This window comes from Rhipicephalus sanguineus, chromosome 11 (genome assembly GCF_013339695.2).
Source record: "Rhipicephalus sanguineus isolate Rsan-2018 chromosome 11, BIME_Rsan_1.4, whole genome shotgun sequence".
Taxonomy (NCBI): Eukaryota; Metazoa; Arthropoda; class Arachnida; order Ixodida; family Ixodidae; genus Rhipicephalus; species Rhipicephalus sanguineus.
Window position 1 is genome coordinate 103,046,749 of NC_051186.1, and position 126,163 is coordinate 103,172,911.

At 47.2% G+C, this 126,163-nt stretch overlaps 1 protein-coding gene across 1 annotated transcript; it reads right to left on the reverse strand.

Annotated features, from left to right (window-relative positions):
* Positions 1–34,448: 34,448 nt before the first annotated feature.
* LOC125756349 (U-actitoxin-Avd3g-like) lies at positions 34,449–121,504 on the reverse strand. Its single transcript, XM_049410972.1, has 3 exons — positions 121,414–121,504; positions 77,211–77,417; positions 34,449–34,553 (listed from the first exon to the last, which is right to left on the reverse strand). The coding sequence occupies exons 1-3, from the start codon at positions 121,475–121,477 to the stop codon at positions 34,492–34,494; spliced, it is 333 nt and encodes a 110-aa protein (XP_049266929.1). The 5' UTR covers positions 121,478–121,504; the 3' UTR covers positions 34,449–34,491.
* Positions 121,505–126,163: the final 4,659 nt, after the last annotated feature.

Sequence of the window (126,163 nt, forward strand, 5' to 3'; positions counted from 1 at the left end):
ACCGTTGCAATTAATTTATTTTGGAATATCGTTGTAATGAAAACTCGCGATTTTAAGCCAGTGGTCAAACCTAGGAGTGAACATGACGTACCTTGGCATTTGATATGTGTGCAGACAAGCAAACACCGCAAAAAACACTAAAATTTCAGTCACTTCGAAAATTCTTGACTAGAAGAAATCTGTGATTTTCTTCTGACGTGCGCAGCACAAACGACCGATTTAGTATGCCTCGACACACACAGCAACTTTACACAGCACTTCATCAGGCACATCATGGCACCGTACAATAAAAGTGCAGACTTTGTAAACATCTAAGTGGGATACGAGCTCATTCTCTTCAGTGTTCTGTGACAGTCCTCTTCCTTTGGGTCTTCGTCCCTGGAGACGTCACGAACGTGAAAGCGCTGCCCTCTCGTAGTTGTCGAAGTAAAAGACGGCAGGTAGCAGTTCCTCAACCTCAGTCCACAGGTCTCATGGGTTGCTCTCGTTGACTTCTAAGTTGTCTTCAAGTTGCACAGGCGTTTTGATTATGCCTGCTTTTCCCCAACAGTTGATTGTGGAAGTCTTCAAGTTTCACCAAGATCCTGTAAGCATTTCCACTGCTTGACGAACGTTGATTGCTGTTGGCTGCTTTAAGCGGCGGTTCATAATCATCCGCTGCGCAAGGCGCTTGCGAAATTCAGCCTTAGCACTGTTTATGATTCCTTAGTCTAGTGGTTGCAGCAAAGATTCGGCGGCAGAAATTTCAGGTGAACGTGCGCCAAGCGAACATTCACGATGTGGGCTGAGCACTTCTCAACGACCAAAAGAATTTTTCTGTTTTCTCTCCTCATTTGGTCGTCAAGTTTGATAAACCACCATGAAAACAATTCCCTTGTCATCCAGGCGCGCTTATTCGCACGGTAGTTTTATGGTAGGAATACGATGTTCAAGCAGCGAGGCTTTGCGTACTTTCCAGTGACAAGCGGCTTTATTTTCTTTGTGCGTGATGCATTGCAGCAGAGCAAGACTGTCACGCGGAGATGCGACTTCTTGCCTCATTTACATTGCTGCCCTTTGAAGTGTATCGTCCGGTCTGGCCGAAGCTGGTAAAAACATGCAGTCCCATCCGCGTTGAAAATGTCGTCTTCAGAGTACGACTCTGCGACCTCTCGGAAACCATCATTCCAGCACGATTCTGCGCCCTCTTTGTCCACAGCCGTTTCCCCACCTGAGACTACCTGCCAGGTTATGCCGTTACACTGGCGAAAACAAAAAGCCGACTCGCACTAGCTTCGAAGCGAGTTACTTCTAGTGCTTTGGCGAACTCGCAGACTTTTTCTTGAAGCATTAGGCCACATACCGGGACGTTTTGCAGCCTCACATCTTGAAAGCAGGTCAGCACAGCTTGGTCGACATTTTGAAAATTGGCCAGGCGCAGCCATTTCCTAGTAGGTGCAAGTTTTGACTGTTCAGCTTCACAATCTTTTCTCTGTCTTTCAATATCATCGCTGTCGATGGGGCAATGCCACGCCCTTTGCAGAGGTCAATTTGCTTTTTGCCTGAATCAATTTCTCTCAACTAATCCACCTTTACCTGCAGGAAAAGCTGCCTTCACTTCTTAGCGCCATGACCTACCGTGTCTATCGTTGAGTCTTAAATACTTTGCAGAGACCTTACAAGTACACCGACAATGAACACACCAACCTTCACAAGTATGTGGCATGAACGACACACGACGAAGGCTGAGGCAACAATGCTAGGCCTGCTAAGCTGCCGCACATTAAACCATATCTGTGTGGTGGCGCTAGCAGTCGGCTCTGAACACGGTGATGATGATAGCTACCGTCTTTGAGGCAGGCATGCAAGAAGAGCTGTTACTGTGCCACGCGAGAGTTATGGCGCTGTTACTTTTTAACTGAATTCGTAATATACTCATGTTCCTTGAGTATACCGTAAAATGCCAAACAAGCGCCCCCCTCCCATTTTCCGGACATCTGAAATAAGCGCCAGTGACCGAGCAAGCGTCCCCCCCCCTACTCCCTGCGACCACTCTTTTTTTTTCAAGACGAGCATCGCTTGTGTTAAAAAGAACCACAAGGACGAGTACAAGGACGAGTACTTTTGCTGATGTCACATGCGGAGTACCACAGGGATCGGTTTTGGGTCCCATTTTCTTCTCTTTATACGTCAATGATCTACCGCTGGCTCTTAAGTTCACAAAAGTCCTAATGTATGCTGATGATACAGCATTACTTTACTCAGGTAACTCACTTCCTTCACTGCAAGACGTTATATCGAAAGAAATGACAATAATAAATAAGTGGTTTACAGAAAACAGGCTAGCCATAAATACTGAGAAAACTCAATACGTCGTATTTCACTCAAGCAGAAAAATAGTGAACTACAGCAGCCTTAATATTTCTCTGGCCAACCAAACTCTGAATAGGGTCGACTCATTCAAATACTTGGGAATTCTTTTTGACCATCACTTGCACTGGAGAGACCAGATCAATGCTGTGTGTAGAAAACTAGCTTTCAGCTGTTATGCACTGGTCCGTTCCCGCCAATATTTTCCTCGTTCTCTACTTCGTTGCATATATTTTTCTCTGTTTCATTCACACCTCGGCTACTGCTGTGAGGCCTGGGGCCTAACATACAAAACTTATTTAAGACCTATACTCCAGTTACAAAAACGTGCTTTAAGAATAATAACACTCTCCCCCGTTCATTACCCCAGTGGCACCCTATTCAATGATCTTCATATTCTCTCATTTACGGCGCTAAGAAATTATAAGGTAGCTTGCCTAGTTCACAAAATACTGTACACAAACTTTCCACTACCCAACACCATATTCAACTTCCCGCGTGCAAACACCAGACAAACAAGTCAGTTAAATTTAAATCTTCCTCCCTGTAACAACGTTTATGGCGAACGATTGCTAGAATTCTTCGGAGCTGTAACCTGGAACACTGTGCCTCTGGAAATAAAAACTACGCGTAACTTCAACCTTTCTTGCAAACGCTTTTTCTTGTCTAATGAATTGTAATCACCTTCCGTACGTAGATTGTACATCACTGAAACTTCCATATGTATAAAACCAATCATTTTTCATGACCAATCATGTGCGTTGCTAACTTTTATGTATTTTCTCTATTGGACCAGCTACTAGCCACGTAGGCTATTGGTCCAAATATTATGTACGCATTTTTTGTATACATGTCTTAATAAACTCATTTTGATTTGATTTGATTTGATACACTGGATGCGTGTCTAATGTTTATGAAATTCTGTTGTTATGTGGCCGATCGTATATTGGTCAAACCTATCGCTGCTTCAATGGTTTGACAGTGACGAGGGAGAATAAAAACAGTAAATATGCAAAGCATTTCATTAGAAACGTGGATGGGCATCCTTTATTTTTAGCGGCTCTCCCACCGCAATCTCGAAATTCGCTCCGGGACCGAGCAAGCGCCCCCCTCCAAATCTGGTCGGATTATCCTTCACCGTAGGGTGGGGGGGCGCTTGCCCGGCATTTTACGGTAGGCGAGCAAATAAATTTTGCACATTTTTCTGAATTGTGAATTATATTAGAATTCGTTCTGAAATATTGTTAAATAAAATATAGGCAGTTTCACTGCCATTTTAAAAATATTCGTAAATTTGGAACATTCGTTAATGTGGTGTTCGTAGTAACGAAATTTGACTATTATGTACTGTGAGCAACCAGTGCGATTCCTTGATAGGTCCTGAAAAATGTTCGCTTTGAACATTATGATCAGCAAGAACAGGCAGCATTAAAAAAGAAAATGAGCTGCCCTCTAATATTATTAAATGTTCTTTAGTGGTACTTTTGAAAACATCTTACTTTTGATCAGTGGAGTAGTGGTACTTTTGATCAGTGGAGTAAAAAATTTCAACAATGACAGTATTAAGCTAATTTTTTTGTGGTTATAATCCAGAATATTTGAGAGGTAAATAGATTATCTATTTTATTTATTAGCAGTTTTGTTCAGTTGACTGCTAAAATTTGTTTTCTATGCTCTGTCTTACATTTACAGCCTCCTTCCTCCACTTTCTAAAAGTGAAAGGTTGCCCCACGGAGGACCTACAGAAAAGACACAAGTGCCTCCAGAAGTATCTGGCTCAAAAGTGTGCCGATTTCCGGTGATAAGATCTGGTGGGACCCCAAGTCTCATGCTTTTTTCTTTTTTCCTTCAAGAATTTCAGTAAAGGGCATTTTTGTTAAAAATGACTACTCTTCACCTTCACTTTTCTCGTTTTGTAGAGACGTATGGATAATATGGTGGTTTTGGGACGTTAAACCCCAGATATTATTAGAGACGTATGGATAAGTGTACAGATGGTGCATTTTTATAAAACCCTGGCACAACCCTTGCGACACAATGCAGGACAGACTACAGCGCGAAAGACAATAGGACAGACAATAGACGACAGTGCGAAAGACAACAGACAACAGCGCGAAAGGCAATAGGACAGAAAACAGACAACAGCGCGAAAGACAATAGGACAGGCAACAGACAACAGCGCGAAAGACAATAGGACAGAAAGCAGACAACAACGCGAAAGACAATAGGACAGACAACAGACAACAGCGCGGAAGACAATAGGACAGACAACAGAATATAGCGCAAAAGACAAGACAGACAACAGCGTCCCAAAATACGAAAGGACAACAGAATTTCTGTCGCAGTATCCTGTTGTGATTTTCGACTGGGAACGCTATCAATAGAATTGCTCTTGTGCTCAACGTTACTTCTTGCACAGCTGCTTAGAAAACGTACAAAGGAGGTTGTTATGTTTGTCGCGGGCATTGCTCCTATGCACGCACGTCTGTGATTGCTGATGACGTAAGAGTCTGCTTCACTCGAGCATAATAATAATAATAATAATAATATCTGGGGTGTAACGTCCCAAAACCTGACATGATTATGATAGACGCCGTAGTGGAGGTCCCCTGAAGTTTCGACCACCTGGGGTTCTTTAACGTGCAGCTGAATGTAAGTACACGGGCCTCAAACATTTCCGCCTTCATCGAAAATGTAGCCGCCGCGGCCAGGATTCGAACCCACGTCATTCGGGTCAGTAGTCGAGCGCCATAACCACTAGACCACCGTGGCTGGGCCGCTCGAGTACACAAGGGTGCTCATCAAGCAATTGGAATTGCAGCTAAACAATTCTTTTGGGAGTCCCTCGGAGGCACGCTGCCAAGTTACGCACATGAAACGCTGACTCACAGCCCAAACAAGCTAAAGTTGAAAACAATTCTCATCGTAATTTCTGCTTCACGATGTCTAATGCCCTCATAGTAATGAGTTATTTGAGGCTATGTGTGTGTGGTCGTGTGAGAGAGAGATAAGAAACGTTTATTTGAAAAAAACAGTATTCCGAGCGATGCTCAATATCACCCTAAGGTGGGAGGGCTGTCTAGTCCAGGAACCTTCTGGTTTCAACTGCACTCTTGGCCCTGATGACAAAATGCCAATATGAGCAGATGAATTAGGACAGTTTTTAAATATGACATTTTGGTAGAATCCTTTCCCGGCTTTTTGAGTGCCAAATGAAATATCACCAGACAGCAATAGAACGATTGCTTTAAGGCGCAGTAAAAATAAACGTATTGTGCTCTAGACACTGAAATAGAAAATTAAAAAAAAAGAACCTGGCGAGATTTTACCTGTTTTAGCACTTGAATTCGCCTCAACGACGTAAAATGCATCTTCCTAACATCTGCAGTTTTTAAGAGGCTCATTACTTGAAAGGTGATCCGGCACACAATATATATGATTCCGCCGGAGGATTTCCTACATTTACCTTGTAAGAATTTTTTCCAACATAGAAGACTACTTAGAAGAACCGCGCTCTCGTAAACACAAATAATGGCAGTGATGCACCTATGGATGGCAAATACCTTAGAAATACTTCTCGTACACTGATCGTTGATAGAATAATAACGTATCGAACGCAGCCGAATTGCCTATGTGATTTATCATACTGTGATGATCTGTGCTGTCAGCGCTTATTTTATCGAGTGTAAAGTTAATGTTATATTATTTTCTGATCGGTTTAACTTTACACTTCGTAGTATCAACCAAGATGATCTTGATTATGACGGCCCATTCATGATACGCAGAAATCACGCATAGTCCACAAGCTTTGGTAATGCGAAAACCGAAAGTGATCACTAAAGTAGCATTTATGGGCAACCTTCATGTCATGAACCGGGAGCTATTGAAGGGTCGGCTTTGCGGCTGTATCGCCGCCTCTTATTTAGATTTTGAATCAAGACAACAATTATCATGGATATTTATTAACCAACTTCGTGCTAGTCAATGTAAACTCTTGTATAACCACCATGAGCAGTGAACATCACCTGTCGCGTTTTCGCACGTGGTGAAGCTGGTCAAACGGTTAATGAATCAAAATAAATTCCTATAGTAAGCTATTATGACGGCTGTGAATTTGCACACTTGATATTACTCATATTGGGGTGGCTATATTAAATTTCTCAATAAAAGCCGGCTCAGTGCTGCATGACTTTTCTAGATCCCTGCTGTCGCTGTATGCTGTACGGTTTACATAATTGTATGCAAGCGGCACTTAGGTTTCATGAACGAGTCAGTTTTATAGCTGCTATCGCGCGAGCCCACGAGAGTAGATGAACCCGATCGCGGATTATGAGAAATTTAAATGGTCATACATGCGCATAAAGCATATATATTGTTTCTCAAATTTTTATAGACGCTCGAAGGTGAATGGGAAGTAAACACTGTCACATTATATAAATTCACAATGTGAAAAAACAGCGCGCAGACAGATGGGACGAAGAAAAAGATACACAGACCAAGCGCTCACTCTCAACTGTGATTTATTGGCATATGCAGACTGTTTATACACAAATGATAAGCATAAAGAACTTGCGCAGAGGAGCCGGTAAGGGACCACAACTAGGCAAAATAGAAAACGCTTTTATACCGTGAAGAGACTGCGCAGGAGCGACAAAATATCAAACAAACGTACAACACCTTAAGTTTACTTCTTTTTCGTGTGAAGGAAGCGATGTTTGGCTGAAGCAGAACTCTCCTTCTTTTTTAATGTAGAAAGCTCCCACAGGTTCCCGTGTCGTTTGATCAGCGCCTGTTCTGTGTAGTCTTTTCTTCGCCCCGTCCGTCTGCGCGCTGTTTTTGCCCATATCTATCACCAACTAGCCCAACTTTCAGTCATGCTGCATAAATTCACACTCTTCACACGGCTTCACTCAGTCAGAGGCCTGTGTGCGTAAATATAACCGTAGGTGTGAGAAAATCCCACGTCTAAGAAATGAATAGCTTTCTTTTTAATTTCGCAGTTGTTTTTTAAGAAGTGACAACGAAAAGGTAAGTCTTCGAGACATCCCGACAGAAAATAGTCGTCATGGTTGCTTTTGTACACTTAAATGACAGGTTTCTTAAAAGTATGATTTCATAGCTACGACCAGACGACTGTCATGTACACGGTGCTTAGCTCCAATATGAATCATGTCAGACGTAAATGTCGCAATTTATGCTTGAAATAGTTGACTACCCTTCGGTCATTTACGCGGACCTCAAGGTGTTTGAAATTTCACTAATACCAGTATATTTCTGTAGAACATCTAAAAAATATATGTATATCTTTTGTAAGAGTACCAGCTTCCGTTTCAATAAACTTCATGTCCATATTCCTCATGCCTGCTCGTGACTACTACAAGGTTTTCGCCTAATACAGCAGAAGGATGTTGCGAATGCTTAATCAGCCGTAACAGTAATAGAGAGAACATTTCGCGCGACATCCATGTGTCGTTCCTGTTTTCAGTCTTGTCGTTTCGCATATGCACGTTGTTACATGCTTTCACTAATTATTCACTGCCATTTGCCTAAACATAGTCTGAACAAGTCAGCGCTTATACAAAGAGCCGTCTTGCGAATGATTTGAGTTACTTGCGCAACCTAAAGTTCAAAGTAAGTAGGGCCAGATTAATATTTGTTGAACAAAAATATTGGCACGTTGGTTGGAACGATTTAATTCACAACGCAATTTATTCCAGCAGTTATAAATTGTCCATTCTCAAAATGTCGCGTGGCTACAATATTCGTTGCAGTGATATTTTTAACCGATGATAATCAGTTTTAACGTATTGGACATAGGTTTTCTAGGATAATAATTCAATGCATGTGTACTATAATAAAGGCTGAGCCATGTGCGTCTGTGTTCTTTTCAAAGAAAATGGTAGCCTAAGCATCCTACGGTCACTAACGTGTTCTTTTCTCTGCTTCGTTTGTTCACTATCAATCGGGTACCAAATAATGAGAGAGAGAGAAGGGCAATTTCCCTTATGTTTTCGGCACTGAGGGTGTACTGTAACCTTCTGCAGTAGTTCACAAAAATGATTCCCAGGCAAACTGTGTGTAATTTTGCTAACATGAACTGTGTTTTTGTGTTTCTATCCTATTCGCACCTTTTCTTTCTGTGAATTTAGGGCAAAAACATAATATATTTGTTTGGCCTTCTGGACAATCTAAGTGCAAAAGAAACTGATTTATGATAATTACCGAAATAAAAGAGAGAAGGTTGGGCAAGTTGGCACGTACTTATGGCAAAACGAACCGCATAAACAATATGTTTTTGACGAGGCGCTGTTCGCTATGTATTTATCCCTTTACTGCCGGTTGTCGCGAATTCGCGACATACCGAAAAACGCCGATTAATTAACAGACGAAACGCGTTGATGCCTTCACCGGCGGCCGTCACGTATTTGCGGCGAACGTAGCTTTCAGCACGAGACATCTAGCGCCATTGCATGTAAGGTATTGCAAGCTGGAACCCAGTGTTGTGTATCATGTCCGGAGAGCGTGAAGCACGTGCAACAGCTCTCACTTCTTCGTTGTTTTCTGCGCGAGAACGTAAGTTCCATCTCCTATAAAATTTTTGCGATGTGCACGACAAGATATTGCACACGACATGTTACGTTGTTTTGAAGTACGTTATTTCCTGCGCAATCCTCGCTTCTGCGGTATGTCGCGAATTCGCGACATCCGGCATTTGAGTCAGTCAGTGATGACTGCTGGTATGACAAGTTCATGATGGACTTCCGCTCATTTTATGGCGAAAAAAGGCTTCGCAGGCGCTTGCCACCTGAAGATAAAAGTGACGACATTTGTCTCAATGACAGCGAAGACGACGATGTCGATCCTCATGCACAAGCACGAGTGTCTTCATCGAGCAGTGAGGATGAAGACGAAGATGTGGTAGACCAGCCAAGCTAGTGCCTCTTCAAAACATGCAGTGCGGTTGAAAAAAAAGACTGTCAAGAACAGCGGGAAGTGCTACACTAGAAAACAACTCATCCTCAATGTGACACTGTCCGAGCTCCTATATTGAACATTTCAAGGAATTTTTATGACACCTTCACACCACACATCGTTCAGCAGAGCAATCTGTTTGCGACGCAGAAAAATCCGAACAAAGGACTGGCTCTGTCTCGTGGTGAGCTAGATCTATTTCTCGGTGCCGTCACACTCATGTCATTCTGTCGGCTCCCAAGAAGTCGGCTATACCGGGCGGCGGAGTCTAGGGCACACAGGGTGGCCGACACGATGTCACGTGATTGGTAGGAGGAAATAATGTCAAACTTGCATTTACCAAAAATGACGACGCCAAGTTACGTCGCCCTGAAGAGATCCGCTTCATTGATGCGGCGATGCCGTACTTGCGTTGCATTGAACATATTGAGCTACTATTGGCTTAAGTGCCGGTTGTCGCGAATTCGCGACATACCTAAAAGTATGCATTAACGTTGCATTTTGGATAATACAACTGCTGATTTAAGTTAAGGGTGCTATTTAAAGCTGAAAAATGAAAAACAAATTTTTTTCTTCGGCGCTTTCATAATTCAGGCATTAAAGGGTTATAGACGTCTTTTATTACAATAACTTCTGTTGATAGAGAGCACTACGTGTGGTATGTTGTTCGTGCCTCTGCGATGTCTTAGTCGTTCTGCGCTATACCTCGGAACAAAAGGAATGAGGTACTCGCCGGCACGTGGTCCAAACGGATCTCTGGTGGCCGACACGGAGCCCGGCTGAGCGCATGTAAAGGGGCACTTACACTTCACGTGTTTGCTAGCTTCTTGCCCAGGGGAGCTTTTCAGGAAGGGTCCAGTTAGTGGACTGTCCATTTCGGCCACCGATGGATAGCCGGCGCTGAACGAGCAGCGAGCCCCCTGTTTTCGTTTTCTCTTCCGCAACAATATTTTGACGTGATGGAGTTTCCAAACACTCGACATAAAAGAGAGGAACGGAATGGTCACCAACGCGGTGAACGCGGCTTCCTGAGGTACGCTATTGGCCGCGCGAATATCTCAGGCCGCGCATTAACAATGATTCTGCGATGGTGTTAGCCCATCAATTAGGTTTTAGGCGGCCTGTCATTTAACGCTTATGCACGATTACGTCATGGATTACCGATTTTTGCAGCAAGTGAATGCACACTGACGACATGAGACCGAAGAGGATATGCCTATTGGACAGTTCTCGAATTGCTCCCCTCGAAAGACAAGCCTTCCTCGCGCAACTTACGCACCTCAGGATCTCTTTAGAGGGTGACGGCTAGACATTGAAAATCGAAAGGACCTACAGGCACAGCGCCGATACACGACAGTGCGCCAGCTGCCAGATTTTTCGTGCCACAGTTGTGGCATCGCATCTTCTATGGACACCCAAAGAAAATATGGAAACATAGGAAAGTTGTCGAAGGTCGTGTTCTGAGTGCGAGGTACTGTTCTTCTTGACAAGGAAGGTTAACAGCTTGTGGTCAGTGAAAGTATAAAAGAAAGCAGAAAGAAAACACAACTGCTTTACAGCGCAATAAATGGCCTTAATCTCTCTACCGAAGATACTCTACTGAGACTCCGTAGGTTTCAGGCACACTGAGAATAAGCCGAGTGGTCTCTAGGGTGTGCCATCATACTGCTGTGCTAGTGCGCTCCTGCAGTACTGCACCCGCTGCCACAGTTGACGCGTCTGCCAAAAATCGACGTGGTGCGACGGGAAGCGGCAGAATCAGTAACATTGCAGTCGCCAACAGCGTTTTCATTTCCTGGAAGGCGTGTTCGTGCTCCGAGAAGCAAATGAACGTAGCCGGTTTCTTTGAGTTGGGACGCGAGAGGCTGGTATGCGGCGGAAGAGCTTGCGCACCGGATGATGTGAAACTCCTGTAAAATTTTATGAGCCCAGGAAACTTACGCAACTTTCGGAACGAGGTTGGAGAGCTGATGTCATTGATTGCTCGGACGCGTTATACCAGTGGCTTGGCGCCTTGGTGTGAAATGCGATGGCTTTCAAATCCAGTACTTTGAAATTGCATTTCTGGGGATTTCGGATAAGCTTTGTTTATCCAGTCACTGAAATAGAAGGCTAGTGGGGTCAGGCGGTCCTTCTACTCTTCGTCTGTTCGGTTCGCAATATAAATGATCGAGAGTACGCGTGTAACCTGATTCATAAACATTTGAAGGGAACGCGCTGCATTCTCAGTCAGAAGAATAGGCAAAACTCTAATGGGCCAAATGACTAGTGATTTCTGTGTTCCAAATGTCACAAAGTTTGACAGGAATTTGATGGTACGCGGTCATCAAATCAATATTGCGGCATATTTGGTTCCTGCAAGACGAGCGCCTGAGTCACCTACATGGGGAAGAGGATATTGGGCAGGAGTACTGACGGCATTGAAAACTCGGTAATTATCACAAGGTGCCCCGTCGCCATTGTCGTGCTTTGGTACCGGATTGAGAGGCGCAAAACCGATCGCTGGAAGAAGCACGAATAACTCCGAGATGAAGCATGTTCGAACTCACGGCGGGCGACTTGAAAACAGCGAGCCTCCGTGAACTGGCGGCGACGGGTGGACCTATGGTGGTGACAAAATTCAACAGGTTGTGTTTCACGGACTGTTCATGACTTCGGGGCTTCGTCAGTGTAGCGTACTCCCAAGTATCTTGTATGCGTTGAGGCCGATAGATATGTACAGATGCCAGAAGACGTGAGGTTGGATTGTGGGCCAAGTACAGCGAGGGATGTGACGTCAGCCCTCAGCCGCCGATCGCGAGCGCTCACATACGGGTTGCAATAGCTGAGAAAGCCCGCCCACAGTATGGCTAATATTATGGCCGTGATCACGAGTACATATGTCTGCCTGAGCCGGGCTCTGAAGAATGGCCTCATTGGTCGGAGGCCAAACGACGCGATGGCAGTGTTATTTATTGAATTGAGAGGGGAGGGGGTGGCTGCAGGGTTGAGAATATTCTGCCTTGGCGGAAACGCTAGGCAGTTCGGCTCCAGTGACGACGAGGAGCGCAGTGTGCTTCTCGTCGGTGCTCCTCGTCGGATGCGGTAGACAAGGACGAATAGGCGGCTTGAACGTGGGTCGATGTGGCATGCAACAGATAGCGACTGGGCATGGTGTTTACTATGCACTAGTAGAACGCGTTGTTGGGCTAGTTGGTGCATTGCATCAAGGAAAAACAGACGAACACAGGAAACGGTGTTCGTCTTTCCTATCTCCTTCACCGTTTCCTGTGTCCGTCTGTTTTCGGCTGGGTGTAATTCCTTGTTACTATGCACAAATCGGCCTGAGTGCAGTGACTGGCTTGTGCGTTAAAATGACGGTGCTGCCAGCACCATTGACACAGCGGGTGCTAGGTCCACTGAGAGGCTACGAAGCCGAACTGTCGCGCCGATGTTGGTCGTTAGCGTTTACGCGAGTCGCAGTATTCTAATATGCACTCGGAAGATAGTCGCCTGTTTTACAGCGAAAGCTGTTATGAGATCACCACAAGGGCCGTTTTTTGCGCCGTAGTTGTCCACCGCCGCCGCCGCCGCCGGTTTTCGTAACCACTATCGCTCGAAACAAGAAAAAAATGAAATGAGAAAAAATTTCCCAGATGGAACAAGGTGCGAACCTGGGCCCTCTGTGTGGGAGCTCAGTATTCTGCCTATGGGCCATGCCGGTGCTTGAAACTGCTTTGCAAAAAGACCCTATGCAGGCTTCATGTCGGCAAATAACCACTTTAAGATATGTAATGTAGCGTGGTAGAAGATTAAAGCAACAACCTAGCGTCACAGAACGCAAATTCTGCAACCAGGCGTCACACAATGCGAATTGCGCAACGAGTGGGTTGTTGAATGCTTCCAACCCATTACAAAAGGCTCTGCGATAATTCTTCATCGTCATCAGCCACAACATCAAAAAAGTGCACATAATGCCTTACAGTTTAGCGGGTACCAGGGTTCTCCGTAGAATGGCGAAAAATTGCATAGTGGCTGCTTCCCTAATTCACAAAAATTATGATGATTTTTAGCGTGGTGGGTTCCTCGCGAGTGCACTTGCATTGGTTGCCAAGAAGCCCATAACGCCCCCATGATTCATTTTCTAAGGGTCTCAATAAATTTTTCCCCCTCTCTTTCCCTTCGTCATGTTAACGTATGTTATAAAGCGTGGTGGGAGAGCTAAATAACGACCGGGTGTCACGCAATGCGAATAACGTAACTAGTGGGTCCTTTAAAGCTTCCAACCCATTACGAAAGGCTCAGCCATAATTCTTCATCGTCATCAGCCGTCGCATCACCAAAGTGCACAAATGCTTTACAGTTGGTACATCGCTTCTCCACAGAATGACGAATAATGTCGCGGTGGGTGCTTCCCAGCTTCAGAAAACTTGATTTGTGGCGTAGTGGGTACGTTGCTAATGTACTTGTATTAGTATGGATGGATGAACTTTATTGTTTGTCCGGCAGATTAACGGCCCGGGCTCAGGTCTCCCATGTCGGGACGTCAAGGCCTTGCCTCTCCGCCGCTTCACGGGCCTGCTGGACTGCCCAGAGTTGGTCGGCGAACTTGGAGCTGCGCAGAGCAGGATTGTATTAGTAGCCACAAGATAGTTTATAACAGACTCTAGAAATGCCGCTCTTCCAGCTTTCGCTGTGACTGTGCTGCGCTTTCTGCGCAGGCCTGGCGTTTCTTTTTTTTTTCTAATTGCGGGAGTTCGTCACCTTTTATTGCAACTCTCGCAGTGGCGATAGGATGCTGTGTCGAAAACGTAAAGTCGCAGATGTAGTCAGCGTGTGCATCTAGCCCCGATGGGGAGGGATATAGTAGAAGCTCTCAGACACCACGTGTGCGGATGTGGGACACGTTGCAAAAGCGGTAGTTGTATGGTGTGCAAGTCGGGTACGGCACGATGTCAGATAGCAGCGCGGCGACAACGTTCAGGTACCTTGCTTTTTGTGAAGTGGTCTGTAGGTGTAGTTGCAGGGCAGGAAAATACGGACAGAGCTATGTCAGTGGCGCCCTCTCATAGGTCCGCGTATTCCTATGCTGTAACATTTTCGACATCAACAATCAACTCGCCCGGGCGTCTACTTGCGTCTACTTGCAGGCGTCTACTTGCGTAACGAAAATAGTGCTTGCGTAACGTAAAAAGGCGTCTACTTGCGTAAACGAAAATAGTGCTAGCGTTCACATAAATGAAAATATCCTCGGTCCCCACTTGCAGGGAAATCGGAATAGCGGGGAAAGAAGTGCTGGTGTTGACGGCTTGAGAGCATAGAATAGACTGTCGTTTATTCACAAGCGAGAACAGGCCTGTCTTGTGCCCGTGGGCACGTCTGGTTGTCGGAACCGTTGTCTCGTTGCAAAATGATTGGGATAGATGTTGACATAACAGGACCCCGACAGCCGGATAATCGGTTTGCTGAAGAGCAGGAGGATAATTCCACTAACAATCTAAATAACGTCTGTACGTCAAGGTGATGCCTCTGGGCACTTGATTCATGAAAAGAAAGCGAAAAAAGCAATGGACAGTGGAGACATGCTATCTCTGCATAACAAATGCATATTTGCATTTATTATTCCACAATATATTTCTAAACAAACACTAGCTCACTTACCCGCACGCTACTTCAACCGCACTGGGGAATGCAGATGAATGTGTGTCGGAATGTTAGAACACAAATAAACACAAAATGTAACCACCTACGCTGCCACCACCTTTTTCCGTTCACCCAGGAAGTGCGGTGGCTTATTGAAGATGTCTTACAGGCCGGCGCCCAGAGACACGGCGAACTCGCAGCATCATTTCTTTTTTTTCCGTTGAACACTACGCATAAAGAAAGCAGCACAACCCCCACCACACTCATAATTAAATAAACAGTAGGCGACAGCATGTCGCCTAATACAAACAAACACGTTCCTAGACCCATTCGCTCATAGTCATTGTTACCTAGGCCACTACTGTTGTGCCTGGGCATCTGCTTTCGGGCAACCAGGAGAGGAATCAGCACCTGTGTGCTGTGTGCCAGAGCATTGCTATCCAGCAACCAGGAGAGGAATCAGCACCTGTGTGCTGTATGCCAGAGCATTGCTATCCGGCAACCAGGAGAGGAATCAGCACCTGTGTGCTGTGTGCCAGAGCATTGCTATCCGGCAACCAGGAGAGGAATCAGCACCTGTGTGCTGTGTGCCAGAGCACTGCTATCCGGCAACCAGGAGAGGAATCAGCACCTGTGTGCTGTGTGCCAGAGCATTGCTGTCAGGCCACCAGGAGAGGAGTCAACACCTGGACTTCGGTCAACACCTGCGTGTTGCTCATACCGGCGCATCCCAGTTCGGAGAAAGGTCGACACCTACGTGCCGGCGGATGTTCAACAGGACAATGGACGGCTAGAGGATTTAACGCCGTGCCGGTCCGTAGATCGGAGGAGGAGAACGACTCGAACGGAGTCGAACTAGCCGACGTGGTCGGGCTGGCAGTCATGTTGCCTGAGAGCTAAAATATGTACATAGTCTGTATATAAAATCTTTTCCTTCTTCACCTTGCCCTTACTGACTACTCCGAGCACGATACACACCCGTGTTCGCACCGGCCACGCAACCCGAGTCCCAACAGCGGTTCCAGAGGAGGGATGCAACGACGCGTATTCCCAGCAGCGAGCCTGAGGGACGACATCGGAACCTAAAGGTGGCGGTAGCGATGGGCCACGCTACCTCAATCCTAACAGTGGTGGCAGCGGTGGGATGCCACGACCTCGTATCCTACGCTGTGCACCAGAGGGGCCCTACTCCAGACGTAACAGTGGATGGCAGCTCGGTGGGATCGGCCAGCGTCAGCTACCCTGGTGTGGTGAGTGCCTGAAGTTTACCTCTCTTATTGCCAGACCTAGCTAGCCTAAGTCATTGTTAGCAGGTTTTGTTGCAGACTTGTAACTTTGTTTGGTCAGCCAAGAATTGGGTGGTCTGACCGCTTAGTTTAAGTAGAGGGTAAACGAGGCGGAGTGCAGTGTCAGTATGGACAAGTTCAGTGTGCAGGACCTCCTTGAAATTTGCCAGGAGTTGGGCACTTCGGTTGGCTCGGCCAAGCGGAAACGACAGATCCTCCCGATTATGGAGGCAGAGAAGGTGACTGTCGAGGAGGCCCAGGAAGCTCATGAGGAGATTCGAGCTAGAAAGGAGGAAAGGGATAAAGAGAAAGCTGCCGAGCAGGAACATGAGTTGAACCTAAGAGAGCTGGAACTTCGTATATCCGCCGCAAGACAGGTTCCCATAGTGAGGGAGGCAGTAAAGATGGAAGACCTTTTGCAGCCGTTCGAAATTGGCCAGGACATCGCGCTCTTTCTTGTTAATTTTGAGCGAACGTGCGAGAAGGCAGGATTCTCCCTCGAAAGTTGGCCGCAAGAGTTGCTAACCCTTCTTCCGTGCGAGGCCGCCGATGTTATTGCTAGACTCAGTAGGAAGGACGCGGAAACGTATGACAAGGTCAAAGAGGCGCTGTTGCGCAAATGTCGCTTGTCAGCAAAAGGATTCCGACAGCGTTTGAGTCATGCGCGCAAAGCTAGGACATCGGACGAGGGCACGCATGAGGGAAGAGGAAAAATGGCCAACAGGCACGCAGAGTGCCTCGGACGTGGGAAAGACTCAGTGTTGGTCTTAGTGTCAGATGGCGTGCAGGAACTAACTGAGGTTAAGGATACGTTGTTCAGCCAGTGTGGTAATGTAGGTTCGGCCGAATGCAAAGGCCAAAGGGAGGGGTCTCTGCAGGGCAGGGATAAAACCCCAGTAATAGAAGAGACTCCTCAGAGCAAGCTGACTAGCTTAGAGAGCGTCGCGGCTGTCGTTCAGTCACAGGACATAACTGACGAAGACCGCGAGGGTAGCTCAGTTCAGCCGTTTGGAGCTTTGACTCCACAGAGTTCCGTACATGCGAGTACGAGGGACGAGGCGTCTAGTATTGTGAGCCGCTCCGAGGCGCAAAAGGATGAGGCGCACCACAGAGACCAAGAGGTCGGAAAGCGTCGCGAGGCACAGGAGGCTGAGGCCCGTCGCGAGGCGCTTCAGGACGCAGAGGCGCGTCACAGGGCCCTAGAGGAGGAGGCGCGTGAGAGAGAACGAGAGGCTGAGGCGCTTCGATGGGCGAGAGCGGACGAGGCGCTTCGAAAAGCGAAAGAGGCGCGAGAACAAGAGCCACTTCACATAGCGCGAGAAGCTGAGGCGCGTGAGGACGAAACGCGTCGAAAAGTGCAAGACGAGGCGCGCCGCGGAGACCAAGAGGTCGAGATAAGTCGCGAAGCGCAGGACTCAGAGGACGCCTTCGGAGGCCTGAAAAAAGGGGCTACCCAGGATAGTGATAGATCACCCGAAACTAAAGAGACATCTCAGGGCGAGCTAACTGAGTTTGAGAGTGTCGAGGCTGTCGCTATGTCAGAAGTACAGACACCTAGCGACGACACCGAGGATAGGCTAGTTGAGCCGCCTGAGATTTTCGCGGTGAATATCGAGGGCAGCCTACTTGCGCGCGCGTGCGTCGAAGCTGCCAGCATTCCGAGCCGTTCAGTGAGGAAAAGACGCCGGCGAAAGAAAAAGGGGAACGCAAAAGAGACTAGTAGCGGTAAGCGTGCTAAAGCGCTAGCAGAACGCGACGACCGGATCTCTCGAGACGCCAAGTTGAAGGCTTGGGCAGAATTCCCAAAAAGGCGTGCTAGGAAACGTCCCAAGCTGAGAGTCCCGCGGGGATCTAGATTGTGCGCTAAGCGCATCGCGAGGAAGCGAATGTCGATGAGATTCAGGCGCCGAGGTTTCCGTCTGTTCTCATCTTTTTCACTGCCGTGTAGAGGCAGGAGCGCAACGAGGTGTCGCGCACATAGGTATCGTGACAAAGGCCCCAAAGTATGCACAAAGAGTCGTGCAAAAAGAAAGCGTCCGCAAGACAGAAATGCGGCAAAGGTCGCGACGCGTTTGAGGAAGAAGTTCGGACGTCGGCGCGAAATTGCGAGAGGGGCGCGATTGTCATTGTTGACCGGTTTCTACAGCATGCGTCTGAACCACCAAGAGAACAGGAGGAGAGTAGCGCATGGTTCGCGGAATCGGTCAGAGGATGAATTGATGCGCAATCATCAAGACAGTAAGCGCGAGACAGCTGAAGAGCATGTTGATGCTGATGAGCATCGGAGGCGGACGGAATGCTCCAAAGTCTGCACCAAGAAGCGTGCGAAAGGGAGAAAGCGTCAGAAAGATAGAAATGCGACAGAGGTCGTGACGCGGTTGAGAAAGAAGTTCAAAAGTCGGCGCGAAATTGCAAGACAAGTGCGATTGCCGTCAGGGACAGGTTTCTACCGCATGTGCCCGAACCGCCGAAAGAAAAAGAAAAGAGAAGCGCATGATTCGCGGAAAGGGTCAGTGGGTAAAAGAACTCCCCGTTGTTCCTTTCGCGGAACGTTGAAACAGGTGCGACAACGCGAGGTTGGTGACCTTCGCGAGGTGGCAGGAGGCGACAAAGAAAAGTCTGCTACAGGGAAAGTAGTGAGGCTCGACGAGGGGGTGATTAACTTTCATGCGTATCGTACACCCCGCTTGACGAGAAAAGCCTTCTGGGCGCGACCACCGCGAGTGCGCCTGAAAAGTTGTTGAAGACAGCTGTTGCTTGTTACGGAATATCGATTCAGGATTTGTTGAAAGGAATTTTGACGGTTAATTTTAGTTAGTATTTGGTATTCCTTGTTATTTGCGCGAATGTTGATAGCTGAGTTAGCTGTTATTGAACCTTGTTTTCTTTGCCGCTCTTTGGTTTTGTTTGTTAGCCGATATGCGTTGTGTAGTTAGCTGTCGGAAGGTTAAGTGACACGCATCAGAGCGAGTCGAGCGCTTTAAGAGATGAGTGCCTTGAATAGTGTTACGACAGCTGACTACGAAAAGAGTTTGTGGCGTTTCCGTTGCGTGTCATGCGTGGACGCAAGGAAACATTGGGCAGTTTTCGGGTGGCGTGCGCTGAGTTAGCGTTGGCGTTTGAGGCCTGCTGTTTCCGTCACTTAGCGGGAGCCCGCAAGCGGTTGGTGTATGACACGTGCGCAGTTGCACGAAAGGCCGGCGCAGGGCTTTGCGTGTGCCGTTCGGGAGCTCCCTAATAAGTCAAGGTGTCCCACGAGTTGTATAGCGGAACCTTAGGCGTTAAGCTGAGAGCTTGAGAGAAGGATAGGCAAGGCTAGGCTTTGTGCGAGTTTTAGTAGAGCCACGCGAAAATTGGTTTTGTTTGTTGTTTTTTTTTCGCGTGCGTTCTATGTAGGAGGGAAAGGTGATCGCGAGAGTCACTCGGTTGGTTGTAAAAATTGTGACCGCAAGAGTAGAGCTAGGTTAGTGGTACATCCGCGGAGTAGAAGCTCGCAGTGGCACTAGTACGTGCAATTACGGATGTCGTTTGCGAATTCAGTTCCTGATGTGCGTGCAGCGTGACAGAGTGCTCACGGGAACATGTCTAGCTTTAGTGGCACAATATTAAGAATAACATGCGGAAGCAGTGACCCGCATGGGAGTGAGCTGACGGCGTAAAATGAGGCACGTTAGCCGTGAGTAAAGATTTATGTGACCGCTAATTGTGAAAGAGTGGTAGCGTTGGTCGAGCGTAACCGAATTTTACTTGTTTGTGTTTACTGTAGAGGCAGTAATTTTGACCTATGTAGTGTCTATATTTTGGAGGGTAATAGCGTTGTAGTTGAAAATTGTTTCAACAGAGATAGCTGTAGGTTGAGGTTTAGTTTTGTTTTTGTACTAGTTAGCATGAGCATTTGGGGCGAAAGGTAGTTCAACATTGTTTTATGTGAAGCGTGCAAGCTTTATTTTCAATTTCAGTTCATAGTTAGTAGAACCATGTTGTGTTCTTATTGTGTTACGCTTACGCCGAGAGCGTTTAGTGTGGATTTAGCGAAGCCTTTGAGCTTCCGTTGGCTTCCTTGGTTGTTTACTTTCCATGCCTAAGCAGCTTTAGTACAATTACAATTCTTGTATTACCTCGGAGTTGTTTCTTTAACAACACCTGAAATTGAGGCCTGTTGTTGAACTCGTCGCCATGAGATACGCACTTCTCCTCGTTTGATTTAAAGCGGGAACGTTAGTTGTCAGTAGGATTTGTTTCATTCATGTCTGGCAATTGGAGGGAGTGCGGAGGGCACTTGCAGCGTTGGGTGTAGTTTGACAATGGTTGCCCTGTCGAGTTCGTCTTACCCTCAGGAACCTCGAGTTCGTGCGAGCTGCGTGTTCGTGTGGAATGCCACGAGAGCGGTGATCCTGGGAGCTTCGCCTAGAGCCGTGGATGAGCCGGGTGTCCGGCCGCATCAATTCAGCCGAGCTACGTGGAGCAGCTCGTCCTCCTGATGCATTGTTTGGCGGCGGGGGTGCTGTTGTGCCTGGGCATCTGCTTTCGGGCAACCAGGAGAGGAATCAGCACCTGTGTGCTGTGTGCCAGAGCATTGCTATCCGGCAACCAGGAGAGGAATCAGCACCTGTGTGCTGTGTGCCAGAGCATTGCTACCAGGCCACCAGGAGAGGAGTCAACACCTGGACTTCGGTCAACACCTGCCTGTTGCTCATACCGGCGCATCCCAGTTCGGAGAAAGGTCGACACCTACGTGCCGGCGGATGTTCAACAGGACAATGGACGGCTAGAGGATTTAAGGCCGTGCCGGTCCGTAGATCGGAGGAGGAGAACGACTCGAACGGAGTCGAACCAGCCGACGTGGTCGGGCTGGCAGTCATGTTGCCTGAGAGCTAAAATATGTACATAGTCTGTATATAAAATCTTTTCCTTCTTCACCTTGCCCTTACTGACTACTCCGAGCACGATACACACCCGTGTTCGCACCGGCCACGCAACCCGAGTCCCAACAGCGGTTCCAGAGGAGGGATGCAACGACGCGTATTCCCAGCAGCGAGCCTGAGGGACGACATCGGAACCTAAAGGTGGCGGTAGCGATGGGCCTCGCTACCTCAATCCTAACAGTGGTGGCAGCGGTGGGATGCCACGACCTCGTATCCTACGCTGTGAACCCGAGGGGCCCTACTCCAGACGTAACACTACTCAGGCAGATGTAAACACTGCAATCAGCGGGTGGACCTAAACCACAGTATCTGGGCTTTGCACAACATCGTGAAGGGACCAAAAACACATATATGAACGCGAAGGAGTGGTAGACCATGGTGCTTTGCTCGAACATCGACGACCAACTGCAAGTCATCAGGCAAGCCGAAGATGCCGCTAGGTCCCAAGGACTCCTACCTGACATCTAAGGAGGGAAGATAAATTCCTCTAACATTTGCCGTTTCAGTAAAAGCTGTTTCTCTCTCTCTCTCTCTCTCGCTGAATACAAAAGTCACACCGATGAAACTTCTACAACTACATCCATCTTGTATGCGCTACAATGTGAGCACAAACATACATTTGTAGATGAAACAGATCACCTATCTGCGTATGCCTGAACATTTGGCATTTTACAAATCTTTCAATGTTTCAGCTTATCCCTTTCGAAAGTGCTCGGTGGTCGGCTTCAACGCTTTTTAACACGCTTCAACTTCAACTTTATTCTTCTAGTTAAAGACTTATCGCTAACTATCCAACCTTGTGTCGTAGTTGTAATGTCTTCGCAAAGGTTGTTTTATTAAACGAATTCGGCAGATCCAACGCCCTCTGGGAATCGGTTTCATGCGAATCAGTCAGCGAGTAGTTGTCTATACCGCATTTTTTGGTTTTGAGCCAAGCGTTACGAGGCGGATTGACGTGTTTTTGTAACTGTACTAGTGTGTGCACATCGCGGCTTTACAACACACGTCGACTACAGTGGCGTTTAAATGGTAACTTAAGGTCTGACGTAACGTCAGCACTCACAATATAGCACATACGTCAGTATTATCCAAGCGAAGTGCACTTAATTTTAGTGTGCGATGATGGGAATATCATACGTAATTTTCCTTAGCGTATGCTTCTGGGGTCAAGCAATGCTTGAATCTAGCTTATAGGAATACCAATGTACTGTTAGATTGCTATAAAAGCGTAGCCACCTGTGGAAGCACAATTGACGTTAACTCGACATGACGCCCGTATCTTATATGTACACATGTAATAATTATTTCTTTATTATAAGGTTAGATAGCCAGAACAGCAACCGTAATTGACGTTGCACCGACATTACGCCTGCATAGGGTCTTTACCCAAATCAGTTTCAACACCTGGTATGGTTCTGTGGTAGAATATCTGACTGCCACGCAGAATGCTTGGCTTTGATTCCTGCTGGGATCCTGTTTTTTGTTCGTTGCATTAGTCGACTCAACGCTGCCCATATTGGTTTTTCTTAACGCTGTTGCATTTAAATTACCAATGGCTGTTCTCGCCGTTCCATGGTACATATGCACTGTCAATAACCTGTGGCGCAAACCCGCATACCGCGGCCCCTGGTATGCGGGTATGTTCCACACGTGTATTGAGGAGTGGGTTTGACGACGTGCACGGCAGGATTTTTACGTTATTCATGTGTTGACCAGACAGTCATATTCGTCAACCCTTTTTTCCCCCATGCCTGTTTTGGTCTACAGTATGTTAAGGAGGCGATCACGAGAGCACCCAGACGTAAGCGGCTAGATAGATACGGAGATAGAAACGCTCAAAATGCCTAGGGTTCCCTGAGAAATGCTTCGCATTTAAAAAGTCACAGCCTCGCCGTAACGGCAACGCATGAATGCGATGGCAAGAAATTGAAATGTCACACGAAGAATGACAAGCAGCTCGATAGTTGCAGCGCGCCGCTGAAGCACAAAGAAGGACGCCCGAAAAGAACGCACAGGTATACACAAGACAAGCATCAACCAACAACTCTCATAGTTGTTACGTCTTTGGGCTTGAGCAACGCGCTGCAAGTGTCTAAAATGGGCAATAAGACGCTCTTAGATATTTCGTTTTCTGTCAAGCTGCGGCCCGTGTGCCTCTGCTTCTCCTGCCACACGGGGGTGTCTGACACAAGGTGTGCCCGGTGTTCCTTATTTTCGTTCGCCATCACGTGTGGAACAGAAAGGGGCCACTTTACTATGCGCGTCTCAAGGGTAGTTTTTTAATTGGAAGAAAATGTAAGAGCCTTGCGCGATAGAAAACACGCTCAAACTCTTCTGAGATCTGCGTACCAATGAGCGGTGAATGGTGTATGTAAATAGCTCGCCGTTATTTCGCCGGCGTTGCATCGCGCGTGTTTGTGCTGTGTCCCGCAATCCGCTAGAATGGAAGAAGATGTTTCAGGATAGCACACACTCTCGCTTGGGTTGTTTTTGTTGATGTGGTTGTTTGGGCAGCCATCTTGCCAGCTTTGTGTGCGTCTCTCCGCCGGTGCGGTATTTTTCTAGAGTAAAGCCTTCTCGTAGCACGCGACGATATCAGGGACATGACGGCGGCGGCAAAAATCCGGCGAGAGTGTCGATGTAATTGACAAAAATAAATTTGGGTGCATAATTGCAGCATTGATTCCCATGAAGCACACCGTGAGGCGTAGTAGTGGCCGCTAATATGAGCGAATACAAAATCGCCATTCGTTTTATAGGAAACAAGGATATTTAAGGCTGTAGGTGACCTAATGTATCTTTAAGAGTGTCTAGAAGACTAAGTTTCGCCTATTACGGCGACATTATTATTACTGTGAGCGAAAGAGAACTATTCTTCTCATAAAATATTTCATAGGGTCAATACTGTACAAGAACGATTGTACGCATTTCTTAGAATAGAGCCGGGCAGCCTCCAGAGCAATGTCTGAGACGTCTGGCCTGAAGTGGCCTGGCTGATAAACACACATGTTGCGGCAGTTTCCTGTCCAATAAAAGTAGTCGGCAGTTTCACCGCAAGGGTGATGCAATTTATGTGGTAGCGACAAATGCGAATGTTATACGGAGTAAGGCTTGTAGCTAACTCACCTAACATCCGATCTTGTGCACGTCAAGAAGACACTTGAGTATGGAAACGCAGCCGCATCAGCGAGCGAAGCTGCCTTCGTGCTCTCTACGACTTTAACGCAACTGTTGTGACGAGAACACATAGCGTACAATGCATGTGCCCTGCCAAGATAAGCGCCCGTGACCGCGGACAGCTGCGCTCGGCCAGTTATAACAGTTTATGCCAGAGCCACGCATTTGATGTCACTATTACGTGTTAGTAAAGGACATCAATAAGAATTCTTGAAAGCCGTCGCTACACCTGTATAAGGCAATATATGCTCTTCTTGTTGATGTGGCAGATGACGATGAAATGTAATAGCTGAGCATTTTGTAGCGTGCAGTAAGATTTGAGCGACACACTCGTTACGCAATTCACATTGTGTGACGCTTGCGGTGCTATACAGGACGGCGCGAACTTCTCAGGAACGCGAGTTTGCTCCGAGCTCCCACTACGGTGGTCATGATTGGAGGACAGTGCGGAGCGCGCGACAGCAGCATTTCTAAAAGCGGCTACAAGAACGAGCATGGCGTCACAAACGCATGTGCGGCATTTGCGACGGTTTTCAAAGGAACACCGCGTGCGAACGCCTCCGCGCCGCCAGTCAGTCAAGATTCCAACAATGCAGCGACGTTAGCATGATTCCCTCGCTATCTTTTTTTTGGCAACTGAAATTCGCGCCTCCCACAAGTGTGTTCGTCGGCATTTGTCGCCTGTCGGGCAAGTTCTTTCGTTCCACCTGCAGCATGGAAATTGCCACTACGAAGGCAACAAGGGCGCACACGCAGCACTCTCGCGCAGCTCTTTTGGATTTTCTCGAATATCACAGATAAATAAATGGACAGGTTACTGCTTTACCTACATTACACGTATGAAGATTTCTCTGCAGTAATAAATGGGTAGAAACAATGTCTACACAAAGATGTAAATAGTAACATTTCTTGCCGGAAATGCCACCAGGGGCGCTTGATTCATGGCTGTGAGTGGTACGCCGTGAGCGCGGTGAAACTGAATGCGAGAAATCGTAGCCACGCGATGATATAACCTTTAGTTCGTCGCACGTGTGTGCATAGCCCGTGTGATTAAGCTCATAGATGAATTGTGCCGCGCGCTGGTGCTGCTGCGTGTGTATTGCTACTCAGGAAGAGCAAACGCCGTGGGCGGACCTGTTCTTCGCCGCGGGTGTCTGTCAATCAAAGTGATGGACGCACGAACTTGGCTATAAGCTCGTTGATTTTGAAAAGACACTAGTTTAACTCATGCCTGTCAAAGTGGCGGTGTGCCTGTGAAGCGTTTAATGCAGTGGACGCTAAGCCGCAGCTTCTTTGCATGAAAAATGATTTGGTCAGCTTGCACTACTTGTACAAGGCTGGAGCCATCGAAGGAGCTTGTGATCACCTAGCTTCTTTCAGCTTTTTACGTGGCTCGTCTGCTGAGTCTGCTCGGTCTCCTCCGGATTGAAGACCACGTCAGATCAGTCTCAATGTTGATGGTATTAATTAGCTAGGTCTTGATTAACATGATATGAATAGTTCTGTAATAATTGTTAATATTCGAATTTACACGACAATAATAACTAATGTTTAACTAGCAGGGTCTTAATTAGTACGGACCTTATTAGGGTATTCCAAATTGGCGCGACCCTAATTAACATTCATGTAAGAAGGTTCTAATTAGCTTGGTTTTAATTAGAGTGTCCTAATTCATGCCGCGCGCTGAGGGATGCATTTTACCGTTTCGCACTGTTAGATCGTTCAAAAGCGGGTGTTGCCAGAGTTCGTAAAGATTCGGAGTTTCGCGAAACGCGGGCCATCCTGCATAGCACCCTTGGTTGTTATCTTACTCCTCTAATATGTTATATAACATCTGTTAACGGGATTGCTTGGCTCAGATTATGCTTGTATAGGGTCTTTTTACGAATGAGTATCAAGCACCACCGTAAACATTGGGTAGACTTATTGTAGCTTATGCCAAAGTGACAGACCCAGGCCAGTAACCAACGCAGAATGCTTTATTTAGCAGACAATGAAGTATATATCACAGGGGAGTTATCAGAGGGGAGTATCAGAGGGGCGAAATGCCAGAGGGGAGTTACTAGTAGAGTTCGCAGAACGCAATAATTTACTGATCTTGAATACCTTCTACAGAAAACGGTCTACTCGTAAGTGGACGTGCAGGAGTCCTAATTGCGAAACTAAAAATGAAAAGACTTCATAATGTGCGACCACTCGGGCATTGTACAGGATGTGGAAGTAGTTAACAAGATCCGATGCAGTGACCATAGAATGGTAAGATGTAGATTTCAACTAGACGTGAGGAAGGAACGGCAGAAACTGATACGCAAGGAGCCGATTGATGAACTAGCTCTGCGAGGGAAAGTACAGGAATTCAGAGTTGCACTTCAGAATAGGTACGCGGCTTTAACCGAGGAAACCTACCTTAGCGTTGACGCAATGAATGATAATCTGACTAGTATCATTAAGGTGTGTGCAGTGGAAGACGGGGGTACAGTCGTTAGGCAGGATACTGACAAGCTATCCCAAGAGACGAAAAACCTCATTAAGAAACGTCAAGCAATGAAAGCCTCAAATGCAACAGACAAAATAGAGCTGGCGGAGCTTTCAATGTTAATCAATAGGCGTAAAGTAGCCGACATAAGAACGTATAATATGGAGAGAATTGAGCATGCTCTAAAGAACGGAAGAAGCCTCAAAGCTACGAAGACAAAACTGTGCATAGGAAAAAAATCAGATGTATGCATTAAGGGACAAGGAAGTCAAGGTCACAACCAATACGGATAGAATAGTTGAGGTAGCGGAAGAGTTCTACAGAGGTCTGTACAGCAGCCAAAACAGTCAGGATGAGAACGTAAGAAGCAATAATATCGCAGATGAATCTGACACCCCACCAGTATTGACAGAAGTAAATAAAGCCCTAAAGGGAATGCAAACAGGCAAAGCCGCTGGTGAGGATCAGGTAACATCAGACCTGTTGAAAGACGGTGGGGAGATTATGTTAGAAAAACTGGCCACCCTGTATACGAAGTGTCTCTCGACGGGGAGGATACTTTAATCTTGGAAGAATGCCAACATCATCTTGATCCATAAGAAAGGGGACGTCAAGAACCTGAAAAATTACAGGCCCATCAGCTTACTGTCCGTTGTCTACAAGCTATTTACAAAAGTAATTGCTAACAGAAATAACACGACATTAGAGTTCAATCAACCAAGGGACCAGGCAGGATTTCGTACAGGCTTCTCAACAATAGACCATATTCATACTAGCAATCATGTGATAGAGAAATGCGCGGAATACAACCAACCCCTATACATAGCCTTCATAGATTACGAGAAGGCATTTGATTCGGTAGAGACATCAGTAGTCATGCAGGCACTGCGGAATCAGGGCATCGACGAAGCCTATAAAAACATAATGGAAGAAATCTACAGCGCATCCACAACCACTATAGTCCTTCATGAAGAAAGTGACAGATTCCCAATAAAGAAGGGCGTACGGCAGGGAGACACGATCTCTCCAATGCTATTCACCGCGTGTTTACAGGATGTTTTCAGGGCCCTAGATTGGGAAGAATTAGGGGTAAGAGTTAGTGGAGAGTATCTCAGTAACCTGCGATTCGCTGATGACATTGCATTGATGAGTAACGCGGGAGACGAATTACAGCTCATGATTACTGAACTGGATACCGAAAGTAGAAGAGTAGGTCTGAAAATTAATATGCATAAAACTAAAGTAATGCGGAACAATCTTGGCAGAGAACAGCGCTTTGCGATAGGTGGCGAGACACTGGAAGTTGTAAAGGAGTACGTCTACTTAGGACAGGTAGTAACCGCAGAGCCGAACCATAGGCCTGACTGGCTGCCCAGGCGGCGCTGCGAAAACGGTGCTAAAAAGCACCCCCTACGACAAGTTCTTTGGTTTCGAGTAGTCAGACAGGCGGCCGCATGCAGCACTAAGCTCAGATGCGTAATGGAGCCGCCGCTGTCGGTTGTGCTGCGCTTTGGATCTCGGCCAGTTTCTGGCGTGGCTGAGTTCTTCAGGCCAAGCAATCTGCGTAAACGCAAGAAGCTCGTCAACGTCAAGTATGTTTACGACGTGCAGGAGACTGAAGGAACCATTTCGGCGCGCTGCAACTCGCAAGTGCAGCGAATCTCATACGACGTTGAACTCGAGTTAAGTTTTACGAGGCATGCTCGCGCGATTAACGACAGTGCATAAACGAAAAGATTGCTGTTAAGAAAGCCGACATGATTTGCATTACGCGACGAAACGGAATCACGAAAGGACCAGTGACGCAGCCTAGCCGTCGGCGGCCCGAACGAGCGCATTCGCGTCGTGTGCCGTTTTCTGCCGCATTCAGTCGCAAACACACTTTTTCCCCATGCACGGTCGTAATTTTCAACATTTGCTGCTAGGGAATTCGTCAAATTCTGTCTGCGTGCGGTGGCGGTCGAGAAGCGACGGCGCGCAATGTTTACAGCCGGCCGCTGGAAGCAGCCGGCTGTAAGCTGCCGGAAAAATCGTAGGCACATACGCAGGGTGACTCATGGCATCGTTTTTCTCGTTTCGCACGAAATGCCGGCTGCATATCCTCGTGATCGCCGTCGGCAGCCACGGCATGCCGTCTGGACTGCACACAGGGAATATATACATATATAAACGCGTGCACGCGCGTACGAAAAGTAATCAGCACGTTACGTTGCAAACCACGTTTTGCTCGCGTACTCACTTCACGCGTCGGACGGCACGTATCCAGCGGTTCCGTCGCTCCACTTCGTACGGCTTTCAGGGGAACCAGTAAAACTGCACATTAGGATCCTTACCCCCATGTTCGAGGCAATTAACCACGCAACAATAACGGCGGCGACCGCGCTTCGGGACCGCGCGCTGCTCAGAGCCGTCGCCCAGACCACCTGCTTTCGGCACGGTTTGTTGAAGCAGGGATCGCTCGTCAAACATGTCAGACTGCAGGCATAGCGGACAAGTTCCTGCGTACGTTTTAAGCACTTTTTGAGCCTGAAAACTAGGCGCAAAATTAAGCAAAACGCTTAAAGCAACTGAGAACTGCGTAACTCGCCGGTCGGCGTCCATTTTTGACTACCCAAGCAACTTCGGCGCACGCCACCAGGCTCCGCCACAGTACTCAAAACTCCAGCGCGTCAGCCCTATGAGAGTGAAATAACTAGAATAAAGATGGGATGGGGCTCATTCGGCAAGCATTTTCAAATCATGAATGGTAGTCTATCACTATCCCTCAAGAGGAAGGTATATAACAGCTGCACCATACCGGTACTTACCTACGGAGCACAAACATGGAGGCTTACAAAGAGGGTTCAACTTAAATTGAGGACGACGCAGCGAGCGACGGAAAAGATGATAGGTGTAACCTTAAGAGAAAGGAAGGGAGCATAGTGGGTCAGGGAACAAACGGGGGTTAAGGATATCATAGTTCAAGAAGAAGAAATGGATATGGACCGGGCACGTAGCACGTCGGCAGGATAACCGGTGGTCATTAAGGGTAACTGACTGGATTCCAAGAGATGGCAAACGCGTGAGGGGGAGACAGAAAATTAGGTGGGTAGATGAGATTAAGAAGTTTGTAGTTATAACGTGGCATCAGAAAGCACAGGTTCGGGTTGATTGGCGGAACATGGGAGAGGCCTTTGCCCTGCAGTGGGTGTAGACAGGCTGATGATAATGATGATGATGATGATGATGAAGTATATAGGCGGCTGGCCTATGACGTAACACAAGACGGTGGATGACGCCCAGGCAGCACGCCGCCATTGGACCGATCTCGGCCCAACGTCGGCAAATGACGGCAGCAATATTGGCCCCTCGTCGGCAAATCACGCTCGCGCTACTTTCACCCGCATCGGCCCGACGTCGGCTAGCCGACGTCGGGCCGATGCGGGCTTGCCGGCTTCGGGCCGACGTGGGCTAGCCAGCGTCGGTCCGAGACGGGCCTGCCGTTATTCAGCCGATGATGGCAAGCCGTCATTGGGCCTATGTATGCTAGCCGATGCTGGCGCGGTGTCGGCCCCGTCGACGTGCCATATTTGAAAAATGCTTCCTAATTAGAACGACTGCTCCACTGATGTCTTAGTGTGCGATTAAGACCCACAATTCTGTCGAACCGTGCAAGGCCGAGAACGAAAGTCAATATTGTCTCTAACACAACTAAAGTGATGAAAGGCCTGCTGCACCAACTACGCATGCGTCTGAGAAATTAAGGAGCAACACATTTGCAAGGTGATAAACACAAATTTATTCACAGATATCAACACAGGCCAGCAGTTCCGGAATAAATATGCCATAAAGGAATATCTAAACATCTATAGATACCGTAGCCAACATCTAAAACAACCCCACAGCCACCGTATTCCTCAAAAAAAGCAGGACAATCCTAATCGAGAATGGGATCAGGCGCAAAATCATAGGCGAGAGCAGAGTTCCCTTTCAGAGGGGGTGGGGGGCGAAAGTTCATCGCCCCCCCCCTCCCTAATAAGTCAATGTGTTTGGCAGACCTTGCGCCCACCTCTTCTTAGGTGACTACGGGGGCCGGCCGCCCCCCTTACCCACTGTGCGCACGCCTATGCGAAGAGTTACAGTCTCTTCAACGTTATGCGCGGCACATTCACTATAAATATTGAAAGAACTAGAACGGGCTAAAATAGGAATAAGGTTTAACGAAGAATATCTTAGCTACTTGCGTTTTGTGGACGATATCGTGCTTTTCAGTAACGACGGTGCCGAATCACGAAAAAAATTCTGGAGATGTAAACGAAGGCAGCATTAAAGTAGGATTAAAGACGAACCCGAAGAAAAAGATAATGCTAGGCGGCTTGCCGAAAAAGCGAGATTAAGAGTGGCAACTAGACTAGAAGATTGTGTATACGCGTGTGCTAATTACGAGCAGAAGAGCCCCCCCCCCCACGTTTATTAAGTTCACCAAGGAACGGTAGGCATTCGCAACACATGACTGGCAATTAAATTAGCGTTATCCTTTAAGCGGGAATTGCAATTTTTCAGTGATATCTTAAGGGCCAAAAAGATGGATAAACTGCTGCACGCGACGCGAGAATCATTGCGAGCGGTACCACAAGATCCCATGAACTCTACATCTAAACAAGGTAGACACGCACGCATTCCCAATCTAAAGGTAAGATTGTAACAGAAAGGAATCGTGCATAAAAACCACTCACGTGTGCCCGTTGGATCGCTAAAAACACGAGCGAATAAAAAATGCAAGCGCACCATATCAGAATACACAAAACACGATGGTCAATAGAGAATACGCGATAAGAAGAGAACAAAAATCTGATGACACGTAACAGTATAGTGAACACGCGGCCTTATATGAGGTGAGCGAGTTCAACATGGAAGCAGGGGGCCACTGGTTTCTCGCTGCCGAAAACAATGCCGGAATGCTGCCGCGTATCTGTCTCGTTCACGATTTTGACTTTCCACCACACATGTCCACACACCGCACTTCTTGAAGAATTCTGCTGGCCGGAGTGAAAAAAACCTGCTCCCGCAGCTACGATTGTCCCTCCGTCTGGACGGCTACCCTACCCTGCCTGGTCAAGCGAGTTTCGCGACAATGACGCTGAACGAGGCAAGGGAGGGGGGGGGGGTGTAGAGGTTGAAGAAGACGAAAAAAAATGCGAATTCTCGCTTCTTGAAAGCACGGCTCAGACTACCACAATGGTGTGCGATCCCCCCAGCATGTCTATGGGCACGCCGTTTGAGAAAGGCGTTCGTCGAATTTTCAATGCATCACTTGTTGCCACATGTCGCTACATGAAAACTTTGCGTACACCACGTTGTAGCCGCATTTTTCATCGTATTTCACGTGCCATAATAATAATTTTATGCGACTGTTTCTGAAACCACGTGGGAAGCAATCGTTGAGCGAGATTTTTACTTGAAAAAGATATGTATGTCACAAAATGGACGGCAACGAAGTGCAAATACGAACTGACAAACACGTGGCAAACACGTGTTTGTCAGTTCGTTAAAGATGGTCAGCGGGCTAGTTGATTTGTAAACATTCAAACGACAAAACGTGTCTTCACTTCGCCCGGTCTTTTTTGCACCATACCTATTTTTCTCAAGTAATGAACCAACTAGCTCAGCAACACGCCTTGCTGAGCTTTTTACTATTTTCATAAAGTAAAATTATGTGACGTCACTGAAGCAAATGCGCTTGTTACGCTTCACCCAAAGACGCGCGTGAGTAAATATGTGTAAACACAGAGATCGGAAACTGTCCGTGTAGTGTATGAGCGCTGGCGCCACACATTCAGCGGCTGAAAGGATATAGCGCTATAAATATGATGACAGGCTTGATTTATGCACAGAATTAGCATTCACATAAAACTTCTTCCACTAAAAGCATTCGTGCGGGAATGTTTGGGTGAATTTTGATGCTGGATACATTAGTGAAGTCGGCCGACCAGTGGCAAAAACATTTACGACACAGAAGTACTTCGAATTTGGCGCATGAAGTTAATGGTATGTGTTATAACGTTTCAACATTTTTGATAGCGTTGAACAACTGGTCAACGAAGGGGCCATCTAATTTCAGTCAGTTATTCTTCTAAAGACCACCTTTTTTTTGGTAGAAAAGTGACTAGGCTAATGATAGTTGTTAGTCATTGTCATGGCAGAAACTAATAAGAGAATGCAAGCTATTCAGTCGGCGATACTTCGCGCACCGAGTCGTACGTGCGGCATTAGCACGGTACAATATTTGAACTTTGTTATTTGTGCTAGTACAGCAATCCATGTAGCGGTATTCTACAGCTTAAGCTACAAATATTCAAGCGCCTAATGTTCTATTGCATTACGATTGTATCCTAGGCGGGCGAGCTGCCGGGCTTCTTCGGCGGGCTAAAGGTAGAGCGGAACGTCGAGGTTATTCTCGTCACTGACGGCCGGCAACACGGCGTCCAGCGTCGTTGGGGGGCTTCCGTGAACTAGTTTTAACGGCGTCATATGTGCGCCGTTTCTTACACTGCCGTGTTAACTTCAGGTCATGTGCGGAAGATATTATGGCGTCCCATGTCATGTGTTCGACGTACAGTACATTGGGAGCATGTCGGCGAGGGTTTCATTTAGCCGCTCGGTGAGGCCATTCGCCTGCGGGTGATGTCCGTCGGTGACTTGTGTGGCTATATTTCAAGATAGTTTGCGTTAGCTCTGCCGTAAAAGCCGTACCTCTGTCGGTGACGAGGACTTTTGGAGCGCCGCGACGCAGGAGGACGTTCTCAACAGGGCATGTATAACTGTCTGAAGGGAGACAAGAAAGTTCTAACATCGTCGATAAGCCATCGGCTCCGCCGATGTCAGCTGAAGCACGGCAGAATGACGGCATGCTCGGCCCTATGTTGCCGGTGAAAACCATCGGCTCGGCCGATGTCGGCGAAAGTACGGCAAAACGGCGGCTAACTCGGCCCAATGTTGCCGGTGGAAGCCATCGGCTAAGCCAATATCGGCGGAAGAACAGCAAAACGCCGGCGAACTCGGCCCAGTGTTGCCGGTGAAAGAAATTTGCTAAGCCGATATCGGCGGGAAGACGGCAGAAGGCCGGATAACGCGGCCCAATGTTGCCGGTGAAAGACCGACATCGGCTGAAAGGCGGCAAAATCGGCCCAATGTTGCCGGCAAAAGGCAACGGCTCCGCCGATATCGGCGCCAGGCTGGCAATGCTGGCCCTAGGTGGGGCCGCGCACAGCCGCCGTAAAACCAATATCGGCCCGACGTCGTGTGCTGCCTGGGCGTTTGACACGTGTTGGCACTGCACTTCTTATCACTTCCCCCTTTATTTTAAAGATTGAGTCTTTGCACCGGTCTTCGTAGTCGGGTAGACCTTTGTAAGACCGGAGGAGTTGGGAAGCCCCCACAGCTGGAAGAGATGTTGGTGGCGTTGTAGAAGGAACGGGAACAGCGTCCTTGCGTGCTGGAGTTGACGGGCTTAACCGCTCCTCTCGTGGTGACTCCTGCTGCTCCCCGTTGTCAGGGCTAGGCGGTACTGATTCAAAAGTCTCCGCCCTTGGAGTCCCGGGTGACCTAGACACCCGCGGGCGAATCTGGTCCGAGTGAAGCCGGGTTAGTGCACCTGGTGTGCCGACTGTTACGAGGCGCGACCCTTCGGTGCCTTTGTTGACGCCTAAGCACCGCCGCCTCCCGTGTCCAAGGCTGCGCACCCACACCGGGTCCCCGGGCTGGAATCTGGAAGGATGGAAACGACTCCGAAAAAAGATGGCACACATGTATCCAAGCGTGAACAAACTTGATAATTAAGCAGCAGTTCCGAAGGTGACTTTCCGCAGGGTAGGGGCATGCGTCGGTAGCCTAGTAATACTCGCGCTAATTTGGCGTCGAGGTCGTTCACCATCGAATGTTTGACAAGGCCGTCCTTGATAGTGCGAACTGCGCGTTCCGCAAGGCCGTTAGACTGTGGGTGGTGCGGGGCACTGCGCAGATGCGTTATGTTCAGATTCATATTCTTTATTTTTCTTGAATTGCACCAAGAAAGGCACAGAAGCTAAAGGTATAGCAATACCTGACAAAAGGCATCTGTACCCGTTTTACAAAAATATTAAACAACAAATACATAGCAAACTTTTCGCAACACACGAAAACATTGTTTAAATCTAGCATGTAAAGATATACAAAAAGCTCGATAAGTTCACAGCTCGCTGAGAATTTGGAAGAATACCGAAGGATAGCACTAGAAAAGGTTCCCTTGCACTGAAGTAACAAACAATATGTGAAAAGAGTAAATACATGCTAAGTATACTTTGTTTAACACAGCATTTCTGTCAAAATAGAAATAAATAAAATAATTAACTAACAAATAAAGAAAAAACGTAAAAGCACAAGTGCTTCTAAAGAAATGCATGGTGGGTCATTATCCACAAGGAAAAATGCATATATATACACAATAAAGGAAGTGATATGTATTTTAATGCGATAACCTGAAAGTGAATGCTTTATTGATCAACACCCTCTTTAGTTGTTTCTTAAAAAGGTTTGGACTAACATTGAAGTCCAAATCTCGTTCTAATTTATTAAGAAGCGACATGGTTTGATATTTAAGAGATTGCTTTCCATAGTTAGTCCGCGTTATTGGCATGTGGCGCTTTTGATCTCTAAAGTAGTACGTTGATTTATCATTGCTGTTATTAACGTATGACTTTTCACGATGTAGTGATTGAAGTAATTTAAAATAAAATATTTGGTCGGCCCTTAATATATTATACTTTATAAATAATGGTGGTGTTCTAAGGTCCCGTGGGTTGCCCCTATAGTGTTCAAAGCAGCGTAGTACCCGTTTTTGTGGAGTTACTAGTTTATTGCAATTGCCTTGCGATGTCGTTCCCCATACTAAATTTCCATAGCATGCTTTTGAATAAAACAGCGCATAATACATAGTTATCATTAGGCGCACAGGGATGAAAGGGGCCGCTCTGTATAAACATCCCACACATTTCGCCAGTTCGACTGCTAGGCTACTGATATGTGCATTCCACGATAGGTGTTCTTCATATATTATACCGAGAAATTTTTGCGTGGCGACTCTACTAATAGACTCCCCTTCAAAAGTAATTTTCAACTCGCTATTTATCATTTTATGCACTGCATGGAAAATGATGTATGTTGTCTTTTGCGTTTAACTGCATCCGATTTTCCTTTACCAGCATGAAAGAGATGATAAGTAATAATTTACATTTGATTCGAGCGTTGTTAGGTCTTTAGACTCGAAGAATATGTTTGTGTCGTCCGCAAGCATAATAATTTCAGGAGAATCACGGATATTTACCAAATCGTTCACATAAAGCAAGAATAAAAGGGGCCCTAGAATTGATCCTTGCGGAACACCTTGTGTTAACATTAGTTGGGAAGAAGTGGTGTTATTTACCTTGACTACTTGAAAACGATTTTTTAAGTAATTTTCAACTAGGCTTAATGGCGTCCCCCGTATGCCATACCTTGAAAGTTTGTTAAGCAATGTATCATGATTAATGCAGTCAAACGCCTTTTCGAAGTCTAAAAATAAACCGAGCATATATTTCCTGCTTTCAATAGTCGTTAATATTTTATCTTCAATAAAAGTCAGTTCCTGCTCTGTTGATTTTGTTCTTCTGAAAGCCATACTGATTTTTGGTAAGTATGTGGTGCTTATTTACGAAAGATATTAGTCTACTATGTATGATACTTTCAAAGACCTTTGATATGGTGGGTAGGACTGACACAGGGCGATAATTTGTGAGCATATCCCTTCTACCGCTTTTATATAAGGGTGTTACTGTTGCTATCTTTAAAGCTTGCGAAAAGATGCCTGTACTAAGAGTAAGATTTAAAATGTGGACAAGAGCATCACATATTAATGGCGATATGTGTTTAATTTCTATAGGACCTATATCATCGACACCAGCTGCCACATTGTTTTTCAACTTATTTAGAATCCGTGTAACTTCTGCGGAGTCGGTTGCAAAAACACAGATGATTTCGTCCTAACAATATGCACTGCAGAATCTGCACGCATGTCTTCATTAACAACTCCATAGGCACCAGAGTTAACAAAGAAGTCATTCATACAATCTGCCAAAGCCTTTCCGGATAGAACTGAACCATCTGGAGCAGCTATGTTGAACTCACTACTTGTTTGTTTGCTTCTGCCAGCAAGGGTGTTCACTACCTCCCAGACCTTTTTATGGTTGTCAAGTATTTTCTCAAAAATGTTTTGGTAATTTCTCTTTTCGCTTTCTTTAGGTCCGAGTTTAGATTGTTTCTGTAGTTTTTATATTTCACAAATAGTTCTGGTTTTCGTGATTGAACAAACGCATGATACAACGAGTTTTTGTCCTTGATTCGTTTTCGAAGCGCTGCATTCATCCAGGGCTTTCGGTACTTTTTACTCTTACGGTTCTGTATCTGCTGTAATGGGAATGCCACATCATACTTTTCTTTCAATATACGAAAAAATAAGTCATAAGCTGTATCGGAGTTTTTTTCTTTGTACACGTTTTTCCAATCAATGTCTTTTACAATGTCGTAGAAAGTATTCTTTGCAGCATCATCCATACGCCTTTTAAAACGTATAGGCTTGTTGAGCGAAACGCTTTCCGAACAGGTAATGCAAAATATAGGTAAATGATCGCTTAAATCATGTGAGAAAATTCCACTCTTCCAACCATTTTCATTTTCATTTGAGGCGCAGATGTCGAGCAAACTAGCAGTTGTTGTAGTTATTCTAGTGGGTGAGTTGATGCGGTTTGTGCATCCGTAGGCAGACAATAACATCATCATTTCTCTGGCATATGTATAATCGGACATCATATCTATGTTGATATCACCCATAATTAAAAGCTTATAGCTAGGAGAAAACTTGAAAAGTAAAGTATATAGAAAACTTGAAACGAAGGACATAAAATGACTTTTTCTTCCCATGGGTGGTCTATATATGACCACAGTAGTTTTTTTTTCAATTAACATTACTAGGCATTCAATATCGTCGTTAATAACAGAATACTCTTCTAGTACCTCGTGAGAGTATGTTGCCTTAAAATAAATAGCAACTCCGTCCCCTTCCTTATTAACCCGATATAGATATTTTGAATTATATCCTGGTAGGTGAGGCAATTTATAATTTTTAGTGATCCATGTCTCAGAGAATAACAATAAATCAAAATTAACAGATAACGACTCTAGAAACACATTAATGTCATCTACCTTCCTTCTAATACTTCTTGCATTCATGGGCAACGCGGCAAATGATTTATCAGAACATGGAAATCTCAAGTTGAAGTCAGTGGTGGTAAAGTAATCGGGATTGTTATTTGAAGCGTGATCCATGACTAAATTGAGTCACTCATGATTCTGCTCTGATATGATCAAGATCTTTCTCATCTGAAATGCGGACTACAGGCGAGTCCTCATTTCTGCGTGCCAACACCCGTCCACTGGAAGTCCAAACATATTTCCACCTAGCGTCCTTCTTTCTTTTCACAGTAGCTGAGAGCAATGCTTTATTGCGCTGGGTAAGGTGCTCGTTTACGTAGATTGGCCTTCCTTCCCGGTGGCCCAGCGCAGTGGTGTCTAGCCTTTTCTTTCTGCATTTTTCGAACAAACCGTTGCGCATGTCTTTTCTTACAAAACGAACAATAATGTTCTGAATTCCAGGCTTCAGGGTGCGGACCCAATGACACGTGTCAATATCAGTTACATATATCTTTTCGCCAACACTTTCTCCTATCTTCTGTATTACTGTCACCGGATCAGCACCGGCCGGTACTCCTTTAACCTCCAAGTTGTTAAGGCGCATGTACTGCTCCATATCTTCGCACCTTTGCGACAGCAGCCTACTTTCTTCCTTTAGTTCAGTGTTTTTTTTTGCGTTAGATCATTCACGTCTACTCTCAGTTGCATGATTTCATCTGCTAATTCTTTCACATCTTTACAGACATCAGTGCAGAAGGACACGCTGTCTTTCAGCTCGCGAATTTCAGCCCGAAAGTCATGTTTAAAGTTTTCAAATGCCCTTATCAACTCGCGCATGTCTTTTGCGTCGGTCGATTCTTTTTCGTGACTCTTACTGCCATCTTTCATGTCTTTAGTTGCAGCATCCTTCCCCATTTTCAAAAAGAAAGCAATAAAATCAACACTTTGCTGTGTTCGGCAGACGTGCACCACAAATACGCACCGTTGAAAATTTAACGGTTTACATATAATCTCTTACCTGCAAAATGCAGTACGTTATATGCTTGCGAATAGTGCACAGCTGCCGAACTGAGCCGGGGTCCGATTGTGGTAGGCTTTTATATCCCGCCGCAGGCCGTCTTCATTCCGTTGCGCAGCCGCACCAGTGGTCCCACGTGGTCAGCGACGCGCTGGAGAAGTACGGTTGCAGATTTCGATCTTGCTTGTCGTCGGACTGCTGCGAGGCTGTGCGACGAGCAATATTGTTGTCTGTCATGAACTGGGCAAACTGCTGACTTGCAAACTGGGGCCCGTTATCTGACCCTACACATTGCGGCAAGCCAAACCCCCCATAATTCGCGAAGACGTGTTATTGTGACTTCGGTGGTTGCCGACCTGACCGGGAGTGCCTCAATCCACTTCGTGTGAGAGTCGACGACTATCAGCAGCATACGCCCGTCTATTGGCCCGGCGTAATCAATGTGAAGCCGTGACCACTTCATCCCGGTTTCTGGCCAACTGATAGGCTCCTGCTGATGTGGCATTGTTTGAGCTTGTACACATGGCATGCATGAACGAGCGAGATTTTCGATCTCACATCCCAACCCTGGCCACCAGAACAGCGTCCGATCCAGTCTTTTCATCGCAGATGCTCCCTGGTGTGACCGGTGTAGCTCGGAGAGTACGGGCCCCCGCGCCTTGCATGGTATGATAACTCGATGACCCCAGTAGAGCAGACCTTCTGCTCTCGACAGTTTCAGTCTTCAGCGAAAGTAAGGTTGAAGATGACTGTGACATGATGAGAGGTGTTTAGGCCATCCATTAAGCATGAAGTTCTGGACAACACAAAGATCTTTGTCTGCACTCGTCAGTGCCCTCAAAGCACCCACTGGCACGAACGAACCGTCAAGATTCTCTGTGGACAGCACGTATTCTGGCAAGGTTCCCGAGGGAACAGCCTCTGGTGTCGGCACTGGCAAACGGCTAAGTGCGAATGCATTGGCATTTTGCTTCCTGGCCCTGTACTCGATGTGGTACCGGTATTTACTTAGGAACAGAGCCCACCTCTGGATACGCGCCGACGACATTGGAGGCACCGGTCGATCTTCTCGTAGACGACCCACAAGTGATTGGTGGTCCGTCACCAGCACAAACTCGTGGCCCAACAGGCAGTCTCGAAACTTTGAGACTCCGAACACCAGCGCCAGAGCTTCAAAACTTCTTTGCAGACTGGTTGGTTCATACTTGTAAACTCGACTTGCTGCGCAACCAGCAGGAATGAAGCAGGGAGACAGGAGAGAGCGCAGACTACCAACTGTTTATTCTCAGTTCACGAAGCCATATATAGGCATGCCACGCTGCGCTATCACGATGCGCACAACACCAAGATTCATTTACAACACTGCACCGTGGACAGAGCTGTGAAAAACCACCATTTTTTACCGAGCGCCACGTTTTTTGTTGTCACATAATCACAGGGTGTGCACCTCTACTTTTACCTCTTTATTATTTTATCTTTCGACAACTCTATGATGGCGCGGAAAACATATGAAAAGCCACAGTGAAAATTGAAAAGGCCATGGAAAATGACAAACTATAAAACAACACTGCTCATATGATTCAAAGCCATCTACAAAAGAGCACCAATGATGAAGCACACCAATGAGGCAAAACACCAAGATTCGCAACTTAAAACCGTCTAAAAACTTCCGGAGGTGGTTTGATAATGGCGCGATTTTCCAGCTAAACTGCACACCACTGCCGTATCAGGTTTGGTCATGGCGCTAACCTCCTGCGCAGCGGCTTCGGCAGCCATAGCAATGTTTACCGCTTCGGCCAGTGTGAGCTCACTTCTTTCGAGCAGCGTCTGCAGCACAGCGCGTTTTCGGATGCCACAAACGATGCGGCCACGTAACATACGGTCAAAGCCGGTGCCATAGTTACACTTATCTGCCAGTTTGCGGAGCTCAGTGACATAGTCTCGGACAGAGTCAGTGGCCGTTTGGTCCCTAGTGAAGAACTTATAACTTGCGGCAACTTCGTTACTCTTCGGCGCATAGTGGGCATTTAGGAGCGCGAGTGCTTCTTGGTCACTCAGCTCATTTACTTTACTGGGAGCGCAGTGTGCCGCAAGAACGCCTAAGACCTTCGCTGATAGTGTGGCTATGGCCATGGCCGCCGACGTTCCGTGGTGGTAGGCGAAGGTGGTGGTTACATTCAGCGCCCACAAATTGTGAGTCCCACCCTCGTAGCCATTGTTGTAGCTTACGCCGAAGTGACACAGCCAGGCCAGTAGCCAACGCAGAATGCTTTATTTAGCAGACAATGAAGTATATATAGGCGGCTTGCCTATGACGTAACACAAGACGGTGGATGACGTTTGACACATGTTGGCACTGCACTTCTTATCAAGAATACTCGACTGCCACACAGGAGGCCTGGGCCCCTATCCCGCTCTATATTAGATGTTATTTTAACAAGAAAGTGTTTATGCCGGGGTCTACCGAGACTTCAATGACGTATTTCCGTCAGGATATGACGATAATAAAATGGACGCGAGCGGATCACAAAGAAAACGTTCCACCACCAGGAATCAAGCCTATGACCTCTCGGTCCGCGACGATAAGCTCCCGGTGCTCTCCCGACTTAGCTACCGAGGCAGATGCATGACCCTCCACAAGCGCGCGCTATATCTTTCACACATCCTCTCTCGCACGGTGTTCTTTGTTGGCGGGGCTGGCCGTGGCGGGGCGGTGCCGCCTTCTGTGAGCAGCGAAGTGAAATAGTGCGTCATGACACTTACTAGCGCCGTTATAGAACGATTTGGCGACGACACAGTTAAAGCATGGCCTCCGAGATTGCGCCGGTGAGCAATCTCGGAAGCTATGGTTAAAGCTGCTCCATGCAAGTGAAAAACACTGGCAGCGCTAGCATCGGGGAGTCGCCCTAGACGCAGTTACGTTCTTTGCCTTTCGCTTCGTGTTAGCGTGTGACTGCTCATTGCCGGAGTAGTGCAGCTTCCACATGCACCAGCGGTGTTTCTTCGCCGCACGCTGCTTCTATTGTGGTAAGACGGACTAATAAATCTTCTGCAATAAGCGTGACACAAAGGCAACAATGTCGACTGGCAAATGTCGTGCCATGGTGGAGCGACGCAGAGGCCAGTGAGACGTGGAACGCCTGCCCGTGTTCGCGGCCGCCCTGCCTATTCACCACAGAGCGGGGGGGCAAAGTCTGTCCCATACGATGACTCAATAACGGGGGCGGTGCTGCGATAAACTTTCACCCCCCCCCTCTGATGCAGAACCCTGACCACGCCTATGCGGTTGCCGACATTGGCGTCGGCGGGGGACAGCTGCATCATCAATAGCGCCTGTTGCTGTCATCTCAAAATGCTTTTCGCTGTCAAAATTTTTACACTGAAATTACATCGAAAGGTGATGACAATGACTGCCGATTTTCGTGAAGCATTTGTAAACCACTGCCGCCGGTGTCCGTTACCGCTATCGCACGAAATGAGAAAAAATCTGGAGGATCGAGCGGGAATTGAACGTAGACATTGTGTGGGGCAGGCGAGTATTCTACCACAGAGCCACGCCGGTGCTTGAAATTCCTTCGCAAAAAGACCCTACGGAGGTGTCATGCCGGGCAAGATATCACGGTCGCACGTGTGATATTGCGTGGCAGAAGAGTAAAATAACGAAAAGGCATCACACCATGCGAAGTGCGTAACAAGTGTATGATTTAACGATTCCCACCCATTATAAAGGGCTCACCCATAATTCGTCATCGTCATCGGCCACAGCGTCACCAAAGCGCACGTAATACTGTACACATGTGTAGCAGGTACTTCGCTTTTCCGCAGAATGAAGAATAATTGCATAGTCGGTGCTTCCCTGCTTCGCATAGATTATGACAATTTATGACGTAGTGGTTACCTCGGAAGTGTACTTGTAGTTGCCCAAGATAGTTTACATCGTGCGCTAGAAAGGCCGCTCTTCCAGCTTTAGCTGTAACTGTAGCGGTAGTTCGCGCATTCCTGGTGTTTCTTTTTTAAGCTGCACCATTTTCATCTTATCGGGAGCATTTCCGCTGGGTAATATGTGTATTATCACCAATACGAATTTCAGGCTCGATGACATAGTCAGCTACGTTAGAGAATTCTGCTTTTTGGATTTTGGATTTGAGCGGTACGTATATATGCTGGACAGTGTCCAACTCCCGAAGCATGATTTCTAATGTGGACCCTGCCGCTAGGTAATATGAGGCCTTATTCTGAAAGCGACAAACCTGTGGATCGTTACTGCTTCTCCAACGTTTGATGCACCAACGCCGTTGCGGTCTCATTGAATAATTACAAATTCTCTATGAAATTTACCTAAGCGGCATTCCGATGGAACTGCTGATTATGACTGGATATGATGGTTAATGGCGGGACGACCAGCGCTGATAAAACATTCTCAAGACGTGACCTAATGCGTCATGAATGCTAGTGTAAGGTTGCTGCAGAGGAGCCTAACATCTTGCGCGCTAAATGTTCGTAAAATCAATCATCATCATCATCAGTAGCAGCAGAAACCAGGCAACGGAGACTGCAGGGCGAGGTGCTTTCCCATATTTCGCCAACTACCTCGGTCCTGTGCTTGCTGCCTCTACGTTATTGCCACAGTCTGCCCGCCTAACTGCCCGCCTAACTTGCTGCCTTCCTGTGGAATCTAGCGTGTTACTCTTAATGATCAGCGGTTGCCTCGCCTTCGCGTTGATATCCTCCCCAAGTACATTCCTTCTTCTTGACTTCGACCAAAATAGCCTCAACACCCGTTTTTGTTTCCTGACCCACTCTGCAGCTTCTTGTCCCGTCAGGTCATGTTTAAAACTTATCTTTCTATGGCTCGCAGCGTCATCTTCAATTGGATTTGAGCCCTTTTCGTAAGGTTCCAGATTTCTGCCCCGCAAGTAAGTAGTGGTGACATGCAGCTGTCACATATATTGCTCTTCAGGGATAGTGGTAAACTACCATTCACGATCTGAGAATGCTTGCCAAATGCGCTCCATCCCATTCTTCTAGTTACTTCAGCCTCATAGGTAATAATTGAGGCTGCTATCTCTGCGAAGTAGACGTATTCCTTTGAAACTTACAATACCTCGCTACCTACCAAACAGAGAGAAGAGAGCGTTGTTCTCTTTCAAGACCTGAGCATTACATTCCGTATTGAAAATTTGTCTGTCATCAACTACCGTAATCCACAATAATGTTGAAATGTCTTCATGGCAGCGGATATTCTAGTGGACATGGTGGGTGCTGTTGTAGGGTGAAAATTTGCGCACCCCACACGAAGACACAACAAAAAAGCTACACAAGGACCAGCGCAGTCCTTTCTGCACTGGACCTTGCGTATTTTTTTCGTTGTGTATTCATATGGGTGTGCAGAATTTTTGCAATATGCAGCGAAACCAACTAGCCTTATTGGTGCTGTTGTATGCTCCTCTGAGCAAATGGCCACATTTGCCTCTGCGTCCAGTTGACTACCCAGAGCAGGGACTAAAACAGGTCAGTCAATCCCATCAACAAACGCACACGTAGGCGCTGCTCCCTTCCTAGAGATGACGCTTACCGTGCCGATCTGTTGCTGTGACTTGTTTTCTTTCATTCCTGGTTCAGTACATTCAACTGCACGCACATGCATAGGTTCCAATGGCTGAGAGAGGTGGGTGAACGTCTTAAGCCTTATTTGTTGCGGATTCAGTCAGGCACATAACAACACCTACTTTACATAAACCATGGCCACCACCAGCCTTACGATCCACCATTACGATGGAACAATTATATCATAATTGTCCATAATTGTAATAGATGATCGAAATGTTTCCACTAGGAATAGTTTTCTGCATATCATGTCAAGACCTACCGTTCTGCTTTCCCTGTTCAATTCGGCAATCATGATTCGCAAGTCTTCCCCTGAGAATATCAAGGCATTGTCATCAGCGAATCGGAAGCTACTAAGGTTCTCACCAATAAATCTAATGCCTCACTGTTCCGAAGCCAGGGCTCTTAAAACCTCCTGTAAGCACGTGGCGACGAGCATTGCCGAGATTGTATCTCCGTGCCTTATGCCCTTCTTTATTGGAAGTTTATCGCTTTCCTTAACGATGGGTGTGGTGGATGTGGAGGCTGCTGACCCAAAGTTCGCTTCCGGCCGCGGCGGTCGCATTTAAATGGCGGCGAAATGCCAGAGGCCCATGTACGGTCAGATGTCAGTGCACGTTAAAGAGCACCAAGTGGTCAAAATTTCCGGAAGCCTCCGCTACGGTGTGCCTCATATCATATCGTTGTTTTGGCACGTATGACCTAAGCTATTATTACTGGTATATGTGGAGTTTCCTTTCATTTATTTCAGTATTTCTTTACGTGCTTCGTCCACACCATGAGTCCGTAGCGCCTGCATGAGTGCTCAGATTTCGACCGAGTAAATGTTGTCTTGTAATCTGCAAACTATATATTCATGTGGTCGTGACGTTGAAGAAGTCGGCAGTCGGCGGGTTCAAGACGAAACTTTTTATTTGGGCGAACATGGGTGTGGCAAACGAAAAGTGTAATTCCGCCCTCAAATAATCCTAACTTACAACCTGACGAGGCTTACGGAACGCTCCCATTCCGTACAACGTAGCCTTCAGCATCAATTTCCTATGTTCACTTCGGATGGTCACATCGGGGGAACCCATCCGTTCGTTTCTGTAGTTTCCAGCCGAACATACCATAATTTATTTTTGTTAAATATGCAGTCAGTTAAATGGCCGATTTCTGTGGTAAATTTAGGCTCCCATATTATATACAGCCCATCACACTTGCTTTCATACGTTTTATTTTCTTTGTTTTTTTTTTTAATTTATAGGCAACAACATTTGGTGATAAATCATTAGCGCTCCACTAAGAACCTAGTGTCGCTAGTTGCTACCGCCATAAAAGAAAGCATGACTGCTCACACAGCGCGTAGGTTTTGTGAAGCAGAAGCCTTTTCACCTAGATGGACAATGATTGCTGATAATTCTTCCTCGTAACTTTATTTTTGTTATACGTTATTTTAGAAATGTATCATTATTGATAAATCTATGCAACGTGGAAGATGGGTTGCATATTAACATGTGATTACACAGGAAAAATCTCATCAAAGCAACGTGTTCGTTTGCCTTTCTAGTGAAGCATTACTCAGGAAAGTCTGCAAATATTCTCGCAGCGTGGTACTTGCCCTTGCCAAGTAGCTCTATGTCCCGTGATTTCCAGCTATATCCAGCTATATGCGGGTAGTTGTCAACAAGTCTCACTAACTCCCCCCAGATTCTTCGTTCACCATGAGCTACCTTATGTATTGAATACTCGGTTTCCTGTATATGTATCTCCACGTAAACTATTTCCACATGGGTTCCGGTTGCTGTCTGCGCTCCGTGCGTGACCACCCATTGAAACTAATATTTCAATGCCGTCAACGCAACAAACATTCACAAAAATGGCTGTTTTTCTTCCTAAGGCAAGCCCCGCTATGCGTGCTTATCTGGTAAAGAGAGCTTAACAGCGCAAGCGACAGGACGGGAGAGAAGTAAGGAGGCAGAGCGCTGAACTGCCAACAATTTATTTCTTGCGAATGTCTCAGCTTTTATACAGTCACCAGTTCCACCAGTCATGCGCGAAACACAATGATATTGCATAAGTACATCACAACGCCAAACCAAGGAACAACTTTTCTTTATCGGTGAGCGCGACAGAAGGATGCTAACACAATCACCTTTTAATGAAATAAACTTTTCTGCCTCGATGATTTCGCGTGTGGTGCGATCCCTGCATTTTGCGACAATGGTGCAATCTGAAAACTTCTGCCTGCACTTACACGTGCTGCAATGAGCAGAGAGCCACCCTTGTTTATACCGATCCACATTGTACAGATGTTCCTTAAGCCTCTCATTTAAACAACGACCTGTTTGGCCGACGTAGTATCTTCCACACGGCAACGGTAGCTGATAGACTACATTAAAAAATCACAGCATATCCACGGAGTGAATGATGATCAGTGGGCGAAGCTGCGGAGGTTCATCGGTAAACCGTGAATCTTCCGTGAATTCTGCCCAGTACATCATCACCGACGTGAGATCGGGCGCGTTTACACTAAAGGTTCCATGAGTTGTGACGACTTGCAGCTCACTTTAATTTTACATGTACGCTGTGAATTTTCATTGTTCAGAAAACCATTGCTTCAGAAAAATGTGGCGTCCTTCGTTAAGCAGCTGGCGTCTTTTCGTTTTGCTTTAGAAACATCTGGCGTTCTTTCGTTTTCCTTTTACAAAACATCTGGCGTCTTTCGTTGGTTTATTTCATCAATCAACGGCGTTTTGAACAAAATTTTTATTGTTTAATCACGCACAGGAGAAATCTCACCAGGCACTACCTTGGAGGTAAACAATGGCTGCTAATGGGAATGAGAGACAGAAGAAGTCGGCTTTTAGCTAACACTTACACTTCTACTTCTCCTAACTTTTCCTACTGGAACATACCAATGGCTGCTAATGGGGAATGAGAGACAGAAGAATTCGGCTTTTAGTTAACGCGCACGCTGCGAATTTTTTATTGTTCAACAACGCACAGGAAAAATCTCCCACCGGCACCACCTTGGAGGCCAAAGCGTAAAACTTGTTACGGACTACGACTACTACTACTACTACTACTACTACGACGACGACGAATACGAGGGACGAACGGGTGCCGCCTTAAGGAGCTTCGCCCCTAAAATGCAATCTCTAAATTTATTTGCGTGTTTGGTAGTGCACCCGAGGGTGGTTCTGGACGCTCGAACGGACAGTTTGCACAGGCAGCTCAATTTAGAATTGAGGCTACCGTGAGACAAGTCTCTCGCCGTGCTCCAGCACAAGAGCAAGACTGCTGCATAGTGGACGGCGTGGATGTCCTGAGTCAGTGTAAGCCAAGTGTTTCGAATATTCCCGTGAAACGCGTAGTACAATTTATAGAAGAGCAATCTTGATGTGCATTACCCGCAGATAAAGAGGGCTGCTTTGCTGTAATGACCGTTAAAAAGTTCCTGGAAAAACCATCCCACACGGTTTCGGCACTTTTTGACTGTTATGATGAAGTTTCACTGAAAAAGATGAAAAGTAAAGCTGAGAGCCTGCTTCGCAGGTTAAATCGTGAAAGCGTTCATAAGAACATGTCAAATGTCAAGGAAGATTTCCTTGAAGCCTTCTTTAGCGCGAAAACGCACAAAGTCGACATGCCTTTCAGGCTAATAGTACCTGAAAATGGTGCCTGGCAAAAATGTGTTGCGCTCTACCTGCAGAAAACTGAACTGCTTAGAAGTAAACGATCCGTTTCTGGTAAAAAATTCATGTGAAGTACATGATTTCATTTCATCGCGTTGCAATAAGAGTCTCTTCGCTTTTTCTGTGGACGTCAAGGACCTGTATTACTCTATTCCGCATGATTCATTGTTACAATGCAGTGAAGAATGTATAGATGAGTTTGGTGCCTCTAATTTACAGACTCAGTCTGGCGTGAGCGTTAGCGGGTTTTTCGAGCTTCTTAGGTTTTACCTTCAGTCGACGTACATCCTATGGGATGGAAAACCTCACCTTCAAAAAACCGGTATCTGTATTGGGTCTTGCATCGCTCCCATCGTCAGTGACATGTTTTTAGCCAAATTTGGCAGATCCATTTCGGAAGGTTTCACTAACAATAATGTGACGCACGTTTTCAGATACGGGGATGACTTTTTAATTTTTGTGGATAGCGATGTTGCATCGTACAAGACTGACGCTCTTGCTGTTTTAGATCTGATGCGAAGTGGTTTTAAACATTTTGAGCTCACCCATGAACTTTCTGAGAATCGTGAAATCAGGTTCCTTGACGTTAAGCTATTCTTAAATAATGGCCGCTCTTGTTGGATGTACCACCCACGTGGTAATAAGCCCCTGTTGCCATTTCACTCAGCGCATTGAAAACTACCTAAGCGGGGTATCGCAAATTCATGTTTCATGAATGTTTTGAAAAAAATCCTGTGTACACAAGATAACTGAAAGCTTCGTTGATCAATCTTCATCGCTGACGTCGGCTAGTTACCCCGACCATGTGCAAGTTTCCGCCGCCGAAGGCCTGCTGCGTGAGCTTCGGTCCAAAGAGAACGCTAACGTGGTCCAGCCTGTCACAGCCAGACAAGCTTTCGCCGTAGTTCCGTATATGCACAAGATAGCGCACAATCTTAAGAAAATGGCGCAGCGAGTGAATGTGAACGTGGTCTTTGAATTGTTCACTCCGTGAATCGTTCACTCCGTCTGCGCAGTGAACAATTTCGCCATGGACGCATCCCCCGCACCAGCTATGAGCGTGTCGAGTTTCGCACTGCCAAGGTTCGCGCACTGCCAAGGTTCGCGCAGCGGCAACAAATCGCTCGTATTTCAGCCACTGTGTCGTCTCCAAATTGTTTTTGCGCAGAGTGTCTTGAATACAAATATCTGTAATACTATAGTTTCAAGAATGAAGGACGTCAAATGCTTGCAAACATTCAACTTTCGGGCTGTACTGATGCGGATAAAATAATTTGGAGTCGTGTTTACACTTTTTATTTTTGTAAAGATACATTCACAAGGCAATCTACAAAGATATAGAAGAGAGACGAAAATAAATGAAACCAGCTTGGGTGTTTCGATCTTCTTCAGCTTCCAAATACCAGCACACTAGTTCTTGGATCTTTCATGCTCCACCTAGTAATATTCTTCTGTGAAGATAAATAACCTTGGAATTAATGCAAAAAGTAAATATTTTCTTTACTATATATAGTGACCACGACTCTATTAACGAGATGTGGAACTTTAGCAGAGCCGGGCAGTATCGAAGATACAGGTATCTTAGATAATATCTTGTATACTCTTTGAAGTTCTTGTATCTGTATCGCAGTACGTCTCGCAAGACGTGTATCAATATCGCTATTTCCAGTGTATTGAGCAATATATATATATATATATATATATATATATATATATATATATATATATATATATATATATATATATATATATGTATATATACATATATATATATATATATATATATATATATATATATATATATATATATATATATATATATATAAGTATGAGAGGTGGCACTTCAAGAAAACTTCATTTATTACGTCGACGTTTCAGTCAGAGCCTGACCTTTCTCAAGACGAAATGTTCGTGCATATTTCCGTGTTTATATGGACATCAAATGAGAGGGGAAGGAGGTGACAGAGAGAGAGAAGGAGCGGGAGGGAGAAAAAGTTTGCTTAGGGCCCATCAGGAGCGAGGAGTACCACGCCACCGCCGACAGCGGAGTGCTTCGCGACAGAGCTTATACTTATGCGGCGGCTATTACTCATCGTTAAAATTCGTTGCTTTATTCTGTCCCGTAGGGCTGGACGAAGAGCCGGCTCGAGTTAAAAACAGCCGGTGTGCGATTCAAACAGGCCGACCGGAGAAAAAAAAAGAAGAAAAGAAAGGGGGGGGGGTTAAGTGGGTGTCGGTGAGCACTGTTGACGCCGCGTATTGTACTTTTGGGCCATGCCGAAGGAGTCTTGTATACCATCTGACTTGTTGCCGAGCCTGCTCGTTTGTCTGATAAACGACGCCCGCTTCCAAAGCGAGAACGAACACGTTGAGTGACATTAGCGACTTCCGGTCAAGGATCTACAGAACGGGAAGAAAAAAGACGTAGGGGCAAGAAGGAAGAGGGAGGGCGGGCTTCCACTTAGATTGATCGATTGCTGCTCTTTCCAAGCGCTGTACAATACAAAGCAGGGGAAGGTAAAAGACGGCACACATGAAAGGGTGAAAAAATTGGGGGCCGCTTAAGCTTCGCCTTTAAGAGTTGAACGCGATAGCGATATCCTGCCCCTAGTGCGCACTTCGAACACTACGAGTGTTTAACAGAATGCGCGCACTAAGGTGTGTGCCTTATGTAATGGGTAGCATGCTTTAAACCAGAAACTTTTTCGAAGTTGCAATGCACCCACTACATGGCCTTAAGGGAATACGCGCAGTAATATGTGTGCCTTTTGTAATGGGTGGCTCTCTTTAAACCACGAAGTCGTTAGGATATGCACATGGTGTGACGCCCGATGGCAATGTACGCTTGTACCACGCAATATTATTACGGTAATACATCTCGTATTGTGACACCTGTATACAGGAAGCGTATTTTTGGGAAGCATGAAAGTAACTTTCAATGCAGCTCCAAGCAGAGGCGTGGCTGTGTAGTAGAACACCTGCTTGCCACGCATACGGCCTGGGTTCGATTCTCACTCGGACCAAGATTTTTATTATTTATTTTATTTGCAACTTTTTCGATTTTTCGGTCACGGACAAGATGATGATTTTTCGCTCACAACCAACGGTGCCGACGCCGACGGCGGAATTTCTGCGTTACGAGCTCTTTAACGCTGTCGCGTTAAAACACTGCAGGTACGATCACCGAAGGCATTGGCTTACACATGCATCTTTGCTGCGTATTTTGTTGGGTTGATGTTAGTTTCATTTAAAGTACTATTTGCGCTTTAAGGCACGTAAAACAGGAAGAGCACCCGGATGTTCATTTATTCCATGTTCAACGGTGTTGAATTTGTGTATTAAGTATGCTTCACGCTGCTCACGTTCTCTCTAAGAGCGGAAAGTTCCTTGGAGTAGTGTTACCTTAATGGAATCGAAACTGTGACCTTCTGACTTCATATATTTGGAAAGGGGAAGGTTCGGTAGTGTGTTCACATGCGAGCGGTGGTTGTTGAATCTGATTCGAAAAGGTGTATCAGTTTGTCCAACGTATTGTTTAGCGCAGATTCCACATTCTAACAGGTAGCCAACATTTGGGGAGTCGCAGTTAAGGTCACCATGTATGGTGTGTGTAAAATTACCATGCGTACTTTCAGCTATCGTCGTTGTTTGCATGTGCTTGCACACCTGACATCTACTTTTCCCGCAGGGATGACAGCCAACTTGTCCTGTTCTTTTTGTTTTAGAGTGTACTACATAGTCCCTCACATTTTTCGGGCGTCTGTATACCACCCGCGGCGGGACAGTGAAGAGCTTTTTGAGGCGGTCGCTTTGTTCCTATGATATTGAAATGCTTTTTGAGAATCTTGTTAACATTCGGCGCGTTACTTGTGAATGTAAGAATTAGGTTGCTTCGTTCGCCTTTACTTTCTTTGTTCTGATTGTGTAGGATTTGGTGGCGGTTCAGATTCGCTGCTTTTTTATTGCGTCGTCGATGCAATACAGCGAATCTGAACCGCCATCTGAATCTGAACCGATGCAAGCAGCGAATCTGAACCGCCACCAAATCCTACACAATCAGAACAAAGAAAGTAAAGGGGAACGAAGCAACCTAATTCTTACATTCACTAGTAACGCGCCGAATGTTTACAAAATTCTCAAAAAGCATTTCAGTATCATTGAACAAAGCGACCGCCTGAAAAAGCTATTCACTGTCCCGCAACGGGTGGTATACAGACGCCCGAAAAATGTGAGGGACTATGTAGTACACTCTAAAACAAAAAGAACAGGACAAGTTGGCTGCCATCCCAGCGGGAAAAGTGGATGTCAGGTGTGCAAGCACATGCAAACAACGACGATAGCTGAAAGTACGCATGGTAATTTTACACACACCATACATGGTGACCTTAACTGCGACTCCCCAAATGTTGGCTACCTGTTAGAATGTGGAATCTGCGCTAAACAATACGTTGGACAAACTGATACACCTTTTCGAATCAGATTCAACAACCACCGCTCGCATGTGAACACACTACCGAACCTTCCCCTTTCCAAATATATTAGGTCAGAAGGTCACAGTTTCGATTCCATTAAGGTAACACTACTCCAAGGAACTTTCCGCTCTTAGAGAGAACGTGAACAGCGTGAAGCATACTTAATACACAAATTCAACACCGTTGAACATGGAATAAATGAACATCCGGGTGCTCTTCCTGTTTTACGTGCATTAAAGCGCAAATAGTACTTTAAATGAAACTAACATCAACCCAACAAAATACGCAGCAACGATGCATGTGTAAGCCAATGCCTTCGGTGATCGTACCTGCAGTGTTTTTCGCCCTTTCATGTGTGCCGTCTTTTACCTTCCCCTGCTTTGTATTGTACAGCGCTTGGAAAGAGCAGCAATCGATCAATCTAAGTGGAAGCCCGCCCTCCCTCTTCCTTCTTGCCCCTACCTCTTTTTTTTTCCCGTTCTGTAGATCCTTGACCGGAAGTCGCTAATGTCACTCAACGTGTTCGTTCTCGCTTTGGAAGCGGGCGTCGTTTATCAGACAAACGAGCAGGCTCGGCAACAAGTCAGATGGTATACAAGATTCCTTCGGCATGGCCCAAAAGTACAATACGCGGCGTCAACAGTGCTCACCGACACCCACTTAAACCCCCCCTTTTTCTCTTCTTTGTTTTTTTCTCCGGTCCGCCTGTTTGAATCGCACACCGGCTGTTTTTAACTCGAGCCGGCTCTTCGTCCAGCCCTACGGGACAGAATAGAGCGACGAATTTTAACGATGAGTAATAACCGCCGCATAAGTATAAGCTCTGTCGCGAAGCACTCCGCTGTCGGCGGTGGCGTGGTACTCCTCGCTCCTGATGGGCCCTAAGCAAACTTTTTCTCCCTCCCGCTCCTTCTCTCTCTCTGTCACCTCCTTCCCCTCTCATTTGATGTCCATATAAACACGGAAATATGCACGAACATTTCGTCTTGAGAAAGGTCAGGCTCTGACCGAAACGTCGACGTAATAAATGAAGTTTTCTTGAAGTGCCACCTCTCATACTTATACGGCAACCAAAGGCAACCACTCCTTCAACTATATATATATATATATTTATTCAAGTACCCAGGACTTGAATAATTGGGCTCAATAATTGGGCTCAATTGGGCTCCTTCTCTCTCTCTGTCACCTCCTTCCCCTCTCATTTGATGTCCATATAAACACGGAAATATGCACGAACATTTCGTCTTGAGAAAGGTCAGGCTCTGACGAAACGTCGACGTAATAAATGAAGTTTTCTTGAAGTGCCACCTCTCATACTTATACGGCAACCAAAGGCAACCACTCCTTCAACTATATATATATATATATATATATATATTGTGACGCTATGAATGAAAGACGGGCCGTGGCTCAGATGCCATGCATTTATTCTAATGCACGCGCACTTCTTCTTCGTCGCCTTCTCCTACCATCGCCTTGTTCATACGTTACACTTTTCCCCCTCCCCCCGAGAAAGTCTCAGTTCAGATGGTACAAAATAACGCCGCAGTTTGCTAACATGAACAATATCAGAGTTTCTACCTAAAGGAAACACAGAGCGGTTGATCTCATAGTTCACTGGTGAGACCTTGCGTAGAATCTTGTAAGGACCTTCCATGATTGAACTCAGTTTGCCGTTGTTGGGATGCCATGGTGTCTCGTAAAGGACAAAGTCACCGACTTGGAACTCAATTGGGCAAAATTTCCTATCATAGATGACTTTGTTCTTATTGTGGTAGGCGATAGAATTGTTAACAGCAGCTTTCCGCGCTTCTTCAACAGTTTCTTCTCGTTGTTCCAGAATAGTTGGATACGATGGAATTCCATACATCAGGAATGAAGGTGCGTAGCCGGTAACTTCGTGGGGCGTTCTATTGTACTCGTCTATTACCTCCGAGAGCAATTTTGTCCAACACTTCTGTGGTTTTCCCGCAGCAAAAATGGTTTTCAGGCATGAGATGTAGGCTTCACTGTTTTCACTTTTATGAGCGAACGCCCATACGTAACGAGTAGCATGATCAATAACCAAATGGATAAACCTTTTTGATGAGCCGTATCCAGAAAACCCTCCAATGGTGTCCATTGCGAAAAGGTCAAAAGGCTCTTCAGCTGGAGGCAGCGATTCAAGTGTCCCATACTTCTTTGTTTTCGTCTTCTTGCATCTCTGGCATGTATCGCAATGCCGAATATAGGTGGCAACATCGGTTACCATATCCGGCCAATAGTATTGTGGAGACAGGAGTGACAGTGTCTTCTTCACTCCGACATGCCCGAAATGTCGATGTGCGTTCTTAAGAATGGTAGGGCGCAGTTCATGGGGCACATATATCTTCCTCAGTCCTTTTCTTTTGACGATGACTATGTTGTTTTCCAATGAATACGGTCCTCTTGGGTGCTCATTGGTGCATCGTTGAAGTTCGTCGTGTGACAAAAGTTGAACTATGGGGGCTCTGGAGAGTGTATCTGCTTCTACGTTGCTTACGCCTTTTTGATGTTTGATGTTGACTTCATACATGGACAGCTTTAAAGACCACCGGAAGAGACGACCTTGAGGATTCTTAACATTCTTCAACCACTGAAGTGCAGAGTGATCCGTTACGACAGTGAACGGCTTTCCGTGAAGGTAGCAATGCCATTTATCAATGGCATCTATAATGGCAAGGCATTCTCTCTCTGTAATAGCGTAATTCATCTCATGCTTAAGTAGTTTGCGGGAATAATAGGCAATGGGATGTTCCTTGTCTTTGTCGTCAGGCTGCTTCAGCACTGCACCAATGCCTTCAGCAGACGCGTCACAGTACACAGTACATGGTCTAAAAGGATCGTATATGCGAAGCACCGGTTCTTCAATCATACGCTCCTTCAGTTCCCGAAAGGCTTGCTCGCATGCTTCTGTCCACGACCATTTGCTGCCTTTGCAGAGTAGTTTCGTGAGGGGAAGCGCGATATCGCTGAAATGAGGGATGTACTGTCTGTAAGTGTTTACAGTGCCCAGGAAACGCTGGAGATCTTTCTCTCGTTTAGGTGTCGGAAATCTGAGTATTGCAGCCACGTTACTTTGCTTAGGTGTCACTATTCCTTGTGAAATTTTGTGGCCCAAATATTCAATGCTGGATCTTGCAAACTGGCACTTTTTTCGTTTTAGTTTTACGTTCTCGGCTTTAAGAGCTTTTAATAAGGCCTCGAGGTGTCGTATATGATCGTCAAATGTCTCCGAGTATACGACCACATCGTCAAAGTAGTTGGTAACATTGGTGAGCTGATGTTTGGCTATTACTGATTTCATTGCTCTTTCAAATGTAGCTGGAGCGTTCTTTAACCCGAACGGCATTACCAACCACTCATAGTGACCATTAGCCGTGACAAACGCAGTTTTCTGAACGTCGTCGGGATGCATTCGGACATGCCAGTATCCGGACGTTACATCCAACGTAGTGAAAAACTCCGCCTTTCCCAAGTGGTCAAGAATATCATCTATACGTGGAATTGGTTGATAGTCGGGTACCGTTATGGCGTTGAGCTTGCGGTAGTCAATACATAGACGAGTACGTCCTTCGCCCTTCTTTTCCGCTAAGATGACCGGTGCGGCGTAGGGGGACAACGAAGGCCTCACAACCCCTTGCTTAATGAGGGCGTCAACTTGTTTGTTAATCTCCGCTTTGTCTGCCTGTGAGCATCTGTATGGTGCTCGATGAATTGGTACAGCATTGGTAAGTGCGATCCTATGTTGCTCAGTAGTGATGCATCCAATATCTGTTTGGGATTTCGAAAAGATCTCGTCATACTTGTTTAAAAGAGAATCGAGCACTGCAGATTCACGCTCTGATAAGTTTTCCGAAGTCAGGGTTTTCATCAGCGGGGCTTCAATGGTTTGCTTTTCATTATGATGCGGTAGGTTCAAATTTTCACGTCCTTGTGTCACTGACTTGCTTTCCAAATTTACCGAAAGATTGAAGTACGAAGCGCTGTCTAGGCCAAGAATTAATTGCGTTCTCATGCCTCGCAGAACGTGTACATAAACTTTCTTTGTGACATTCCCAATTTGCAAGTGAATGTTTACGCGACCCAAAGTTCGAATGCTTGAAGTAACTTGCTGGACAGCGATGCTGGAGTCTCTCATCAACTGAAGTTTGAGCTGTTTGTACACATCCTCACTGATACAAGTAATTGTTGCTCCTGTATCGAGAATTGCAGTTATTGACCTTCCGTTGATGAGAGCTTTGAAGCGTATTAATGAAACTCTGGGTCGCTCTCCTCGTTTCCCGGTCTAGTCTCAATAGCGGACACGTTGCCGCGGCGCGGACATTCGTTGTGCCAATGAAACTGTCGTGGGAAACCAGCAGCTGAGCAATATCTACATTCGTTTTGTGGGGCACGCGGTCGAGAAGTCAACGTTGGCTGCTGCGGTTTGCTGAAGAGACGTGAAGCTCCTGATGTAGTGCCAGGATTACGAGCAAAAGAAACTCCTCTCACCCGTTTTAAGGATGTCTCGACCCGTTGAGCAGCGGCGAGCCACTCTGATGACGAGGTGAAAGACAGTCCGGCCAGCGCTAGTTCCACATCAGGAGGAACACCGTCAGTCAGTCCGGAAATGATGTGGCACTCTTTAAGGTCGGCCAAGGAGCCCAGTCGTTTTTTCTCGTCGTAGTAGTCCTTGATGGTCTGCCCTCCTTTCAGCCGGTAGTGAATGAAGAGACGGAAGGCATCTCCGTCGGTCGTAGTAAAGCGGTTTTGCATGCCGCTCTTTATGTCGTCCCATGTCTCGCCTTTGCCGAAAATCTCTGTCAGGTACCACTTGAACGCTTCCCCTTCGATGTATTCGCTGAAGTGACTGACCCGATCGCTGTGTGTCCATGCTGCCTCGACCGCCTTCGTATCGAAAAGAAGAAGCCACTTGTCGACGGGGACGTCTTCTGGTGTTCCCTTGTACTTCGGTATGTTGAGCGGAGGCTTCGGCTTAGCCATGGCAGGTTGATGAGGTCGATCCTGTCGACTTGTGTGACGCTATGAATGAAAGACGGGCCGTGGCTCAGATGCCATGCATTTATTCTAATGCACGCGCACTTCTTCTTCGTCGCCTTCTCCTACCATCGCCTTGTTCATACGTTACATATATATATATATATATATATATATATATATATATATATATATATATATATATATATATATATATATATATATATATATATTCAGTAATACAGCACAACATGATCTCAACATCACCGTGCGAAACAATAAACGATGGCTGAATTCTGCTTCTCAAGCTGATACTGCTGCCACAATGCCACTTGAATAAAGTTATAGGCAGTCGCCTTCGTTTATCTTTTGCAACAGAATTGCCCCGGGAGAGAAGGCGATGAGGTCTACGTGACCCTATTGGTGGAGCAGAGTCACGCGTGGTGTTCACGCCGTGTCGAAAAAAAAAGACAAGCGCGCGAATTTCTCTAAACAGGAGATTTTCGTTAACTTTTCGATTTTTTTCTTTTTCTCAGATGTGTCACGGCCATGACACTTGCTCCTAGCCGGTATTCTGTGTCGGGTACTAAAATGCAGGCGGCGTGTATCCTGTCAGTTGTTATGTTTCTATATATATATATATATTATCGTTGTCGTACTTTCTCTTGCGTGGTGCTTCGTTAAGAAGCCCGAAGAATGCGAGAATGGAGTTTCTTTGCGCTTCGTGGCTTTCACACATTAGCGATTTGAAAGATCTCGTGGACGTAACTTTGAATTGCATGCGTTGAGATTGGCTTATATGAAATGGGTGATCGCGTATTTACAAGGCGAACTTTATGACAAATATATTATTATCTGGGCGTCGCTGAAACACGCAGTAAGAAATCTTCTGCTCTGCACCCATTAAAACACCGAAATTCGGTATGAATGATTATAATAGAAATCATTACGAACCACCCTAAAGATGTCTGGAAGGGTATCCAATAAATACCGTCCCACCAAATGTCCCGTTTTTCTCATAAGCGTCCCGAGGTGTCGTTTTACACTATTTATATAGACAGTGAATTTCTATCGTCTAACCTTAAGAGGTAAGTTGACAATACTTCATGCTTAATTGTGATTGCTGTTAGGGGTGCCGCCTCTATCGTGTTTCTGTACTTATTCAGTTTTACCTACTTTTCCTAGTGGCGAGGAAATCGGAGCTCTAACTGGCAAGGGGACGAACGGAGATATATGTTCGTTCCGCGTTCGTTCTGGCGGTGTTACGTCACAAAAGTGGCCGGTCCACAGCTCTCTCCCGCCGAGAAGAAGAGGACAGCCAATCGTCAAGCGGCGAGCTTTCTGAAAGTAGACGCGCATTGTTTTTCCTCGGAAAGGGGACCGTATACTTCAAAATGAAGTGTTTCTAGCTTCTAATAAATACAGTTGTTATAAGAAAAGACATTGTTTTTTCTTCTCAAGCTCAAACAGTTTCTGAAACAGCAATAGGTTTGAGTACCGATATTTATTAGTGTTAGTTTTTCTAACCTGGTCGCTAGGTGGTGTCGCGCACGCGAAAAAAAAGAGAAAAGTAGCGGTTGGCGCCGTTTTTCAAGATGTCGTCCCACCGCAACGTCTGTCTTGGCCCCAGGGTGACGGATCGTTAAATGGAGCTTCTGCTTGCTTTTGTGAAAGAGAACCCACAGATAGCGATGCCGCCGTGCCCGCTGCGGTCATCGTTCACGAGTCAGGACCGGGACGACATGCGGCAGTAGCTGGAAGCGCTTTTCAACGAAGTCCCTGCGCGTAAGACCACAGCCCAGTGGCAGGCCCGTTCGTTTCGTTCGCACCATTCGTTTCGAGAACCGAATGTGACGCCGCGCTCGCTCATGTCTTCATGCGCATCTCGCACCTCCAACCGCTCTGCCTCTGCTTCGAGAAACGCAACAAGCGCCATTTTCTCAAAATCAGCTGTTGCGGCAACCACAACCGCCGCATCATGCCATGCGATGCAGCTTGTTCGCTTCTGAGAACGCTAGTGAACGGCCTCACTCTCCGTTCGTTTGTAGCAGACAACATGCTCGATATGACGCGGTACGACGTAACCAGAAAATAAAACATAAAGCAAAAGAAACAAGAAATTGCTACGCCCCTCAGAGTCACGTGGTTTCTCCGGCTGCGGCCAATCGCGTGCGCCGCCAGAAAGGGTGCAGAACGAACGGCGCCGTACAGAAATCTCCGATCGCACCCCGCACCCCCCCCCCCGCAATTGTGTGAACGGCGGCAGTCCGATGCGACAATTTGTGCAACTATACAATACGTCTGAAATGTTTCTGGATTGAATACGCTCTCTCGTAGCAGAAAATTAGTTAAACGATTGCGCGCTCGTGTAAATGTCGCTAGTGGACGTTTTGCGCCAGGTGATAAGCGGTATATGTAAATTCATTGCAGTTTTATGTATTCTAGGTATACACGAGGAGTCACAAACAATGTCGCTACCAGCGTTGTTGCTGCTATACAGTTGTCCGGTGATCCGGTATTGTGTAAGCGATAATACGTTTACAAGGCAAGCTAACTCCACGCCGGTATTTGCGCCATTGTGGCGGAGTTTCTTCGGGACGTTCACGTAATGAGATGACAACCCGCTAGCTGGCCAGCAAGCAGAGCAGCCGCTCACATGAATGCAAAAGCGACAAGAACCGCTGACAGGCCATGGCATAAAGACATTTCATGTTAAGCAGCTAAAGCAACCCCAAAAAGTTGTATGGGATGAAAACTGATATAGTTTGGGTAAGAAAAAAATTCGGCATACCGTGAGAAATTATTATACCTGTGAGAAGGTGACTATGGCGTAGTTTTTTACGATGAGCGAGATGTTACAAAATGACGCTTGTGTACGTACACACATATGTTGAAGAGACGCACTTGTGTTATATAACGAGTTATTTACAGTTGCGTAAGGGTGCCAACAGCAACATAGGAATTAGCAATGCTAGACGTGGTAAGCCGATATGTAGTGCTTAAACTTGTCCATTAAGGTGGAGAACGCACGCGCGTTTCGCGAACTCCTGCACATGTGTACAAGCGGTTCTTGACAGTTCCCACGTAGATGGCGGCGAGCGCAATGCATTTGTTATTGTGACTGATGTGCGACCTCGCCGATTCCGCTGCTTCTCGGTGTGTGTTCTGTGTCTGGCGGCCAGCGAAATCAGATGCGGCCTGTGTTAGAGTTGCACATCGTGGTGTTCTTCTATGTGCCCACGCCGCCGCACCTGCAATGAAGCCGCTTGCTGTGGACGACAGGTTGGAATCCCGTGATTGCAGTGGGCTCATCACTTCAGGTTTCAAAGAGCGCTAACACGCCAGTTTCTGTGAGCAGAGCGTGCGCGTGCACAGACTGTACGTTGACATCGGCGAGCGTGAGGTGATTGTTGTGGCACCGAATGAACGTGGTAGCCTAGTCCAAGACAATGTCTAGAGGCCGATTTGCTAGCCGGATCATGTCGTGGACAGACTCTCTGTCGATAGAGTCGGCGATATGTCGGAACCTGAAGTCACCTTTTGTGTTGGTGAGGTATAGGCCGTTGAGGATAATAGCCCTGGAAAGTACTACGTAAATTACCTCCAGTGGATGGCGCTTAACGCATCCGAAGACAACATGAGCTCTTTGTGACTTATATATAGTTATGGCGTTAGCTTGCGCAATGGGAAACTATGCCCTCTTACACGAGATAGTTTTCTGAAGTATGCCCTGATAGTGGGGATTCGCAGTCCCACGGGCATTTATTTCAATTCTGTTGAGGGTGTGAGGTAGTGATGTGCTTTGTCCTGGCTAGGACGACAATGCCTACCATGGACGTTGGAAATTCAAGCCACAGTCGCAAAAGGTTGCCGTGTTCATCACGCTCGGTGAGCCACAAGGTACCCATGTTTCCATTAAAGATGCCGTCGCTTACGTCGACGTTGGCCGTGATCATGCACGGCTTCCCGATCCTCAGGTAAATTGACACCGGCAGACTAACCATAACGCTTGCGTTCATGTTGGTCACCTTGGTCAGGGCATCCCTGTGTACCTGCTCGTTTTAGAGCCAGTTATCGATTACACGTTGTCCGCAGCGTCTAGGCAACGTGCGTTATAGGGGTCAACGTCCTCCTTGCTGTAGTATACCCGTATGCCGTCAGGGCACCTGTCGGGGTCTTCGCGTGTCACAAAGCAGCTCTCAATAAGTCTGACGTCATGCTCGGTCAGCATAAGGCCATCGCCCAGCTTCATATAAAATGAAGAGAACTCACGTTACTATGGCGGACCACGTGGACGAGGTGATGACAGTTGAGCGTTTTCTATGGGTGTTGTCGTCAGGTCCCTCACTTGCCTTGCGTTTCAATGTGTACGCTCACCGTTAAGGTGTTTATTCAGACTTTCTATCACCTTTGGCACATACCCGTATAACGTGAACTTTGATACTCGGGTACGTGCCACACGTGACTGAGGGAAATGATTTCATGACGTGCGCGACCGGCGTTTTGGTTATTCATGGCATGACCACTGAATCATGTTCGTCATACGTTGATTTCCTGCTATGCCAATTCTGGTATATTACAAGTTATGGATACGACCAGGAGAGCGCCCAGATGTACTCGGCTAGATAGATAGATAGATAGATAGATAGATAGATAGATAGATAGATAGATAGATAGATAGATAGATAGATAGATAGATAGATAGATAGATAGATAGATAGATAGATAGATAGATAGATAGATAGATAAAAATGGCCAAATTGCATGGGGTTCTCTAAGAAATGCTTCGCATTTATTAGAAATCTTCTAAAAATAATAACAAATATTTTCTTCAAATTAAAGAATGTTGGGGGCAGCTAAATCTTGAGGCAAATATTTTTCTGCGTTTGCGTTTGCTGCAATATTATGTTAAACAATAATGTCAAAATTGCAAATTTATTGAAGTATCTTCAAATGCAAATTGAAAGCATGGTATCGGATACAATAATTGGGCTAGTATCTTTTATTTGTATCTCAAACACTTCTTGCCCGAATATCCTGCGTCGTATTGCGATAGAGTTTCAAAGAATCCTTGCCTAGCCCTGTACCTTAGTAACTATGGTGTCACACTGATACACTTGTGGACGTGGTTTTGATTCTCCACGACGGCTTCAGATGTGGGACGGAGGCGAAATGCCGGAGCACAGGTGTCGATACATTTAGCTGGGCTGCTAGTGCCTGCACGTGCCTGTATATTATGTCGGAACAGTGCGAACAACGGGGAAGCTGAAGGACACACAGCACAAGGCAGTGCACCTGTGCATTCTGTGCACCATGTATACACAATGATCCTTACATAGATACATTACGAAGGATGTACATCTGTACGGTGGATGTAAATACACCAGTCTATGTTCCATCCAACCCTGTAATAATGTTCTGATGATGTATTGGTGTTTTCTGGCGCAAGGGCCAAATCAGGCCAAAGAGCGCCATGTCAATTTATGCTGGGATGTAGATGGGCCATGATTTACGATGTGTGTGTGTGATATCATGGCTGTAAAATGGCCTAAAAGAGATATATACAATCAATGGAGGCATGATGAATGTAGTGCAGTGGGCTATGGGCTACAGTTGGTAGAGGTGAAAGATTAAAGTAGATTAAAAGTATATCGCAAGAGATTATAAGTTTCACTGGCATTCTGTAAACGCGGTACTAATGCCTCAACAAGACCCTTAACCACAAGGGCGTGGAGACACGTGCCTCTTAAAACTGCCGCAGCAGCAGCCTCTCCTGAGAGGCTGCTCTGCGGTACAAATTGAGCAAAAACATGCAATGCTTGGCATTCTCTTAAAAAACTTAAAACAGAACCTGTGCTGAATAAAGGATCTGTGCCGAGGAATAAAGCTGGGTGTAGTGGTATCCTTTGTCTAAATGCCAGGGGAAAATGCTTTTTTCTTAGTACGTCAAGTTTGGGGCATTCCAGTAATGCGTGGAGGACCGTTAGTGTCTCACCACATTCACCACAGACGGGGGGATCATTTCCAAGGAGCAAGTAAGCGTGCGTACCATATGTATGGCCTATTCTTAGTCGACAGAGAGTGACCTCAGTGCGTCGTAGTCAAGGAGGTTTAAAAAAAAACTTCTGGAGTGGAGGTCCCCTATACGCGCCCACGCGAGCGGGTGAAGCCTGGGAAACCGGTTGGCAGCCATTTTGCTCTGGGCAAGAGGCAGCGCAGCTTGAGCGCGGACAGCGTAAATGTGAGTTTCCGCGGAGGCGTTTCAGCGTGAGAACTGGATAGTTAGTGTCACTTATTTGGCCGAATTTTTTTGTTGTCCTGCAGGATTGAAGAAGGCAGTTTTTTCCACCATAATACATGGGCTGAAGCGTGCCTGATAACACGTAGAATTCGCTTCCAGCATTCCCGAAATGAAGCACATGGAGGAGTTAATAAGTGGTACATAAAATTTTATTCACCCCCGGATTTTACACAATTTCAAAAGATAAAAAGAAGAATATACAATGTGGTTTATACGTGAATCGATAAAGCAACAAATCCAAAATAACTTCAAAATGCATCATAATGCACACAATCACGAAACTAACCGTATGAAACACGCGTCCTTAAAAACTAAACACAGCAAAAGAAAAGATACAAAAGCAAACTAGTTGACCAGTTTGCTGCTGCTCTGGTTCACGCATAATGCAGACAATCACGAAACTAACCATATGAAAGACGCACCCTTAAAAAGTAAACACAGCAAAAGAAGAGATACGAAAGCAGATTAATTGACTAGCTTGCTGCAGCTCTTGTTTACACTCGTCTATAACTTTTTTCAAAATAACAGTCCTTAATTGTCAGCCGTGTTCTTACTCCGCTCTGGGAGTTTTAAATACAAGGCATTTCTTAGCGAACCTTTGGCACATTTAGCGTTTTTATCTACGAATCTATCTGCCTAGCCACCTACGCCGAGGTGCTCTCATGATCGCCTCCTTTACTTGGTGCAGACCAAAATCGGCATGGGAGGGTAAGAGGATTGGACGGATATGGCTGTCGTATCATGTCATGAATAACGGGAAAATTCTGTCGCGTAGGTCGTCAAAGCCTTTCCTCCAGACACGTATGGCACATAGCCGTTTACCACTGGCCGTGGTGTACGGGTATGCGCCACATGTGATTGACAGTTTATATCTACCCAGGAACCGCGAGAAGAGACATTGGTACTTCAAATGCGAGAGCGTTAAGAAAAACCGACATCGGCAGCGTTGACCGGACGAATGGAAAGAATAAATATTAAGATCACAGCAGGAATCTAACCCAAGCATTCTGCGTGGCAATCAAGTATTCTACCAGAAAGGTACGTCGGGTATATAGACTGGTTCGGAAAAACAGCCTATGCAGGCGTAATGTCTGTGCAACGTCAAGTGTGGTTGTGGTGCTGGCTATCTAATTTTGCAAGAAAGCAATGCACAGTACGTATGTACTCCTACGATACAGGCGTCATATCAGATTAACGTCTGCGGTTCCAGTGTTGGCTCCGCTTTTATAGTAGTGTAATAAACATTACATTTATATTCCTATGTTTCAGCACGCTATATTGAAGCATTGCTCGACCCAGAGGAATACATTAACGAAAGTTGCGTATGATATCCACATGGTTGCACCATAATGTGCACTTAGTTTCGATAATACTGACGTGTGTGTTCTAACGTGAGGGCTGACGTTACGTTGCACCTCAAAGTTATCGCTTAAACGCCAGTGTTGACGTGCCTGGTAAGCCCACGATGTGCACACAGCTACTACACTTACAAAAATTCGGCAGATCCCACGTACCGTGGGAGTCGATGTTATGCGAAGCATGCGGCGGGTAGGTGACTGTGGCGTAACTTTTTTTACTGAACGACACGTTACAAAATGACGCTAAAGATATATTTAAATTTTATACGCACACATATATATGTTGAAGAGCCGCATATGTGTCCAGAGAACGCACGCACGTTTCACGAACTACCGTGCATGTGTGGAAGAAGTTCTTGACAGTTCTTGAACAAGGGCATCATCACCGTGATCAGTGAGCACCAGCAGCTGGTCATGACTTGTTATAGGATCCGGTCGCGATCGTGGTGACGAGGGGTCCATGTGTAGTGAAGTATGTGGTATAGTAGAGCTGTTGGAATGCTACAATGCCTCGGTTCCTACACCTACACCCGTTCTTTACGTCACATTTTAGCATACAAAAGCAACACACGGCTCTTGCCTGCTTAGTGTGAACAAGGAACCCGTATGGGTTCCGAAACGTCTCTGTGTTTTTCACCTTGACTTGGTCAGTGACCGCATGTGCATCCTCATGCTCGGTCGACAAATCGGCTGTCGACAGAGCCGGCGACAAGCAGGAACCTGAAGCCACCCTTCGCGTTGGTGAGGTACAGGCCGTCGAGGCTGGTAGGCTTGGATAGTGCTACGTGGACCAACATCAGTGGATGGTGTTTGTCGTATTCGTAGACTACCTGGGCGTATGTGGCCTACGTACCCTTGTCTACAAAGCGGCTGTCACTCAATCTTGCATCATGCTCGGTCAGCATGAGGCCATCGCCCAGCCTCGTAAGAAATGAAGTGGACACTGTGTCGTTCTTGCGGACTAAGTGCAATTTACGGTGCGGTGATGTGGATATCATATGTAACTTTCGTTAATGTATTCCTCCGGGGTCGAGCAATGCTTCAATATAGGTTGCTGAATCGTATGAATACAAACGTAATGTTTATTAGACTGCTATAAAAGCGGAGCCAACATTTGAACTACAGACGTTAATCTGATATGATGCATGTGTCGTAGGAGTACACATCGTAGGAGTATCATGTAGTGTTTATTGCTTTCTTGTAAAATTAGATAGCAAGCACCACAACCACAATTGACGTTGCACCGATATTACGCCTGCGTAGGCTGTTTTTTCCAAATCAGTTTATAGACCTGGCATGGCTCAGTGGTAGAATATCTGATTCCCACGCAGAATGCTTGGGTTCGATTCCTGCAGGGATCCTAATTTTCATTCATTCCATTCGTCGAGTCAACGCTGCCATTGTTGGTTTTCCTTAACGCTCTAGCATTTAAGTTACCAATGTCCGTTCTCGCCGTTCCTGGGTAGATATAAACTGTCAATCAGCTGTGGCGCATACCCGTACGCCGCGGCCTGTGTAAACGGGTATGTGCCACACGTGTCTAGTGGAAAGGGTTTGACGACGTACGCGACAGGATTTTAACGTTATTCATGGCATGACCCGGCAATTATATTCGTCAAATTCTTTTACCCTCCCATGCAAATTTTCGTCTTCACCAAATTAAGGAGGCGATCATGAGAGCACACAGACGTAGGCGGCTAGATAGATAGATAGATAGATAGATACGTAGATAGAAACGCTCAAAGTGCCAGAGGTTCGCTAAGAAATGCTTCGCAGTTAAAACACGTTGATCCACCTCGTAACGCTTGGCTCAAAGCCATAAAATACAGCATAGCAGTACTCGCTGACTGCTTCGCATGAAACAGATTCCCACAACGCGTGGGATCTGCCGAATTTTCTTCCGGTTGATTTCTTTTGAAATGTGGTGAAGCCTGATTTTACAGCGAAAGCTTTTATCAAATCACAACAGCTGTGGGATGGTTGTCCGCTGCCGCCGCCGGTGTCCGTAACTACTATCGTGCGAAATAAGAAAAATGCAATAAATAAAAATAAACAGGCTCATATGGGATTTAAACCCGGGTCCTCTCCATGGCAGTCGAGTATTCCACCACAGAGCCACGCTAGTGACTGGTACTCCTTTGCAAAAACATCCTGACAGGCGTCATGTCGGGCAAGGAATTGCGTTAAATGTGTAATATAGCGTGTCAGAAGAGCAAAATACCGACCAGGCGTCACATAATGCTAATTGCGCAACGAGTGACGGGATCGTTAATTGCTTCAAATCCATTACAAAAGGCTCAGCCATAATTCTTTATCCAGCAACCACAGGTAGCATCAACAAAGTTCACATAATACCTTACAGATGTGTAGCGGCACCTCGCTTATCCGCAGAAAGACGAATAATGGCATAGTGATTGCTTCCGTACTTCACAAAAATTATGATTTGCGACGTAGTGGGTACCTTGAAAGTGTACTTGTATTAGTTTCCCCAAGAGAGCTTAGAACGGGCTCTAGAAAGGCCGCTCTTCCAGCTTTCGCTTTGACTGTGCTGCGCGCAGGCCCGGCGTTTTTTATATACAGCTTGGTAATCTTCGACAAATTGTAAATGTGGTTATCGAGTAGATCGCAGTCCAACAAGTGAGACATCCACAACACTCGCTTGTCACCAAAGGAGCAGAGAAATTCGCCATCTGTGGAACTTCCGCGCGGGCTCAAGCGACGACCGACACGTTTTCTGCCCGGAGCAACATGGCGGTCGTCGGCTTCAGCGGCGGCTCGCCGCCTCCACTCCAGAAGTTTTTTTTCAACCTCCTTGGTCGTACTTTACTACGAGGAGGCCATTTTCCTATCTGTGGTTTAATTAGGTGGAGCTTGTTAGAAGTCCTGGTATCCCATAATCGCTGCCAGTAGTCCCTCACCTTCCTACGCACGAATGATTTAAGATCTAAGGCAGGAAGACCTATAGAGGGATTCACAAAGGTTTCGTTCCTATGGAAGTCGCCATGCTGTCAGCGAGTACATTGCCTTCAATGCCCCTGTGCCCAGGGACCCAGCATATTATCACACGTTGTTCTGACAAATAGGCTTTGCACAGGATTGAAAACAGCTCGACAAGAACTGGATTTTTATTTGCTTTTAGTGACTTCAGGGCTTTAACAACACTTAGCGAGTCTGTATAGATAACCGCCTTTTCGAGCCTTGTACTATGGATGCATTTAACAGCAGGAAGGAGTGCGTAAGCCTCAGCTGTAAAAATACTCGTCTCTGGTTGCAGCCTCTCGCATTCAGAGAACGATGGACCCACAGCAGCGTAGGACACGCCTACCTTAGATTTTGATGCGTCCGTAAAAAAATGCAGGGCACGAGTATTTTGACTGTAACTCTAGGTAGTGCATTTGAATGTGTATTTCTGGAGCGTGCTTAGTTACCTCCACAAAAGACATGTCACACTCTAATACCTGCCACTGCCACGGTGGCGCCGCCCTTGCCGGGCGCATTAACACATGCTCAAGAGGGACATCCATTTCATCACTTAGGTTCCTCACCCGCAGCGAAAAGGGACGTCTCGCTGCAGATCGGTTACTATACAATGTGGCCGTGGTCATATCATTTAGAGTTGTGTAAGTGGGGTGCTGTTGATCCGAGAGTACATTAAGGAAATAAGTAAAGCTTAAATATGACCTTTGCATATGGAGCGACCATTCATTAGATTCCACATAAAGGCTCTCCACTGGACTTATTCTGAATGCACCAGTAGCCAGCCGGACGCCCAGATGATGCACAGGATCTAGCATCTTCAATGCACTTGGGGCAGCAGAATGATAAATTACAGAACCATAGTCCAAGCGTGTGCGTATGAGGCTTTTGTAAAGTTTCATGAGACATTCTCTATCACTACCCCATGCTGTGTGTGAGAGAATTTTTAGTATGTTCATGGTTTTAAGACATTTATTTTTCAGGTTTTTAATGTGAGATACAAAGGTCAGTTTTGAGTCTAGGATCACGCCTAAAAATTTATGTTCTGCGCTCAAAGGTATGCGGTGCCCTTGTAGATGGATATCGGGCTGAGGGGTTGGTACTCTCTTTCTTGCAAAAAAAAACACAGGAGCTTTTCTGGGGGTTTAATTTGAACCCATTCTCATTTGCCCAGGCTGACACTTTATTGAGGCCTAACTGTACCTGCCGCTCACATATTGCAATATTCCATGACTTAAACCCAATCTGAACATCGTCTACGTAGACTGAGTAAAACATGTTTCGCGGAATAAATGACCGTAGAGAGGTCATTTTTACTATGAAAAGGGTACAGCTTAGCACACCGCCCTGCGGTACACCAGTCTCTTGGGTAAATGGCTTCGACAGAGCATTTCCTACTCTGACGTGGAAGGTACGGTCACTTAGATAACTTTCTATCACGTTTAGCATGTTACCTCGAATACCAATTTCGGAGAGGTCTTTCAAGATTCCGAATCGCCAGGTAGTGTCATACGCCTTCTCCATATCAAGAAACACGGAGAGGAAAAACTGTTTGTGGATAAAGGCATCCCGAATGTAGGCCTCAATACGCACGAGATGGTCTGTTGTTGAACGGCCTTCCCTGAAACCGCACTGATACATATCGAGCAGCATATTAGTTTCAAGAAAGTACAACAACCGGCGATTTATCATCTTTTCAAATAGCTTGCAAAGGCAACTTGTCAGAGCTATTGGCCGGTAGCTTGCTGCACAAGATGGATCTTTGCCTTCTTTTAAGACGGGGATTACGATAGCCTCTTTCCATGCTAAAGGAATATATCCTGTGGTCCAGATTTTGTTATAGATACTCAAGAGCACCATCTGCGCGTCGGGATGGAGATGTTGTATCATTATGTACATGACTCTGTCAGCTCCCGGCGAAGACTTGTCACAACTGTTCAAGGAAGCTCTAAACTCAGCCATGCCAAAGGGACGATTGTACGGTTCGCCTCTACTAGGCTTACGGTTCAGTGCTTTCTTTTCTGCTATTTCTTTGTGTTTACGGAAACTTGCTGAGTAGTTTGATGAGCTAGACACGCGCTCGAAATGTTCACCAAGCGCATTTGCCTGGTCTTCAAGGCTGTTGCTTTCGGCGTCAACAAAGGGCAAAGCGCGGAACTGCTTATCTGATAATTTTCTCAGCCTATTCCACGCTTTCACTTCTTGTGTGTATGAGTTTATACTCGAGATGTATTTTACCCAGCTCTCTCTTTTAGCATTACGGCGAGTGCGCCTACCCTGGGATTTTACTTGTTTAAAGTTTTCAAGATTTTCCGCCGTTGGATTATCACGAAGCAAGCTCCATGCCTTATTTTGCTTTTTGCGCGCATTTCTGCACTCGTCATTCCACCATGGGACGCGCTTTTTTCTTGTGCTACCATTTGTAAGGGGGATGCACTCTAATGCAGCATCAACTATAAAAGCGGTAAAATGAGCAATAGCATCGTTTATGTTAAAATCATTAAAAGCCTTTCTAGGCATGTGAGTTATACGAAAAAACTTTTCCCAATCTGCACATGCTACTTTCCACTGAGGGTTATGTGGTATGGAGTCTTGGTCCGTGGTTCTGAGGCAGATAGGGAAGTGATCGCTACCGTAGGGGTTCTGAATCACCTCCCATTCTAAGCAGGGTAAAAGAGTGGCTGAGCAGATCGCTAGATCTATAGCAGAGTAGGTATTGTGTGTTGTGCTGTAGTATGTCGGTTGTTTTTTATTTAGAAGGCATGTACCAGAGTTCAAGAGATACCGCTCTATCAGGCGGCCCCTCGCATCACACCGACAGTCTCCCCAGAGCGAGTTGTGTGCATTAAAATCGCCTGTCAAGATAAACGGCTCCGGGAGCTGATTAATTAGGCCTTCAAAATCTGCCTTGTGTAGCATTTGATCAGGAGGAATATATAGAGAGCAGATAGTTGTGATCCTGTTAAGCAAGATGGCGCGAATGGCCACTGCCTCTAGAGAAGTTTGAAGTTGTAACTTCTGGCTTGCAACTGACTTTACTGCGATAATAGCTACCCCGCCTGACGAGGCAAGGCTGTCAGTGCGGTCCTTACGAAAAATGACATGTTGATTTAAAAAGTTTGTGTTTTCAGGCTTGAGGTGTGTCTCCTGTATACAGAGTACTTTAGGATTAAACTTGCTTATTAGTTCTCTAACATCATCTAGGTTGTGTAGAAGGCCTCTAGCATTCCACTGCAGTATCTGTGTAGCCATTATGAGCTAGAGGGGAGAGTACTCTGTATACTAGGATTTATCTTATGTAACACTTTCTTTGGAGGAGCTGTTATGCGTTGTTTGCTTGTTGCGGCATGCTCAAGGGAGCGGTGCCGCTCCTTCGACACCAAAGGCGTCGATGTGACTGGTGTTGTATCCATCGCCTCCCTGGAGGCGCTGGATGAGCGCATTATGCGCGCAGACTGTTGTGGTTTAGGCCTCGACTCGCGAGAGGAGGCCGTTGAGGCCACCGAGCCGCTAGGCTGCTGGCCCTTTGTTGGTGGCAGAGCGGCAGCTGCTGCATCCGCATGGGGGGCTGGGGGCTTAGCCGCTGCAACCCTGCGTGAGGTCTTGGCGGGAGCCACTGTCCGTTGTGACACTGCCCCCTCGGGTGTCACATCGGCGCATGTAGTGTAGTGAACTATTGAAAACCGTTTCCGTGCTTCCTTGAACGATACACTTTCTTTGACTTTGAACGTTATTATATCCTTTTCCTTTTTCCGTGCAGGGCATGATCGAGAGTAAGAAGGGTGCTCACCATCGCAGTTCGCAGAGTGAGGCGTGTTGTTGCAGTCGTCAGAGGAGTGATCGTGCTCAGCACACTTTGCACACGTTGGCCGTCCTCGGCAGCTCAGAGATCCGTGGCCATATCTCTGGCACCGGAAACACCGTCTCGGGTTAGGTATGTATGCCCTGACACGGATTTTCATGTACCCTGTTTCAATGTGTTCTGGCAGCTTGCTTGAGTCAAATATGAGGATCAGGTGCTTGGTTGGTATTTCTCTGTCATCTCTACGTATCTTGATCCTTTCAACATCAATCACATTTTGTTCTTTCCATCCGTCCAGTAGTTCGGCCTCACTTAGTGTAATTAAGTCGTCATCTGTCACTACACCACGGACCGTATTCATAGATTTGTGTGCAGTCACAGTTATAGGAATGTCTCCGAATCTCTCAAGGCTGGGGAGTTTCTCATATTGGGCTTTGCAAGAAATCTCAAGAAGTAGATCTCCACTTGACATTTTAGTGATATTATATCCTGGCCCTAGCTTCTGTTCAAGGTATTTAGCGACAAGAAAAGGTGAAACGCCTCTCGCTGGCATGTCGGTTTGCTCACTGTGTATCACGTGACACCGAGGAAAGTTGTCTTTGTGGTTTGTCAGGAAACTTGCTGTCACTTCGGTGCGCCCTCTTTTGAGAGGGCGATCAGAAAGTAGGGGGAAAGGAGTACCCATTAAATGCTTCATTATTCAGCAGCTATGGTAGCCACCCACCATCGAGCCCAACAAGGGGACGCTACAATGCTTGGTCAACACATGCAGACGCCAGCTATACATAGCTGCTATAACCCAATATAATATATCCAATGCTGTATATAGTGCACAAGGTTAACCGAGGCCGCCTACGAAAACTGGGAAGTAACTGAAGCGAATAGGAGACAGGACAGCGAGGAAAGAGGATAGGAAGGTGAAAGATGAGAGAAGGGGATAGGAAAAGGCGACCCCCGATTTCCCCTGGGTGGGTCAGCCCAGGGGTACCGTCTACGTGAAGCCGGGGCCAAAGGGGTGTGTTGCCTCTGCCGGGGGGCCTCAAAGGTCCAAACATCCGGCGCCGACTCAACGCCCAGGATCCCCTTTTCCCCGGACACGGCAAAGCCACGCACGGCTAGGCGTGGGAGGGGTCGAAACCCCCCATTAGCTCGGGTCCGTGGTGTCGCTACACACCAAACGCCTGCTCGCGCAGACGCCCCTGCGGGGGTAATAATGTTCTGAAGTGGAATAATCTTACGGGGTTGGGGCCCTTGTAGGTGTGACTCTGTGGGTTTGATATAGCCAGGAGACGTTTTATGGAATTTATTCGATGATATTGTAGGAAATGGTTCTAGAAGTGGTCAGCAGTACACCACCTTAAGTAGCGAGTGCGTTAATGGAACGCGTTAATATAGCCTCTCTGAATTTTTTTTGTTTTGTTGGTAGCAAAGTCGCGTACATCCTAGACCCTGCAAGACCAGCACTCACCCTCTGTTAAAGTGGATTAGTACAGGGCGGAATGTTCTCTGTTTTACCGGTCTAATCGGGGCACTCGCACAGCAGATAAAGAAAACAGCTTTTGTCTGTGCCGCAACATAACTATTATTAGTTTACCGGAGCTGAACTCTTCAGAAGTAGGGGACAATAACATACACTTGGTATTCAGTCCCGAATGTAGCTGCTTGGCTGTCTTTGTTTTCAATGAGACGAACGCACATTTAGCACATAAATACGGTTAACGGGAGTTGTCCGGGCCACAATTAGGCCTGAGGTGTAAGCGCCAACAATTTCAGGAAATATGGCTGGGGAGTATGCATGAGTTACAAATCCAAAGGACAATGAGAGGCTATCGTTGGGTATTTCTCGCCTTCGCTCTCCAGCGCGACAACCATAGCAAAAAATTCTCGAGAGCAGCTTGCTAAATCTCCCACAATTCCTGTCCTTGCTTTTTCATGGTGTTGTAAGGGCGGCATTTTCTATAGTATACAGAGGATACAATTAAGAGAACTATTCCAGCAGGGAAATAAAATACTCTGAAGAGTCATAATGACGCATCTACACAAAAGAAATCTACCGACAGTACTACAGTGGGCTAGATTACTGTGGCTGTGCCATCAACATGGAAATACTCTGCAGAGTCGTAATGGCGTATTGGAATACATAGGGTCGTTTTAACCTTCACCACTACAGTGCTGAACACTAAAGGGAGCCTTTGAATTTACGCAAAAGAATGTATCAACAGTGCTATACAGGGCTAGGTTACTGTGGCTGGCCATCGACGCTAAAAAGCCCAACGGGTGTCAGATTGTTAAGAATTCACGTCGTCGCTTTATGAAAATATATTTTTCATGAATTTCAGGTTACATAAATACTCAAGACGAAAGTGCTTAACGCCGTGCTCCGCCGAAATTTTCTTGTGCGTACGATAGTCAGGCAGTTGTAAATGAGGTCACTTCTTGGAAGTGTGCAGCCGTTTACGCTACAACATCTATAAATCAGCGAGAGACTAGCAGTCAGTAATCCCAGTGCATTCGCTCGTATAAGGCGCTTTGCATGCACGCTATAGGCGGTAGTAACCACAGATCTAAAACTACGTAGGTGAGATTAGGAAAACAGAACACGCACACACGTATATGTATATATATATATATATAAATACACACCATATATACACCAGCTGCAAACGTTAAGTAAATCTGCTTTAAGAAAGTTTCGTCGGCCCTTCCTTGCATATATATATATATATATATATATATATATATATATATATATATATTACATATATATACACACCGTCGAAAGCGTTCGTGGTATATATATATATATATATATACACACACCGTCGAAAGCGTTTTTGGTATCTGGCGTGCTTATGCAAATTCAGTGGAAGATTTTTTATTCGGATTTCATGGGACCGCAAGCAAATGTCCAAATTAACCTCATGCCGAATCATCGAAGGTACCAAGGAAGCAATGAACAAGTATCTAATACTATAATGCGTTTTGATTTTCTTGACCAATAAGTAAGCCCAGTAAGTACTTATTTTTCAGCAGTGCAGTGTAAAAGCCGAAATGTTCAACACACGAGATTTCGGCTACATTGTGACTTCGGCCCAAGACCCCCGTGTCCTAACCGGAAACGTGCTCTGAACCCGTCCCTTATCATGTACCACCACCACCAACGCCAGCATGCGAACTTCACTAAACTCTTGCCGAAAAAATGGAGGCAATTGATCGTTCGTTGATCGCAATGTAGGAAACCAGTTTTATATCAGCATACACACCACATTTAAGATATGTGACATTTTTTATGAGCATTACCCGAAGTCATAAAGAGAATACTGAGTGCTGTATCCATTGTGGACGGAACTGTGGCCGCTAAAGACACTATGATAGTGGCCATTCAATTCCGAAGGCAGGCGCGCTGCCTACGACGTCAGTGGAAACAAAACTGCTGAGCACCGCGTCTACTGGTGAGTAAAATTGGCTCGCTAATGCAGAGTAACAGATCGCGAATATGCAGTCGTGAAGGCACACAGCGAAAACGAAACTACTGTTGCTTGACGCAGTTTCCACCATAGAGTTTCCTAAAATTAACTAGAGGGGACTCTGGCGCTGCGATCGTTCAGCTACCATGGGAATGATGGGTAGTACACAAATTTGCCTAGTCTTCGTGCTTGCGGCTTCAAACGTACTTGTGGCTTTGTTTATTGCCGTGTTTTGGCGTTCGTTTCGGATAAAAGAATAGACCGTTGTGAACTTCGTGACCATGTTTGATTTGGTTAGCCTAAAAAAGTTAAAGTGGTGAAGTGGAACTGTTGACTTTTGCTGAATTTAGTTTTGCGACAAAGCGGATGCAGCCGACGCGGAGCCAAACGGAGCCGAAAGAACGAAGTTTAGACAAATTTGTGTACTACCCATCATTCCCATGCTGGCTGAAGCGTCATGCGTTGCAGCTCCCATAGACACTAGCGCCAGAGTTCCCTCTAGTAAGTATTGTAGGAAACTCTATGGTTTCCACCACCATCGCTGTCGACGCGATCATAGATGGCGCCCACGCAGTTCGCGTGTGCCGAGCAAAAGCGAAAAGAAAACAAGTGGGCCGCACCCGCTGAAGCCTTTGTTCGCTATCGCGATTGTGGATGGCAATCTCGCCTTTCTCAAGGCCTGCGACCATTTAGTTTATTCGCGAACTCTGTCTTCGCTTCTTTGCGCCTCACACTTGCGGCGCTTTTTGCTTGGCGCGCTTCGGTCGAATGAAACGGGCTGCGGCCAAATTTGACCGAGTTAACGAAGTGCAATTAAACAATGCTGGGATTGAAGAAGGCGTTCAAATTATTTTACTTTACGAATAAACGGGGTGAAATCAGCGATGTTTACGTGAATAGCTATTACGTCCCTACCTGAAAATATAATGACTGCGATTTTATTGCTCCTAGTTGTTCACAAATAATATTTGTCGGATATGCGTTCAAGGAGAAACAGTTTTACGCCACACTGTGGTGGAAATTGTTGCAGTGTATGATATTCACGCAATCATAATCGTACACATGTGCAGTTGCAAATCTCTCGCAGTTTTAGACACCTTCTTGAGTACAGTTGCCCCTTTTGTAATGTGCAGATAAGATTACAAAGCATTGATCACCTATGACACGTGGTGCTGCAACAAATAAATATCATACTCAAGGTTGTAAAGCGTAGAGCCATCGTCAATGAGCAATGTCAGGCAGCGGGAATGTATTTGATCGGAAGCAGAATGGCAGGGGGAGAATGTTAAGCCGCTGCGGACTGCTTGATGAACGCCACATAACGCACGTTTTCTTCCATGTAACTTTTATAGGACTTGTTCAGTATGTTTGCACAATGCAGAGATTACCAGAGCATTATTAGTTACTGCGAGAGCGCTTGACGCCAGTCACACGTCAGCCCCCGGGGCCATGATATGAAGCATGCCAAATAATAAAAGGTTCTTACGTGGACCGCACACCAAAAGGCATGTTTCAGAAGTGTTGAACTTGTTAACGCCAGTCCCGCAGCCTGTGTAATTGTAAGTGGTGCAGTTTTCTATTGTTGAGTTGTAGTACCACATAACCGTTGGGTTTCCATTCTCACAAGTCTCATTTGGTGGCGGCGAGGTACAGTAACCGGGGTCAGTGCTATTCACGAAAACGTTCATGTTTCCTGCATAAAAAATTAAAGGTATTACATGCGAAACATCTGACACATAAAGCGCATCTCGGGCCACTTTGGGAAAGGGTCGCTATTGATATTGCGATCATCAAACATTCCATAACTGGGTTGTGTATGCCCAAAATCTGAAAAAAATATGCGTGATATTCCTTATATGCAACAGATATGTCACAAACAAGTTATCACAATAACATATGTGTCGCTTTCACACACGAACCCTACGTCGACAGCAGACCGATTGGCCAGCTGCCAATTCGTGCAACTATTACGTGCCACGTGATGCACTTTGGTTGGTAAAAAATTGTTCCCCGCGCGCCGCGTTGTGTACGAGCATTGCTGGGTAAGATTATCATGGAGTAAACGCACAGAAATAACCAACTAGGTGGATCGAGGGGCACCCTGTGTTATAGCTCAATTTTTAGATCATCGGGCACGTCCTTCCAAAGTTGTGCATTCGGGCCCCACCGATGGAAGGGGTGTTTTGTTTGTTCACTTTAATACATTGCAATTTATGTCATAACTACTACACTACAGTGAAAAAAACTACGAATAATGTCCCTTATACTTTAGTTGGTTCAATTTTTTCATGGTTTAATTTGGTTGTGTCCAACAAAAAACGAGTCCCTCGAACATTTCCCTTCTGAGAACAGTCGCTCAAAAGAAAACCTTGTAGGCAGTTACAGTATACGGCATGCTCATTTCTTGCAATAAAAAAGTCGCGTATAATTTGAGATATTATTCTGAAGCGGAGGGTCCTGATATCAAAACCGAGTGCGCTCTGACGCGCAGGGAAAGTGTTGGTTCTGTTACGTCATATCGGAGCTTCCCATGAAGAAGTGACCACATTTGAACGAAGGTGCGTGGCAGCAGAATCTTGTCACATTAAAAAAGTAAATCCTCCGAACTACATGAGTGGGCCACATATTATTTGCGTCTAATGTGTAGTTCTTAAGCTCGTGTACATACGCGGAAAGCACACTTTCACCTGTGGTCACACAGGAGTTTTGCGGCGCACATTAAAACACCATTCAAAACAGTACATTCCTACACCACTTCAAACATTCCACTTTGACTGCCACATAATGAGGAAAGCTTGCCGTGCACCATGGTCGGACCATATCAAATTGCGTAGAGCTGTCATGTCAGCGTGCAGCAGATGTTGAATATGCCGTTTGCCTTTTGAGAAAGCTGTGCATGTCCAAATGAGATGTTCTAAATCTGCTCGGCACAGCGTCTGACAGTGGGAAGTATGACAGTGGGTAGAAGTATTTTCACTCGAAGGTCGGGTAGATTGCGGCCATTCGTCTAGTATGTGTCGTGTGTATGCAGAGTTGGATGTAACTTTGTTAAAAAAGTTTCTTGTTGACGAGTAAACCAACCTTTGTCATTTAGCATGCGCACCGGCGTAGCTTCCAATAGTTTGTTTTTGCTGTCTGCTTTCGTATTAGCGCCAATGTAATACATCAGTGCTCTGGTAGGAGAGCCTCCTGCCCAGATCTTAAGATAGGGACACTGGTATTTCCGATTTGGCGAGGAACTGGGGCGTGGAGAATCGTATATGTCCTATATTGTATAGCGCTATATAAGGAATTGTATAAAACATGAGCGGCTGCGTTTCCTCCGTCCGTGCCAGTGTGGCCTGGTGTCCAGAGAATTGCAGCATTTGTCACGATGTACTGAATTCTTTTAGCTCTCTTCTAGTGTCGTAGGCTCAGGGCTGGGCAAAGATACATTGAAATTGTATCGCGATTCGATACAAGATACTCAAGCTAGAAGTATTTGAAATACAGATACAAGATACAAGTATCCGATACGATACATTCGAATTGTATCTTAAGATACTTCGATACATTCGCAAATTGGTTATTATATACAGTGAAACCTCGGCGATACGAATCTCACGGGACCACAAAAAATATTCGTATAATCCGAAATTTGTATCACCAGAAAGCATGGAAAATTAGCATGCGACAAAGGAAAGCTGGCGTAAATTTTCATCTATTGTTTTTCAGGCAGCAGCAAACGTCAGGAAGAATCCTGAATGAGTTTCAGTTAAGTTTTTAGATGTCGGTAATCATACCAGCACTCGTAAATATACGGCACGTAGGCGCGTATTTAATTTATGAACCAGGTGCGTTGTGACCCGCGACAGCAGTAGCCCCTTCCAAATTTTTAGTATGTCTTTTTGCATGACACCGGAGTCTTCGGAACCACTGTTCTGTGTTATGATTTTGTTATGGCGTAAGTGTTGGGGATGGTTTTTGGGAGATTTACGACCGTGCCCGCACAAGTGTGACCTCAACGGTCGCGCATGTTGACGTTGTGATGCCTGACTCCTTCGCCAAGACCGCCCTCGCCTTCTTTCGGTCCTCGCCCACCTTTAGAAGAGTGTTTTTCTTACACCGCGATTCTGGCAATTTCGCGGTGCGGCGCGAATGCCCACGCGTGCGTTCCCGCGCTCGCAATTGCTTGGCGCGTCTTCGCGACAGCGCGGACAGCACCTCTTCAAACCTGGGCGGTAGCGTACGTTCGTATCAAACGTCGCTGGGTGAAAATCGATTCGCAACAACCATACTCCATTACATTGGAGGCCATTGGGCCTTGCCCGGGACCAACGAAAAATTCGTATCATCCCGAAATTCGTATGAACTGTGATCGTATCACCGAGGTTTCGCTGTATCTATATAACGTATCACTAAATGCCTATGCACGAAAATGTTCGCTTGAAAATGTATTAACTGCAACCAATTTTGTTTCATTTCAATGACTGTGTGTCAGTATCTCAAAAGTCTTGTACATCTTCCTCAAGGGATATTACTTTTCGAAATAACTTATTGCCGTTGCTTCAGCTGCCTAACATGACAGCACTTTACACTCTTCAATGATAGAAGTTTTTGCGTGTCGCTTTTGTAATTGATGGGAGTCGCTGCTCTGCTTGCCGACCAGCTAGCGGGTTGCCATGTAATCATAACAACTACAGTAAGAAGCCTCCGCACGATGGTTCAAATACCACTGTGGAGTTCTACCTTGCCCGTAGACGTATTACAATTGTCTCAATAACGGATCACTAGACAGGTCTACGTCACCAAGAACATGTGCCACCCAGAAGCGATTCATATTGTACAGTGGCATAGAGCGCCACAGGACACCGCCGCTATTCAGACTAATGCCACTTATATCTCCAATTGCGTGGTGATTAGTACCAGTAATAGAACTTAGGGAAGCCTATACAAAGAAAACAAATATATCTAAGTAAAAAAGAAAAGCACAGCGTATAAGCATGGAAACACGAGACAGGCAGCACCCCCAAGAGCTAATAATAATTGTTGCGTTTGACGTCCCAAAATCACGATATGATTATAAGAGACGCTGTAATGGAGGGCTCCGGAAATGTTGACCACCTGGGATTCTAAAACCTATAGCTGTTTCTAGTTCACTATACTAAAACCTAAATATAAGCACACGGGCCTCTACTATTTTCCCTCCATCGGAATGCGGCCGCCGCGACTTTCGGGTTAGCAGTCAAGCACCATAACCACTAGACCACCGCGGCGGGTAACCCTTGATAGCTATGTGAATTAAATTCATTGCCTATAAAAAATAGCGTAAAACGGCTCGTTGGGACGCTCATGAGAAAAATGGAGCATTTGGTATAACAATGTTTCTCGAATAGCTTTGCTAACGTACATAAAATGGCTCCTAATAATTTATGTTATTATAAGGGAAACTCAATTTCGCGATTTTACTTAGTAGTAAGCAGAATTTTTGTTAATGTATACGCCAGGCACGCCCGGTTTATTACATATTTGCTCTCAACATCGCCTTTACATAACAGTAAATTCAAGTTGACTATAAGTATGTAAACAGTAGCGGAAATGACGCAGACAGTTAAAAGCAAGAATAAATCAGAGAGCTTACCTTGGCAGTACGTTAAAGGCATATTGCAGTAAGCAGACCAGAAAAAAAACTATATAGAATCATATGTAATGCATGGGATGGAAAAGAAGGACAGGTAAGCAAGAACTTCTGCTAATAATCGAATTGTGATAATAAAAACTCTTTGAATAAAAGAAAAAGATACGTACGCCAAGATAGCGGTTGTTTTGTGAATGCTTGTTCTGTTAGATCCAGCAGTGGTACCGGTGGTGCTATATATAGCTGTTGCAATATCATTTGCATATAAGTTAATCTTAGTGCATGTAAGTGAAACTTATATCCACGAGATCCTTCCAATCGCAGATGTGTGAAAGCCACTAGACGCAAAGCAATCCCCCAAGCTTGCATTCTTCAGATTTCGCAACGAAGCACCACGCAAGAGAAACGTCAATAATTACACTACAGCGGCATGAGAATGTGTGCGAAAGACGCCGCGCGCATTGGAGTACGTGGCACAGGACATTTGCTAAGTGCCAATTGAGTGTCACGGCACTGACACTCAAGCGGTAGAACGAAAGGTCGGCAGGGCGTACGTTCGCGCGCTTGTCTATCGAGACGACGCGAGTGCCACCACATGACTCTGCTCCACCAATAGGGACCCTCACAGCTCATCGCCTATCCTCGCTGGGAAAATCTGGTGGAAAGATGAAATAATGTCACGGTCTTTAGTTTTATTCTGGTGACTTAGTGGCAGCAGTATCAGCTTGAGCAGCGGCGTTCAACTAACGTTTATTGTTTCGCACGGTGGTGGGGCGATCGCAGTATCTTGTGTCTTAAGATACACGATACATTCTTCAATGTATCGGAAATACAGATACTGATACACGTCTTGCGAGACGTATCGCGATACAGATACAAGATACCCAAAGAGTATCTAAGATAGTATCTAAGATACATGTATCTTCGATACTGCCCAGCACGGCGTAGGCTACAGCATCTTCAGTCGTTGGGCACCGTTCGTTTAGCTACCGCTTCGCACGAATCTGTAAGGATGCGATAGTAAGTTCTTTTCCTACTGATGCCTCCCAAATTGAGGGGAATAGTATTGACTCTATAGTATAGCTTCTTCTGAAGTAGTTTTCTGGCTTTCACATCTTGTCTGGCGATAGGACGTTGTTTCCTCCGTGTACCTAGCGGCACTTCTCGAGGTGGCATTGTGAGCAGTTCCTCAGCTAGTGGCATCGCGTGGGCTCAGTTATCCCATGTCATGACCTGTTTTCTCTGTGGTGTGTATTCCAAGCGACATCGTATTCGAAATTGTGCTTCGAAGTCATGTATTGCTGGTACAGCCACTAGGTTGAGCAGGTCCTCGTTCCTCGTCTGCTTTGGCAAAACTTTGAGCGTTGGAATGGTCGCCCTGTGTAACTTTTCAATTTCTTTCAGACCTCGATTGGAAAAATCATACACGGTGCCCCGTACAGAATCCTTTCGACTGCTATTGCTTTCTCAAGTGTTCGGCATGCATTCTGCTGTGCACCGTCATACTTACTTGATATGCCTCGGATCATGTGCAACGTCGGATTCCATTTGAGCTCTAAAGTGTAGATGCACTGTTCGGGGCTATTGCAGCTAGCAAATTTTGCCCCGAGAATTCTACTTTGTGTATTTGCAGACGTAAAATCTGTATCACTGATGCGTAGTGTAATCTGCTTGCTTGGATTCGTTGATCTTTTCCCACCTACGCTGAGCGATTCCGTCATCTCGAGTGACAACTGTAGTCCAAAGTTGACTAAAGTATCAGAGAGGCTGAGAAGCGTTGCTTGAAGTTCTATTTGCATAATCCGCTCGTCGGGATAATCCGCCGCTTCCGTCCATATTGTAATGTCGTCAGCGTAAACAGTAGAACGCGCCGTAGTACCTTAATCAACCCTTTCTGCCACTCGTGTAATGGGTAGATTAAAGAGCATAGGCCCGAAATGTATCCCTGGGGTTCTTGGGCTCTATCCCGGTGCTTTGCCATGGAGCTTGATAGACCTGCTTTGGAGGAAGCTGCGGACCCAATACCATACCCTTTGGGTAGGGGTATCTGGCCGCCAATTCCTCGAATATTGCATCTTCTTTCAAGTTGTCGAAAACGCTGCGCATATCAATTGCGAGGATGTAGTCTGTATCCAAGACATGTGGTTTATTATTCTGTGGAGCAACTATAGGCAGTCATGTGTGCCATTTTCGGACAAAAGCCTGCTTGCGCCGGGTGTAGGCCCGGTTGTTCGTATTTAATGTAGTGTAGCATTCTCATGTGTAGCATTCTTTCAGTCACTTTACAGACTGTTGAAGTTAAAGCTATGACCTGTGACCCACTGCTAGGAGTTTGTATTGTGCTTCATCGCTGAGGTTTCGAAACTCTTGACAGTATTTCGTCATGTTCGGGAGCTGATCTCGTTTTGTCCTGCGCCAGTGCTGCTACGAATTCATCCAATGTAAAGGGCCTGTCAAGTTCCCTTTTCGGGCCCTCAATTGCGGTTGTACGCCTTGGCTCCGGTGGTGTTCCCATGGAGTGAAGAAAGAAAGTTCGAAATACTGGATCGTCTAGCGTTGCAGCTTCCTCTCGCAGGTAGAGCTCTTCGAGGGGAGGCGTGCCTCTCATTCTACCGAGCAGTCTCCTCAGAATCTCCTATAGCCTGTTGAAGCCGAGTTAGCGTCGAAGCTTCACGCATGTACTGCGCCGTTCTTTGGCTTCTAGAAGATCTTCGCATTCTTTGATCAACTGGTACTGACGTATAAGAGCCATCAGATCTCGATGGCGTTTCCCTTTGTGAGCTATTGTTTTGTGAGATGATTGGCCTTTCGCCAAAGATGGGCGTCGATTTGAGTCGTACTTTCATTACGTGGTATAGTATCTCATGCCCCTGGTCGCGCCTACACGGTGAAAGCGCTAAATGTCTAAACATCCGTAAAACAGTCCTTGGTAGCTACTCGAATTTTTTTCCAGTCAATTACGACCGCTTCCCTTTTCTCCCTGATCTTTTTCGATTTTGCGTCATAATTATAGGCAAATGATCGCTTCGCCATGTGGTCGAATCTACGTGCCCTCTCCTTATCAACCCAGGAGTTGCCAGCGTCAAATCAGGTGTGGCGTCCTGTTGCCTTGCGTGTAGCCTTATGCGGGTTGGTGTCTCTTCTACGTTAGACACGTTTAGAGTAGATATTTCTATTGCATCGTGCAGAGCACATCCTCTAGAGTCAATCTGGACGTAGCCCCCAGATGGATGCGCGGCATTAAAGTTTCCGCCCGCCGCGATGGCAAGGCTTCCGGCTTGCGCCTGCACTTTACCGAGCCATGTAAAGGACTCGTTTTCATCTCGAGTTGTTAAGGCTCTGTGGTAAACGGCGACGACAACCACTGACATTACCTTAATTGTTAGGGAACAGTTTCAAGCAACTGTCATCAGCTGCAGGCGCTTTTCCTACATGAAAAGAGCTACAGCTAGCCAGAGGACCTGGCAGAGGTCTCCGACAACTTTTTGGAAGCTCAGAGACAAACAACCCAACTTGCTAGTATTCCGTGAAAAAACGGAGGGCAAGAACAATACGGAAAAAATAGGAAGTTCATCTGAGAGGGGTTCAGTGCACTCATTGTATGTGGTAAAATGGGTCACAGAGTGTCGGAGTGGTGATCTAAGTAGAAGCACTCCTTTTGCGGACATTGCGAAAAGACGGGGCATGATACCAAAACTTGCACAAAGATGAACCGTCACAAAGAAGACATCATGATTTTTGTCACCAGAAGAGCCCACAAGCGAACATAACCTTACGTTGGATACGCTAGAGGACGTGGCTGGCGCAATGAAAATTCACCTGAAGTTAGCAACCCACCAGACGGCCGTGTTACAGGGTGGAAACTTCGGCCAGACCATCTCAGTATTGCGAGATACAAGTAGCAATACGCTGGTGGTGCGTCGTTCTTTGATACCTGATGAAGCTCTGATAGGTACTACCGCTATGCGGTTCTGAGCCGACGGCAGCAGCATCACCGTTTCTGAGGCAGAGGTGAAGATTTATGTGCGTTATTTTCTGGTGCATATATCGTCAAATGCATGATGAACCTTCTTTTGATGACATTATCGTTAGAAATGTACCAGGTTCACGAGAACTCCATGACCCCGATAAGAAGTGGAAGGAAAGAACTGTGGGGAGGCCCAACTGCAAATATATCGCAAGTGGAAAAGGAACAGAGGGAGAAGACCGTTTGCCAGAGCCCATGGTTGTCGCTGTTAAGAGCCGAGAGCAACGAGCGGTCTTATTCAAGAGAAATGTAGAGCAACAAGTCGCTAGATTCTTGAAGTAACAAAGTAAATCAAGCGCTGCAGGTAAGATCTGAGTTCTACTCGTTCCAAATAGAAAAGGCGGTGCTATACCGTTATTACTGGCTACCTTCTCGTAAACTCATCCAAGAAGTAGTCGTGGCCACAAATATTGCGTGAACAAGTGCTTACTTTGGCGCACGAAAACCTGATGTCGCGGCACCCAGCAATAAAGAGAACAAATGATATTCAGAAGAGTGGTAAGTTGGGCTAGTTGGTAATGATTTTGCGCAGTTGCAATAATCATGGAACAAATGATAGCGTGCTACAATCATTTTACTGGCCGGGAGTCCAAAAGGCATTGAGAAGATACATGCGCTCTTGCGACGCATATCAGCGAACATACCCCTACAGCAAAGTAGGCAAGGCACCTCTCGGTCACATGCCTTTGATAGACACTTTGATAGACACGCCTTTTATTCGACATGCCTTTGATAGACACGTGAACATGTTCGAGGGCCTCTTATTCTGCTTAAGGAGTTATAGACCGGAGACCACCAAAGCGAAGGGGTAACAACAACATATGTATATATTGAAACCCTTCACGCCCTTGGGTCTGAGAGATCGCCTGGAAAAAACAATAGAGTTGGCGCAAGCGAACCTGTCACGAGCTAAAATAATTAAAAAATTATACTACGAATGGCGAAGTTGAATACGGTGGCTAAAGGTTGGAGACCGCGCCCTTATACTGCTTCCCACGACGGAAAACTAAGTGCTAATGCTTTGGAAGGGACCCTTCATGATCACAGGAAAGAAAGGCAACTTCGACTACTGGACGGACATGGCATACGACTCAGCTGCTTCATATCAATATGTTAAAACGCTACGAAGAGCGTCCTCCGCAAATATCCCCCCTATCAGCATCTTCTATTCTAGTGGATGAGGAGGAGACGGACACACCTATGCCAACCTTCAAAGCTACAGAAGCCTTTGGTACCGAAGCAATCATCCTTGGACGTAACGTTCGGGAACGTCAACGAGAAAAAGTTTACGGGATCCTAGCCACCCGCAGAGGCGTCTTTTCCGAAGTGTCCGGAAAGACAAACTTGTTAGAATGCCGTCTTCAACTTATAACGTCTGATCCCATCAACACGCAGCAATACCCGCTACCTTTTGCAATGAAAGAGATAGTCGAGAATTAAGTAGAATAAATCTCCTGGTCGACGTGATTGAAAGGTCCGAATTGCCTTACAACTCGCTCTTGGTGCTTGATGGTGAACAAGCCCGATAAGAGTTACCGTCCCTGCGTTGACTTTCCTCGTATCATTGACGTGTTGGCCTCCGACGCAGAACCCATTCCAAGAACGGATGCATTGCTCACTGAGATCGGAACCATAAAATTGTTCTCTAAGTTTGACCTTAGTGAAGGCTATTGACAGGTGCGCATGGACAAAGATTCACGGCTAAAAACTGCATTCTCCACTCAATCCGTACAATGTCATTTGCTCTATATGTCGTTCGGGATGAAAACAGCGTCCACGGTGTTACTCTGCTGAGACTTCCCCTTCAGGGCATTCCGAACGTTTGTTCATTACATCGATGTTGTTATCCTGGCTACGACGACTTGGGAGGAACATATCCGAATCTTGCATGACCTGTTGAATAGGACCTGAGAGGCTGGACTAACAATCAAGCCTCACAAGTCGGAGGTTCGAATGAAGTCGATAGTTTTCCTGGGTCATCGACTGTGAGATGGAACAAAACAAGCTTTACCAAACACAATTGCAAAGATTGCAAAAGCACCACGACGCGCTACGAAGAAACATTTGCGCTCGTTTCTCGGCTTGACAGGCCGAGATCTGATACGCGATCTGATACCTCACTACGTAAACAGGCACAGTCCCTGACAGAAATGACAAAGAGAGAATAACAAGATATCTTGGAATAGTGATAGAGAGAAAGCGTTCAAAAGAATCAAACAGGCGCTGGCGACTGGACCCAGTTTAAAAGCTCCGGATCTCGAACGTGGATTTATACTCCGGAGCGATACTTCCAACTCTTGTATTGGTGCAGTCCTCATGCAAGAACACGATGGTGTTTTGCACCCTGTATCATAGGCTAGTCGTCAACTACTCTCTCGAGAGCAGAACTACTTGGCTATTGAGCGGGAGTGCCTAGCGTTAGTTTGGGCTCTGGAAAAGTTCCACATATTTTTATATGGAACATCTTTCACGGTTGAAACAGACCATCAACCACTGCGGTATTTATCACGGGCGAAGCGCCTCAACAGCAGAGTACTGTGGTGAAGTTTAGCAATGCAGGAGGAAGGTTCGCAGGATGAAGGATGAATCACTGCAGGATGAAGGATTACACCTTTCACGTAGAATATGTTAAGGGATCTGACAACGTTGGGGCAGACAGTTTGAGTAGACTGCAGTAGCCATCTCCGGGGTGTTCCTGTTGCAAGATTAAGTCCGTTTGTAGAGTTCTATTGAGTTTGTATTACTGTTATTGTACCACTTTTCGTTGTGGTTATCGCCAATGTTCTATCGTTGTTCGGTTATTGCTACGCGTTGTGCTGCTCATTATTTTGACGTGAGACGTGCCAAAGAACAGTTTATGGTGCCTAGAGGTGATAGCTTATGTGTTTCGCGCACCGAGCAACAGTTTTTTGAACGGAAAAGTTTTTCAAGAAGGGGACAATCCTGTTATATATAACATACTGACAAAAAGTATGATTAAGTATCTGTCAGGCACACATGTTCGACTTTATCATACACTCATACCATGCCACTCTTGGTATATATCAAGGCAGGTACGTAGCGAGGATTTCTTTTCGAGGGGGCGCAAGGCCTAATTGTTCGAAAGAAAGCCTTTCCATGGCAAAAAGAAAAAAAAGTTGCCCCGGAATATACAAGGCGCTTAATTATTATATGGAAATGAGAACAAAGTGGAATGCAGCACAAGAAGCGAGTGAATCCGCGATGGAAAGGAAGTTTTCGACACTGCAGTAAAGCTAGTAGGTGTGCATCAGAAAGAATGCTTTCCAACCGAGTAACCTAGATCCAATCCTGTTTGTTTTCTTTAAAATGCGACGTATAAATCACTCCTTGTTCTTCCTGAGGTCAACCATTTCTGCATTGCTGTGTCTGTAAATAATAAATACAAAACGTTTGAGCGAAGTGCACTTGCACGGCGGTCGAACCGAACCGACAAATGTTAGGGCTACGATCACTTTCGTCGCCTGCCAGTGTCAACATGATCGAGTGCATCCAACGAGCACCGATATGGCAGAACAAAAGGATGAGAACAAGAAGAGACGCATTAACTCGCACACTGACGGAGCGGCTCGCCTTTCCCAACGAAGGGCGGCGATTCATTGCTTCTGTCGCTCTTTCACGCGAGGCCTTGCGGTAAATTAGCAAAAAACCGTGTTGCGGGCGAGTTTTTGTAGGTGTTTGAGCACCCCACCCCACAGCAATTTCATTTCATCTTTCATTTATTAATTTATTAAGAACAATAATATTGCGGGAGACCAGGGGAAGAAAGCTGACCAATCAGATTGAGGGTGTCCTAGCCACCTTACACGTATGTCAGCATAAACGGTGGCTACAAACAACAACAAAAAATGCACACATAATATATTGAACATGGCTCATTTCCATGCAAGAAAGATGCGTCCTTGCGTAGACAATATAAAGAAGCTCAAAAACATTTCCTTTGAGAGACAACGAAAACGAAAACAAATAGACGACGACGGTTCGAAGGCAAGTTAAAGGCAAGGATATTGTGGTAAGTAGTCTCCGTTGAACGGTCTTGTTCCGCGGTCGAAATAATATTGCCTTAGTTTTGCTAATGTTAATTTTTAAGTAGTTTTGAGTTGTCCAGTAATTTATTTTCGATAGCGCTTCGTGACCTCTAATAACTATGTTCATTTATGAGCTTTAAGAAAAAATAAACAGGTGCCATCTGCGTATATAATGGTTTTGGCTGTACCATAAATTGTCGGAATTTCGTTGATATAAAGTCAAAATAAAAATGGTCCCAGGATAGCTTCCTGGGGAGCACCACATCTAACCGGTTTTTCACCTGATCTTTCTCCTGCAACAATCAGAAACTGACTTCTATGTTTTAAATATGAGGAGATTAAACAGTGTACTATGCATATAATGCCGTAAGGTTCCATCTTCCCAACATAATGCTATGGTTAACAAGGTCGAATGCCTTTGAAAAATCTAAGCATATACCAAGTGCCATTTCCTCACAATCAAATTTGTCTAACATAAAGTCTTTCTGTTCAAGCAGGGCAAGCTCATTAGACGTCGTCTTACGGATACCATATTGCGCAGGATGCATCAGATTATGGCGGTCTACAAAAACTGACAAGCGCACTAAAATTAGATTTTCAAGACCTTTCGAAAACACAATATGGATATCGGCGTATAGTAGCTCATTGCATTTTTATCCTACGTTTTGAATATCGCTGTCACTTTGGCGGTTTGATATCACGTTGGAATATTCCTAATGTAAGCAGGAAGAAGAGCAATATGCCGCAGTAGGACGCTACCTTAGCTGAAAGAGCCAAGCGCGAGCTGTTGGCGCCAGCGCTGCGATTCTTGTGTCGGTTGTCACCGCCCGCTTTCAGCGTCCACAGGCATCCTGCTCAAGTGCTACTTGCGTCAATAAACCCCGTATCAGAGTGGTGGAGGTGCGGGGTACTCAACCTTGAACTCCGAAACAGGAGACTACCCGCTCCCCCAGAAATGGCCGACGAAACCGCCCAGCAATGCACGACCCAACCTCCGATGGTCATCGTGCCCACTTCGCTACGCCTACGCGATCCACCTTTTTTCAACGGCACCAGCGAGCAAGACGTCGAAGACTGGCTGTCGACATTTGAAAAGGTGGGCGCAAGCAGCAAGTGGGACGACCCTTCCAAGCTGCAATATGTTTCATTCTACCTGAAAGAGGTCGCAAGCCTCTGGTTTAACAACCACCAGACAGAATTCACCACCTGGAGTGATTTCAGGTAACGCATTGCCGATGTGTTCGGTCGCCCCGGGGTACGCAAGCTCCGTGCAGAACAGCGCCTACGGGGGCGTGCACAGGTGCAAGAAGAAGGCTTCACAAGTTGCATCGAAGACGTACTCCACTTGTGCAAGCGCCTTAACCCTTCGATGAGTGAAGGAGACAAGAATAAACACATCTTGAAGGGGATAGACGACGACGCCTTCCAGATGCTGCTGGCCAAGGACCCGCGGACCGTGTCTGAACTCGCCACTCTGCGCCAGAGCTTCGAGGAGCTGCGGAAACAACGGCTCTTGACACGGCGGCCAGCGGCTACAGACGACACTCTCGCGGTGTTGACCCTCGGTGGTGAGCAAAACCCGCTACTGTCAGAAATCAAACGATATGTGCGCGAGGAAGTGCCTCGACAACTGTCGTGCCTGTCGTATTTACCGACGACGGAACACACTACTGAGCGCCTCGCGCCAGCCATCCGACAGGTGATACAGGAGCAGGTCTCCGAGGCACTGCCGTCCGCCTCCCAGCCAACACCTGTCGCCGCGCCGCTGACTTATGCTGCTGTTACTGCTAATCCACCGCGACCTCTACCTTTGTCGACTCCTCAACCTGTGCGAGTACCAACGACGCCTAGTACACAGCAGTGCTACGGAAACCCCTGGCGCACAGCTGACAACCGTCCTATTTGCTACGCTTGCGGGTATCCAGGCCATGTCGCGCGCTTTTGTCGTCGGCGCTTCGCAGCGACCTCGGATGCACCGAGGTACCCCGGCTACTCTTTCCGGGCCCCGTACGACGCGCAACGAGAACCGCCACCTAAACGTGATCGACTACCAGCTGAACGTGACCAGCTGCCAGCCGAACGCGACCGCCAACGTGCTTCCGAGTACCGACCGTTCGCTTCCCGTCGCTCACCCTCAACGCGGCGCCGTTCTCTATCACCCCTGCGTCGCCGACCGAACCAGCTGGAGACGGAAAACCAGAAGCACGAGCTGCGTCGCCGTCACACTGTGTAAGTTCTCGCCTGTCCCCCGCCAATGTTATGGAAATGTTCGTTGAAGGTTTCCGAACGCTCGCGCTTGTTGATACTGGTGCTGCCATATCTGTGATGAGCCGAAAACTTTGTCGCTCTATAAGAAAGGTAACGACGCCGCCTTCCGGGTTTTCGCTCAGTACAGCGAGTGCGCAATAAATTCAACCGGTTGGAGCATGTACGGTCGGAATCGTCATCCAGGACGTTTTTTACCACATAGAGTTTCTCGTGTTGGCCACGTGTTCGCATGATGTAATACTCGGATGGGATTTTTTGTCACGCCACCACACCGTTATTGACTGCGCTCGCGCACAGGTGGAACTTTCTGCGTTTTCTGAAGCCCCATCTACCGACAGATAACGACCACCCCATGTCGGCAAGCTTGTTGTTGCCACTGACACTGACGTTCCTCCTCTCAGTGCCGTCATAGTTCCTGTCCACTGCGCTGAATTTTCTGGCACTGCCATTGTGTTCACGCCATCTGACGTTTTCAGTCGCCGCCACAGTACATCGCTGCCATTTGCCGTTCTGCCGCCTCATCAGCATGTGACGGGAATATTGGTTTGCAACCCCAGCTCATGCCCTCTCACTTTGCACATTAACGAGACGCTTGGCCACGTCCAGCCTGTAGACGAAAATGCTATCGTGCCCATTGAATCCTGTGAAACCCGCCCAAAACTTCATTTGAACGCTGTGACTCCTCGTTTTACTTCGGATGACGTCTCGGATGTATTCAACCGCTCCATCGACAGCGAGCTCCCTCAGGATAAACGGGCACAACTTATTGCTCTTCTCCATGACTTTAGACATTCGTTCGACTTCCCGCAGAAGGCACTGAGTAAAACCACCACAGTTGTTCGCAGTATTGACACTGGAAGTCACGCACCGTTGCGGCAACGCCCCTACCGTGTGTCACCAACGGAACGGAATATCATCGCGGAGCAAGTGAATGACATGCTTCAACACGGTGTCATCGAGCCTTCCTCTAGTCCCTGGTCTTCACCTATAGTGGTCGTGAGGAAAAACGATGGTTCGATTCCATTTTGTGTGGATTACCGACGTCTCAACAAAATTACGCGGAAAGATGTCTACCCTCTTCCCCGCATCGATGACGCCATCGATTGCCTACAAGGTGCCGAATACTTTTTGTCATTGGACTTACGTTCAGGATATTGGCAGGTCCCGATGGCAGAATGTGACCGTCCTAAAACAGCGTTCGTTACTCCAGACGGCCTGTACGAATTCACAGTAATGCCATTCGGTCCGTGTAATGCGCCTGCAACGTTGAGCGCATGATGGACAGCATTTTACGCGGCCTAAAGTGGCAGATATGTTTATGTTACCTCGATGATGTTGTCGTGTTCTCCCCAGATTTTCCTACACACGTCGACCGTTTGCGCACGATTCTTCAGTGCCTTACCAAGGCAAACCTTCAGCTTAATCTGAATAAGTGCCGCTTCGGGGCTCGCCAACTCACTATACTTGGTCATGTTGTCTCAAAGGATGGAATTCTTCCAGACCCGGACAAACTTCGTGCGGTCGCCGAGTTTCCTAAGCCGATTACACTCAAAGAACTGCGGAGCTTCGTCGGCTTGTGCTCTTATTTTCGTCGCTTCGTCCGTAACTTTGCGTCGATTATAGCACCACTTACGAAACTCATTGCTGGCCATTCTAATCTTTCCGATTGGACCCAAGCATGTGACGAAGCCTTCGACACACTGCGCCGCCTGCTTACGTCACCACCCATTGTAGGGTAGCAAACTGGACGCATTGTCTAGTTAACCTCCCTGCCTTTCCTGCATTCCTTCTCGCTCTCTCTCTCTCTGCGCCATTACGACCCCACTGCTCCAACCGAAGTGCACACAGACGCTAGCGGCGTCGGTCTTGGCGCAGCACTCGCGCAACGTAAGCCCGGCATTCCAGAGTACGTCGTCGCATATGCTAGGCGCGTACTCACAAAAGCAGAAACGAACTACCGAGAAGGAGTGCCTCGCAATTCTGTGGGCATTAAGGAAGTTTCGTCCTTACTTGTATGGACACTCTTTAGATGTCGTAACCGACCATCATGCACTCTGTTGGTTAGCTTCTCTGAAGGATCCTTCCGGTCGCCTTGGACGTTGGGCTCTTCGCCTACAAGAATTTAACATTCGCGCCGTCTACCGATCTGGGCGAAAACATTCTAACGTGGACGCGCTCTCTCGATCGCCTGTGCAATGTAGTGAAGACACGCACTCAGAAGCTGCCTTTCCCATCACCGCCGTTTCAGTCACGAACATGTCATCTGAGCAGCGAAACGACCCATGGATTGCCTCTCTCCTTAATGCCCTTTCCGACTATTCAACCTCTGCATACCCACGTGCTCTTCGTCGCCAAGCCACACATTTTGAGATACGAGACGCGCTATTATACCGAAGAAATCACCAAGCGAATGGTCGCAAATGGCTGTTGGTTATACCAAGCCACATGCGATCTGACGTATGTGCATATTTTCACGCTGACCCGCAACATGCTCACGCTGGCGTGTTGAAGACGTACCAACGGCTCCGCCAGCATTACTACTGGCGTGGCATGTACACCTTCGTCCAAAAATATATTCGATCATGTACGTTGTGCCAACAACGAAAGTCCTTTGCCCATTCACCCGGATTACTACAGCCTCTACCGTGTCCGGCACGCCCTTTCGACCGTGTTGGCATTGACCTATATGGACCGCTTCCTTACACGGCAGCTGGCAATCGATGGATAATTGTCGCCGTAGACCATCTCAAGAGATACGCTGAAACAGCTCCGCTACCTTCAGCCGGTGCTCGTGACGTAGCCAAATTCGTCTTACGTCGCTTCGTCCTGCGTCATGGTGCACCACGCGAACTACTCAGCGAGAGAGGGCGTGTGTTTTTATCCGAGGTTCTTCAAGAACTCCTTCGGGCATGTCGCACGGTTCACCGCACCTCTACAGCCTACCACCCGCAGACCAACGGTCTCACTGAGCGCTTCAACGGAACGCTGGGAGACATGCTCGCGAGGTATGTTGATTCTGACCAGTCAAACTGGGATGTGGTCCTCCCATTTGTAACTTATGCCTATAATACGGCAACGCAGTCAACGACAGGCTTCTCGCCTTTCTTTCTTCTATATCGCCGCTAACCGTGCGCCACCCTTGACACCATTTTGCCGTATCGTCCGGACGCCTCCGAATTCAGCCCTGTTTCTGAAATTGTGCAGCACGCTGAAGAGTGTCGTCAGTTGGCCTGCTCATTCACCTCGGACAAACAGGCCCTCGAAAAAGAACGCCATGACCGCGACCAGCAAGTCGAGGCTTTCGCCGTAGGCTCGCTCGTTTGGCTCCGACTGCCCTTCCATTCCCCTGGCATGTCGTCCAAGTTTGCCCCCAAGTATCACGGTCCTTATCGCGTCGTCGAACGTCGATCACATATAACATACGTGATTGAACCAGTCAAGCCATCTACAGACAGGCGCCGCCTTGGTTGGGAGACAGTCCACGTCAGTCGCCTCAAACCATACCACGACCCCTTCGTTCTGTCGTCACCTTGACTCGCCAGGATGGCTCTCCTTTGTCGCCGGGGTGTTGTAAGGAGGAAGAAGAACAACATGCCGCAGTGGGACGCTACCTTAGCTGAAAGAGCCAAGCGCGAGCTGTTGGCGCCAGCGCTGCGATTCTTGTGTCGGTCGTCGCCGCCCGCTTTCAGCGTCCACAGGCATCCTGCTCAAGTGCTACTTGCGTCAATAAACCCCGTATCACTAACGACAAACTTTGCTTAAAAAACGCCAGGCCTGCGCTGAAACCGCAGCACAGTCCCAGCGAAAGCTGGAAGAGCGGCGTTTCTAGAGCCCGCTGTAAGCTCTCTTGGGGCTACAATACAAGTACACTAAAAAGGTACCCACTACGCCACAAATCACAATTTCTGTGAAGTTGGGAAGCGCCTACTAAGCCATTATTCGTCATTCTGCGGAGAATCGAGGCACCGGCTACACGTCTGTAAGGCATTATGTGCACTTTGTTGACGCGACGACTGATGATGATGAAGAATTATGGCTCAGCCCTTTGTAATGGGTTGGACGCTTTAAACGGCCAACCAGTTATGTAATTTGCATTGGGTGACGCCCGGTCGCTATTTCCCTCTCCCGTCATGCTGGATAACATACCTTGACGTGTGAGAGAGACGGGGGGGGCGAATAACTTTACTAAGACCCCGAGAAAATTGATCATGCGCTTATGGGCTTCCTTGGCAACCAATACAAGTGCACTTTCGAGGAACCAACTACGCTATAAATCATTGTAATTTGACTGAGACCCCAAGGAAATGGATCATGCGCTTATGGGCTTCATTGGCAACCAATGCAATTGCACTTGCGAGGAACCCACTACGCTATAAATCATTGTAATTTTACTGAGACCCCGAGGAAATGGATCGTGCGCTTATGGGCTTCCTTGGCAACCAATACAAGTGCACTTGCGAGGACCCCACTACGCTATAAATCATTGTAGTTTTTGAGAAGTAGGGCAGCAGGCACTGTGCCATTTTTCGTCTTTCTACGGAGAGCCGTGGTACCTGCTAAACGCATGTAAGGCATTATGCGCACTTCGTTGGTGCTTCATTATGCGCACTTCGTTCGTTAGCAATCAACTACCTACTCGTTGCGCAATTCGCATTGTGTGACGCTTGGTTACAGAATTCGCGTTGTGCGACGCTTGGTGCTTATTTTACTCTTCTACCACGCTATATTGCATATGCTAATATGGTTCCTTCCCGACATGAAGCCTGCATAGGACCTTTTTTTCAAAACAGTTCCAAGCACCGGCATGGCTCAGAGGTTGGATACTGGGCTCCCACGCAGAGGGCGCAGGTTAGAACCTCGTTCCATCCTTGAATTTTTTTCTTATTGCGTTTTTTTCTTATTTCGAGCGATACTGGTTACGGACACCGGCGGCGGCGGCCGCGGACAACTACGGCGTCAAAAACGGCCGGTGGAATGATCTCATAACAGCTTTCGCTGTAATATGTGTGTTAAAATAGTGCCAGAATATCTATTACATATTTCACTGATTGTACTTGAATGCCAGACATATCAGTGGCTTTGCTGTTGCTTAATGCCATGAAAGACGAGATATGTCATATTAATTAAACGGCTGCGAGGGCACGCACACGTAAGGTTCTATCTTCCCAACATAATGCTATAGCATTATGCAACATAATGCATATAGATAGATAGATAGGTAGATAGATAGACAGATAGATAGATAGATAGATAGATAGATAGATAGATAGATAGATAGATAGATAGATAGATAGATAGATAGATAGATAGATAGATAGATAGATAGATAGATAGATAGATAGATAGATAGATAGATAGATAGATAGATAGATAGATAGATAGATAGATAGATAGATAGATAGATAATGCGGCCAGTGGGACGCTCTGGAAAAATAGGAAACTATGGCGTCGAAGAGCGCGACTTGTGCGGTGCGCTCGTGCTGGTGGCTGTAGCTCGCTGGGCGCTGTCGGGCACTCCTGGATGGGCATTCACGGCTGCCTTGGTGTAACTGGGAGCGGGAGTGCGGGCCGGGACAAAGCGGTCGTCTCTCACACTGGAGCTTACTAGGAGAGAAACTTGGGCCAGTTGGTGGTTCATATTTGTGAATCAAAAACAGCGCTGCAAACAGACAAGGACTATGGAAGACACGACACAGGCGCTGTGTGGTGCTTACATCGCGGGACTCCGGCCACGCTCCAAGAAGACCACGTTGATGGGAGAGGCCGCATCACGACGCCTGCTTCATAACCTCAATAGCTTCAATAACTTCAGTAACTCGTCCTTGGTGAAGGTAGGTCTATCATACGTCAAGTATATGCTTCACCAGATGGCGCTTATGACTTGTGCACAAGTCCCAGTGTTGCTGCCACTTTACTAACAGTGCTAGACAAATTGTTCTCTGGTGGCGTTTCAGGGGAATTTTAAATTTGTAAATGTTCTTTTTGTGCTGCCGAAGAGGCGCATTCATCTGCTTTTTCGTCGCCTGGTATCCCAAGGTGGCTTGGGACCCAGCAGAAACAGATAGAAGCTACCTTGCTACTTACAAACACCACACTTGATATATCGCCATGGCTCACACTAGGATTTCACATGTAGTGCTTCTAGTGCACTAAATGAATCTGTGTATGCGATCGCTTTCTTGTGCTAGCGAGCGACGATTTTCCGAACTGCTTCTTTTAAGGCTTAAACTTCAGCTGTAAAAATAAAAATAAATTAAGGCGCTCTCACAATAACGGCACTTGCACGATCATGACCCCGCTACCCAGATGGTTTTTTGTTTTCGAGGCATCTGTGAAAATTCAGCGCAATGCCTATATTTTTCCTGAAGAACGCGGAATTCACGAATTATGTGTTGGCGTAGGTGTCACAGTATTCCTCGAAATTTAAGTTGAGTGGCTTGAGTAAGTGTGATTTGTTGCGGTAGCATGACCGTAGTTAAACTTCGTGGTAATGTCGTTGCATATGTGTTGAGGTGAGGACCTTAAGCCTAAAGAATAGAATACTGTTAGTTATACTCTCCGATCACACAAAGGAGGCTCGTTGCAGTCTACATATAGAAATTACACAGACGATATTCTTTAAGCGCCATTCGACTAACGCAGGCGGAGATTGTGTACAGTGTCAAGACGGCGAATGCATGAATCTCGTGCTGGGCCTTAATCGACGCAACCATAACATAAAATGCTGCGCAAAACAGAACGGTAAAAACGTAGCAGTCATAGTGAATCGGAACACTAGTGCTTCTGGGATAACACTTTGAGAATTGTGAATGTTCTGTTTCCCTTAGTTTTTAGTGCATTTATACCCATCAAAAAGTTGGGTTCCTAGAATTCCTAGAAATATAAATTCTTGCTTTAGCGGCATCGCAAATTGTTTAATTTCAGATCTGGGTCAGGGTATAGTCCTCTTTTTGGGCAAACACGACCACAACAGTTTTTTTATCTGGAAAACGTGAAAACCATTTTGGTCAGCTAATCGCGTAAGTTTATTGTGATTTGGAGTTGCCGTTCACAGGCTGATAGGCTGATGGGCATGAGAGCCGATTTGAAGGTCATCAACGTAGACGGAGTGCATGATTGTGGATCGTATGACCTTGTTGTTTGAGTTCATTTTGACTGTGAAGAGAGTGGCACTGAGAATACAACCTTGCTGCTGTTCGTAAAGGTACTGTGCCCAAACATACTGGAAATGCTCGATTAGTCGAGAAATCGGCAAGACAATTCAACATTCTTCCACGAATTCCCAGGTCTGCAAGGTCTAGCAATATTCCGTGTCTCCACGTTGTATCATAGGCTTGCTTGTGATACAGAGAGTGCTGCTTATATAGAAATGCTTCTCATATTTGATACTCTAGTCGGACAAGGTGGTGAGTGGCCTAGCAGCCCTTCTTATATCCGCATTGATGCACGTCTTTTAAATTTCAAGTTTCAAGTATGAATGCCAATCTGATATTTATGATGCTTTGACATGTATTGGTCAAACAACTTGTTAGAGCAATCGGCACGTGACTGCTGGGGGATGTAGGGGCCTTACAGAATTTTAAAAACAACACTAATATTGCATTTTCACGCTCATCTGGCACTATCCCAGGTTCCCATATTCTGTACAAAAATTTAAGGTGAGCCTCTGTCAGTGCTGGGAATAGGTGTGCCAGCATTTAGTAGTGAATGCAAGCAGGTCCCACTACCCTCTGTTTATCGTTAACGAGTGCTGTGTTTAATTCCTGTATTGTTATTGCACAGTTGTAAACTTCGTTTGAAGGATCTGTAATATGCATTTCTCAGCAGCCTGTTAGTATTTGAAAAACGTGTTTGAGTAATTCGCTGAGCTAGATATCCTCTAAAATGTTCACCCAAAATGTCCACTTGTTCTTGTAATGGCGTTTGTGTTGCTGAGCTCTGAAGTAGCAGTATTGTGTACGATAAATAATCTTCCCCAAACTTTCTCAGCTTGTCCCACAATATTTTGGATGTGACTGAACTGTTGATAGTAGATAGCAGCGGAGACTTCGGGCCTTCAGTAGAACACGCACATTGCGCACCTCCCGACTCTCTACGTAATGGCTGCAGTGCCGACACTAGGTCCTGCGTTTGGACCTGAGTGCTGATTGACCACATTTGCGGTACCCCCCCCCCTCTCTGTACCGCTCGCTCTAGGCGCCCTTCTGGGCAAACTCCACTCGTTTTCTCGCTTTGGTATATGAGAGATTCTCTTATGTCTTCAATGTGTTGATTTGTTTTTTTTCTTTTTTCAAGATATGACACGCTCGGGAATATGCGGCATAGGGGACCTCACAGCTGATTTTATGCAAATAATTGGTGCATTCCTCATCGCTATGGTCGCTAAGACCGCACTTACGCACTTCGCTTTTCCTCGTCTTGGCTGTGATCCATGTCCGTACCGTTGGCACCGGAAGCATCTTCGTGGGTTCTGGACATAGGGTCTGGCTTTCAAGTTTAGGTAAGCGGCGCGTACCGCACATGGAAGGGTTGTGCTCGCGAAAGTTAGTGCTACATGTCTTGTTCTGATTTCTTTTCCTTCCCTTGCGATCATCCTGTTGTGAGCGGAAAGCCCTAATTGATCAGCTGAGGTGTCGGTTACTTATTCATCGGTGCATTTTGCGAGATCAGCCTTGTGGATCCGACGATATAATGAAGTCAAGCAAGACACGATCGTTAGGTTCCCCGTTCACATGGGACAGATCGAGGACGCTCCGTCCAACCTCAACGAGGCGGACAAGAGAGCTGTGCGAGGAGTCATCGACCGTGTAGCTACCGAGCAGCGCGGCGCTAATGTTTTGGACAGTAGGGATCCCCCAGCAAGGTACAATGAACTAACGAAGAACTTTTATCTGAGCAGGCGAAAGTTTGCGCCGCCGCACGGTAAAGTGAACAGGCCTCAGGCATTGACACTCAGGCTCTTGCGGGTCAGGGCATATCCCAGTCCCGCACTCTTGCCCAAGATCAATCTGAAATTCAAGCGTCAAACACTTGCGCATCTTGCTCAGACATTGCCATATTAGACCACATGCTCTGGCGGCGCCCCGCGTCACGGGTTGACGAAGACTTTAGATCGTCCAAGTGGAATGCTGCGCTACGCAGTCCAGATTTCAAAACATAACTATGGGCAGTTCAACGGGCCCACAACGTTGTGGAGAGGTTAGGCCTATCTCTCCCAACGTGGGAGCGGCCCGCTATGTACTAGTTCACAGGCCGACAGACCCGAATAAAGCTTTTTCCATTCAATTCCATTGTCAGAGGTTTCGCCCTTGGCATAGTTTAATGATCGATGTGCCGTGACAGATACTTGATGGCGGCCTATTGTATTTTCCTGATGTTGCTGCTCTGCTGCTCATTAGGGTCTTCAAAGAAACGTTCATCGGAGCTCATTTTCCTGGTGTCGTAGTCACCGTTAATGCATTCTTTGGTGGCTTTGGCGTTCGGGGAAGATGTTATGTTCTGAAACGGTGTCGGACTATTTGAAGTAATCATAAAAAATCGTGATGTTGTTGCATTTGGAGGTGAAATCTTTCATTACTTCGGTGCGACCCCGTTTTCTTAGTAGATCAGTTTTATAGACTGTGGAATTTTTATCCATAGAAAAAGTGTAGTGTGCGGTAGTCATGCTGGCCATTGACCTTAGACCACAACAAGGGAGTATATTTCAAGCAAAAGTCACACATTACTATACCCGTACGTGACCAGCCAAGGAAGACTGGTCACGCATGGTTAACCCTTGCCACCAGGAAAAAGAAAGTAAACAGAAGAAAATAAGGGAACAGGATAGATCATTATTGCGAGGTAAAGGCGAAGATGGTAGAGTAGGTACGGAAGAGGTGACTGCCGATTTCCCTCACTGTGGGTCAGCCCGGGGGGCCTTCTGCGGGTAGCCGTGGGCCAAATTGGTGTGTTCCGTTCGCCAGGTTGCCTTGAAGGTGCAATCACCCGACTTCGGCTCGACACCAGGATCCCCTTTTTCCCGGACACGGCAAAGCGACGCACAGCGAGGTAAGGGAGGGGGTCGACCACCCCCTTCCCCAGTTTGCTCGGGTCCGTATGAAGCCGTGTCCCCTTTGGAGAGACAAAGAAAGATCGTAAGAGAAAAAATAGAAACCAAAAAAGAGCGAGAGAGGAAAAAAGAAATCGAAATTAACGAAGGCGAAAAAACACAGAAAAAGAAAGAGAGGGAAAAATAAAGAGACAAGTAAAGAAAAACAAAGATGTCCGTCCAGTTCAATAAAGGAACATATGGAAATGACAGGAATGGGTTGCTCACCAAGGGGCTACGGGCCCATGCTTTGCTGTGCCAAGTTTCGCGCGACATAGTGCAAACTTTGGTTTATTTTAGCAAAAGGTTCATAGAAATGGAAAACTGAAAGAGTGCCACTGTCAAACACCGAGTGATGTACGTAATGCGGTTTTGTGCTGCCACAAACGTGGTGTCTGGCTATGGCACTACATGGTAGAAAGTTGATTTGTCACTTTAGGTGTAGTCTATGTACAGTTGAAACAAATATGAACGTATGAATTTTTTTGATATTCTACCCTCGTAAGGCAGCAGTAAAGAAGGCATTTGCTGGGCACATGTATGTTTTTAATGCGAAGTATTTCTTAGCGGACGTTTGTCTACTTAGATCTATCTATCTATCTATCTATCTATCTATCTATCTATCTATCTATCTATCTATCTATCTATCTATCTATCTATCTATCTATCTATCTATCTATCCATCTATCTATCTATCTATCTATCTATCTATCTATCTATCTATCTATCTATATTTAGCCGCCTACGTCTGGGTGCTCCCATGATCACCTCCTTAACTTGGTGTAGACGAGAATTGGCCGGAGAGGGTAAGAAGCTTTGACGAATGTGACTGTCGCGCCATGACATGAATACCGTGAAAATTCTGTCGTGTGCATCGTCAAACCCCTTCCTCCAGACAAGTGTGGCACATACCCATTTACCACGTGCCGCGGTGTACGGGTATGCGCCACAAGTGATTGAGAGTTTATATCTACCAAGGAACAGCGAGAATAGACGTCGGTCCTTTAAATGCGAGAGCATTAAGAGGAAGCGACGTCGGCAGCGTTCACCCCGACCAATGAAAAGAATAAAAATTAGAATCTCAACAGGAATCGAGCGCAAGCATTCTGCGTGGCAATCAGGTATTCTACCACAGACCCAAGTCAGGTTTATAGACCGGTTTGGAAAAACAGCCTATGCAGGCATAATATTGGTGCAACGTCAGTTGTGGTTCTATTGCTTGCTATCTAATTTTACAACAAAGCAATAAACACTGCGTATGTATTCCTGCAATACAGACGTAATATCAGTTTAACGTCTGTGGTTCCTGTGTTGGCTCCGCTTCATAGCAGTCTAATAAATGTTACATTTTTATCCCTATGATTCAGCAAGCTATATTGAGGCCTATGGCGACCCCGGAAAAATGCATTAACGAAAGTGTAGTGAAGAAGAGGAAGAAGCCACGCTCGATCATGGGTTGCTGTGCGCGTGATCTGCGTTCCTGTTGGACCGGCGCTACTTCGACTGCACAAGTCGTCAGTACTTCGTTAATAAACCGTCATTAGACATCTGGTGGAGGTTGCTGCAATCCCCGACCTCAACCTGGAGCTTCGTAACTGAACGTTGCCCGCTGCTTCAACCGCTGCAATGACCGTCATTGCCACTAGTCAGCCCGACACCGCCGCGGCTTCCAGCTCCTGCGGCGCCATTCAGCGGTACCGTGACCCTGCTATCTTTAGCGGAACAGGTGAGGCTGACGTGGAAGATTGGCTTTCCACATATGAGCGCGTCAGTGAGACCAACAACTGGGATGACCCTGCCGAACTCCGTGTCGTCATCTTCTATCTTTCTGACGTCGCCAACCGCTGGTGTGGCGTTGCATCGAACGCGACCAGCGCTTCTAGGAACGCGTTGAGAACGCATCGACGTGCTACGCCATACGACCAAGCGACGCCCGCGTTCCTGGACGGCTGCGGCGTCTGAACACACCGGTGACTGCTCCGCCCACTGAGGCTATAAAAGCAGGACAGACAATAAACGGGGGGCTTTTTCGGTTTGGGGCTTGAACGCTCGTCTCTTGTCTTTTTCTTCTGCGCGTCTGCCCCGACACGGTGGCAGTAACGCGACATGGTGTCAGAAGTTTCCGGCTGACGTCAAGAAAGTAGCATCACGCAGTATTTCTTCGTCTCTGAGGATCGCTCTGCACAGAGGACGACGACCCCGACATGCCTGGTGACGAGTCAACAGGGACTTGCTCCGGAGTGTTCGCCATCCAGCCGCCATCGAACTTCAACTTCGAAAGAACGTCCGAATGGCCGGCATGGTCGCAAGAATTTGACGACTACCGGTTCGCTTCGGGATTGAACGAGCGCAGCGAGGAAGCTCAAGTCAGCACGCTGCTTTACACAATGGGGAGGCAAGCGAGGACAATATTCCAAACCTTCAACTTGTCGGAAGAAGACGCCAAGAAATACGTGGTCGTCAAGGGCAAGTTTGACAAGCACTTCGTTACTGCTCGCAACATCGTCTACGAAAGCGCTTGCTTTCACCGCAGAAGTCAGAATCCCGGAGAGTCTGTCGACAACTTCATTACAGTTCTGCACACGCTTGCGGACAGGTGCGAGAGAAAGAGAGAATCACGATCACGAGCGTGAGCTCCATACCTGGTCTGACTTCAAGACAGCGATCGCAGAAGTCTTCGGCCGCCCGACTTTACGAAAGCTGCGCGCTGAACAACGTCTACGCCAGCGTGCTCAACAGCCCGGTGAGACGTATACGAGCTACATCGAGGATGTAGTAACTATTTGCTCCCGCGTCAATGCCTCCATGAGCGAAGAGCAGAAATGAAGCATATCCTCAAAGGTATCGAGGACGAGGCATTTCCGATGCTTCTTGCGCGGAACCCTGCTTCTGTGGCGGACGTCGTTACTCTTTGCCAGAACTTCGATGAGCTGCGTCGACAAAGGGTCCTTGCACGCAGCGCTGTCGCAGCTGCCGAGCCACTCTCGAGCCTCACGCTAGCCTCCCACCCGTCACCCGGTACATCACTCTCTAGCCAAATCAAGGACTTTATTCGGGAGGAGGTAGCGCCAGCTCTCTATGCTGCCTCGGGGCGATCGATCCTTGCAACCTGAGGCATCGCTGGCTGCTCCCATCAGGAGGGCTATCTGCGAGCAGCTTGCCGAATCGGTACCTCTGACCCAGCCATGTTTGCCTGTAGCTGCACCTCTAACCTATGCCGCGGTCGCGGTGCGACCTCCGCCGCCGACATTCGCCTTCTCTGAAGCAATGCAGCCGCGAACAGCCCAGCCTCCTGCGCCTCCTCCAATGCCAACTCGGAGTCAATATGCTCAGAATCCCTGGCACACACGCGAGAACCGGCCCATATGCTTCGCTTGCGGTTTCGCCGGCCATGTGGCGCGCTTTTGCAACCGTCGCATGTCACTTGCTCATCAAGCTGCCGCTACGCCCGGATACGGCTACTCACACGCTACTGGCGACCATGCCAGGCGTCTCAGCTCCGACTTTTCGCCGCCTCCACGACGACCTTTCAGCAACCATCGCTCCCCGTCACCCCGTCGTCGCTCGCCTTCACCCTTACGTAGTCGGCAGTCACCTAGAGAGGGAAACTAGTTACTGCAGTTCCGCAGGCACGAACTGCCAGCTTCGCGACTTCTACAAGGCCTGCACAGTCACCACGCAATTAACTCGACGTCATAGTGGAAGAAAGTGCCGCAACTGCGCTTATTGACACTGGGGCTGCGATTTCAGTCATGGACGAGAACTTTATTCGAAAATTACGCAAGGTCACAACGCCGTTCTCCGTCATGCTACTGCTCACCGCACGTACGCAGCACGTAGCACCGGTTGCTGCATGTACCGCGAGGGTGGTTATTGACGGCGCCTTCTATGACGTCGAACTCCTTGCGATCTCTTCATGCTCACACGACATCATCCTCGGCTGGGACTCGTTGTCTCAGCATCGTGCCATCATCGACTGTGCCCGGGCCGAGGTGGCGCTCTTCCCGTTCTTTGACGACGCATTGCCTGACCTTTCTAAAAGTACAGCCCAAACGCTCCCTGTTGTGTCCGACACGGACATGCCACCCGCAATGTCAGTGTTTGTGCCCGTGTCTTGCTCCACCGTGCCAGATGCTACCATCATCTTTACGCCATCGCCTATTTTTCTGCGTCGCAGGGCTCTCGCTCTCTCGTTTGCCATCCTGACTACTGCATCTGGATCATCGGCTATGCTTGTGTGCAATCCGCTTCAGCATCCCGTCACCTTGCGTCGAGGAGAATCTCTTGGTCGCATTCATCCTGTTTATCCGTTTGACATCATCGAGACATCGGATGACACGCCTTGTTATGAGCTCGACGCCCCTATTTCTCCCGTTAAGCGCACGTCTTCTGCATCATCATCAGCAACTTCGCCTTCATCAGAAATCTTTGAATCTTTCTTGCATGACGACCTGTCGCCTCCGTACCGCATGCAAGTACGCGAGTATATGCAGCATTTTCGCTCATCGTTTGATTGCGATCAAGTGCGCTTGGGCCGTACGGAGAACGTCAGTCACAGCGTCCACACATGTTCTCATCCTCCTTTACGCCAGCGACCATACCGTGTGTGGGCAGCCGAGCGCAAGGTGATTAACAAGCAAGTCGACGAAATGCTGCAGCGCGGCGTCATTCACCCTTCGCACAGTCCTTGGGCGTCACCTGTGGTGCTAGTACGCAAGAAGGACGGGTCGATATGCTTCTGTGTGGATTACCGTCGGCTAAATAAGATCACTCGTAAAGACGTCTACCCGCGGCCTCGTGTAGATGACGCACTCGACTGCTTGCAAGGAGCGGACTACTACTCTTCTTTAGATCTTCGCTCTGGCTATTGGCAAGTGCCGATGGCTGAAGCTGACTGCGAGAAGACAGCTTTTGTGACGCCCAATGGTTTATACGAATTCACCGTAATGCCTTTTGGGCTCTGCATCGCGCCCGCTACTTTCGAGAGCATGATGGACACCATCCTTCGTAACTACAAGTGGAAAACTTGTCTGTGCTATCTTGAGGACATCGTCGTGTTTTCATCAGATTTTCAGACGCACCTTGTTCGCTTGCGCGAGATACTGACCTGCCTCACCACTGCCGGCCTCCAGTTGAACATCAAAAAGTGCCGTTTCGCCACCCGCAAGCTAACAATATTGGGACACGTTGTATCGAAGGATGGTGTGCTTCCTAACCCAGCCAAGCTTCGCGCCATCGCCGAGTTTCTCAAGCCCACAACCCTTAAGGCGCTCCGCAGCTTTGTAGGCCTTTGCTCGTATTTCCGGCGCTTTGTACGTGATTTCGCAACCATCATAGCACCACTGAGAAATTTGCTTACGGATGTCCGCTTGGTCAACCTCGTGCGACGAAGCCTTCAAGCAACTACGTCGCATACTAACTTCACCGCCTATCCTTCGACATTACGACCCCACAGCACCAACGGAGATCCATACCGACGCTAGCGGCATCGGACTTGATGCAGTCCTAGCTCAGCGGAAAGACGGCTACGACGAGTACGTCGTCGCCTATGCCAGTCGCACTTTGAAAAAGGCCGAAGCAACTATTCTGTGACAGAAAAAGAGTGTTTCGCCATCATTTGGGCTCTCGGCAAATTCCGTCCATACATATATGGTCGTGCTTTCGACGTTGTTGCCGACCACCACGCCCTTTGCTGGCTTTCTTCGCTGAAAGATCCGTCAGGTCGCCTCGGCTGATGGGTGCTTCGCTTACAAGAGTATGACATTCGCGGTTTCTACAGATTGGGCAGGAAGCACTCTGACGCCGATGCGCTATCTCGATCGCCGATGCCTTCGGGTGTAGCTTCCCTATCAACGCTCTTCCAAACTATGTCAGCCATCGACGTCACGGATATGCCGGTTATAACAGCGAAAGGGTGCCCTGCTTTCAACTATCCTAAACTTCCTGCAGGATCCATCGGCCACAGCTTCTAGAATCCTTCGTCAGCAAGCCGCTCACTTTACTGTGCGCGACAACATCCTTTACCGCAGAAATTACATGCCGGATGGTCGGAAATGGCTGCTCGTGATGCCACGGCGCATGCAGTCAGACATTTGCGCTTACTTCCATGCTGCTCCTCAACATGGTCATGCCGGTGTTCTGAAAACGTATGCTCGGCTAAAGCAGCGTTTCTACTGGCGGGGAATGTATCACTTTGTCTGCCAGTATATTCGCGCTTGCACGGCGTGCCAGCGGCGAAAAGTTCACCAACGTCCTTCCGGCGAGTTACAGCCGCTACCCTGCCCTGCTCGTCCCTTTGATCGCGTCGGCATAGACCTATACGGCCCACTTCCCGGCAGTTCCTTGGGTAAGAGATGGATAATTGTCGGCGTTGATCATCTGCCGTGCTATGCCGAGACTGCAGCACTCCCAGCCGCCAGCACCCGAGAGGTTGGATTATTCATTCTGCGGAATTTCGTCCTTGGACATGGAGCACCGCGAGAACTACTCAGCGACAGAGGGCGCGTCTTCCTCTCCGACGTCATACAAGCCCTTCTCGCTGAATGCAGCATCGTTCACCGCAAGTCTACAGCCTACCACCTGCCAATGAATGGCTTGACGGAGAGGTTCAGCCACACACTCGGTGACATGATAACTATGTACGTCGCGTCGGATCACAGTAACTGGGAGGCTGTCTTGCCATTTGTCACTTACGCGTACAATACTGCCTCGCAAGCTACCACAGGCTTTTCGCTGTTTTTCCTGTTGTACGGACGAGATCCCTCTTGCACCATGGACACATTGCTTCCATACCGACCCGACGCTTCCGAATGCACGCCGTTGTCTAAAGAGGCGAGAAACGCAGAGGATTGTAGGCTGTTCGCTCGTAAACCTACAACCGCCGCTCAAGGTTGCGAAAAACTGCAACATGACAACGACGCGTCTACGCCAGACTTCCCGACTGCTTCTCTCGTTTGTTTGTGAATCCCACCTCACAGCCCTGGGCTTTCGAACAAGTTTCTTGCGCGCTACGATGGTCCCTACCGCATCAAAGGCCGCACGTCCTCTGTCAACTACATAGTTGAACCATTGACGCCGCCCCATGACCTCAGACATCGCCGCCGTGACACGGCTCATGTCAGCAGACTTAAACCATAGTATGACCCCTTGATGCTGCCTACGCCTTAAGACGCTAGGATGGCTCATCTTCTCTCCCGGGGGCAACTGTAGTGAAGACGAGGAAGAAGCCACGCTCTATCATCTGTTGCTGTGCGCGTTATCTGCGTTCCTGTCGGACCGGCGCTACTTCGAGTGCACAAGTCGTCAGTACTTTGTTAATAAACCGTCATACGACGAAAGTACGTTTTATATTCACATATTTGTACATAAAGTGCACTTAGGTTCGATAATGTATGCACACTCACGTGAGGGGTCACGTTACTTCGCACGTTACACGTCAGTGTTACCCGTTACACGTCAGTGTTGCCGACGTGCCTCGAAGCGCACGATATGCACACAGCTACTACACATACAAATACATGTCGATCCACCTCGTCACACTTGGCTCAAAGCCATAAAATACAGCATAGAAGTACGTGACTGCTTCGCGTGAAACCGAATCCCACAACGCGTGGGATCCGCCGAATTTCTTTGTCCAGCAATTCGATGCTATTGCCAATGAGTTAACCTGACTGAATAGCTCCGAGTGACAACCATAAGAAAAATACGGTGTAACAGAAATATTAGGGCGTGAAGAGTCACACACGATGTATCAACTTTCGCGGATGTAGGATTGACAAAGGGTGCTGTCAAGATTAGGTAGCAAAAGCGTTATGAAGAGCTAGAACCAATTTTATACGATGAGGCTTCATTTCATTTTTCGACCGAGCAATACCACTGGATGCAACTGTCACCAAATGTAATTGTGCGAAATAAACATGTCCACAAAAACTTACTAAAAAGAATACCTTCGATGGTCCAAAAAACAAATATTCGTTCACTTCCTGTTTTATTGCTTGTACACGTCGATTTTTTCATAAATGTTATCTCGCGCTTTCACTGATAGTCCGATGGAAGATCCCTTCTACGAAAACTCACAAGGTCCCTTATGAAATCGCATAAGATGACTTGAAGACAAAAACCATCGTGTTCTTTTTGTTCTCAGTCGATGTAGTGCCCCCCCCCCTCCTTCCCGCCACTGTTCAGGCGCTTTCTGCACCCCACGTGGTGTTGCACGGCCTCCCAGATTGAACACCTTGCAAGCTGTCTGCACCTCATGCTCCTTTTCTTCTGAGCCTTTTCTTCTGAGCCCACTTTGTGTGTGCATCCACAACGACCAAGTAGGTGCGCCCGAGTAGTGGCCCCGCGAAGTCAACGTGCACCGTGTGCCATGGTGTCTTGGGACGGTCCCAGGAGGGGATAGGAGCTTTGGGTGGGCTCTTCTGCGTTGAAAGGCATTCACGGCACTGTCGCACGGTTTCTTCGATCACCTTGACGATTCCGGGCCACCATACGTAGCTCCTTGCGCACTTCTTCATGGCTACCATGCCTCGGTGACCAGCGTGCAGAAGTGCCAGAACGTGGGATCGTGCTGAGCTCGGTATGATCACCCGTGATCCAAGTGTGAGGCACTCGCGATGAAATGCTAGTGCGGTCGCTCGTCGTCGGTAAGGAGCGAACTCATCTCCAGTGAGTTTCTCCACTGTGCCATCCTGCACTGCCTTGTACAACCTCTGCAGGATGCTGTCTTTTTGTGTAAGACGTGCTATCTCCGTAGCAGTGAACGGAGGTCTCGACAAAGCTTCGAACAATAGTACGTCGCCTGGTGGCCAGGGTTCATCGAGACGTTCTGGTAGTGGCAATCGGCTCAATGCATCCGCGTTTTGATGGTTCTTGCCATGCCTGTAGACGATGTTGTAGTCATAGGCCGACAACTTGATGCACCATCTGGTCATCCGTGGTGAGAGGACTTGAGCCGTTGGCTTCCCTGGACCCAGTATGCCGAGAAGCGGTTGATGATCCGTGACGAAAGTCACCTTTCTTCCCGCAATATACTTGTGGAACTTGTGTGCAGCAAACACTACAGCAAGGCCTTCTCTGTCCAACTGAGCATAATTGCGTTCCGCTGTCCCTAGCGTCCGAGATGCGAAAGCGATTGGCGCCTCTATTCTGGTCATCACATTGAGACAGAATAGCTCCTATGCCGTATGGCGAAGCGTCGCATGAGACGAGAAGCTCCTTCTGTTCTTCGTAGTGTGCCAGTACGGTCTGACAGAGAAGCAATCCCTTAAGTTTATCGAATGCTTCTTGATGCTTGGTCTCCCATCTCCACGTGGCGTCCTTCTGCAGGAGCTGGTAGAGACAGCTGGCAATTGTTGCCCTGTTCTTCAAGAACCTGTCGTAGAAAGCCAGCATTCCAAGGAATGATTGAAGTGCTTGCTTGCAGTTTGGTGCTGGAGCCTCCGTTATTGCTCGAACTTTCTCTTCGTTGGTGTGGACCCCTGTCTCGTCAATTCGGTGTCCCAGAAAAGAAACTTCTCGCACTGCAAAGCAGCACTTGTTTTTGCCGAGACGAAGGTTGCAATTGCGCAGCCTCTTCAGAACTTCTTCCAGTCTCTCGGCGTGTTCAGTGGCGTCTTTTCCACTGATGATCACGTCATCTAGGTATGCGCAAACGCCTGTGATGCCAGACAGCATAGTCTCCATAAAGCGTTGAAAAATGGCTGGAGCTGCAGAGATTCCGAAAGGCAATCGTTTGGCCTTGTAAAGCCCTTTCAGCGTGTTCAGGGTGAATATCTCTGCTGTCTCTGGCGTTACGTGAAGTTGCTGGTAAGCTTGTGCCAAATCCAGGGTGCTGAATACCTTGCCTCCCTTCAAGTGGCTAAGGACTTCATCAGTTGTTGGAAGTGGGTAGTCGGCTTTCTTCGATACCTGGTTCACAGTGCAACGGTAGTCGCCACATATTCGGAACGAGCCGTTTTTCTTTCGAACAAGTACGAGAGGCGTTGCCCAATCCGAATGCTGCGCAGGCTCGATTATGCCTTGACTTTGCAGTCGATCCAATTCAGCTTCCACAGCTGACCGCAGCGCGAAAGGAACTGGTCGTGCTTTTAGGAACTTTGGTTTCGCTCCTTCCACGAGTTCAAGTTGTACCGCAGGACCGACGTGTCCTGAGATGTCCTCGTCGAACACAGACTGGTACTTGTCTAGAAGCTTCGAAACAAGTTTGTCGTTTCGTCCGAGGAGGTTACAACCTGCTCCTTTGATGACAACAAGCGGTAGTGTGAAATTCTTGTTCTTGTGCTCTACATCCACCGTTGCACATCCGAGAACTCGGAGGGACTGGCCTGACCATGTGCGTAGGAGAATGTTGTCCGTTTGAAGCCGTGGTGGGTCATCTGTCCACGTGGCTTTGAACGTGGCCTCACTGATGAGTGTGCAGGCTGCACCCGAGTCGACTTCGAACTCCAAGGTCTTTCCATGTATGCGTAGTAGAGTCATGACTTTCTGCGTGCTGGACGCGTCGATTCAGGTGTTGAGCTCGTAAAGTGCCACGTCTGGTGAATCCTTTCGAGTCGTGACTGGTGCTGAGGCCACTGTCGAAGTTCCTTGTCGGGGAAATTCGATGTTATTGTTCTTGTTTGTTCTTGCCTCTTTCCGCTTTTTCAGGCAGGCCTTTTCAATGTGTCCGCGTTTCTTGCAGTAGTTGCAGGAAGCTGTCTGAAACTTGCAAGTGTCCGGAGTATGCTGCGCGTCACAACGCCAACAGTGTTGTTTCTTCTTTTGGGCAGAGGCACTCGAGTGACGTTGATTTTCTGTCTTGCCGATACTTGTGCAGGCTTCGTGAATCTCTTTGAATTCCGTTTTCACGTTTTTCTGATCTTCGACGGCGTTTTCAGCTCGCAGTGCAATGTCAAAGGCTCTCTTGAATGTCAAGTCCTTTTCTGCGAACAGCCTTTGCTGGACCTGCTCGTTCCGAAGACCGCAAACGAAACGATCACGCATCATTACATCAAGAGGTAGCATTGTTGGATTCGCCGCAGCGTCTACGCTTGTTCCAAAATTGCAATCTGCTGCTAGCTTCTTGAGCGCTGTTACGTAATCACTGACCGTTTCGTCATGCCGTTGGTCACGACGTTGGAAGCGTGCCCTGCAGAAGACCTCAGACGGCTGTGGATCAAAGTGCGCCTTGAGCATCTCGACTATGTCATCGTAACTCACTTGGTTGAGCTGCTTGGGTTGAACGAGGGCGCAGACGACGTCGTAAGTCTGTTCGCCGCATAACGTTAGCAGATGAGCACGTTTCTTGGAAGCGTCCGTGATGTCGTTAGCCTCGAAGAAGAACTATAACCTTCCATACCAGGATCTCCAGGAGCCGGAGCTGCCGCTGAATTCGGGTAGCCGACCAAAGTCAGGCGTCGCCATCTCGTTCCGTTCCTTGACGTCGGTGAAGTGCCGGTGAGTCCAGAGTCTTCCTCGTCGCCAACTGTTACGTCTGTAGAGCCACTTATGGCTGTACGACGATTTATTTTACACAAGGAAACATGAACACGTTAAATAGCGCAGCTTAGGCCTTGGAGTCACGAATGGCTACGTTCGACACCAGAATCACGCTCATGCCACAGCGCCAGTGTAGTCGCGCGCGCACTTTGTCGTCGTTGTCTTCAAGCGAGACATGTCAATACCCATACACGGTCACCGGGTTGGTATTCCATGTGGCGTCGTCGAAGGTTGTAGCGGCGGCTGTCAGTCGTCTGCTGGTTCTTGATCCGTAGGCGGGCGAGCTGTCGTGCTTCTTCGGCGCGCTGTAGGTAGGTGGTCACGTCGATGTTTTCCTCGTCGGTCACGTTTGGTAGCATGGCGTCAAGCGTCGTTGCCGGGCTCCGTCCGTAGGCCAACTTGTATGGCGTCATCTGCGTCGTTTCCTGTACGGCCGTGTTGTACGCGAAGGTCACGTACGGAAGGATGGCGTCCCACGTCTTCTGTTCGACGTCGACGTACATCGCCAGCATGTCGGCGATGGTCTTATTTAGACGCTCGGTGAGGCCGTTGGTCTGTGGGTGGTACGCGGTGGTGCGGCGGTGGCTTGTGTGGCTGTATTCCAAGATCGCCTGAGTTAGGTCAGCCGTGAACGCCGTACCTCTGTCGGTGATGAGAACCTCTGGGGCACCGTGTCGAGGGACGATGCTCTCAACGAAGAACTTGGCTACCTCAGCGGCACTGCCTTTGGGCAGGGGTTTTGTTTCGGCGTAGCGGGTGAGGTAGTCGGTAGCCACGACGATCTCTTTATTTCCGCAAGTCGACGTTGGGAACGGCCCCAGGAGGTCCATCCCGATCTGCTGGAATGGTCGCCGAGGAGGCTCGATCGGCTGAAGGAAGCCTGCTGGTCTTGTGGGCGGTGTCTTCCGTCGCTGACAGTCTCGACACGTCCTTACGTAGCGAGTGACGTCGGCGGTAAGGCGCGGCCAGTAGTACTTTTCCTGTACTCGTGCGAGCGTTCGGGAAAGTCCGAGGTGTCCAGCCGTTGGGTCGTCGTGCAGGGCATGCAAAATTTCTGGTCGCAGTCCCGAAGGTACGATATGGCAGCTGGCTCGGGCCGGAGAGAAGTTCTTCTTTACGAGGACGTTGTTTTTCAAGGAAAATGATGCCAATCCTCGCATGAATACTTTTGGGACAACGATGGTCCTGCCCTCCAGGTATTCCACTAGACCCTTCAGTTCCGGGTCGGCTCGCTGTCGTTCGGCGAAGTCTTCGGTACCTATGGCTCCCAAGAAGCTGTCATCATCCTGGTCGTCGGGCGTTGGTGGGTCGACGGGGGCACGAGACAGGTCGGAGTGTTTCCTTCCGGACTTGTACACGACAGTAATGTCAAATTCTTGAAGTCTTAGGCTCCACCGTGCAAGGCGACCTGAAGGGTCCTTCAAGTTAGCTAGCCAACACAAGGCGTGATGGTCGCTCACAACTTTGAAGGGCCTGCCGTAGAGGTAGGGGCGAAACTTTGACGTAGCCCAGATGATGGCGAGGCACTCCTTTTCTGTTGTGGAATAGTTGACCCCTGCTTTAGACAGCGACCGGCTAGCATAACTGATAACCCTTTCCAGTCCGCCCGCCCGCTGCACAAGGACGGCGCCGAGTCCTATGCTGCTTGCATCGGTGTGAATCTCCGTATCGGCGTATTCGTCGAAATGCGCAAGTATCGGAGGTGTCTGCAGGCGTCGTTTCAGTTCATGAAATGCTTCGACTTGCGCTGTTTGCCACCTGAATTCGACGTCGGTCTTCGTGAGCTGCGTTAATGGCTCGGCGATCCGCGAAAAGTCTTTGACAAAACGTCTGTAATAGGCGCACTAGCCGAGAAATCGGCGCACGGCCTTCTTGTCGGTAGGTGGCGGGAAAGCGGCGATGGCAGCTGTTTTCTGCGGGTCTGGGAGCATTCCAGTCTTGCTGATCACGTGACCCAAAAACAAGAGCTCCTCGTACGCGAAGCGGCACTTTTCTGGCTTCAGGGTGAGCCCGGAGTTCTTGATTGCTTGAAGTACGGATTGAAGTCGCTGGAGGTGTTCGTCGAAGTTCGAGGAATACACAACGACGTCGTCCAAGTAAACAAGGCAAGTCTGCCACTTCAAGCCAGCTAATACAGTATCCATGACTCGTTGAAAAGTCACAGGTGCCGAGCAAAGACCGAAGGGGATGACCTTGAACTCGAACAGGCCGTCCGGTGTTATAAAGGCGGTCTTTTCTTGGTCTCTCTCGTCGACTTCAATTTGCCAGTAGCCGGTCTTGAGGTCCACCGACGAAAAGTAATTCGCGTTGTGGAGTCGATCCAGGGTATCGTCTATCCGTGGGAGAGGGTATACGTCCTTCTTTGTGATTTTGTTCAGGCGACGATAATCGACGCAGAAACGTAGGGTCCCATCCTTCTTCACTAACACCACGGGAGACGCCCACGGGCTGTTGGACGGCTGGATGATGTCGTCGCGTAGCATTTTATCGACTTGTTTCTTAACGGCCTCCCGTTCCCGCGTCGAAACCCGGTAGGGACTCTGACTGAGTGGTCGAGCATTTTCTTCTGTTATGATGCGGTGCTTAGCAAGGGGCGTTTGTCGGACCCGCGATGACGACGAGAAACAGTCCCTGTATTCCTGCAGAAGGCGTCGAAGCTGTTGCTGTTGGCGAGCGGGAAGACTTGGGTTTACGTCGAAGGGTGGCTCATGGATCGTCGTCGTAGCTTCGTTAGAATCTGAAAAGGCAAACGCATCGCTGACGGCCAATATTTCTTCGATGTATGCAGTCGTCGTGCCCCTGCTCAGGTGTCTGTATTCCTGGCTGAAGTTCGTTAGCATCACGCTTCCTTTTCCTTCATGCAACCGAGCAATGCCCCTTGCGACGCAAATGTCACGGTCTAGCAGGAAACGCTGATCGCTCTCGATGACACCTTCGATGTCTTCAGCTTTTTCGGTGCTGACGGAAATTATGACGCTGGAGCGAGGCGGGATGGTAACTTGATCCTCGAGCACGTTCAGGGCATGTTGACATGGACTCGTATCCGGCGGTGTCGTTTTGTCCGACGATAGGGTTATCGATTTGGTTCTTAAGTCGATGACGGCGCCGTGATGGTTTAAGAAGTCCATGCCAAGTATGACGTCCCAGGAGCAGTGTTGCAAGATCACGAAACTCGCAGGATACGTGCGATTATTGATTGTGACTCTTGCTGTGCAGACTCCAGACGGCGTTATTACATGGCCTCCAGCGGTGCGGATTTCGGGGCCTTCCCAAGCGGTCTTAACTTTCTTCAACTTCGTGGCGAAGGGCCCACTGATGACGCAATAGTCGGCTCCAGTATCGACGAGAGCGGTGACGTTGTGGCCGTCGACGAGAACGTCGAGGTCGCTAGTTCGTCGTCTTGCGTTGCGGTTGGGTCGCGGCGTCGGGTCACGGCTGCGTCGCTGTGTTCCGCTGCTTCCATGTTGCGTCGTCGGGTCTTCTTCAGTCCGCGAGATTTCGTCGTCAGGGGTCTGTTTGGTTCGCGTCGTATTCTGAAGGTTTCGTCGCGGCGTCGTCGTCGGCGGCGGAGGATCTTCGGTAGTTCGTCGTACAGCAACCGCACCTCCATCGGTTGCTGCCCTTAGTTTTCCGGATACGGGCTAGGCGACCGGCCCCGGTTTGGGCCAGTGTACGGCCGGCGGTGCGGTGACATATAGCGGCCGGGCGACGGCGAGCGGGAAGGTCGTCGTTCTTGCCGCTGTGTTCCGGTGAGGTAGTCGTCGATGTCGCGAGGCCGTTCGCCTGGCTGCGGGCGCGGCGCGTTGATGGCGAATCCGCGTAGTCCCATCTGTCGGTACTGGCAGCGGCGGTACGTGTGGCCGGCCTCCCCGCAGTGGTAGCAGAGCGGGCGGTTGTCAGGGGCGCGCCAAACGTCGGTCTTCCTCGGCGCGGATCGCTGGCCGGCTGGCGGGCGATATGACGTGGGTGGTGGCGGCGGTGGTGCCTGGCGGCGGAACTGCTGGGGTGGCGCGGCGTCTTGACGTGGGCGAGGAGGGGGGGCGTTGCGTCGGGCTGCAGCAGCATAGCTCATGGCTTGCAGCTGCGGCGGTGCCGGCTGAGGAACACCCAGTGACTGTGTGATTTCCTCGCGTACAACGTCAGCAGTCGACGTAACTTCGGGCTGTGCAAACGGCGCAAGCTTTCGCAGCTCCTCTCGCACGATTGCTCGGATCGTTTCGCGGAAGTCGTCGGAGCCGAGGCCATGAACAGCTGTGCTGTCTTGAAATGCGCGTCGATTGTACTGCCGGGTGCGCATCTCGAGCGTCTTCTCGATGGTCGTTGCTTCCGAGACGAATTCTTGAACTGTCGATGGGGGGTTCCGCATCAGCCCGGCGAAGAGCTCCTGTTTGACTCCTCGCATAAGAAAGCGGACCTTCTTGTCCTCGGGCATGACAGGGTCTGCATGACGGAACAGCCTTGTCATCTCCGTGAAGAGCGCCACGTTTTCGTTCGGCGTCTGCACGCGGGTCTCGAGCAGAGCCTCAGCGCGCTCTTTCCTGACGACGCTCGTTAATGTCACGAGGAACCTGGTGCGAAAGATGTCCCATGTTGTCAGGCTTCGCTCTTGGTTCTCGAACCAGGTCCGAGCGGCGTCTTCCAAAGCGAAATAGACATGCCGTAGCTTGTCTTCGCTGGTCCAGGCATTGAAAATCGCGACTCGGTCGTAGGCTTCGAGCCAGCTTTCCGGGTCTTCGAACGACGATCCGCGGAAGGTTGGCGGCTCCTTGGGCGTCCGGAGAAGGATCGGTGCGGGCGGCACAGCGTGTGTCATCGTCGCTGTGGTCGAGGTCAGGATCTTTGTATGCCGGGTCTTTTCAGGTAGAGGCCCGTGCTCTGGCGGTAGACCTTGTTGCCTGCGGCTTGCTCGACGATCCGGGTTTTCTTTGCCGTCGTCCTCCTCGCGGCTTCGGCTTGGGTCAGCGCTTCGCGGGGGCGTCCGGATCATGGAAGAAGCAGCACCTCCACCAGATGTCACGTGGTCGTGACGTCGACGAAGACAGCAGTCAGCAGGTCCGAGGTGAAACTGTTTATTTGGCCGAACTTGTGGCCGAGAAACTGATAGCCAAACTACAGCGATACACTGATTGCGTCGACCGTCGATCAACTGACAAGCGATCAAGCGCGTCGGCTTTTATACAAGCGCTGTCGAACTTTCCAGCAATATCGCTGGTGGCGGTGTTATCTCTAGACAAAGCTGGAACATTCGCGTGCGGGGCACAATCTTAACAAACCGATCTACTACAATCGTGACACTTCTAGAACACTACTTCGCGGTCAGCGTCGAGCGTTGATAACCGTCCCTGCCGGTCAAACCCGAATACATCAAAACAAGACAAGAAGTGGGCGTGGCAATACTAACAACCCTTACCAGTACCCTCAACGATGTTACGTGCGTAATCCTTACAAACAATGGTCGCCGTTCTAACAGGACATTTGACACACCTCGCGCATTTGAAACGTCAGTCTTTTGAATCTCCCAGTGGCATCTTCTGCGAAGGGGGAAGCTAAACGTGCAGGTGGAGTTTGGACATAAAAAAGTAGAACGAAGATGGACAGGCTCGGTAGTTGCAGAGTGAACTGCTGTTTTGACCCATCGTGCTATGTTCCGCATCTTGTAAATAAATGTGATCTCATAATCACACTACCAGGAAGGCTTTTAGATGCAAAATATTCATACGTCAAAGTGGACAAATTGACGCGTAATGAGTTTTCGCACTAATCACGACATCTTATTAACATATATTTCTAAAAACCGTGATTGAAGAGCCAATAACTTTTAACGCTCCCCTTGTGCAGAAAGATTCTTCTTGCAGGCATTGTACACATCAAGGAGGTTTAAATAAAACTTGCTGGAGTGGAGGCCGCCTATACTTACCAATGGGCCGCAGTGAAGCCGCGCCGCGCGCGCGGCGGCCATCTTGCCATAGGCAAGAAACGGGAGCCAAAGCGCGCCCGCCGCGCTGACCGCGTCTTTCCGCCGTGGTTTTTAATGGTTATAATGGCGAACATTGAGGGAGAAGTTGTCAAGAATAAGAAGCGAAATCGCAGATAAGAATGCGGTCAGTTTTATTGTTTCTTTTGGCGTTTTCCTTGCAAGCATGCACACCGAAGGGCCTGTATCACTGTTTTTTTTTTAAATAATTATCCTCGTAAGAGCAGACCTCACTTCTCGGCATTCATTTTCCTGTTTATTCCGTTCGTCATGTGACGGAGTCTTATGCATATATGGAGTTCGGCCACTTTCTTTGAGCGGAATATAAATGTGGGTCGAAAGCACCACACTCGATATGCTCATCGAGAAGGATATATATTCGTCAAGGCTTGAAAGCCATCTCTTTTTTCAAGACAAGCTCAAAATCTCCAAAAATAATAGTTTTGGCTTTGCATGGACGTGCTTCAAGGGCATTCAGCTTGCAGTCGACACTATTTCAATAGATACAGCTTTTTCGATACTATTTCGTAGGCTCGGCTGCTCTCTCTTACCCTGTCAATGAATCAATTAAAAATGCCCAAGTGGCATAAGTCATAAGTTTAAGCCAACAAGCATAGTCTCTCATCATGTATTCCAGTCCCAAAGTCCGCATATCTATAACCGTTTAGTGACTTTAGTCACAATCTCAACATATTTTCTCATTTGTCATCAACAATCAAAGTACAGTAGAGTTTTTTGTGCGGCATTGGGCTAGCTTTTTCGAGACAGTGACTCATCTGTGAAGCCAGCATTTCCTTTGATGGAATTCTGTCCACCGTTCTCGTAAGAGCGCTCTGCTGACAGTGCGCGATTAAACTTCGTGCGTGCATACTCGTAAGCTGATGGAGAATAGAAGTGCAGCGTTAACGCAAACGCCCGCAGCTCGGATGGAATACGTGTCTTGCTGGTCTTTTCGTGCCCTAGGGTTTGCTGTATGTATGGGGGAAGGCTGCAGTGAACATCGCCCTGCCCCAGACATGAGCTTTTGATCCTTGATCTCCTTTATCATCGCTTGAGGATCGAGCCTCGCTCTTTTTGGTCAGTGTGCAATTTTTTCTGCTGCAGAATTTTCATTCTGAGCTGTTTTATCTCTTCTTGGAAAAGATGAAGCATTTCTTCGGAATGATGCCGTATAGGTGATGCAACTGTCACATCTTCAACAACTTTTTTCAATTTGAACGCATCTAACGGCCGGAGTACCCCTGGGCGATCGGTTAGGTCGCTTTATTTGCAGCTAGAGAGAGCACTGCACAGTTCAGACCCGCTGGTTTTACTCGCTGCACTGCATAAAGCAAAATACAAATATAAAGAAAAAAATGCACGAATGTAATAAAAAACAGGTCCTTGTATATTGCCCAAATGACGTTACTTAACCTCGTAGTTGCGAGCTACCCTTTTATAGCACGAACAGGGCAACCGATAACGAAATCTCGCCTATTTATATAATTTCAATGAATAGCAAGCGGTGCGTTATTTTCCTATTCGCGCTCCGCACCAGTGGTATCAACAAGCACAAGAATGTGTATCACTGGGTTTTGCACGTGTTTTACAAATGCGTCAAGCACAGCTAGTCGAAGAACTCCCAGGTCGCAGCATAGTCCGGTCGAAACAATTCGGCGAAAAGTGCCTCTAACATATGCGATCGCCGTCTTTTGGCTGCCAGACTTCCCGTCAAACAGCCTGCCCCGACGTGCTTCGAACATTTGAGTCCTTACGAAACCGGTTAGGAAAAAAGAATGACCGTCAGATGTGAAATTAGAGACAGATTGCGGGCTGTCAGCATATGTTCCGGCATATAGAGTAAGTTTTCATCGAGCTCGAAATGTTCTGAAACTTCATCCCAGAGTACCTTTTCGCTCGATTTATACAGCCGTACGCAACGCACAATGTATCCAACAGCGTCCGGACGCCACCACGCCAGAGAACAGCTAGAACATCTATGCGGCCGCTGCAGCATGCGTTGCGGAAGGCGCGCTTTCTGCCTATGGCAAGATGGCGGCACGCGGCTTCAGCTGAGGGGCGCCTCCTCCACTCCAGCAAATTTTATTTTAACCTCCTTGGTACACATACAGTTGAAGATACGCTGGTCGAAATTCCACAATAGGATAATTGTGCATTAAAATAAACCTACGGTTTTAAAATATTGTACTTACCTGCGAGGAGACTGACAGAGAACCACATCAATGCGCAATAGATAATTGAAGATTTTTTATTCATTATGCCGTCTCTAGGAAAAAATAAAATTTCCTGTAAGCACATAGGATGATAGAGTCTACATGTGAGAATGAAAAACATGGTTGATCCCTCTGTCATAGGAATCGGTATAACACGAAAGTAAAACGTGTCTTCACAGACGTAGTTGAGCGTTTGTTGTGGATATTTTCGCCCCGAGGACGAAGGACTGAATGTTATAGCAACAAGTTTTATTTTCACCTGAAGAACAGCAAGCAGCTAGAAATTTGCAACGCGCTGCTCAAGCAGAAAGGACGCATGGAACGAACATACACATGATGAGCGCGAACTAACAACTCTCACAGCTCGGCAGTTAAAGCGCGCTGGTCAAATAGAAAGAAGGACGCACGAAACGAACGCATAAGAATACACAGGATGAGCGCGAACTGTCACAGTTGTAACTTATTTGTTGGTGAGCAGCGCGCTCCTTTCGCAAAAGCAGCCACTGCAGTGAGCGAAGAAACCTTCGTGTTCTCTGTAACTTCAGCGCAAACTTGCGGCGACAGTGCAAGACGTACAAGATAAGCACGCGTGCAGGAGCGCCCACGCCCAGTGGAGGCGCCCGCTCATCTCAACGCGTGAGGTGACGCATGCCGTTCCGCCATTCGAGCCCTTCGCGCCATCTCACCAGTGATAACGAAAACAAGCTGATGTACCGCGATCTCTGAGTACAGCCACCGGCAAATGGTGTATATAAATAGCACGCCGTTAGCACGTTGAAGCAAGTGCCGTCTGTGGCGGAGTCGTTTCGCGCTGCGCTCTGGGGATCGAGGGGTCGTAAGTTCGACTCCCGGTGATGGAACTTTTTCTTCTAGTTTTTTTTCTTTGCCATATATTAGTCTTTATATTTTAGAACGTCATATGCGTGACGGAAATGCGTCAGTGGAGCCGAGGTGGACCTCGGCATAAAACACTTTTGTGTTAAAAAAAGTTACCAATATATTTCTACAAACTATTTCATTCCCACGCGCAAAGTTGACATTCACCATACGTTACCCACAGCACGCTTTCTAACAAAGAAATAAACATGTGATTTTTTCTGCATAATTCACAGCAGAAACCTTATAATTAAAAAACCCTTTTCACATAACGCATAAAATTGCACTAAATATTTATATGTGGTTGGTATTTGAGAGCACGTAACATTTTGCACGCCTGTCAAGAAAATATGAGTGATAAAATATTTTCAGCTTGATGCAAGATAAACCATTATGTGAAACTGACAACTAAGTTGAAGCTGAGCGCGGTGCTTGCGGACACAGATGCCTCATTACCGGCGGTCCCGTGCCCAGCGACATCCTATGTCCCAGTATAAAACTTCTTGACCTTGGGAGCATGGCATCACAGCACATCTGCCCAGAACGCCACACGAACCCTCCTTCCGTACTTGAAGGTAACCAGAATAACCGACCGCCTGCGACACGCTGCACTGGGCGTGTTGTGTAATGTGTCTTTCTTTCTATCTCTCTTTTACTATCCGATTCCCCTCCCTATGTGAATGGTAGTATTGTAGTTAACGTCCCTACCTTTTCTATATTTGTTCTCTCTATTTCTCTGGCGGAGTTTCTTGACCGAAAAAGCATTGAGTTAGACCGGGAGAGTTTGTTCATAATAAACCGAAGCACGAACCGAAAATATGTAGGTATTCTAGCAAATGTTCTAAAAATGCATTCCAGACATGAGAAAGCTGTAATTAAGTTAGACGATTGAATGGTTCGAAAAAGAAAGAATTTACAACAAGCGAGCTGTGTAAATGTAGTCATCACATACTGTAATAATTTCTGAGGAACAATAGCACGTTTTTCCAAAACGTCCAATGCCTCCAATGTGTCGTACTATCCTTGTTGTACAACGATCATTTGATGCATGTTAGCTTTGATTGTCGTTGCCCACTTTAGAGCAATCTTTATTCATCATCATCATTATTTTCTGCCTTTTTAAGTATTTATTTAGTATTCGTTGAAGAACAAAATCATCTGACAATGATCTCCTGTTTATCCTATCATGTCTGAGCTTGTTCTAATTTGCGCCTGCGAACTTCCTGGTTTCATGACTTCATTTAACCCTCTTCCACCCTCTGTTACCGAACATATATGTGTTCTCGCATTATTCACTGGAAGTGCACATTTCGCTTTACCCACATCGTTAAATTGGCTGTTATTATTTGGCAATGAGTACCGTAAGCGGTCCAGGCCACCCTTATTCTCAGGGGTATTTCTTTTTCATGAGTAGCATCCCTGCCAGTAGCTGCCCTAGGTAGGCACGCTTTTGTATTGAATGCAGAGGTTGTTTGCCTATCATGAACTCTTTATTTTACATGCGAAGCATTTTTTAGCGAACCTCGAGCACTTTGGCCGTTTCTATCTATCTATCTATCTATCTATCTATCTATCTATCTATCTATCTATCTATCTATCTATCTATCTATCTATCTATCTATCTATCTATCTATCTATCTATCTATCTATCTTGCCGCCTACGTCTGGGCGCTCTCGTGGTCGTCTCCATAACTTGCAATATAGCAAAATTGTCATAGCACGTATGACGAACACGGTTCACTGGTCATGACATGAATAACGCAAAACGCCTGTCGCTTTCGTCATCAAGCTCTTTCTATTAGCACCTTGTCAAACATTGGCCTAGTAGGAAAGCTTTTGTGATTGCATGATTATTTCATACATCAAAGGCTTCACTTACCTGACACACTCGTTGTAAATATTTCTATCAGGTTCACTTGCGCATTTCATTTTTTTATATTCTTTCTTTTTATTATTATTTCTTTCCCTCTCTTCTTTAGTCTGTCAATCCCGTTCCCCATCCCTACACAGAGTAGCATGCCAGCGGTATATTGACGCCGGCAAAAATCTCTGTTTTTCCAATAAAGAGTCTCTCTCTCTCTCTCTCTCATGGCACACACCCGCATATCAAAGTTCATGCTATGCGTGTATGTGCCACAGACGATTCACAGTCTCAATGAACACAGCAGTCTTGAACACACCTTGAAACGCAACTAAATATATAATTGTTGTTGAACGTCCCAAACCCACTTATGATTATGACGAAAGCCGTAGAGGAGGGCTCCGGAAATTTTCACCACCTGTGGACGTGCACCAAAATCTATGTACATGGTCCTCGAGCATTTTGACCGCATTTGCCATGCTTCATTTCTTATGAGGCTGGGTGGTGGCCTCATGCTGGCCGAGTATGACGCCAGATTGCTTGGGAGCCGCTTTGTTACAAGAGAAGAAGCCATCGCGATGTGCCCTGACGGCATACGGCTATACTACGGTAATGCGGACGTCATCCGCTATAACGTACGTTGCCTCGACGCTGTGCACAATGTATTATGTCATCGCGGATGCGATAACATAAATGACTATAAGAACGAGCAGGTACACACGAATGACCTGACCAAGGTGGCCACGATGAACGCAAGCAGCATGGGTGGCCTATCGGCCTCAATTTACCTGAGCATCGGTCGTACATAATAACGGCCAGCATCGACATAAGCGACGGCCACGTTAATTAAAACATTGTGGTACATCGTGAGGAATAGGGCAACCTCGTGCGACCATGGCTTGAATTTGCAATCTCCACGATAGGCATTATCGTCCCAGCCAAGAAGAAGCACATCACTACCGCACACCCCTCAATAGAATTGAAATGTGTGCCCGTGGTAAGGCGAACCACCACAACCATGCTATACGCAAGAAAAAAATATCTCGTGTAAGAGGAAACACTTTGCCCTTGCGCAAGCAAACGCCATAGCTATATGTAAGTGACGAAGTGCCACATACGCTCATGTAGTCTACGGATACGATCAGCGCCGAACCACTGAAGTTGGTCTACGTAGCCGTTTCCAGGGCCACCAGCCTCGACGACCCATACCTCAGCAATGTAAAAGGTTACTTCAGGTTCCGAAATGTCGCCGGCTCTGTCGACAGAGTCTGTCGACGATATGACCCGGCTAGCACACAGGCCTCTAGACATTGTCTTTGACCTGGCTACCACCTTCATTTGATGCCACAACCACAACAATCTCCTCACGTTCGCTGCTCTCAACGTGTAGTCTATGCAAGTGCACGTGCACGACCTCTAAAAGGACGCTCTGCTCACAGAAAATGACGTGTTGGCACTTTCTGAAACCTGGAGCTATGAGCCGACTCTATCGTTCACAGCAAGCAGCTTTACTGCAGGTGCGGGGGCGCGGGCACATAGAACACGGCGATGCGCCACTTCAGCATAGGCCGCATCTGACTTCGCCGGCCGCCAGACGCACAACACAACACATCATTTAAACTAACAAAAGCACTCCGCTCGCCGCCGTCTAACTGAGAACTCTCAAAAACCCCTTCCACACGTGCACACAGGTTCGTGAAACGTGCATGCGTTCTCCCTCAGAACGGAGAAGTATAAGCGCTACATATTAGCTTACCGCATCTGGTTTTGTTAATACCCATGTTGCTGTTGGCATTGTTACCCAACAGTAAACAACTGCTTAAATAACACATGTGCGACTCTTCCATATATGTGTGTGGGTATAGCATTAGCGCTTATTATTAGCCTCATTTCGTAACGTTTCGCTCAATGTAAAAAATTACGCCACTGTCACCTCCCCGCCGCATGCTGTGGATAACGTAGATTTTTGCGGGAGGTGGGATCTGCCGATTT

Coding starts and splice junctions, on each gene's coding strand:
- LOC125756349 (XM_049410972.1), bottom strand. CDS start 121,477: ATGAATAAAAAATCTTCAATTATCTATTGCGCATTGATGTGGTTCTCT. Junction 77,418..121,413: donor CTCTGTCAGTCTCCTCGCAG/GTAAGTACAATA, acceptor TTTTTTATGCAG/GAAACATGAACGTTTTCGTG. Junction 34,554..77,210: donor CCTTTTGGTGTGCGGTCCAC/GTAAGAACCTTT, acceptor CCATCCTTCCAG/ATTCCAGCCCGGGGACCCGG.